The sequence below is a fragment of the Halichoerus grypus genome, chromosome 5, assembly GCF_964656455.1.
Source record: "Halichoerus grypus chromosome 5, mHalGry1.hap1.1, whole genome shotgun sequence".
Taxonomy (NCBI): domain Eukaryota; kingdom Metazoa; phylum Chordata; class Mammalia; order Carnivora; family Phocidae; genus Halichoerus; species Halichoerus grypus.
Window position 1 is genome coordinate 71,162,138 of NC_135716.1, and position 144,179 is coordinate 71,306,316.

The window sequence follows — 144,179 nt, forward strand, 5'->3', positions numbered from 1 at the left end:
GAAGAAAGAGAAAACAGAAAGATTTAAAAAAAAAATTTAGTATATTCAGGGAGAACTGAGATATTACAACTACAAAAAAACAGAACAGTATGCCATCAAAGAAAATAATCACAAAGCAAAGAAAGAACCCTCGGGAAAGAGAATCTTGAATGTTAACGGTAAAAGCAGAGTTTGTAAAACACAACAAATGGGTAAATAAATCTTCTCAAAAGCATAGAATGAGAGAAAAGAGGCACAAAGGATCAATCCAACAGAGAAGGTTGGAAGATAAAGTTGGGTAAATATCCCAGGAAGTAGAGCAAAGAAGATGAGAAAACTGGAGAGGAAATACAAGAAAAATAAAGTATCATTTCTTTTAGCTCAACATTTGAATAATAAGTCCAGAAGTAGGACAAGGTCTGAACAAGACCAACTGAACAGGACCATGGAATGAGTGGGGAAAACATCTCACAGTGTTGTGAAATTTAGATCATCAGGGATAAGGAGAAATCCCTAAATGCTGCCAAAGACAATAAACAGTTCCCTACAAAAACTCAAGAATCAGACTGATGCCAGACTTCTTACCTGGAACACCAGATGTGAGAGAGCCATGGAGCAAGGCCTTCAATGTTTGACATAAAATAAGACTTAACCTGAAATTCTGTACCCTACCAAATTACCAATCACATATGGGGGCATGATAAAGACATATTGAGATATGCAAGAACTTAAATTATCTCCTTTATGCTCTTTCATAGGAAGTTACTTGAGATTGAAGAAAATACGAGAAAGACAAAAGCCCTAGGGTTTGGTTAACCATTGAGAGGTTGAGCAGTGAAGACATATCCCGAGGTGACACAGTTCAGTAGCTCCAGAGAACACATGGGCCAGATGGGAACAGAAGACAAAGGGCATGGGGAGGAATCCCCATGGAGAAAGGGGTCTCCCTGCAAAAGGACCCCAGACAACAGGTAGCATAACTGCAAAAACATGAAAATATAAGGATATTCACTACCACTATTTTGTGAACAAAAAATAAAAGTGTATTAGAAACTCCAGGCAAAACCAAAAGCTGTAAGAGAAAATCATGGCCCATTTTAGCAAATTCAAATATATGATTTTAAGTGCTTTGAAGAATGAATTCCAGCGGACTGTGATGTTAAGGATATTTTCCTTCAAGTGGTTCATGGATGTGACCCACCAGGAAGGAAATATAATACTAGCATACCACTTGGTCTAAAAGTGAATAATAATTTAATAACTATAATAAACTTAACTGTTTATTGATTTTTAATTAAGTCAGCATATGAAAAAAAGAGCAATATTACAGAACATAATACAATGGTAGCAACCTTCAGCAATATTTACAATGTGAACATGAAAGTGTAATTTATGAAAGAAAGTAGATAGAAGGGGAGGAGATTTAGAGATGTGTTTCCATCTTATATAGAGGGGAACTATATAATGATAGAATATGAAATAGTATATACTTTTAGAAGAGCTGAAAATAGTTATTAGTAACCTTAAAAATAAAACTGCCAGTTATTTGACCAGTAAAAATAGGTTTATTCTGAAATAGCAGAGATTTAGAATCCAGTGCAAGCAAGCTACAGCAAAAACCATAGGCAAGTCGGCTGGACAAAGGGGAGGAACTTTCTTTTATAGAGAAAAGGGAGATTTGGTAGGGGCTGTTATAAACAAAAGGTCCATTGGAGTAAACAGGGAGTTGGAAGTATAGCCCCTTCTCATGGCTGAGTTGTGACTGTCTCTCATTGGCTGAGCTGTTAGTGGGGAGGGAAGATAGGAGGGAAGGAGGGAAGCTTTTCTTTCTCCTGCCAGGATGATGAAGTGGTATCCACCCACTGGTTCCCTCACTTCCAGTTGCAGTTGCAATTGACCATGAGTGGTAGGGCATGAGAGCTCCCCTTGTTGAACCTCCTGATTCCATTTTAGTAGAGGTTTCCTTTTATTCGTTTTCGTGTTATCAATCAACAAAGAGTAGGGTAGTTTAGTTAAATCTAAAATTAAAATTTAGACACTATCTAAAATTTATAAATCAAGAAAGATCTTTTTACTTAGTGTTATGAAAATAACCACTAGAAGAATTTGATATAGTGTAATAATTGCTTCTGAGGAGTGAGTCTAGAAGGTATGGAGGCCTAGGAGAAGATTTTTTTTTTTTTTTAGGAGAAGATTGCTGCATATGTCAAAGCTGTTATCTAGTATTTGATACTTTACCATAGGCATGTGTTATTCTGATAGATCTTTTTAAAATGTTTATCAGAAGTTATTAAAGGAAGCTATCTTTGTGGAAGATTGTCAAAGGACAGGCAATCTAACCCCTCCTCCATTCGTATTCTTAGGCTAAAGCCAGAGCATCCTAGTGATGGCTACATGGGCCATATTGTTTAGGCTCCCCATCCAGAAGGTTGCTTTTATTGAACTGGTTAAGCATTGTAGTGTGGATCTCTAATAAGATATTCTTCTCCATAAGAAACAGCCCTGAGTAAGTAACCTGTGTTTACTATATGGGTAATTTTAAAGACCTTGTTCAGTCCATTGCCCCTGCCCTCCTGATGAGAACCCCCAGAAAAACCTTTTCTCTAGACTTGTTGCCAAAAATACATGTGCCTCTCCTAAGCATTCCTTGGCTCTTATCTTATGATCACTGACTCAGTTAATACACACATTTCCTTCTGTGTGCTATCTCAGAGTCCAATAGATGGTCCACTTCTAAATCCTCAAAGCAGGGTCGAACATTATTTCAGTTCATTTTTCCTCCTTTGACTCCCTCTTTGTCCAAATTTACTCACTTAATTATCTTTACATTAGCCTTGTTTTACTTAGTGCGTGTCCATAAACTGCCTTAAGTCCTTTCCAGAAAGACATGAAGGGAAGGGAGGGGGCAAGGGGGGAAATCTAGTGTATAGATTGAATAAAGGTTCTTAAAAAGATCCTAACACATTCAAGAAATTACTTACAAAGAGATGATAAAAAATAATCTTCTCTTTATGCTACTACAAATATATTTTCTCTATTCATATAAAAGTCTTAACTCCACCAATTAAGATGCTGTTATAATTCAATACATGAAAAAATAAACTTCTATAGTTGAAAAAAAGCTCAGAGAAAAAAATAGGTAATGTATGGCCTATGGATAGTGTTTAGGCAGCCAACAAATTCTCTGAAACTACAGGCAAAATTTTGAGATTGTATCCATTTTCCTGGTGAAAGAGTTCATAGTTCTCACTAGAATTTCAAAAGGTTTTTTAAAAAACTGATCAAAAATCACCAGTAAAAGCCATCCCCACCATATATGTTCTTATTTAGTAAAGAGTTTAGAATAATTTCTTCCTGTATATATTTTCAAGAACTTATCCATAACTAAAAAAAAAACAAAAAACAAAAAAACAAAAAACCTCCTTTATAGCTCTTCAAAATCAAAGTCTTGATTCTAAATATTCTTTTTTTTTAAGATTTTATTTATTTGTTTGTCAGAGAGAGAGAGAGAGAGCACATAAGCAGGGGGAGCTGCAGGCAGAGGGAGAAGCAGGCTTCCCACCAAGCAAAGAGCCTGATGCAGGACTCGATCCCAGGACCCTGGAATCATGACCTGAGCCGAAGGCAGAGGGTTAATCGACTGAGCCACCCAGGCGCCCCTCGATTCTAATATTCTAAAGATGTCTTTAAAGAAACCACAAATTCAGGGAAACGCAAATTAAAACAATGATGAGATACTACTAGACACCTATTAAAATGACTAAAACTCAAAACAATGACAAACCAAACAGTGGGGAGGGTGTGGAGCAACAGGAACTCTCACTCATTGCTGGTGGGAATGCAAAATGGCACGGCCACTTTGGAAGACAGTTTGGCTCTTTTGTATAAAACTAAACATACTCTTACCATATGATTCAGCTATCATGTTTCTTGGTATTTATTCAAAAGAGTTGAAACATAAAAACCTACACACTTCTGTTTATAGCAGCTGTATTCATATTTGCCAAAACTTGGAAGCAACCCAAGATGTCCTTCAGTAGATGAATGGATGAATAAACTGTGGTGTATTCAGACAATGGAATACCATTCAGCACTAAAAATAAATGAGCTTTTCAAGCCATGAAAAGACATGGAGGAACCTTAAATACATATTACTAAGTGAAAGATGCCAATCTGAAAATGCCACATACTGTAGGATTCCAATGATATGACATTCTGGAACAGGAAAAACTATGGAGACAGTAAAAAGATCAGTGGTTTCCAGGGGAGTTGGGAGATGAAGAGTTAGAGCACAGAGGATTTGGGGGGGCAGTAAAAATACTCTGTATGATATCATAATGGTGGATACATATTATATATTTGTCCAAACCCATAAACATACAACACCAAGAGTGAACTGTAATGTAAACTGTGGACCTCGGGTGATTATGATGTGTCAGTGTAGGATCATCAACTGTAATAAACACGCTGATGTAGTGGGGGATGTTGATAATGGGGAGGCTACACATGCGGGGCAGGGGGTATGTGGGAAATCTCTATACCTTCCCCTTAATTTCACTGTGAACCTTAAACTTCTCCAAAAATATATATATATATATAAATAAAATCTTAACAAAAAGGAAAGAAACTACAGTTCTGAACTCAGCAATTAGTTCTTTTAAAATTGATTTTACAGGGGTGCTTGGGTGGCTCAGTCAGTTAAGTGTCTGCCTTCAGCTCAGGTCATGATCCTGGGGTCTTGGGATCGATCCCCACGTCGGGCTCCCTGCTCAGCAGGGAGTCTGTTTCTCCCTCTGCCCCTCCCCCTGCTTGTGTTCTCTCTCTCTCTTTCTCTCAAATAAATAAATAAAATCTTTAAAAAATAAAATAAAATTGATTTTACAAATGACACATTTTTCTGATTATCAACCCATATCTGTTTGTTGTTTCAAGAAGAAAATAAAATCATGTTACCATTTAATTATTAACAATTAAAGAGAAATATTCTTTCAGTCTCTCTTCCCATCCAAGTTTTTGAATGTTATCAGATTTATCAGTTTATGATAGGGGTATCTGGTTTTTTTAATAAAACAAAAATACCACAAGCTGTATCCCAAAGACTGTGCCCTGAGCGGCCAGTCACGGAAGGGCTGTGGGAGAGCTGGAGGATCTTAGGATTTGGTGTCCTGGGTTCAGATTTACCACTCCCACAGTGAACAGATGCAGCAACTTGAGCAAAACACTTTACTTCCTCAGGGCTCCATTTTCTCATCTGTGTGTTGGTAATTAATTATGACAATTAATTATAATAATAACTAATATCTCTTTCACCTACTTTTCTGGTTTGTTATGGTCAGATGAGAAAATATAAGTTAAAATGTGTTTAACATCTAAATAGCTTGCACACATTTTTCTCTTTATTCCAAAAATGCTGCTATTTCCCAGGATATTTTTAAATTTCCTCTTTTGGAATTGCTTGGAAAATCCATTTACAAGTTATGTGGGTAAAAGACATCTCATTAATTAATAGTTGGGTTTTATTTTTGACCTAAGCATACGTTACTCAGCGTGATAATCTATTTTATTAACAATTTCTCCTCTGTCAGTCTCCAAAAATCAAACCTACTTCTGAAGACACATTATTTTTCAGCAATGAGAATATAACTAACATTTTAACATGTTCTCCAAAGTAAAAACCACAATTCTATTTTACCTTGTTTTATTTTTAAGAGGGAGGGGCCGGTAGGGGTAGAGGGAGAGGGAGAGAGAGAATCTTGAGCAGGTTCCATGCTCAGCGCAGAGCCGGACGCCGGGCTCAATCTCACAACCCTGAGATCATGACCTGAGCCGAAATCAAGAGTCCAATGCTTAACTGACCGAGCCACCCAGGCGCCCCAAAAACCACAATTTTAGGTGAAATTTTTCTAATTAGTGTTTAACTTCCCAATATTGTGACTTTGGAAAGGAAAACACTTAATGTTGATATACATCTAGGCTTGGTTTTGGGGGGTTTTCTTGGGGTTTTTTGTGTTTTTAGTTTTTCAGATGGTTTTCTGGTTATATCATAATACAGGCCAATTTATCATTATAATCCTTATATGTTTTATTTCATTTAAATATCACTACGTAAGTTTTACTTTATAACTTGTATGAAATGACAAAAAGAAGGGCATGATAGAACAGATGAGAAAAGTCGGAAAGACACAGAAACTGCACACTTTAAAATGGTTAAGATGCTAAATTTTATATTATCTGTTTTTGCCACAATAAAAAACAAATAAAAAGAAAGGCACAGACATTTAGATCAGAAGGCAAATGAGTAATTGTGAACGCAAGTCACTGAGCTCTTTCTAATAGCATTTCATGAAGTAATAAAAAATCTTCAAAGAAGCTAATAATTAATCATATTGCCCTATTCTAATATACCTGTTCTCAAAATGCCATTAATATGAGCAAACACATAACACGAAACTAAAGCCCTTTCTCCGCCTACACACCATACCAAAAATGTAGCCAAATTCAGAGAACAATAGGGATACAAAATGTGTCCTTTAGAACGCGTTACAGGAGGAAGAATGGCCATTTGCTAGAATGCTTGTGACCTGCCTCCCAGAAACTCTCCTGTCCTTTTTCTGATGGTCACAAGTTGAATAATTATTCTTAATTTGTAAAGCTGAACATCATTCTGTTGCATTCTATTGCAAATATAACCTCTATGATTCTGTTTTGATGATTAGGTCTTAGCAATCACCGTGAGATTGAATGGATGCAGATGCGACAGACGGATGTGTCATAATAGCTTTCAACCACCAGAAGGAGCTCTAAAACAGACCTCTGGGAAGTATTAGACCTGCTGGCAAAGAGGGGGAAATAATATATTGTCTACAGATGGAGAGTTTAAAGCACATTAAAACTTAATAAAGGATTACAAAGTGGCTGAGGGAATTAGAACACTAAAAAGCCTTCAGAAGACAGAATACAAGTGCCTGAAGGCATTAGGTTGGTACTGTATTTTTGTGGGTTTCTATTTTTTTAGAGAGAGGAAAAAAAATACACAAGAAATATTGATTCAATTAGGGAAGCCAAATAAGCCATGAGATTGTAAATGAGAGTAAATTGACACAGGGTTTCTCAATCCCTCCATCTGCCAGAATATTCCTTTCAGTGGAGCCGGTCTGATGCATGAGTTTTGGAGGATGTTTCAAAAGATGCCAAAAGTTTCCCTTCGTCAGACATCTCTCTTCTGATTAATCCCTAGTACCTAAAATTCTTAAGATTCACATCTTGCCTTAAGATCTTTAAGCTTTATGTTTTATCATTCTTACATGTTTAACTGCGCTAAGGCTTCACCTCAACTTGGTTGGCTAATATCGATGATTGGTAGGATTTAGCTTAAACACCATCATCTTTTACTATACATCATCATAAGGTGGGAAGGTAAGGCTTTCAGGGTTAACCTGATGGTGATTTTTAATTATGGGGAGAAGACCAGGTGTGCAAAGCACTGTCTATAGCCAGAGGAATATTGTATCAGGAAATCTGCCAGGCCCAATGGCGGGCACCTGGGGAAAAAAAGAATAAAGGCAAAGAAGCATAAAGATAGTAACAAACTCCCTATATTGGCTTGCTAGGGCTGTCATAACAAAGCACCAGAGACTGGGAGGCCTAACCAACAGAAATTGCTCCTCTCACAATTCTGGAGACCATAAGTTCAAGGTCAAGGTGTCAGCAGAGTCCTCTGTCCTATGCTTTTATAGATGGCCTTCTTCTTCCTGAGTCTGCACACGTAGACGTCTGTGCCCAAATGTCCTCTTCTTGTAAAGACACCAATCCTATTGGATAAGGGCCCACCCTGATGACCTCATTTTAACTAAATTACCTCTGGACAGACCCTATCTCCAAATATGGTCACATTCTGAAGTACCGAGGGTTAGAATGAGGGCGGAAACAATTCAGTACATAACACTCTCCTTCTTCCCCATGTTGCTCATCCTTCTTAAAACCCCACAGCGCGGGAACACCTGGGGGGCTCAGTTGGTCAAGTATCCAACTCTTAATTTCAGTTCAGGTCGTGATCTCAGGGTCATGGGTTTGAGCCCTACTTAAAAAAAAAAAAAAAAGACAAAACAACATCAACAACAAAAACTCCACAGTGCAGTGAACTGGCTATGAAGCAGTGGAGAGTTCTGGAGTTAGGCCTGTATTAAAATGCCAGCTTCCCCATTTCCTAGCAGTGTGACCTGGGGAAATTATTTAGCTTCTTAGCCTTAGTTTCCCCATTTGTAAAATAAAACTAGAAATACCTTCCTCAGCAGGCAGTGACAAAAGTGGAAAGAGATGATTAATGTGAAAACATGGACACAGCCTCTCTTGCATATGGGCGGAAGCCCTTGTCAGGTTTTCACTGCCCTGGCGAGATGACCCCCCAAATCCTTTGCAAAGCCGAAGAGATCCTGTGTGACCTGACTCCCTTCTTTTGTCAGCAGAGCCTTTCTGAGGTAAGAAGGGCCTGAGCCTCGTAGACTTTTCGATGCCTCTGACAGAAAAGAACCACCTTACAAATGATGAAACAGGGATTCAAAAACCATGGTGTGTTTTTAAATGTTTATTTAATAAACAAATTCAAACATTCACAAATAGTATGATTGTATATACAACCTCCACTGGGGATGAGATCAGGAGTCTAAATTGGAGGCTGCTAGGAACTTTCGCCACACGTCTAAGCACCTCACAGAGTCTGTGCTCCGGCCACTCTGGCCTCTTTCACTTTGTTTGGCCAGGCTCCTGTCTGGGCTCCAGGCACTTTCCTCCCCACACTGGACGGTGGATCTCCCAGAGAGAGACTCCAACGGCAGTTCCTGAAGAAAGGCTTCCGCCATGCTTGCAGCCATCTCCCCCGTGTGTCAGTGTGTCCCCCAGACAATCTCAGTCAGGCCACACGATCTCACGGGGGCTCGGTACTTAATCTTTTCAGCAGTGACCACAATGGTAATGAAATAATTCACTCCATAATTGGTTGTTTCATCTCCATCTCTCCTGCTAGAATGTAGGCTCCCCGCTAATTGGAACTTCATCTGTCTCGTTCACCTGTCTATCCCCTGAGTCCAGGGAAGGGCCTTGCCTACGCAGGTGCTCACTAACTCTATCTGACTCGATCAATAAGTGAATTGAAGGTGCGCGTAACTGTTTAGGACTCGGTCCTCTGTGTACAGACTTCCGATGTTCTCCACTACAAATGTCAACTAAATCCACCTCCATTTAATCAAAAATAATCCCTGCAAAACTCCAGTGTTTGAAATGCCCTCATTTTAGGTATTTATCCACATATATCATTTACTGTAAGAACAGGCAGCCATGATGACTAGAGAGAGAGGGATAAAATATTACCAACGATACACATGGTAGTCACTAATGATAAAGCCTTCTGGAAATTATATCATTCAAAGCATGGCTTCTTTTAGCATCTGTTGGATGATGAAATCTGTCGATGAAAACATGTTCCTGGTACTGTTTTCTGTTGGTGGTTTCATTTTCACAGTGGTAAACTTGAATATCAGGAAGATATATATCTATCTGTCCATGTCTTATGAGAAAAATGTATTTATGAATAAAGAAACAAACACCAAACTGCTGGAAACACAATTGCCATGGTACAGTGTTTTACTCTGGTTCTCAGAGCCCACCATCCAGTCTGTAAGCAGAGCATGTCCTCCACATTCTTTTTTAAACCCAGATAGCTCACACAGATGAACTGGGAGCCTCGCAGGGTCCAAACAAGTGGCTCCCCCCATTCTGCACCAGTCGCTGTGTTAATGAGTATCAGTTAAAAACCACAATGGAAGCAAAATGCAGGTAATTCCATAATTTTCAAGTGCTCAAAGTTAACTCTAGAAACTGGGATATCCCAACATAAGAAAAAGAGACAGTCTGGCCTCTGTGGTAACATGACTTAGAATTATCTGCAGCCCGCCTAGAGAAAGAGGGGACGAAGGAAGGACGCAAGACATGGCCAACTCATTCATTCAACAAACGTTGACTCTGAGCCCACGACATGCTGGGCACTGTCCTAGGCACAGCTGTGAAAATGTGGCCCCACAGGCCGCAGACCACACACCACAGTGGGGAGGGGCCAGAGAGTCCCTGGAGCCACCACAGAGCTGGTTCCCAGCTGCCCCCCAAGAGAATCAGGTCACCCTAACTCACTCCTTTCCTCTCCCTGCATTGTGGGTAGCTCAGAAGTTTGCTGCGGTAGCAGTATTTTCCTGTCCTCAACAGAATCTTTATCTCCTTCCCCCAACCTTTGCACATCATCCTGTTTTTTATCTTATTTAGTGGTATCACCACCCACTCCAGAACATTCTGTAGAGATTTTGTCTCCTTTCTAGCTGGTCTCCATTTCCCCTGAGTTATCTTTATAAAATATAGGATTGGTCATTCTCTTGACTCTCTTTTCCAATCCAAAGCTGTGTCCAGGCTCTCCACAGCCCATTGCTCAAAATCTAAACTCATCATCACTCCTGCATCGATGCCCACAAGCTCCTCTGGCCTCCTGCTCTGGACCTTTTCACCTCCCATATTCCTGCTAGCCACTCTGAACTTCACACTATTGTCCAAACAGGCCACGATATTTCATGGTCTGAATTTTTAATCTCCCTCTGTGTTTCCCTTGACTGAGATAGCTCCCTCTCCTTCTTGAGCTCCAAAAAATCTAATTTATTTTAAGGTCTAACCCCTTCTGGAACTAGTTGGCAGCAGGAAATTGCTGCTCCTTCTGGGCCCCCACAATCCTTTGTCCATACCTGTATTGTAGCACTTCTAATGCTGGTTCTATTTAATTGTGTGCGTGTCTATTTGCTCTGCTAGGTTATAACTTCTTTGAAGATGAACCATCATTTTATTCTTATCTCTGTATTTCCAATATCTGGCTTTAGGGTTTAGAATAATGTGTGATGCAGAGTAAGTCAACTACAGTGATTATTGAATTAGGTCCTTTGTGCTTATGGATACTCGAGGTGTTGGAATTGACAGAGGTCTGGGGTATCTATGCCAACACTCTCTTGCACACGGCTAAGCCTAGTGCTCTTCGGGCAGCATGAAATTACAAATGCAGGTTTAAATTACAGGTTTAACGTAGTAACACATGTATGGGCACTTGTTTACATTGGGGTTCTTTGGTTGCAAGCCAAAAACTGGATGTTTAGGCTCTAGTTACCTTAAGCAAAAAAGGAAGTTTTCTGGAAAGTTAGTAGGAGTACTGAGAATCAATGGGCAGGCTGGAAGAGCAGGGTTTTTATGGGCAAGAACCCAGGTAGCTCCAGGGACTAGTGAACAAGAGCAGCAGGAATGAAGAGGCAGCAAGACCAGCTTTTCCTAGTTAGGGCTGTTAGAATAAGTCAATACAGTCATCCTCAGTTTGTATTCCACTCGGAATTTAATTTTCACGGCAGGTACATCAAGCTTAGGTTATGTGCCCAGCCATTAGCTTGGTGAGGAAAGAACATTTGACTAACAAAAAATGCCCCCAGATTAAACTCAACAAGAGATAAAATAATCCTTGGGGTGCCTGGGTGGCTCAGTCGTTAAGCGTCTGCCTTTGGCTCAGGTCGTGATCTCAGGGTCCTGGGATCGAGCCCCGCATTGGGCTCCCTGCTCAGTGGGGAGCCTGCTTCTCCCCCTCCCTCTGCCCCTGCTCTTGTTCCCTCTCTCCCTGTGTCTCTCTCTGTCAAATAAATAAACTCTTTTAAAAAAGAGAGAGAGATAAAATAATCCTCAAAAGGAATTCTTTTTAAAGATTTTGTTTATTTATTTGATGGAGAGACAAAGCACAAGTAGGGGGAGCGGCAAGCAGAGGGAGAGGGAGAATCAGGCTCCTCACTGAGCGGGGAGCCCGATGCGGGACTCGATCCCAGGATTCTGGGATCATGACCTGAGTCAAAGGTGTCTACCTAACCGACTGAGCCACCCAGAGGCCCCACTCTAAAGGAAATGAATAGTGGTCTACGAGAAAGAGGCAGGGGGTGCCGGTTGCCAAAAAGCCACCACCGGTCTTACACGCTTGTGTCCTAAAATTAATTTTAGCTCAACACTGTAACAATTGTGACAATAGGATCACTATTAAACCATGTTGTTTTTCATCTATAGCCTTTCACTGAGAAAATAGACCCTTAATCCAATTTTAAAACAGCTTTTGTGTTTCTTCTAAACTACTAACTTATGAGACACCGGATGTGCAGTGATAGGATGTAAGTGAATGAGTAGTAAAATAAATGGCAACATCAGTAAGTTCTAGCCACCATCAGCCATCTGGATCGCTGTCCAGCCGTTATCACTGTGGCAGAACCGTGCATCACCACGGACTACTTGGACAGCCCTTCCAAGGCCAGTCCTACGTTACAGCCCACTTAGCCCCTGCATGGAGGTAGTGAAGCCTGTGTGTTGAGGGAGTCATTGGCTCGATTAACTGGCATTAAAGTACTGTACCTCTAGAATCATAATCAGGGGAACATGATCATCTACTCCCGAAAATATCTGACACATTTTCCCTGCTAGGTAGAGAGGGAAAATTAAATTACATGAAATAAACTCCCAGTTCTCCATATGTGAACTCTCCACATTACAGACTGCCGGTTCAAGAGCTGCAATTTGTGGCTGTGGCCATGACCATGACCCAGCTGGTCTCTCACATGCAGCTGAGAAATTATATGGATCAGAAATATGTTTTCTCTGGTTATTTGCACTGACAGTATACTTGATAGAAACTACAGGAATAAAGAATGTTTCTTAAACTTGAGGTTTTATTTAAATGGACAGATTACTCTTCTTGTTTCAAATATCCCTCCAACCCCGTTAGAGATTCCAGTCTTTCTATGATCTATAATCCTGATTATCGCCAAGTTTCTTAGTGGTTATTTTCCCTTGAGTGATTCCCAAAGTCTTACCTTCTTATGTCAATTTCCATTCATCCCACCCCCCCTTTCTTTTTAATAAAGTATCATTTTCTCTGATAGCAAAGGACCAAAATGTCTTTCATACTTTGCATGTTTATTACTTATAGGATAAGAAAATCTCTTTTATATTAATGTAACTCGTTTATAATTCAGTTTATCACACCAACCAGAAATCTTAGCAGTCATGTGGGTAACTTGAACCATCCTTAGAACTGAGATGTTTTTAACCCTTCCTGAAATGACACGGGTGACAAACAAATAAGACATCTCTAGCTAACAATTTTTGCAATCTCTCTGTCAGGAGCTGCTAGATTCTAGAACTTCTTGATGGTTTGGTTATTTAGTAGTTTTCTTTTCTTTCTTTCTTTATTTTTATTTAGTAGTTTTCAAACTTTTTGATCTACCAAACCCATTATGCTTTTAAAAATTGTTGAGAACTTTTGTTTCTGTGGGTTACAGCTGTTGCTGTCTACCATATTAGAAATTAATAGTGAGAAGTTTTAAAAATATCTTAAAATGACAATGGCAAACCCATTACCTGTGAATATAAATAATATATTCACAAAAAACATGTTTTTAAAATAAAATTAATTAGAAGAATTGGTTTTGTTTTGTATTTTGGTTATTCCTTTAATGTCTGGCTTCATAGAGCAAAGTTGGATTCGCACAATCTGCTTGTGCATTTAATGCAGGTGATATGTTGTTTGGTTGAAGTATATGAAGAAAATCTGATCTCACAGGGATGTGTAGTTAGAAAAGGGAAGACTATTTAAGAGCTTTCTTGTGTAATTGAATATTCTTCTTTGGTACTACGGTGGAACTCAACAAGTGGCAACTTTTAAAAGAATGGTTGAATGGGAAAACCAAAACCAAAAGTGAAACAAAGTGAGCTTTTCTTCCCCCTGTTACATGAAATCCATCATTCTCTCTCCCACTCTGAATGGATCTTTTACACGTGATTGTGTAACTTCCAAATGCCGACAAATTTCATTATTACAATGTCAAAAAAAGTCACACTTGCTAATATCCTCGCTGATTTCATCAAGAACATTCTTTTGAATGTTAGGAAACTATCAAGCTCTTGGTTTTATATGAAGATTTTTTTAAATTCTAATTTTTGCTTCAAAGATGTGTGTGTGTGTGTATTGCAAAGTACTTAAAAAGAAAATTTCTTGCTGACTGGAAAACTTACTCATGGGTCATGATTTCTGGGCTCCACGTTGGGCACCATACTAGGCATGAAGCCTACTTAAAAAAAAAAAAAATTAGCAGAGGTGCCTGGGTGGCTCAGTCAGTTAAGCATCCAACTCTTACTTTTGGCTCAGGTCATGATCTCTGGGTCATGGGATCGAGTCCCATGTTGGGCTCCCTACTCAGTGGGGAGTCTGCTTGTCTCCTTCTCCCTTTGCCCCTCCCCCGGCATTCTCTCTGTCTCTCTCTCTCTCTCTCTCTCTCTCTCATAAATAAATAAATATTTTAAAAATTAAGCAAATAAAAAAATAGATAGGAAAATAGATAAATAAATATCCATAATCTCACTAACAAAGATAATACTGTAAACATTTTAATGTGTATGATATATCTGTTTCTATTTTGCCTTAACTAGTCATTAGACCTATCTAGAAAAAGAATAATCAAAGATAACTCATGCTCTAAGGCACCTGGGTGGCTCAGTCAGTTAAGCAGCTGCCTTCGGCCCAGGTCATGATCCCAGGGTCCTGGGATCGAGCCCAATGCAGGCTCCTGCTCAGTGGGAAACCTGCTTCTCCCTCTCCCACTCCCTCTGCTTGTGTTCTCTCTCTCACTGTCTCTCTCTCTCTCTTTCTGTCAAATAAATAAATAAAATCTTAAAAAAAAAATTCATGTTCTAAAGTTATTTTCCCCATTTCCGTATAAATTAGATACAATGCTTAGCCAGATTTTCTTTTTTTTTTCTTTCTGGAAAGCAGTTCCTTACTTTTTCAAAAAAGTCATGTTATTTTCTTATGGCTGCTATATCAAATTGTCATAAAGCTAGTGGCTTAAATCAGCACAATTTATTATCTTACTATTGTGTAGAGTGTCACTGAGCTAAAATCGAGGTGTCAGGGAGTCGATGTTCCTTTCCGGAGATTCCGGGGGGAAATCTGTCTCTTTGCCTTTTCTGATTTATAAGGGCCTCCTACATTCCTTGGCTTGTGGCCTCCCTCCTCTGTCTCCAAAGCCAACAAGGGTGGCTTGAGTCCTTCTCACACTGCTATCTAATTCCCACAGGCACATCTCTCCCTGAACATAACTAGGAAAGGCACAGCCAGAATATCCAGGATAACGTTGCCGTTCTCAGGCTCCTTAATTTAATCACATCTTCAAAATCTCTTTTCCCGTGGAAGGTAAATATTCACAGATTTGAAGAATTAAGATGTGGACATCTTTGGGGAGCTATTATTTTGCCTTCCCCAATATTGGCAGCATCTGAGGAGGTTTCATTATTTTCAAAAGCAATTTATAACATTTAAAAAGTAATATGTTATACGTGCATAGTCTTCACTGGATATCTTATTCATAAATCTGTGCTGAAGTAGACTTGTATATTTTGTTTTGTTCTATGATTATTTTAGGGCTTAAGTTCTAATTTCCACACTCTTTATGTATCTAGAGATAGATAAGACATCTTTCATCTTCCACCTGTTATTTGTCAATACCCTTTAAATAAATGATTGCATTAAATGTGGTAAGCAACACAATCCTCAGTGATTAAAAAAAAAAATCTGGTCTATTTTGTAATAAAAATCTCTTGAATGTCAAGGCCATGTGTAGAGTGAGAGTTTGCATCTCTTTCAAAAGGACTACTGGGCCTGTTTTCAGTCAGCTTTTCAAGTCGGTCTTAAGCCCCAGTGAAGAAATTAAGAAATAAAGGTAGAGTGAAGCAGTTACTACATTTTGAATAACAGCACAAAGGGGGTCTGTACTTCATTGTATAGAGGAAGGGAACTGAAAAGATTGGAATAATGGAAAAGAGAAACTCCATTGAAAGAACAAGCCACAAAGCGTGGACTCTTGAATTTGCCAGGATACAGACTACATAGACACACAGCACACAGATCTAAACCATGTGAGCAAGATGAGACAGATTTGATAGCTAGGTTCAGAATACTACTGTAAGGGGCACTCTGAAACTTGAACAAGGTAAGTACAGTAAATAAGAGAAAATAGGACATGACAAAGCAGGTAATAGACTAAAGGAGCTGAACCTCTCCTTCTTTCATCAACTTTCATTGATGAGATATGCATCAGCTTTGCAAATGCTTGGGTGTGTGAGTAAGCATGCTCATGCTCCCAGGACAGGCATCCCTCCTGGGCTTCTGAAGCTTGGGGAGACGCAGAAGTGAGCACTAGCCAGAAGTCAATAAGCCATGTATTCTGGACAAAAGACTTTTTCCACCCGTACCTCCCATTTCTCATCTCTTCACTTCTGTTATAACGAGAAGCCCAAACTTCTCAGACCATTTACTGACACAGGACAGACACTCTGAACCTGATCTCATCTCTCATCCCCTTTTTCTCCCCAAACTCTTTTTTTTTTTAAGATTTTATTTATTTATTTGACAGAGAGAGACACAGGGAGAGAGGAAACACAAGCAGGGGGAGTGGGAGAGGGAGAAGCAGGCTTCCTGCTGAGCAGGGAGCCCGATGCAGGGCTCAATGTGGGGCTCGATCCCAGGACCCTGGGATCACAACCTGAGCCGAAGACAGACGCTTAACGACTGAGCCACTCAGGTGCCCCTCTCCCCAAACTCTTAATCCTTTGTGCTGTGTCGATCCTGAGTTCTTACATCCCAAGTACCTTTGGATCAAGAGATAAGTGTCTTTGTGCAGCTGAATATTTCCTTAGGAAAAAATTCCTAGGCGTGAATTCAGTGGGTCTTGCCACCTATTTCAATTGCCCACACCCCCGCCCCCCCCGAGGGGAGCTAGCTCACTTGTGCTCATCTCTTCCCAGCTCCGTATTCAGTGACGTCATGTTGGTAGCTTGAAATTGGCCGTGACAGGAGTATTTATACCACGGCTATCGGCAAGCACTACAAATCAGTCTGTCTTCTCCCAGCTTGCTAGTTGCTAAACCTGTACCAGCACACACTCGAGACAGGTACCGAGTTTTACTATCAGTAGTGTTTAAGAATGTACCCAATGCTCTTCTCACGTGTACCCAATGCTACCATTAACAGCACTGATTATTTGCTAATTTGATATATGAAAATGGCATCTTCACTGGTTTGGTTTACTTTTTTTTTTTTTTTAATTTTTTTAAAGATTTTATTTATTTATTTGACACAGAGAGTGAGCAAGAAAGAGCACAAGCCAGAGGAGGGGCAGAGGGAGAGGGAAAAGGAGGCTCCCTGCTCAACGGGGAGCCCGATGTGGGACTCGATCCCAGGACCCTGGGATCTTGATCTGAGCCGAAGGCACACCCTTAACCAACTGAGCCACCCAGGTGCCCTTTTTCTAAATTTTTAAAAAGATTTTATTTATTTATTTATTTAGAGAGTGTAAGCGAGAAGGGGGAGGGACAATGGGAGAGGGAGGGAGAGAATCTCAAGCAGACTCTGCACTGAGCTCAGAGCTGGACACAGAGCTCCACCTCAGGACCCTGAGATCATGACCTGAGCCCAAATCCCAAGTCTACGCTTAACCAAATGAGCCACCCAGGTGCCCCTACTCTCCATTTATTTATTAATGAACTTGACATTTATATATATATATATTATTTATATATCTGAAGGATATAATGTATACCTTAAAGCCACTGTTTCATTTGTCATTTGCTGATTACCTTCTAATCTAATCCACACTAATCTCTAATGGGCAATGTGCGTGGTAAAAGAAAGTTGTGGGGTTTATAAAGTACTCATTCATGCGGGGAAGACACTCTGTGCAGATGACAGATTACAGGTGCCCTCTGACAAATGTATGTTACCCAAGGAGAAGAAAATTGATGCGATGGTGGGCATATGCATGTCCTGAGGCACACTGGGATTTTGCAACAGGCCATAGAAATCTGAATTTCAGAAACAATATTAACTGTGTGGGGAAAAATCATTTAAAAGATTTTTAAATCTTGCTTATAAGAACTGTCTGGCAAAAATGTAAGGTCTTTATTGCTCCACTGACCTCAACGCTAACTGAAAAGCCTGAACAGGCACGAAAGGGAATGGAAGAGGAACACACCCATGAGGCCGAAGTGGACAAATGCAAGTGCTTACGTGCAGTATCTACTGTGAGTGACAGAGCTAACATCTCATTCCTGCCCCAAGATCTGGGCTTTCTCACATACTATTCACTTGTTTTTCCTTCCGTTCTTCACTTAGCCATGTGCTTTGGGGAAAAAACAATCCTACCTTTAGTTTTAGAGATGGCCATGGTCTACATCCCATAGAACATTCCATTTTTCCAAAGTCTTTGATCCAGAGTAGTCATGCAGGTCTGATCAAGGTGAATCTCTGGATTGTTGCTAGGATGTTGGGCTAGACAGGGTCTCTCACCCTGACAGAGAAAACCTATACCACCTGTCAGCCCCGTGGGAAGGGGGACCAAACTTATAATCAGCTAATGATGCTGAAGGCCGAACACAGATGTAGAGTAACTGTATCTTTGGTGAAAATGTTGAGCCACTGGCTCAATAAACCCTGACGCCCGCTATACCTCTGATTTCCAGGTACCTAAGCTGAAAATTCTCCTTGTTACTTAAGCAAGAAATGAAAGAGGAAATAGCCAGTAACTGTTCCTATCTAATTTTCAAAGCTGTCTATGTAGGTTCTGAGCTTGTACCAGGCTAGTTACACCATAGGAAAATTTAAACATTTAAATCAGATCAGGTCACTCCCCTGCTCTTAATCCCCCAGTGGCTTCTGTCATACGTTGTAAACAGTGACAAGAACGATACTAGTGAATAGTCCAGTGCCCTCTCTGGCTCCATGGTTCTGGCCCCAGCTGCCTTAGCGCCCCTCCCTTAGTGTGCTTGGCTATTTCAGCTCATGTCTCAGTGCTGCTGTGCTTATTGTCCCTTCTGTCTGAAATGCCTTTCCCGGGATCGTCACATTTATGTCTAAATTCATTCATTAACCAGCTTAAGCATCAGTCATCAGAAGGGGCTTCAGTGACTCCCCTTACTGAAAGCAGCACCTACACCCTGCACACTCTAGCCCTTGTTCTGCTCTGTATGTCTTCATGGCACTTATCCCTGCCCGGATTTATATTATTTGCTTTTTAAACCTGTCCATCTCCGCAGAAGGTAAGCTGCCTAAGGGCAAGGACTTTATTTTATTTACAACTCTGTCTCCAGCATCTGGAGCATTTCCTGGCACAGAGCAAACAGTCAGTAAATATTTATTATAGAAAAAAATAAAGAAGACAATAATAGTCTCAAAGAGTGATGATCCTTAAGAAGAACTATCAAGGGGCACCTGGGTGGCTCAGTTGACTAAGCGTCTGCCTTCGGCTCAGGTCATGATCCCAGGGTTCTGGGATCAAGCCCCGCATTGGGCTCCCTGCTCAGCGGGAAGCCTGCTTTATCCTCTCCCTCTGCCTGCCCCTCCACCTGTTTGTGTGCTCAGTATCTCTCTCTCTGTTGAATAAATAAATAAAATCCTTTTTAAAAAAAAGAACTATCAAAGTATAGTCCTTGACTATTTTTTATTTTAGCAATGGGGTGCATACTGCTGGTTGGGTGACTCAAGGACCATTCCCCACCCCCTTCTGTCTGGCTGCTTTCCACTATCCTGCCTTCAAGATTTAAATACTTGTTTTCTTAGTCTCCATTGCTGCCCCAGCCTTGCCTATATAACAGTTCTGGCCAATGAGATGTAAGTGCAAGTCTGGAGTGTGTTTCTGGGAGTGTGCTTGGTCGCCTAGTAAAAGGGACAAACAAGACTGACCCTATCTTTCCTCCTTATTTCTGTTCAGAAGCCAGGTATGATCATAGTGATCAAGCACTGATTGGTGGACCATACGGCTATAAACCCAAGAGAAAAGTCATATCATACCACCGAGCTGTTCAAACAAAGCCAACAGAGAGAAAAAGAACTTCAACTGTGGACTGAGTTTTCTATTACTTGTAGTGCAACAAATCATAACAGACACAGTGGTGACAAAAACATTTATTGAGCAACCACTAAGTGCAAGACACTGTGATGAGTGGTAATGTGGAGCTCGCTGTTCCTGTTTCCGAGAAGTTTCCAACCTAAATGGAGAGAGACTCTAATAATATAAAGTAGACTGGGATCACTCTTAAAATCCCCATCTGACCATGAACTTTGTAAAGTCACTCTCCAGTGCCCACTACGGTATGTGACATATACTGGTGTGAAATAAACATGTACTGGGTGAATGAATGTGAGACGAATTCCACCTGGGTGCATCAGAGAAGGCCTCAAAGTTTTGAGTGGCAACTTAAGTAGGTAGGATTTCAACAGGGAGAAATGTTGGGTGAAAGGCAAAATGGCATTTCAGGCGGAGAACAGGAAGCTTCAAGGCATAATGCTAGCAAGACATAACATATATAAGAGAATGATGATTGGCCATTTTGTCCAGGTAAAAAAAAAATGTATGCTATCATTTCTAACTTAAGAAGGGGGTGATAATTAATTGCCTTCATAATTGTTTTTAAAATTGTCTTCATACATTTTTTTAAAATCACTCAAGCAGACATTCTTCAGAAATACGCATTAGTGAAAGATATTTATTTTACAGATAAGGACAAGATTTTTGTTTATGTTGATGATGGATTCTTTGCAAATAGGAGGTACATAAATGTCCATATCCTTATCTGCAACCAAACATAATTTAAAAAAAATAACCTGGTGAGTACAAAGCTCTTTGAAGTTTTTAGAGTCTGTAAAATAAAAATAAAAATATTACCAAGAGTTCAAAAATGTGTCTTGTGATTGCAAAATAGCTCTGAATGGAAACTGTTTCAAAGGAATAAAGCTCTGAGTTTTATGAGGATGATAATGGGGGAAGGGATAAAGAGATAAGGTCTCTCCCAGAGCTTCACCATATTTCCTGGGATGCACAATCGCCTTCATTTGAGGTAGGCAATATCATCTCAAATGATAGTTGTAAGCAACTGAAGATCAAGGTAAGATGGACTTAGGGCTTTATGTGGCCTTACTGGACATCCAATGTTCCATCCCAAACTTCCATTTCCTGAGGGACATACATTTCAAAGTAATCTTTCACTCATCCTCCACTGAAGTCTTTTACTTTGTTGCATGTCCATGTGTTCCGTGGTACGTATTCACATGGAAATTTGCTACTCATTTAATTCATACACACCTAGACCCAAGACTTTGTCCCAGTTCCTCCTGCCCTTACCCCACCCCATCATGGTACTGGTTAGAATGATCTGTACAGTGAGTGCAGAGAATCAATGTTATGAAGTTAGGCAGAAGAGAAACCAACCAAGGATATTGAGAAAAAGTAAGAACCAAGGTAAGAGATAAGCAAGGAAACCATGGGATCTTGGAAGTCATGGAGGGAAGTGCTCCCACAAGGAGCTAATGTTGAATATATTAGCTCAAGTATGCCGAGTTCTGCTGAGAGTTCAGGGAAGTCGAAAGTAGAAAAGTGACCAGTGAATGCCGTGACCTGACATCACTTCAGTCGAGGGATGGAAACAGAAGCCCAGTTGGGCTAGATTGAAGAGAATCAATCCAAGGAGAGAAAATGCAGACAGCACGTATGGACAGATGTCTCAAAAAGTTTTGCTAAGAATGGGGGAGCTGGAGGGAATTAAAGGAACATTTTTTGAAAACTATATATTTGGATGGGATGATTCAAAAGTGAGGGAGAAATAGACAAAGCAAGAGAGAGAAAGGGAGAAGAGACAAAGCATAATTACAAAGGCTAAATTGCTGAGAAGGAAAAAGGTGGCCTTTTGTAGGAGCAAATATACCTCGAAATAGCAGTAATGAAGGCAAGGGGGCAGATCCTAGTAGGCTGGATGATTTGGAGAGAGGGGGTGCTGAGGAAATTCCCACCTTGGTTCCATCTTAATTCTCCACAAACACAAACTCTGTGACAGCAGAAGCATCTCTCTTCTGAGCTATTGTTCAAGAAAATCCTTTTGAGCCAGTTTGTTCCCTTCCTCTTGTCAAAGATAAAACCAGGGAAGTGAAAAATTACAAAGGGTTAATCAGTGTAAATGCTGTATCTGTATCTGGTAGCTGGCAATTATCTTCAGGGACTGGGAGACAGAAGCCGATCCTTCCTGATGACTACATTTCAAAGGAATGGCTTTCAAGTCCTCGAGAAAGGCACTCCTGAGTTGTAGGAGGTACACATATGTCTACCTCAAAGGTACAGAGAAAGAATTCACAAATTGTAAGCCCTTTTTAGTAAATGCTCTAAGAAACTGCAGTCAGGGGCTTATGTCGTGTGTTGGCTAGAACAAACAGTAAATCCTTTTGGCAGCCTTGAGCTTTCTCAGACAGGGACTTTAAAGGAGGTGAGGGTCATCCCAGGTATGAGGCCTTGAGCTGTTAGAAACTATGTTAGTGTTGGTTTAAGTCTTTTAATGTTGGGGAGAGTGTGGACAAAATCATTTGTGCCGGGAGTCTGTAGTTTTTATAGGACACAGTTGAGGACTAGCTGAGAAGGTTCAAAGAGGCCTGGCTCAAGTTTGGTCAAGGAGAAATTGTCACTCTCCACCTACCAGAATCACATTACCCTTTAATGTTTAAAAGGAGAAAACTTGGGGCACCTGGGTGGCTCAGTCATTTAAGCATCTCCCTCCGGCTCAGGCCATGATCCCAGGGTGTTGGGATGAGCCTGGCATCTGGCTCCCTGCTCAGCGGGGAGTCTGCTTCTCCCTCAGCCCCTCCCCCTGCTTATGCTCTCTCTGTCTCTCTCAGATAAATAAATAAAATCTTTAAAAAAATAAAAATAAAAAAAAAGAAAAGGAGAGGGCGCCTGGGTGGCTCAGTTGGTTAAGCAACTGCCTTCGGCTCAGGTCATGATCCTGGAGTCCCGGGATCGAGTCCCGCATCGGGCTCCCTGCTCAGCAGGGAGTCTGCTTCTCCCTCTGACCCTCCTCCCTCTCATGCTCTCTGTCTCTCATTCTCTCTCTCTCAAATAAATAAATAAAATCTAAAAAAATAAAAATAAAAAAAAAATAAAAGGAGAAAACTTGCAGGCTGTTTTCTTGCCTAGTGGTATCTCTCTTCAGAATTCATATCTATTGTAGTACTTCTCAGAGAGAAAGCTATCATGTGCCTCTTTGCAACTTTTATTAACCTATTTCATCGTGTATCTGTTCATGAATTTGTCTTGATTCCTCGATTAACCACAATTTCCTATGGGTGCACTGGGCTAATGTCTCCAACATGTTTTTACAGTTATGGGTTCTGCGCAGCACCTGGTCACATGGGAGGGACTTAATGCAACTTACAAGGTATCCATGCACCTTCACTCATTCCAAAATGGTTGTAATGGGTGCCCACTTAATGCATATCATTTTTACAATGCTGCTGGGATCAAGCTCAATAAGATCCAGCTCTGGCTTTTAGTCTTGGCTCTCCATCTTCCCTTCAGAGTTCTGCCACATCCTAGCGAGCTGATACACACATTTACTTGAAGCTTTTAAAAATCGAATTCTGTAGAACCTGATCTGTAAGACAATATTAGATGCCTGTCAGCATATATACAATTTAGAAGGTTGTTATTCAAGAATCCCTTTACAACTACAGGCTCAGACTCAGGATGTATTAAGGAGTCATAACCACAGTGAGATACCACTCACGCCCACAAGGATAGCTATAATAGAGAAATCAGATAATAACAAGTGTTGGCAAGGATGTGAAGAAATTGGAACCCTTATACACTGCTGGTAGAAATGTAAAATGGTGCAGCCATTTTGGGAAACAGTTTGGCAGTTTTGCAAACATTTAAACACAGAGTACCCCATGACCCAGCAATTCCACTCCTAGGTATGTAGTCAGTAGACATGAAAACATCTGTCGATGCAAAAACGTGAACAACAATTTTCTTTGCAGCATCATTCATAATAGCCAAATGATGAATGAATTAACAAAATGTGGTATATCCACACACTAGAATACTCTCCAGCAATAAAGAATGAAGTACAGGGCGCCTGGGTGGCTCAGTTGGTTAAGCGACTGCCTTCGGCTCAGGTCATGATCCTGGAGTCCCTGGATAGAGTCCCGCATCCGGCTCCCTGCTCGGCAGGGAGTCTGCTTCTCCCTCTGACCCTCCCGACCCTTCCCCCTCTCATGTGCTCTCTCTCTCATTCTCTCTTTCTCAAATAAATAAATAAAATCTTTAAAAAAAAAAAAAAAAGAATGAAGTACAGATGCATGAATGAACCTGAAAAACATTTATGCTAAATGGAAGAAGCCAGACATAAAAGGCTACATAATGTATGATTGCATTTGTATGAAATGTCAGGAAGAGGCAAATTCATGGACACAGAAAAGTTGATCAGTTGCTTGCTAGAGTTGGGCTTAGGGAGCGTGGGGGTGATAACTGAAGAGTACTGGGGGAGCTAATAACTAAAGGGTATAGTGGTGCGTATCTGTGACTATACTAAAAACCACTGAATGGTACATTCTAATGGGTGACTTGCTTGGCATGTTAGTTCTATCTCAATAAAGCTGTTAGAAAAAGAGAAAAAACTCATGCGACCGAGTATTTCAGCTACCAAGAGATCGAGAGTCCCAAACATTGTCATTTCGAGTCCCCGTGGCCAGCAGAGCGGGGTAGTTCATGGGCAAGCATCCATCTCCATGCGTGCAACATTAAAAACGCAGCGGTGCAGCGGGCGGCGAAGCAGGGAACGTTCGGCGTGTTGGGACAGACCGCAGGTCGGCCCCGGTCCTTCGCGGGTCCCCCGGGGCCTGAGTGTCGAGAGCCTCGGGTCAGCGCGCGCCCCTCCTCCGGCCTGAGTCACGGCGCCGCCGGAGTCCCCACGCGATCATGCTCCGCTGAGCGCGGCCCGGACGCCGCGGGCCCTGGGGCGTAGCGTCGGGCGGTCGGGCTGTGGGGCGCCCAGCGCCGCCACTGCTCGCGAAGCCAGGCCCCAGGCGCGCTCCCCTCCCGGCCGGCTCCTCGCAGGCCGGCTCGCCGGGCCCGCCTCCCAGCCGCGTCCCTGACCCCTCGCGGACGACAGCGGCGCCCGAACTGTGCGTCCCCGCGCGCCCGCGCCCTGCCCTCCCTCCATGGCGTTTATCCGGAAGAAGCGGCGGGAGCAGCAGCTGCAGCTCTACTCCAAGGAGAGGTGAGCGCCTGCCCGGGCCTCGCGGGCGGCGGCGGGAGGGCGGGAGCAGGGTTGCCGGAGGCCGGGGACCTGCTCGGGGGGCGGGAGCGGGGTTGCCGGCGGGGGTCCGAGAGCCAAGTCCGGGTGTGGGGGCCCCGGCACAAAGGCCGAGGCCCGGGGCGTGCTGGGCGCTCGGCCGGGGGTCGCGGCCAGAGCCCGGGAGCCAGGTCGGGGTCGGGGTCGGGGCCGGGTCCCGGGCCCGGGCCCACATTGAGCCGAGCGCAGGCGGAGCTACGCTGGTCCCGGCGGCCGCGGCCCGGCTCACCCGGAAGAGGCCGCGCGGGTCCCGGCGTGGACTCCCTCGCGGGCGTCCGGCCCCGAGCGCGAGCCCCGGCGTTCTCTGGAGGGGTGCGGCTGGGGGGTGCGCGGGCCGGCGGCCTCCCTTGGCCCCCCCGGGCGCCGGCGCTGGGTCCGGGCACTGCGTGGGGAGCCGCAGGGTTGTTCCGCCCAGGCGGCACCGTGCGGGCGCCGACCACCCCGCCTGCACCGGGGCAGACGCGGATGCCTCGCTTCACTGCGCCCTTAGCTACCGACTTCTTCAGGCGGAAGGCTCAGGCCTGCCCAGCTCCCTGCCCGGCTGCGCCGCGAGGTGGGCCGCAAAAAGGCCTTAGTCTGAGAAAAGCCAAGCGCCACCCCCACAGACGTGTTCTACCGAGCAATGGGCTTCATGATTTATAAGTGTATTTGAAGGCTTTTCATTCGACCGCTCGGTGAGGCACAACAGTCATTATCCCCAGATCCCAGCAAGGATTTGGGGTCCCACGACAAGCAGAAGCTCAAATGATCTCAGAGCAGCACCGTTTTAGTTTCTGATTCTCAGCCTCCAAAGGAAGTCGTTTGTTAAAAAAAACAAAACCAACTCACTTCTGCTCTAAGTATATTTCTGGTGAACGAAATAACTTGCTGATTTTCGGGTCTGTGGTCGCAGGTGCCAAAAGGAACTGGGAATGAATCATTTTACAGTTATTTTGATTGTAGAACAAGTTAGCCAGGAGTGCTGCTAGTCTGTCACTGTGTTGTGTGATCGATGGTGTAGGGAAGGAATAAAATTTTCTTTACCCTTGAAGGTCTTCCAACTGGACTAAATGAAATTTACATAAAATAGATTAACAGGAGGAGAAAACCAAAGTTTTATTACCTGTAAGCAGAGGTCTGATATTAAAATAGAGACCTAAAGAAATGACCAAGGCAGGTAGTTTTTATACATTTTAGACAAAGAGACCATACCTTTGTGAGGAATTGACAGAATAAAGGAAACAGGTATTTGGGAGCTTTAATTAGAAGGGGATTCTAGGCAGAATTTAGGTTGAGGTAGTAGAACAGAAAAAAACAAGGTTTGTTTCTACAGCTTTCTTGGCTTCTAAGTCCCCTGTCTCTGGTGATAAAGATGTCTTTTTACTTCTTAGTACAGGGAGGATATTTCTCTTATGGGAGATTTGTTTCCTGCTTTCAGGGGGGACAGAGGAGGGTCTGAGTGACCTTGCACTGGCTATTTCTTAAGTAACTTTTATTTAAAATAGTATGCCAAAGGGGCACATTTTGGGACAGCCTGCCCTTGGCCCCTACAGTGGACACCAACAAAGCAGATTATACATGGAAAAAAAGGTGTAGACTTTAAGGTTTGTGTGATCTTGCAGCATCCACACTTATTTTATAGGTATTAACTTGACTCATTTCTTCCATACATTCATATCCTTTTCTAATCTCTAATGTTGGCCTGGCCAGGATATCCATAGTTTAAAATTTCATTCTCTGCTGTCGAGAAGAAGATAAGATGTATCAAAAAAGCATATCTTAGATATGGCTTCTGGGAACGTTTTGCTTTTGTGATTAGGTTTTATCCACAGAAAGACTTACCTTTTAATAATAAATAATAACTGAACCCTAATAAAGTAACTCACACTTGTAGAGGCTCTTCTGACTTCATTTATAATGCTTGTTTCATGTGGAAGGAACTTGAATAGAGTTTCTTTGTTCTGTACCAACAACATTAAGAATTGGGGGTATTCTGTATTAAGTAGATGGATGTGCAAATTTGCATTGTAAGAACTTAGAAACACTTGAATTGCCATCATGTTCTGTGATCAAAGAGTCATTTGTAACAATTCTGTGGCCTCTCAGATATAGAGGAAAACCTGTTTTCTTTAGATCTGCTGTTAATTCCATAGCTGTAATTTTTGTTTAATTTGGTTGGTTTATACAGATCTGCAGTGTCATGCAAATCTTAAAGTCTGCACTTGGGTTTCAGTGTATAATCTGCTTTGTTAGTATCTATTGATCAGACAATGTGACAGGCTAGCAGCACCGAGATAACTGTAGCTCTCACAACCAAAACATTTATTCATCCATCAGGAGGCAGCCGCTATTCCTGAGCATCAGTAATCTGAAGACGTTGATGCCGCCTATCTTCGATATATTTGAATCCTCCTTGCTGACTGCTCCAATTTTTTAATGCTCGGCTCCCTGGCTTTGCAACCTTGGGCTGATAAGCAGACTTCGACCCAGAAGGTGTCGATAGAGTACTGGTTGGATGAAAGGAATCTGTCTCACAATTAGGTGTGGGCTAGAACCAAGCAGTCCCTATAAATCTTAGAATGCACTCTGAAAGACAGGAATATTTTTTTTTTATTTTTATTTTTTTTAAAGATTTATTTATTTATTTGAGAGAGCGAGAATGAGAGAAAGAGAGAGAGTACATGAGAGGGGGGAGGGTCAGAGGGAGAAGCAGACTCCCCGCTGAGCAGGGAGCCCAATGTGGGACTCGATCCCGGGACTCCAGGATCATGACCTGAGCCAAAGGCATTCACTTTACCAACTGAGCCACCCAGGCACCCCAAGACAAGAATATATATTTTTTTAAGATTTTATTTATTTATTTGACAGAGAGAGACATAGCGAGAGAGGGGAACACAAGCAGAGGGAGTGGGAGAGGGAGAAGCAGGCTTCCCACGGAGCAGGGAGCCCGATGCAGGGCTCGATCCCAGGACCCTGGGATCATGACCTGAGCCGAAGGCAGATGCTTAACGACTGAGCCACCCAGGCGCCCCAAGACGAGAATATTTTAAACCAACTTTATTTCTGCACAGATTTTTCCTGGCTCATCCCTTTGTGGCAATAAACACCAATTAGCACAATGACTGATATAGGCATTGGCTCAGGCGTACCCAAGAGAACTGTTACTTTCCTTGGGACTGCTTCAGAGGTGACCCAACGAAAGGCCTCACTTCTTCAGAGTTGTGAGTTCATGGGCCCCCTCTCGTGCTGCTTTCGAGATTTTAGATTTCTACCACTACCAAATAATGATCTCAGGAAAGGAGAAGCCTGAAGTTAGCTTTTATTTCTTTTAGTATTAAACTAATGCTACTGCATTTAGAGTAAGTGATATTTCTACACAGGTAGAAGCAGAGAGACGGATTGGGAGTTTCTTCAATTGGTAGCTTAGACCAAGATGGGGGCAGAAGAAATGAAGAAAGGTGGATGGGTGTTAGATGTTTTTAGTAGAATGGACAGGTCTTGGTATGATGGATTTCATATAGAAGGTAACAGAGGAAGAATCCCAGCTAGACTTGTCAGGTAAAATACAGGATGCTGAGTTAAATTTGAATTTCAGATGACTAGTGAAAAATCTTTTAGTCTAAGTAAGTCCCATGCAACATTTGGTACATACTTATATTAAAATTTTTTGTGACTTATCTGAAATTCATAATTAACTAGGCATCCTGTATTTTTTTTTTTTTTTTAAGATTTTATTTATTTGACAGAGAGAGACACAGCGAGAGAGGGAACACAAGCAGGGGGAGTGGGAGAGGGAGAAGCAGGCTTCCCGCCGAGCAGGAAGCCCGATGCGGGGCTCGATCCCAGGACCCTGGGATCATGACCTGAGCCGAAGGCAGACGCTTAACAACTGAGCCACCCAGGCGCCCCGGCATCCTGTATTTTTATTTGCTCAGCAGGGCAGTCCTCTCAGGTTTCTGGCTTGAACAACTGTACAGTGGTGCCACTTACTAATAGTGTTTATAAAGAAATGCTTTGGTAATTTTCAGTATTAGAATACAAAGAGATACTTGGTCATTAAAGTTAAGTACACTAGTATCCTGGTTAAGATATAGATGCCAGAAACTATATTGATTTTACTGGTTTTTAAAAATGCACTGTGTAGGTGTTAATGAAGATAAATGGAAAAAAATTTTAAAAGACGATTCACATATCTTTCTTTGGAGTTGTTGGAAATAACAAATGTGCACAGTGGGTTAGCAGATAAGGATATTTTACAGAAGGCTGCTATTTAAGATATTTATATTTTAAGATTTAGGAGTAGGCTAATTGTTAAATATTTTTTATCTTCACATCTAGGAGTGGTGTGATGGAAGAATAGCTATTTTTTTCTTGGGTGTTTAGAAATTTAGATAGTTGAGGCATGCTCCTACTGGGGAAGAGTCAAATTTATCTCTCTGTAATGTTGTACAACAAATTACTTAGGTGTAGCTTGTAAGCTGTCATCCCAGGGTAAAACATTAGTAATCATGAATTCTGTATTGAGCACACATATTTCCTTAATAGTTTTATAGGCACTTCTTAGAATTCAACTTTGCTTTCAAACATTCCATGTGTATGCGATTCTCTTGGTTATGCGGGTATTAAATTTCTTGGCTGATACTAAATATCTTTTGCTTAGTAAGTTATTTTATCAATTGATTCTGTATTTATTATACTAAAAGTACTGGTTGAAAGGGCAAAGTGCTTTGCTGTACTCCTGTTTATTCTTTTATTTCTAAGACTGACCATCCTATTCTTGTAGTATCTCATTGGGATATGCCAGGTGTTGAAAATGGAAATAAACTGCAGAACCACAGTTAGTCAGGAATGCTGAAGGGTTGAAGGAAATCTACCTAACTGTGACTCAGAAATAGGGTTTATTTTTCTCACATAAAAACAAAAACAAAACAAAAAATAGTAGGAAGAGAAATAAATGTTGCAGATATTTTTTTTTTTTTAAAGATTTTATTTATTTATTTGAGAGAGAGAGAATGAGAGAGAGCATATGAGAGGGGGGAGGGTCAGAGGGAGAAGCAGACCCCCTGCCGAGCAGGGAGCCCGATGCGGGACTCGATCCAGGGACTCCAGGATCATGACCTGAGCCGAAGGCAGTCGCTCAACCAACTGAGCCACCCAGGCACCCCGCAGATATTTTGATTAACTTAGAATTTACATTGGTTTACCCGAACTGCATTACTGGTCCTTCACCTTATGCCCTTATTGCTGTCTGAAATTACCTTCTTCCAAAATGGTTACCATTTAAGAAGACACAAGAAAATAACCATAAATTCTGAGTGGGTTTGTTCTATGATTTTTATTAAAAAATTGTTTTTAATGTGATATAAAGTGGGTATGGCCATTTAATGAATTCATTGCTTGTTTTTTTTTTTTTTCTAAATACCATTGCAATTTTATCTTTTACCCATCAGACATGTATGCTTGTGACTTAACATTTAAAATTCAAAGATTTTGAAAATTATCTCTTTGGTTTTTATTTTATTAAGTAGGCTCCACACCCAGCATGGGGTTTGAACTCGGGACCCTGAGATCAAGATCAAGCTGAGATCAAGAGTCAGATGCTTAACCAACTGAGCCACCCAGGCGCCCCTGTTTTTTATTTTTTAATTTGTGTTTAGTGAATAAGTTCTATATACTACTAATTCTTTGAAATTGTTATGACTTAGATTGTAGTCATTTTTCACAAATTGATGTGAGGTTGAAAATAGATGTATATTAATATTGGTATAATATCTATATATCTGTAACATTAAGCTTGTTAGTTGGGTTTAGATCTTTCATTTTTCTTAATGAATTTTTTTCTGATTTACTTATCAATTACTGGGAGATACTTCATGATGCAAACTTTGACTTATATTTCTATCAAGTTTTGCTATACGTATTTTCTGGGGATGTTAGTAAGTCCATGTAAGTTTAAAATTGCTGTCTTCTTAGAAAATTGAATCTTTTATCAATATATAATGACCTCTTCTAGTAATGATTTTTTTCTGTTTTGTCTGATATTAATATAACTATATCAGTTTTCTTTGGGGTATTTGCATTATGTGGAATTTTTCATTTTTTTTACTTATCAACTTTTTGTGTCCTTGGGTTTTAGGCATATTTCTTATTAATAGATTAATAGTTGGATATTTTAATAATTCCTTTTCCAATAAGTTTTGTCTTGACAGATTAATTTAGTCCATTTACATTTATTATATTATAGGTATATTTGGGTTTATTTTGATTTTTTTATTTTGTTCTTTAATTTTGTCTTATTTTTTCCTTCTTTTGGATTAATTAAGACCCCCTTGCACTCTTTCATTTTTCCTGAAGAGTATGGTACTTGTTATATTTTCTGTTTCTGTTTTTCTAGAGCTTGCCTTGAAATTTTAACATTTATATTTAGCTTAAGATCTGAAACTAATCATCCTCTTAACCCTTCTCCCTAACAATATAAGGACTTTGGAGTACTTCGGCTGTCCCATCTTAAATTATAGTCTCTATTGTCTAGTATTTTCAATCTAGATTTTAAACCTACAAATTAGACATTACAATTGTCTGGTTAATGTTTATGTTTATATAGTTTTACATGCATATTTACCATTGTCTTGGTTCAGCATTCCTTCTTGCCTATCATATGTTCTCTATGGAATTGTTTTCTCTTTCCTGAAGAATATCATTTAGAAGTTCCCCTCATGGTAATAAACTGTTTTTGTCTGAACATGTGCTTATGTTCTTGTTTCAGAAATCAGCTTTGCTAGATGTATACTTTGGCCCTTGAACAACCCGGGGGTTAGTGGCACCAACCCCCTGCACAGTCAGAAATCTGTGTATAACTTTTAACTCCCCCAGAACTTAACTACTAGTAACCTGCTGTTTACTGGAAGCCTTTCAATAACAAACAGTCGATTAACGTATGTTTTGTTGCTATATGTATTATATACTGTATTCTTAAAGTAAGCTAGAGAAAGGAAAATGTTATTAAGAAAATCATAAGGAAGACAAAATACATTTGCAGTACTGTAGTGTATTTATTGAAAAAAAAATCCACATATAAGTGGATCAGCACAGTTCAAACCCATGTTGTTCAAGGGTCAACTGTAATTTTCCCAGCATTTTGAAGATTGTGCAAATGAAGGCAGATAGCCAGGGAATATGCACCCAACTTGCTGGAGCAGTTTTTGGTGGGAGGAAATCCAACTCCAAACTCAGAGAAAAAGTCAATAACAGGTGTACTATGCCCCCATGGTGCAGCTCTTAGCTACCTGACAGGGTCAGGCTTCAGACTCCAGGAGAAACCTGGATCCCATGGAGTGACTGGGAGCCAGGATGCAGCAGAGCTATGCTGTGATGGAACCTTGGCTAACCATGTGCAGCTCAGCATTTGTGGCTGTGTGTTGGCCTTGCCCCTTCTCTGGCCTGACTGGGACTGTTAAGCCTTGCACTGGAGTCTGTATGATGTGGCTGGATAGGGGCAGAACTTGTTTTATCTGTGTTCGTGGTTGGGGAACCACCAGCACTTTCTCTGGCATAATTAAGACACTGGGGTCCAAGCCTTGCATTTGACTGGGACTGTTTGCCTTTGACCCAGGAGCATAGCAAGTTTCTGTGGAGCTTTGCAGGAGGCCACTTTCTATCCTGGGGGAGACCAGCCTGCAACAAACCCCTATCATTTAAGTCTAACTGTTCTTCGTAAGGACTGTCTTTTCTCTGGCTGCTTTTAAGATCTCCTCTTTGTACAAAGTGCTTTGCTTTTTGTCTATGTAGAAATTTCTTTTTATTCACCTGTCCTGATTGGTATTCCTAAAGCTGAAACAGTTTTAGAAAATTTGGAGCCAAGCCTTCAGCTCTTAGAATATTACTTTTATGTCTCATGAAGACTCTAACATTTATCTGTATTTTTCTGTGCTGCATTCTGGGTTATTTAAATCCATCTTAAAATTTACACATTTTTTTCTCTAGTTGCCGAATTTGCTGTCTATATCATTTGTTTGCTTTAATTTCAATTATAATTAAATTTCTAGTTCTATTTGGGTCATTTATAACTTCCTGACCAGTTTTGATAAGAGTCTGTTTCTTTGTTATACTTTTGATGTCCTTCTATTTCTTTAAACTTATTTATTGGAGTGATCAGATACAGAAAATAAATTATCTGTAGCTTTTACAGGTCTGATTGAACAGTTTGTTGCTTATACTGACCCTCATATGGTAATTTTGTTCCTCATTTGTTTTAGGATTTTTGATTGTGGCTTCTTGTTCTTTGGAAGCTTATCCTTGGGAATTCTTGCAGGCCTGGGCTTTAGGTGGATTTTTCCAGAAAGTGTTTGCATTCATTTCTGCCTGGGGTGCTAGGAGAGACCACCCTGGTTAGTCTTGAGTTTTATTGGGCTAAATAAGTAGTGTGAGTTCTAGCCCCAAATGTGTGTCAAGGCAGGCTGGTGGTTTCATATTCTCAAGGGAGACTGACTGCCCCCAGCCCAGAGCCCGGGTCCTACCATCTCCCTCTAGGGAAGGAGGGTAGGTGGTTTTATTTCCATACTCCAAGGGTGTTAACTTTAGGGATTCTAGCTTTTTCTGCCCCTACCTCCCCTACCCACCCCCATTCTCTCAGGGCTCATGGCCCTATGAATGCAGGCTCTCTAGTACTCAGAGTTGGACAAAGCCCCCAGGGGAAAAGACTGCTCCAGTACCTGCTAAATTCTTTCTTCTGTGGCTTTCCCTCACATTCCAATCACCTCAGCCAAGCATTTGAAAAAAAGACTGTAGTAATTTATCTAGCCATTTTAGAGGCTCTGTATATGTAGTGAGATTGTTGTTCTGGACATGTAATCTGCCAATAATGTCTGAAATGGGATTTCTGCTGATTTGTGTAAGCCTGGGTTTATTTAGTAAATCTATAAACCCACTGGTTAAGAAGAGACTTTCGAGGTAATCTAATTTGTCTCCCTCCCCTCGATTTTATAGTTGAGGCCTAAATAGATAAACTGATTGGACTAAAAATCTAACAGCCAAGTCACAGCTGAGCTAAGGCTAGAACAGATGTTATCTGATCCAAGGCCATCCCCTGTGCCACCATAACATGCTGCTTCTGTTTTAAATATGAGGCCAATGCTTATTTTTATGGTATCTCAGAAATTTAGAATGATTGAGGAATGATGGAAGCCTGGTTTACGTGAATATGAGTTAGCACCTTGTTGTTCTCAGTGTAACCCATGGGCTGGCAGCCTCAGCGTTGCCTTGGACCTTGTTAGAAAATGCACAATCTCGGGATACCTGGGTGGCTCAGTCTGTTAAGTGGCTGCCTTCGGCTCAGGTCATGATCCTGGGGTCCTGGGATTGAGTCCCGCATCGGGCTCCTTGCTCAGAAGGGAGCCTGCTTCTGCTTCTCCCTCTGCCTGCCGCGCTCCCAGCTTGTGCTCTCTCTCTCTCTGACAAATAAAATCTTAAAAAAAAAAAAAAAAAGCACAATCTCAGGCTGCACCCCAGATGTGCTGCATCAGAATCTGCATTTTATTTATTTATTTATTTATTTATTTTAAAGATTTTATTTATTTGAGACAGAGAGAATGAGAGAGAGAGAGCACGTGAGAGGGGGGAGGGTCAGAGGGAGAAGCAGGCTCCCCGCCGAGCAGGGAGCCCGATGCGGGACTCGATCCAGGGACTCCAGGATCATGACCTGAGCTGAAGGCAGTCGCCCAACGAACTGAGCCACCCAGGCGCCCTCAGAATCTGCATTTTAATGCAATCCCCACATGATCGTACACACATTCATGTTTGAGAAGCACTTTCTAGATAACAGTAATTAAGCATTCCTTTTTTTTTTTTTTTTTTTTTTGGTTCCTTTGAACTATGCGTCCTTGTTTATCTTCATAGTTTAGAGAAGGCTCATGGAGCATCCTCCCTAGGGCTATGACCGTTGATGAGGAAACTGAAAGATTTTGAAAGCATAGATGATATTTTTGCCATTTGTTCTCATATATAGTTGAGACTTGAACTCATATATAGTTGGCCTTATGGATGGTGTCAATGAAAGAGATTCCGATATCTGAACCATTTTGTTCAGGAAGTAACTGCATCTCAGATAATCAGAGGAGAATGTAATTTCCTAGAGTCTGGCCAGGTGGTAGAGTTTTAAACTTAGCCCCAAAGGAGAGGATCACAAGGCCAGATGAAATGGTGACATTGGTTACACTGGAGGACAGCAGGTAGGTGATGAAATGCTACTCCAGGGGAAGAGGGGGACAGTAATTTACGTGAGAAAACCATCAGTTCCGGACCTAGAAATAATATTTAGTCACTCAGATGTCTCTGTGCAAATGTGTAGAACATGAATAATATGAGTTAAATTTTATTACAGAAGATGAGTGTCTTAGATGTTCCTGAAGCTTGTTAGGATGGGGACTCAAGATTGGAATCTAGGGGCACGCGGGTGGCTCATTTGGTTAAGCGTCTTCCTTTGGCTCAGGTCATGATCCCAGGATCCTGGGATTGAGCCCCGCATCAGGCTCCCTGCTCAGTGGGGAGTCTGTTTCTCGCTCTGCCTTTCCCCCGTGCTCATGCACACGCTCGCTCGCTCTCTTTCTCCCTCAAAGATAAATAAATAAAATCTTTAAAAAAAAGATTGGAATCTAGTGCTGGAAAGCTACAGACGTGCTTACAAGGAATGGCTTGAAAGGAGGTGAGGCAGTGGGCCCTGAATGTCAAGGAGTACAGCTGCAGGGAAATCCACGAATAGAGGGGAAAAACCCAGGGAACTTATTAGAAGGAAGAACAGAGATAATTGCATTCCTTTGTTACAGGCCACCTAACTGAGTATAAAAAATGGCGAATATGTACCTGATGTAGACTGAAAACAGGAAATAGCCACACAAAATGACAGGAGACCTTACTTAGTCAATGCTTAGTGAGATACAATTACAGTTTCTTGAGTTCCCTTGTTGAAATTTTTATCTATTTTAAGGCAGAGAACTTGAGAACTTTGCAAAATTCTGAATATTAAAGAAAAACTAAGTAGCAGTGCTGGAAACCTTCAGAAAAAGTAGTCCATATCAAGTTGTTTATCACTGAAGCCCAGGGGGGATCAAGAAGGATTCTGTCATAACATAGAAGTAGATCTTTTAGAAGGCAGATATTGAAAGTTTCAAGGAAAAAAAAAGATAGCTGTGATTACTGGACAGTTCTGGAATGGACATTGATCCAGAAAGTTTTGAAACTTGAAATTCAAAACATCCAAGCCAAATGGTCTTCGGTGAAGAGTTACAGAAAATCAGACAAGCAATTAAACATAGGATGGTTGTACAGGTAGTGTTCCTCTGAGCTTATAATTTTTTTAAAAGTGTAAAGCAGGAAGGACAAGAACCAGGGACAGATTAAGAGGATGTCACAGACCTGCACAATTAGCATCAAGAAAGTTAAAGCCCCAACTGAGTGGTGGCTTTAAAAAATGCTACAGATTAAAAAAAAATCTTTTTTTAAGTTTCCTAAAGTTGAATTTAAAAACAGGCTGCTGCCTAGGGCCCAGGCTGGTAGTGGAAAGTTGATGTATAACAGAGGAAGTGTATTTTGTACTTATGTTAATGGTACTGACCTTCAGACTGGAAATGACAGGATCAGTGTTCCTAAGATGGACGAAGATGTGTGCTCCCTCCAAGCTGCCAGGAGAATTTGAGTTTGGGACCACAGAATTGTTCAGTGATCTAAGAACTTGGAAAGGTGCAGAAAGAACATATGTGCATAAGTCGGTTTAGTGCTAATTCTAGATCAGACAGATTATTTATAAACCACTAGAAGAGGAAGTTGTTGCCACCAAGCTCCAGCATGAATCCACTATAAAGTCACATCGTGCTCATCTCTTAACGGAGTTCTGGCTGGTAGGTCAGGAAAATGCATCGGAACTTTGTCAGAGAATAAGGGTGGTTGTTTTTTTTTCTGGTTTTTTTTTTTTTTTTTTATGTCTTAATAACAGAATTGAGAAAGGAGAAATTAATGTCAGTAGATAGGCAGGATACTATGTGTCTGAACGACTGTATTCAGAGGTTCCTGTCAAATGTATTACGGGGGAGACATTTTCATGGTGAGTCACAGGACTGTGTTCTTGCCCTTGTCTTCAGCATTTTTCTTAATGTCCCCATTTCAGAGCCATTTTAAGAAGCTCACAAAAAATGCCCAATTTAGTTATACCAACTCTCTAAGTGGTAGGGACCGTAGAGTCCGGTCTGACCTGAGGATAGTGGTAGGGGATCCAGAGTAGAGATGGCAAATGCAGGGCTCTCGGGCCTTTCCTGTGCCCGTCCACGTACACATTGCTACAGCATCGGGGACTTTCTCCCACTGAGCACATAACAGTTCTCCTCAACACAGTGAAACCTCTCCAATCTAGAAAAATGATGGACCAGCCAAATCTTCTGGATCCATTATAAAAACTGTTCATCAGTAGAGCGTTGAGTGGTGGTTGAGTGGGCGTGGATGCAAGGTTACTCTGAGGGCTGCCTTGTGTGAACTTATTTTATGTTTTGGTGGAGTGTTGAGTAGTATGTTTTAAAATTTAGGTGACATGAGGATGGGGCAGCATCTTTTTAGGAAAGTTAAGTTGCTGAATGAGTAAATTTATCAAAGAGAATCCAAAGAGCCCACCACAGCTCTGTAAAGATGGATTAAGCTAAGGAATCCCCAGGGGCAAGGCCAAGAGTCTCCTAAAGAAAACATTTAAAATTATAAAAGTGATTTCACAGAACCTTTTCCTCCTGAGGATGTGGTTTGAAAATCATTGTTCAAAATACCATGAAGCTTTATTGTAATGATTTGTACATGCAAAAATTTTAAAGCAGGTGTAACTGAACACTTCAGTAGAAAGAAAATGTACACTCAGAAAAATTCCTTTCCTTAATCCTTTAACTTTAAATAATATGATTTGGTTCTATCTTTTTACATTTCTTTTTTTTAAAGATTTTATTTATTTATTTGACAGAGAGAGAGAGTGAGAGCAGGAACACAAGCAGGGGAAGTGGGAGAGGGAGAAGCAGGCTTCCCGCGGAGCAGGGAGCCCGATGCGGGGCTCGATCCCAGGACCCCGGGATCATGACCTGAGCCGAAGGCAGACGCCTAACCATCTGAGCCACCCAGGCGCCCCTATCTTTTTACACTTCTTACAAAATATGCATCTTGGTAAATTAAGGAGGATGTAAGTTACTTGCCAAGATAATGACTTCAGTTCTATAATAGTTGCTATTAGTTTTTTTAATTGTGATCAAAAACACATAACATAGGCTTACCATCTTAGCCACTTTTAAGTGTGTATAGTACAGTAGTGTTAAAGACTGTGGATTGTGTGGTAGTTGTATTTTTAATTTTTGAAAGAACCTCTGTACGGTTTTCCATGGCAGTTACACCATTTTACAGTCCTACCAACAGGGGGCAAGGGTCCCAGTTTTTCCACATCCTCACCAACATTTGTTATTTTCAGGTTTGTTTTGTTTTGTTTAATAGGGTGTGAGGTGATCTTTCATTTGTAGTTTTGGTTTGTGTTTTCCTGATGATTAGTGATATTGAGTATCTTTTCATATACTTTTTAGCCATTTGTATATCTTCTTTCGAGAAGTATCTATTTAAGTCTTTTTCCCATTTTTTAATTGGGTTACATTTTGTTTTTCTTGAAACTGTTGAGTTCTTTATATATTCTGGGTAGTAACTCCTTATCAGATATGTGGTTTACAAATATTCTTTCCAGTTGTCTAGGTTGCCTTCTCATTCTGTTGATTGTTTTCTTTGCCACACAGAAGTCTTTATGTTTGATGTGGTCACATTTGTTTATTTTTGCTCTTGTTGCCTATGCTTTTGGTGTCCTATCCAAGAAATCATTGCCAAATGCACTGTCGTGAGGCTTTCCACCAAGTCTTCTTCTAGGAGTTTCATACTTTCAAGTCTTGCATTTAAGTCTTGAATCCATTTTGAGTTAATTTTTGTATGTGATGTTAATAAGGTACCAATTTCATTCTTTTGTGTGTGGAAATCCAGTTTTCCCAGCACTATTTGTTGAAGAGATTGTCCTTTTCTTATTGTGTGGCCTCGGAACCCATATTTGAGCACATATGTGAGGGTTTATTTCTGAGCTCTATTCTGTTCCATTGGTTTATATGTCTGTCTGCTGATTTTGAATTTGTTTCAATTACTGTAGCTTTGTAATATGTTTTGAAATCAGGAACTGTGAGGCTGCCAGCTTTGTTTTTCTTTCTTGATCGTTTTGGCTATTCAATTCCATATGAATTTTAGGATTTTTTTTCTATTTCTTTAATAAATGCCATTGAGATTTTAATAGGGATTCCATTGAATCTGCAGATCACTTTGGGTAGTATGGACATTTAATAATAATATATTGTAATATTATATATATGATATATAATAGGAATATATTTTTATTTTTCTTTTAAAATGTATATAATTAATATATAAATAAAATTATTAATATAATTATATTATTATATATAATAGGGTTATATATTTTTTATTTTTCTTTTTTTAAAAAAAGTACTTATTTTTAATTCAAGTATCATTAACATACAGCATTATATTAGTTTCAGTGTATAACATAATGATTCAACAATCCTGTACATTACTCAGTGCTCATCACAAGTGTACTCTTAAACCCCTTCACCTATTTCAGCCATCACCCCACCCACTTCCCCTCTGGCAACCCACCAGTTTTCTATATACGAATCTGGTTTTTTGGGTTTTTTTGGTCTCTTTTTTCTTTACTCATTTGTTTCTTAAATTCCACATATGAGTGAAGTCATACGGTATTTGTCTCTCTCTGATTTATTTCACTTAGCTTAATACCCTCTAGATACATTCATGCTATTGCAAGGAATAGTACTACATTTTAATAATTATATGGAAGAGCTGGTTGTCTATGAGGGCTACTTGTGTTTCATAGCAATAAAATTATGCCATTGTCTTATTAAAGATACTTATTTTATTTTACCTTCTCTCTAAGAGGAGGAGTGGGGAGATGAAGAATGGGAAGAGAGGGTTATATAGCTCCAGGCCAAGCAAAGGGTTTCAGGTCATTAAGGCACAAGCTAGAAATAAGGGGCAAGGTAGCTAATAAGGATCTCTCTGATTTAACCTTCATGGAAATTATCTGATGCATCAAAGGACTGCTGTAGCAATCCTAACTCTTGTGATTGTACTGAAATCCAGAATAGGTATTAATAGTGAGCATTTTACTTTGAGCTCTGGCATTTTAGCCTATGATTAATTCTTATTCATGGATTTAAAGACACAAATAGGCTAATAAAAAGTTACCTATTAGGATGGTAAAGCTGGTTCCTGCTGTCATTATTCTTAATTTACGAGTTATTTTTCTTTTGGTTCAGATCTTCTTTGGAATGAGCAATGTCTTGTTCCGTGAATATAATTTCTTCTTTGTAAGTGAATTTATTATAGGCTTTTGACCTCCTGTTCTCTGTATTGTGTCTAGAACTACAAGTTGTGTTCTGCTTGTTTTGGTCTAGTTCTTTCATATTAGAGGCTGGTGATCTTGGGTTAGCCATTCGTGTTTTAGTGTGAAGCACGTAATTCTGTGTCACTGTGGGCGGGCCTTTTCTGTTGGGCTTCAGTATAGAAGGATATTGTAAAGACCTGGCTCTTTCAGATATTCCTATCCATGGGTCTTTTCTCTACAGCTGTTTCATTTTTTCTAAAAATAATCTACCAAACTGTTACTTGGAATGGTTATGTCTTCCTACTTTTTTACGCCGTAGCCCTGCTCTCCACTGTGCTTGATGTCTAGTTTGGAGACTTTTGCTCAGTTTTTGTCTAGAAAAACCAGGGTAAGGTAGGATAGGTATCGGGGGAGGAATCTGGGCTACTGACTCATTTAGACTTCTCACTATCCCCCGTATGTCCTCCCGGTCTTCTTTGTACCTGTTACCTGCGATTTCAGGACTTTCTGGAAGTCCTATGACTTGAGTTGGTTTTCTCCTGACTGGTACCTTCTACTGGAGGGTATGTCCTGTTCTCGTTTCTGACCACTGCTGATTCCTCACATCTGCTTTCCATTTCTCTCAGATTTGTTGCTCTCATCTTCACTTGTGACTCAGTTTTCTTTGCTGTGGTTTTACCATTTAAAAATATTTTCGTTCACTCAGATTTTAGTGGGGCTTCCGGAGGGAGCAGAAAGAGACATACACGCTCGATCAGCTATGTTTATTGGTGATACCTTCCTCCAACACACCCAAACTGCAGTCCCACGCTCCCCCTGAGAGTTTTTCCTGTAACTCTAGATGCCACTGATGTTTCCTGAACGAAAAACACTTGTTTCCAGTTATTTGCCATGTATTTGTTTCTGTGGCCATACAACTGAATTAATACCTTTTCTTATTACCTTATTGTGTTTTTAAAAGTTTAAAACACTTGGGCGCCTGGGTGGCTGAGTTGGTTAAGTGTCTGCCTTCGGCTCAGGTCACTATCCTGTGGTCCTGGGATCAAGAACCACATCAGGCTCCCTGCTCAGCGGGGAGCCTGCTTCTCCCTCTCCCTCTGCCTGCCACTCCCCCTGCTTGTGCTCTCTCTCTGTCAAATAAGTAAATAAAATCTTTAAAAAGAAAAAAAAGTTTAAAACACTTAAAACTTTAAAAAGAACTATATTTTAATCCTATTCTGTTTAATTTACTTATTTATTCAACACCAAAGCATTAGACTGGTTATTACAGGGAAATATCTAGAGTCTGCCTCTCAGAGGCATATGATCCCGTGGAAGTAGTAGGATATATGCAACCAACCATGAGGCAGAACACTTGAGCCGGAGGGGTGTGCAGTCTGGAAGGGGAGGTAGAGAAGCCTGGTGGTCAGCCAGCCGAAACAAAGGATGAAAACTCCATAGGTGGGAAAGTCCCAGGTTTGGTTCAGGCAAGAATAAGTTTTATTTCATGAAATTTGCGGTTTCTCCTAAAGGAATTAAAAAAAAAAAAATCCACCTATAAGTAAGTTTTATTAATCTTTGACTCGGCTGGGCAAGTCTGTCTGTTGCTTTCTCCCACTGAATAGAGAAGAGCATTTTTGTCTATAATATACACCTAATAGGTATTTGTTGATTTAATGAATGGACAATCACTTTGGGAACAGATGCTTTGAATATTCTGCTTTCTTTTGCCTAAAAAACAATAAACATGAGGTTTCGTTTTGTTTGTTCTGGTTTTTCCAAATTTAGATTTTCCTTGCTCCTACTTAACTTGGAGGAATACTACTTTGAACAACACACAGCTAATCATATTCAGAACAAGGGCGATCAGAATGAAAGGTAAGGAAGATTTTTGGATCTCTACAGAACCAACAGACCTTTCCCTTGTCTGATATTTTTAAAATTAAATGTATGGTCACATAGATTTGTCGCCCTTTTGTACTGGGAAAGTAACGGGAAAGGAGGATTTTGAAGTTGCTGTCATAACTTCAGATATTTTCCAAAGCTGAGAAGCAGTATGTACGAATTCCTCTAACGTGGGTGTCTTAGCTCAGCTGGTCAGGACTGGTTCATTCCAGCTCTTTTTTCCTGTATCACTTTTGTACTTGCACTCTCAATTATTTGGGTTATGGTGTTATAAAGTAGTAATCGTAAAACACCAGAGTGGCATAAAAATCAGTACTTTCAAAATGAATAATTTGATTTGAACTGGAAGCAGAATCCGTTTTCTCTATATTGTAATCATTACTGTTTATTGCTATTGAAAACAGATTCGGTTTCTTTGGCCGTAACTTTTGAAAGCTGTGTACAAAAATGTGTAATGAAGTGTTTTGTTTAAAATGCCAACTTGGAATTAAGATCAGAGTTGTTCCGGCAAAATTGTATCTACTAATGATTTCCTTTGGGGATGTCCCTTCACTATAGGCCACAACTTGAACATGCTTTGATATTAAATAAACTCTTTAATTTTTAGTGTTGTTCAGGTTTTATCTTGAAAGGACTATCAAAGCCATGTGGTATTTGTTTAAATACAACCTAAAGTGAAAATTACTTAGTTTTTGTTTGGGAGCTTATGACATGTCGTTTCCTTAGCATTCAGATTAGACAGTTATTGTTCCTTGAAAGCAGCACCTTGCTTTCTTACTTCTGGAATTTTGCTCATATTCTTCTCCCTAATTCTATACTTTTGTTTTTCCTCCCTATACTCCTCTGCCCCATACCATAAAATGTCTTGCTTAAAATTAAGTGCATTTGTTTATTATTAAAACACAAATATAAGCTAGCAAACTGAAACCTGTTTTTGTAATTTTTAAGTTATTATTAGAGTTCAGTGGTACGACCCATGGAAGTGAATTCGGTGATATCTAGCAACATTGCATGTGCGTTAGTTAACCTATTGATCTAGCTAGGCTGCTTCTAGGGAACTATCTCAGAGGTACCCTGGGAAATAAAGAAATGGACATATATACAAGGTTATTTATCATAACACTACTTGTAATTGCAAAATACTGGAAACAATCCAATGGGGAACTGATTGAATAGCAATGGTGTGTCCTCATAATGGAGTACTATGCAGGTGTAACAAAGGAATGAAGCAGCTCTGTATAGAGCTGTGGAGTGATCTCCAGCATATATTTAGTGCAAAAAGTAAGGGGCCGAATACTGTGTATTGTATGTTGTCTTTCACGTATTTATGAAAGGAAAGGAATAATTTTTGTTTCTATTTTTAAAAACTAAAAACATTTTAAATTGTATGTTTAGAAAAACATAAACTAAAAGCTAATGAAAGCGATTATCTACACAGAAGAAGGATCAATGGGGAAATAATATAAAATGACAACTAGACTTCTCTGAATGTCCCTTATTTTATAACTTTGCTTTTGGAACTGCAGAAATATTTTACATATATTTTAATATAGAATTAAATTTCAGAAGAAATAGTAAATCTTAAAAATCGAAAAGAAAATGAAACAAGTGAACTTAACTATATGTAAGTTGGAAGGTTAACCGCAGAGAAGAACTATTTTAATCAGCTTCACAACATAGTAATTTGTGTCTCTGGGTGAGATATGACCTGAGTAGAAAAAGAATTGCAAAAAAGGTTGTAAATGTTTCAGTAGTAATATCATTGTTAGTGATTTTGGTATTATTAATTTGAAACTGGTTTATTCACATGTGCACATAGATTTATATAGTTAAATGAAGCAAATGAGTAATATGTTGATGCCAAGACAAGACTTTCAGGATGAGATACAAATCTAATAGTAAAGGAGTTAAGTTAAAAGCCTAATCTTACATTTGAATTGGAAACGTTTATATGGATTCATATACTTTTCTTTTAAAAGAAAGTATTTCCTAGCTTTCCCCTCGGGAAAAGCCTAGAAACAACCCCATAGCAATGAGATTGTGCTCTCTGAATACTGCTTCCCAAGAAAAGGAGTGAGGGCTCTTTGAGAAGTGGCTGAGTCTAAGTCTGAGGCAGGCAGGGTGCAAGATGAGCCTGGCACATCTTGTCCTACTGGCAAGTAAGGGAGGTATCAGAAACTACTATACATTGAATTAAAAGGACACAAGGGCCAACTTGAAGAATTGGGCAACAAACAGGACAAACTGAACATCAAAAAAGAACAATGCCTGCAGTGGTGGAAATGTATCAGAATCATTAAAATCCACAAGTTCATGAGCTCTTTAGATTGCCTGGCAGGGATCCTAGGACACCAACTCATTATTCCAAAACTTGATAAATAGAGGTAAAGAATCAAGCATTTTTTTTCTGCTTTCTTTGTACCAATTGTACTTCAAATCATAGAGAAAAACTGTACTCCAAATCATAAATAAATACTGTAAAGTCGTTCTTTGTGGATGAATTCTAGATAATAAGAACAGAATGAGTGATAAAAATTTCAGTCCCTAATGAATAATGGGATCAGGTTGGCAAACCATCAGCCTGGGGTCAATGTAATTAAAATTAATTATATTGTTGTTCTTTCAGTTAATGCTTTAGTTATCTACTTTCTAGTTAAAGTGTATTAAGATTCTTTTGTGACTTTTGGTATGTTCACTAATAATAATCCTTTATACTTTGATCCCTAGGAAAATCAGAGGCTCCTTAAAAATATGTTCAAAATCAGTTATTTTTGAACCGGATGCAATATCCCAGCCCATCATTAAGGTAAATGCATTTTAAATGTGAACAGAGACATTCCTACTTTTTGTGTATATTTTGTCCTTGCTTATTTTTGTAATATTTCTCTCTCAATTTTATCCAGATTCCTTTGAGAGATTGTATAAAAATAGGAAAACATGGAGAAAATGGATCCAATAGACACTTTGCAAAGTATGTCATTGTCACTAACTGTTTAATTTTACTTCTACCTAAAAAAATTATATATATTTAATGACTTTTATCTGCATTGTAGGGCAAAATCTGGGGAGATTTCACTCATTTTCAGTCAGGTAAGAAGCACATAGTAAATATTTTTTCCTAACCTTAGTGAACACACACACACACACACACTTTTTTTTTTTTTTTTTAGCACGGTGACATTATTTATTGAAATATCAGATAAAGACTGTTAGAAAAGATGTTTGCATGCTTTAAGATTGAACCATTGACGGGTGCCTGGGTGGCGCAGTCGGTTAGGCGTCTACCTTTGGCTCAGGTCATGATCCCAGGGTCCTGGGATTGAGCCCCACATCAGGCTCCCTGCTCAGCAGGGAGCCTGCTTCTCCCTTTGTGTGTGCCCTCTCATCTTTCACTCTGTCTCTCAAATAAACTTAAAAAAAAAAATATTGAACCATTGAGAACTGTATTTTTTAAAAGCTGTGATTCTCTCATGAGATCCTTAATGTTTTTTTTTAAAGATTTTATTTATTAGAGAGAGAGAGCGCGCACATGAGCGGGGGGAGGGGCAGAGGGAGAAGCAGACTCCCCACTGAGCAGGGAGCTGGATGCGGGGCTTGATCCCAGGACCCTGGGACCATGACCTGAGCCGAAGGCAGATGCTTAACTGACTGAGCCACCCAGGTGCCCCGAGATCCTTAATGTTTATAAAGTTGTGTGAGGCCTGCAGGCTTGTGGTTTCGTCCTCAGGAGTCCTGACAGCGTGTGGGGGTTGAGCTGGAAGCACTGCGGTCCCTCCTGTGGTCTCCGAGCCATTTAGGTGGGAGGCCAGCAGCACAGCACCGAGGGGGATCTCAGGGTGACTCGTGGTGACAACCAAGGCACCAACTCAGGGTGTGCTTTCTTGTACAAATTATGAGGCTTGGGGTCCTGACCTTTTTTTCATCCCAAATTTATTCGGCATACATATATGTTCCCAGTATCGTGCTCAGTACCGGCAACACAGAAAAATTAAAACACGGTTTTTCTCCTATCATACACTTATATCATCTATAGATTTTTTTTTTTTTTAACTTATAAATAAGATGGGAGTAGAGGGCCTCTCCCACTTGCTTTTTGCTCTGGATTTTACCTTCTTCATCTCTAAAATGAGAGGGTTAGAGATCATGTTGCCCAAACTATGTGCAGGGCCCTAGTTCTGTGAAGTGTTCCAAGGAAATTCCCTCCCCGGTCAAGTAAGTGTAGGAGAAGCTGTGGGAAGCAAAGACGCAGCTTTCTTTACTTCAAGACTTGACTCAAAGCCTTAGCAAACAGAGAGAGGGTCCAGAGGAAGTGCCATGAGGGTCTCAAGGAGGCAGATGGTTGGGAGCAGAGGGTGCTCCCAGCGGTTTTTGGACCGCTTACCACTTCTGTTCATGGAATGCTTTTTAATGTATATTGAAAAGTATTTTATGAAAGCCGGGAGTTATCAGATTAGGTGATTTTCTAGGTCTGCCTTGCATGAGTCAATGAATCTTAAGGAAGAAAGCATTTCGCAGCCTATCTTTGACTTTATGTTGTTTGAACCGGCATATTGGCAAGCAGCTGTAACCATCTATTACTCCGGGGGGTGGTTGGGGGGGGCAGGGGCAGAATGCATTATTAATAATTGTGACCTGCACCTGTGCTCTCATTATTTCTGAAGTATTCTGCATCATGGCCTAATGCTAATAAATCCATATCCTGAAAGGAAGAGGTACTTTTTCAGTCAGAAGTGTGGTTTCCATTATAAAAATTACCCATTTTAGTGTATTTACAAACTTATTAGAAGAGGTCTCGTGTCAGGCAAACTCAAAACCAGCTTCACATCGAGGGGTAATCAGTCAGAAGTTACTCTTTCTAGAATTATTTCAAGCTTCCTAGATTGAATATACAATTAAAAAAAAGAAAAAAAAAACCAACTTCTGTGGGTTTTGATTACCGTAAGTGGTCACACTGTTTCAGAAATATGTTATGGTCCTTTAGGCTTTAGAGAGTTTTGCTTCCAAATTTTCTTTTGTAGAATAAAGAGGGGTGTATGTGTGTAAATAATGTAAAAAATAAATGCCTTTTATTCAGGCATTTATATATTCAGTAAATATATTCAAGGTTATGAAGCTATAGGAAAGAACAAAATATCCAAAGCCCCTCTCCCCATGGCCTTTACCTTGAGAGGGGGGCAAGCGACAACAAGCACACATCTTCTGTAATGACGACGATGCCAACAGGACGAAAGGATAGAGAAGGATGAGGAGCATGGGTCCTGCTGCAGATAGAACGGCCAGGGCCGCCTGGCCAAGGAGGTGCGTGTGAAGGCACACCACTCGGAAGGCCTGAGGGAATGAGCCAGCCAGTATCCTGAGCAGTGGACGCCCTGAGAGGCGAGTGTCCTGGCGGGTGGCAGGCGCCGTGAGGATGAGTGTGCCTGGTGGGACAAGGCTCAGAGGGCAGCTGGGAAGAAGGGTTGGAGCAGTGGCAGGGGCTATGTCATGGAGAGCCTACGGGCCACAGCAAGGAGTCCAAATAAAGCACAAAAGCGAAAAACCCCTGGAGAGCTGAGAAGAGGAGGGGCACCGTCTGCTTTGTATGTATTTACACATCTCTTGGAGCCCCGGTAGAGAATATGCTGTGGGGGACACATGCCTTTAAGGGTGCTGAGAACCCAGAGGTTTTGCACCAGGATGGTAGTGATGGCAGGGTGGGAGATGGTCAGTGTCTGGATATATTCTGAAGGAAAACCCCACAGTTGTGCTGATGGGTTAGTTGCAAGGTACAAAGGAAAACAGTCAGGAATGACTCCAACAGGGTGAATAGCCGTGCCCTTTACTGCTGTAAAGAAGCCTGAAGAGCACGCTTGTTTAGAACGTGGCCTCCGAGAGGAACAGGCTGGTGGGCATTTGGGAGCAGTGGTGTGGGTCTCAGGGAGGAGGCGGAGAAGAGAAAGAGAATGTGGGTAATGCCCTGGGGCTGGATGAGGCTTCCCAGGGGGTGAGTATGCACAGAGCGGTCTGAGGATGAAGGCTCAGGAGCTCCGCCAGGGGGAGGTTGGGAAGACAGAGGGTCCGAAGGAAGACAGAAGGAGCAGCAGATGAGGTCGGGGAGGGCCAGGAGCAGCGGCTTCCTGAACTGCTTCAGGAAGAACCATCAGCTCTGTCGTGTGCTCTGTGAGACAGACTCGAGGAAGTCCTTAGAACAGACTCTTGGGTTTGGTGACATGGAAATCCTCTGCACCTTTTAGGACATTCTCAGGACTGGATTCCGTAATGTGGTGCGGCTGAAAACCTGTCCTGAGCCCAAGAGAAAGTACAGTCAGCTCTTGCAAAGAGTTTTGCCAGAAAAAGGAACAGAAATGGCAAAAGGAGGATATAAGACAAGGGAGGGTTTTTATCTATGGTTTGTTTCTAATGGGAGAGAGTGCAGCAACCGTATTACCACAGAAGCAAACGTTTTGAACAGCCGACCGGTGGAGGGAGGTCTACATTCTGTGGCCTCGTCGAGGGAGTGGTTTTGAGGGCCCAGGTACACCCTTCACCAAAACAGGAGGGAAGGCAGGGCTCAAGGTAGAGGCTCCGTGTTGATGGCTCTGGGGGTGATGTTGCTTGTTGGACATGGTTACTGACATACAGTGTAGTACCAAACACTGTGTGCCCACATCACCTCTAGAGAAGAGAAATTTCTTTATGTTTAGAAATGTATCTCATACCACAGTGACTCTGTTTTACCCTTTTCATAGAAAATTGGCGCTTCGATTAGCTTTCTTCACCTGTCTACTTGGTTACTTGGTACAAGTACGGACATTCATAAAACATCTTAAATATTTTATTTATCCAGTAATGGTTGCTACCTTGTTGCCTTGATGAATCTCTTTTTAATTTGATATTTATTATTCCAACATCAGAACGTTAAAGCCATACTAAGATTAATGCAAGTGCTTTTGGAAATTGATATTATGTAACAATGATTTAAATTTGATTCATAATATCCTAATTTGTGGTAACTCATTACTCTAAAAATTTTTAGTTATTTTACAAGTATTGATTTGTCTTTCTCAGGTATATTTCATTAAAGAACACAACATTGTTGCCCCATATAAAATTGAAAGGGTAAGTAAAGCTTTTCATTTATTCCTAGCAATTTGTATAGTGATTTTAAGCAATAAGATTTTGTGGCTTTATTAACATCTTTAATCTAATATAATAATAATAATGAGTATTTAAAAAGCTTGTTACCAGCAGTTATAACAAAATTACCCAAGGGAGCCACAGACTTTAGTCCAAGAGACTAAAAGTTAGTCAACTAACTTTTTGACTTAAAAACAAATGTGTCTAATAGGGGAGGAAAAAAGCTTAAATTATTAGATTAGAAACTGAAATCAGAATATGTATCATTTATAAGGTTATTTTGCTGGATATTACTGAGAATGTGTTTTTTTAAATGCTTGAGAAATATTGATAGGTTATAAAATACTCTTATTTGGGAGCTCAGTCATAATTTATAAATTTTCTTAATTGGGAGAAGCTATGACTAGACGTGAATACAATGTCTGGTTTTCCAGGACTTGTCAAGTAAGCAAAGATTTTACATTTAACCATTCTGTGCTTTACTTAATTCTTTGCTACAACTTAATATATAGTAAAGGGATAGCTTTTACCCAAAGAGAGTCTTTATAGGACCTACATCAGGCTAGTGCTCTGTATAGGGCCACCTCTGTGAATGAGGAAAAGCCACCCTCTCTGAGCAGTCAGCCCCGCAGGGTGAGTCTCTGTCTGCAGTTTCTCAGCCAGCACTTGTGGGACCCGTGGACCACACGCCGTGGCCTTGGGGCTTTATGCACAAGAAACACTTGCATGTGCCAATTAAGTCAGAAACTGTAAATACGAGATTTAATTACTCTCAGATGGGGCTGCTGGCATTTGGGGAAGGATAGTTCTTAATTGTGTGGGGCATCCCTTGCACTGCAACCTGCTCCTAGGCTAAACTAAACACCCCTACTACAACGTCACCCCTGCTGTTGGGTAGTTCCTCCATACATTGACCAAAGCCTCATGGGGGTGGTAGGATATCTGCCCCCCCAAGCTGAGAACCACCGCCTGGGGGGCTCTCCCTCCTAAGGCTCTCCTGATACCCACTTGAAGTGCAAAGCAGTCCTTGGCCCATTGAAAAGTTATGTAAAGGGAGATGAGGGAGGTTGTCTGAAACAAAGAAAAGCTCTTTTGTTCCAGTGCGAATTAGAACACCCGAGGATTTCCACATTTAGGAGGGGCATAGTGATACTGATGGTGACCATGAGAGATGACAGAATAGGAAGCCCTTGTTCCTCCCATGGCGACCCTGATTCAATCAATAATACATGGACCAATGCCTTTTGTGACAAACCTGGAAACCAATTAAGAGGCCCTTCACCCAGGTTAGCATGAAACCAGCCTCACTGAGGCTGATGGGGATGTTTGTAACATCCTTTCAATGTAGGCCCTCCCTGGGCCCAATACCATGTGATGGGAGGGAACTCTCAGCTCCCAACTTCTCCCGGGGAGGGAAAGAAAAGACTGGACCATGTGTCCAGGTTTCTGACTGTTGGAGTGGCTGCCTGAGGGACTGGCTTCTGTCTTGCCTGTCTTGGAGTGGTGACAGGACCTGGGGGACCCTAGATGCCTGGGGGCCGCTGAAAACAAGGAGGACCTGGACGTCAGGCTGTTGCTCCAGGGGACTCGTGGTCCAGCACACAGAGGACAGCACAGCCCGGCGGACTCAGAGAAGAGGAGAGCATGTGACACATCACATTAATCTTCACAATATCTAGTCCCTCATCCTCCGAGCACCTAAGTATTTGAAGCAGACATTGACAGAACTGAAGGAAGAAATTGACACCAGCCCAATAATAATAGGAGACCTCAGCGCCCCACTTTCAGTAATGGGTAGAACATCCAGACAGAAGGTCATTTAGGAAACAGCAGATCTGAGCAACACTGTAGACCAGATGGACCTAAGGGACACATAGGGAACACTCTACCCAACAGCATCAGAATCCACATTCTTCTCTAATGCACACGGAACATTCTCTAGCATGCATCACATGTTAGGTCACAAAACGAATCAAAATAAATTCAAGATTGAAATCCTATCGAGTACCCCTTCTGCGCACCATGGAATAGAACTAGAAATACATAGCAGGAGGAACATTCACAAGTGTGTGGAAGTTGAACAACACTCATGAACCAGCAATGGGTCAAAGAAGAAGTAAAAAGGGAAGTTAAAAAATATCTTGAGACAAAATCAAAACCAGAACATGCCTAAACTTACAGGATGCAGCTAAAGCAGTACTAAGGGGGAAGTTCGTAGTGATATGTGCCTAGATTAAGGAAAAGAAACGTCAGCAGAGGTGTTGCAGATGTTCTTAAGGGAATAGGGTTTGACATGCTTATTCTCTTCCTTTGATTTGATTTGTTAGGGCAAAATGGAGTGTGTCTTTGAATTGGATGTTTCAGGGAAAGTGGAAGATGTTGTGGAGACCTTGCTTCAGGTAAGCCAGCGCCTCCCTCGGGCATTCACCAGGCAAAGAATTCAAAGCAAACTTAGGCAGAAACATAAAAAAAAAATCATATTCATACATCTCACTAAAACCACAATTTCTTTTATAAATATGAAGCAGATTTACTTGAATATGTTGAATTTGAAAACTATATATTAGAAAGAAGTCATAGATATATCAGAAGTGATTTTAACCATTACTAAGTAACAGAATGATTGCTATTTTTCGTTGCTTCTAAGGAAATACCTTCATATTGTTTTAGAGAAAAAAATAAATTCCTGTATATTTGTAATATTGTAGCTTCACAGAGCGTCCTGCCTTGACAAACTAGGGGACCAAACTGCTATGGTAAGAATTTCTACAGTAAATTGTCTTTATTATGAATTAAATTATATTGAGGTTTTACTCATAAATACTTATTTTTAAATGGTTCTGTTTTCATAGATAACAGCTATTTTGCAGTCACGTTTGGCTAGGACATCATTTGACAAAAACAGGTAAGTTAATGATTTCATTCCCTGATTTTTTTTTTTTTTTAATTTATTTGAGAGAGAGAGAGTGAGCGCTTGTGTGCGTGTGAGTAGGGGGAGGGGCAGAGGGAATCTTAAGCAGACTCCCTGCTGATCATGGATACAGATGCAGGGCTCAATCCCAGGACCTCAAGATCACGACCTGAGCCAAAATCAAGAGTTGGATGCTTAACCACCTGAGCCTCCCAGGCGCCTCTCATTCTCTGATTCTAAGAGGAATGCACGTCTTCAACCTGTATGCCTACTTCAGCTTGTCCCAAACCGCCCATGTTACCATCTGCGGCACCCAGACCTGCGCGTGGTCGGGAATGGCCCTGGCCTCGGCTTCTCCATCCTGACTTTGGTCGGTCAGCCAGGCCTGTTGACTGATGCTCCTTAAGATCTTTCTCGTCTGTCACCATCTTTTCCCACTGTTGTTGCCTGAGTTCAGGCCACCATCACCTTCACTCAGAATACTCTAACAGCTCTTAGCTTGTCCACCTGCCCCCAGTCTGCCCTTCTCCTGTCCTCACTTCCCTACTGTCCCGAGTGTACTTTGAAAATGTGGTTTTTCTAAAGAACTTACTTAATTATGTCACTTGTCTGTTTAAAACTCTTCAAGATTTCCCATTGCCCTCAGGGTAAAGTCTCAACCTTCCATGGCTTCCAATCTAGCCCTTGCGCACTACTGTGGTCGCTGGTGGCTTGTCTCGAATTCTGTGTGCTGGCTCTTTGCCTTTATGCAGATCCCGAGCATGCCCCATGCTCTCTTCCCTCTGAGCCTTTGGACGTGTTGCCTGTGCTTGGAGTGCTTGGCCTCCTTCCCCTTTTGCACCTGGCTGACTCTTACTTACTCATCTGATTTCAGCTTAGCTGTTGGTTGTTCTGGAAAGTCTTTCCTGACCTTTCAGTCTGTGATCAGTATCTTACTAAGGAGTCCTGCAGGGACCGGGAGACTGACTACATTCCTACTGGCCCAGTGTTTTTTCATTGATTTTCTTGGCTTTTCTAAGTATGAAGATATTTCCTGCAAATAATTATGCTTTTATATGAACCTGCTCTGTTATTTCTTTCTTGCCTCATACTAAGTAGATTTGCATCTCATCAGCAATACCACTGTATCAGTCACATAGCTTTATAATAACTCCCGACATCTGCGGGTTCAGGGCCTCACACCTTGTTTTCCTTTTTAATTTATGTCTTCACTATTCTTGGCCTTATGCTGCACTTCCATATAAATTTAGAAACAGCTTGTCAAGTTCCATAAAAGAAAGCTCCCTGAGATTTTGATTGTGAACAAAATCACTGAATCACTGCAATGAATCACTCATTTATTTAGCCTTCTTTAATGTCTTCCTTATGGTTTTTTCCATAAAGGTCTTTCCTCTCTTGTGCTAGATTTATTCCAAGTACTTCATATTTTTGATGGTGTTGTAAATAGTGTCCTAAAAAACTCATTTTCCGTTTATTGTTGATAGATAGAATGCAGTGGATTTTTGTGTATTCATTTTGTTTTCAGCAACCCTGCTAAACTTTGTGATTAGCTCCATTAACTTTATATGTAAACTCTTTAATGTGTACAAAATCTTATGTATAAATTATTGCAGGCCCTATTCACTAAATATTTTTATTTTAGATTCTTATTTTAGAGTTCTGCTAAATCTGTGGATCACTGCAGCTTAGGACAACAGAATGTACTGGTTGAATAGATTCATTTATGGATTATGATGTGTTAGGCTTTGCTAGATGCTTATGTTTATAAATGAGAATAGTTTGTAATATTCTGTTTTATTGCTATCTTTGTGAGATTTGTGACCCTCACACTACACGTTAAAGTGTTGAAGAACTTGCCAGTGAAGCCATCTGGCCAATAATGTTTCTGTGTTTGTATTTGTTTGCTTCTTTTTCTGTTTTACCTACATAGCATTAATTTCCTTTCTATTTTAATACTTGTAGGATATATTAGGTAAGTGGATTGCTGGGGGAATAATAGCTTCCATTTTAGGAAGGAAAAGGAATAAGAGGAATTAGCTTCTTTTCACCTACTTAGAATGCATAATTCTTCTGAGTAGTGATTTTTTCAATCCTGGGCTTCAATGTGACATTAATTTAAAAAATGGCTCACTCTGGAAGTTTTAATTTAATCCAGTCTCTAAAATGTTAGGCTGAAGAATTTGGGGAAAAAACTTTTGAGGAATAAAATAAGATACTCCAGTGTTATATACTTACTCTCAAAGAAAAAAGTAAACTTTTGCCAAAATAAGCTTTCATCATGGTTCTGAGGAAATACTTTCTTATTGAAGAAATGAAGGGTACTGTATTTATTTTTCTCTACTGTTCATCCTGAAAATTTCAAATCCTCACAAGTTGAAAGACTAACATAATGAACACAGATACCCTACAGGTCACCAGGGTCAGTTTGTTAACATTTTGTCAGATTTGCTTTAGTTCGCGCATGCTCTGTGAGTGCGTGTGCACGCAGGTGTATATGGTATGTGTGTATATACGTATAGGTAATGTGCACCTGCATGTATATGTATTGTGTATAAAATACATACCTTTTTCAGAATCACTTAAAATTACATTACAAGATGTCCTGACACTTTACCCATAATTCAACACGTGTCTCTTCAAAGGGTATTCTCTGGCCCTTCTCCATACTATTACAATACTCAAGTACCGATGCTTCTCTAACGCCATGTAATTTATAGTTTCATATTCACGTTTCCCCCTTTTGCACCCCAAAACATACCCTTTAAAGTACTTTATGTGAGGCTACTTTTAGATCTAAAGAAAAGGTGTAAAGATAATAAAGACAATCCACAGAGGTCTTTTACACCTCACCCGCTTTCCCCCACTGTTATATGTTCAGTCTGTCGATGTGGTCATATGTGGTTGGACGGATTCCTAGATTGGGGATTTTTTTGATGCTATTTAAATTTGATTTTTCCATTTATTTGTTACTGGTATATAGAAATACAGTGGGTTTTTTTTTTTTTCATTCACCTTGTATTCTGTGACATTTCCAGATTTACTCATTAGTCCTAATGGGTTTTTTATAGATTGCATAGAGTTTTCTATATACATAATTGTTTAATCTGTGAATAATGACCATTTCACAGAAATCCTTGTGGCTTTTATTTCTATGTCTTGCCTCTGTTTAATTAATAGATGTGGTGGGAGCACATCCTTGCCCTGTTCTTGATCTTACAGGAAAAGGGTTTATTTCACAACTAAAGAATGAGGCTAGCTGTAGGATTTTCATGGATGCCCTTTATCAGAATGAAGAAGCTCCCTTTTAGTCCTGGTTTGCCGAGAGTATTTTCAATAATAGGTTTAGAGTTTTGTTAAATATTTTTTTCTGCACTTACTGAAATGATCACATTTTTTTCTACTTTATTCTGTTAATGTTGTGAATTACATTGATTTTTTTTTCAGTGTTAAGCCAACCTTCTTCATGGGATAAATCCAACTTGATCATGATGTATTCTTTTTATCATAAATGAATTAGGGGCACCTGGGGGACTCAACTGGTTAAGTATCTGACTTCTGGTTTCAGCTCAGGTCATGATCTCAGGGTTGTGAGATCGAGCCCTGCATTGGGTTCTGCATTGAGCATGGAGTGTGCTTGAGATTCTCTCTTTCCCTCTCCCTCTGCCCTCCCCCCTCGCCGTGCTTGCTCTCACTCTCTCTAAAAAATCGAATGAATGAATGAATGAATGAATGAATGAATTAAACATCCCCATTAAAAAGTAGAGGTTGTCAGACTATAAAAAGCAAGACTCAACTATATAAACTGTGTGTGTTTTCAGAAACAGAATGAGGACACAGGTTCAAAACGGGATAGAAAAAGATATACCATGCAATCATACCACATGAAAATCCTGGTATGACTAGATTAAAAGAGGACAAAGCAGACTTCAAGACAAATGGATAAGGAGGGATACTTCATAGTGATGAAGGGTTCAACACATCAAGAAGACATTACACATCTAAATGTATATGAACCTAACAATATAGCTTCATAATACACAAGGCATAAATTTGACAGAAATGGGAGGAATAATTCCACAATTATTGGCAATTTCAACACCCTTCTCTCAGTAATTGATAGAACAAAATTGACAAAAACATCAACAAAGTATAGATGATCTGAACAACCCTCAACCAGATGGACCTAAATGACATATGTAATTATTGATGTAGTTGATTTTAAACCCACTGTCTTAGTGTTTGTTAGCATTCCATTTGTTCTTTGTTTTTCTGACCCTCCTTTCTTAGCCTGACTGGACTTCTCTGCTGTGTCTGGTCTGTTGTTCAGCTTGCTTAAGTAATTCTTCATTTCTCTTATCTGGAAGTAGAGACCCAACTAAATGCTGTTTACCTCCAGAAGTGGTTGCGTGCCCACCCCTTCTTGTGTCCCCCTTCTTGTGCCGGGGGCTCTGACAGCGCGATCCGTGACTGAGTGGGGTGAAGGCTTCGTGGCAGCCATAGCTACGTTCCCCACCTCTGCTGCCTACAATTCTTTTTGGGGAGCGATCAAAACCTTCAGGACCTGAGCGCCTGAAGGACCCTGGAGATATCGTACGCCTTTTGGCCGAGCCACCAGCCTTCTAAACGCTGGGAGATTTCCCCCTGCTCCCCACCCAGTGGCAGCATGTTTGCGCCTCTGCTCTTCAGTCCCCACTCTGCTTTCGGCTTCTTTCTAGACCTCTCTCCATTCCGCAGCCCTTCCCCTTCTGTCGCCACCCAAGGCCACCCAACCATTGCTCTCTTCACTCAGGTTTCTTTGCATCTTAAGCTTCATGACTGCTTTTAAAAAAGGCTTGTGTAGCTCTTCTGGCCGGTGTGTGTGGTTAGAGTGACAGCTCTGAGGTCCCCTTCACTTCCTAAGGAAGGAGAAGTCTGTCCCGTGGGCTTTCATCCCATTGTTACTTATAACAACGGGGAGATTTATTTTTAACCCAGTTATGTCACTAAGGAATTGCCTTCAGATATTGATGACTTCGTTGTTTCCCCTCTAATTTTTTTTTTACTCATTAGTAAAGCAAAAAGAAAATGGACTTTTTCGACTAGTTAAATAATTTAGGAGGGGTAGTGGAAAAATCACATTTGACTGGTTTTACTGCAGCCGCAAAAGAACATACCTTGGAACTGACGTTCAAGTAATTGTAATTACGGACTCATGGCCTTATAAAGTGCTGTGTGAAGTAAATGGCACCTGTGACTCTAAAAATAGGTCTTAGAGACACAACAATAGAAAAATATGTTAATATAGGAATAGTTTCAAGGCCAGTTTATTTTGGGAGGAAAAACAGTTTGGCTATAAAGGGTTCTTTGGTATTACTTATTTGTCTTCTCTTCTGTGATAAACTCATCTGTTGTTGTTGTTTGAGTTCTCACTAGACCATCTGAAAGAATGTCAGGGTTTTTTTTTTTTTTTAAAGAATGTCAGTTTTATTTAAACTACCAATTTTTATAGTACCATTTTTCTTGTATTAAGTGTAGTGTTTAGACAGATGTCCATACATAGTCACACTGTAGCTCCCTTTGAGAAAGTTAAACCTAGGAAGTAGATTGATTTGTGATTTTTCTTACTTCTGCTGAAAACTGTATTGTCAGATTCCAGAGTGTTTCTGAAAAGCTGCACATGGAATGCAAAGCAGAGATGGTGACGCCGCTGGTGACGAATCCTGGACACGTGTGCATCACCGACACAAACCTGTATTTTCAGCCTCTCAACGGGTACCCGGTAAGGAGAGACACAGGGTCAGATGGGGAGCTGCTTTAGCACTGGAATATTCATCTTTCCTGGGAACTTGACCTCACAGTTCTGGTGTTATAGTTTGGCGAGGATCGAAATTCCGCCCCCTTCCCCTCCAGCAGCTGTGTGTTCAACAGGCCTCCCTATGTCATCCTGATGCCCGCTCATCCAGATTCGAGCTCTTCCGATCTCTTTTCAGTAATTCTGGGGTCCCTTGCCCTCACTGTGACAAAAAAACCCTGCCTCCCCCCCCCCCAATTTTAGTAAAGGGTTGTTAGAGGTTTATACCTTTCTCCTTGGAAGCACTTCTGGAAGAGACCAATGAAATATACTAAAATTAAAGAGAAATGGGTATTTTCTGTATATCTGCTTAAGTGCCCATATATGTGGGTATTACTTGTTTTTCTTTAATGAGGAGCAGAATCAGTAGATCTGAGTCTATCACAAGCAGTATGGCGTGGTCCCCTGCCAGCCAGCACAGAGGGGCCGGTGGAGATTCTGTCATCGAACAGCTGTGGTGCTTCTACCGTGATGGTGGAAACAGTCTTCTCTTTCTCAGTGACTTTAGATTTACTGGGCCAGATAGTAAAGATAAACTCGGATTTCCACACTAAAATTTGTAAAAATATGTTGCTTTATCTAGATGTGAACACTTTTTGGAGTGGTTCATTAGAAGAACAGAAATGCTAATACACTCTGATAGTGCGTTGGACCCTTTGGCAGGGCAGCTTAAAGAACGTGTTTTCTGTCATAGGAGGCTACGTCCTGGAAATTCTCCAGGCTGGTGGGTCAGTCATTCTGTCACTAAAACATCTAATGCTTTTGTGTGAGAAATGGTGCTATGACAGGTCTGTCCACCAGGTGGCGGGGCACCCTCACCAAGCCCTCCCACAGACGCTACACATCGCTGAAGGGCATGCTCTACTGGTGTTAATAGTTGGCTTGACCACTCCTGTTGCTATGGCTTGGGTCAAAAACTTTTGGGATAATATCTGAGTATGTGCTAGAGCTTCAGGATCCATAGTGTGAGCATGTATCCCCTCCCAAATCTCTGGGCTAGGATCCTTGACCAGTCTTCAGGAAGTTTCCACAGTTCCACATGTGGGCTTTTCCTCCCTCTCACTTGGGGAAAGGTGGATGTGTCACCATTTAGCCAATCTCAGTGGCTTTTCTAACCTCATTCTGCTCTTACTAGTGTTTTAAGCCTCTTGAGAAGCAAGAAAATTTTCCTCCTCATAAAGAAAGAAAAATTTAGAGGCCCTGCTTAATACTGTAGTTGTTTATGAGCCTTAATACAATGTAGTTTTTACAGAGATAAAGGACAAGATTCTAAAAGAAGATGTACTGTGTCAGTTCCAAGAAAACCGTTGATCTATAAAAAGATAGCAAAATTCCTGAGAGGTTATCTGTACCAGCACTTTAATATCCCTTATCACTCAGCAACCTTGCAGGACCCTGAATGATAGATCAGTGCATTATCATTTTGGGGGTCCTGAGCGAGGGTAGGGAGACTCATCCAGGGTCATAAAGTTAGTGGAAAAGGGCAGACCAGGACGTAAAACCAGAAATGCCTTGTTCTAAGAGCTGCCTTTCTGATTGTTCACATGTAACACGTCAGGAAGTCAAGATTTGGCCACTTTTTCACCTTTCTGATACCAAAGGGCAGCTTCTAATTGTGTCCGAACGTTGATGTTTGAGATTGTCTTTCTACTTTTAAAGAAACCTGTGGTCCAGATAACACTCCAAGATGTCCGCCGCATTTACAAAAGGAGGCACGGCCTCATGCCTTTGGTGAGTTCCTGTGGAATGTCACTTCTCGGTGGATGATTGTCAGATCTTCAGTTTAGCCAATGGTTTATTGACTTGTAAACACTCATGGCATGTCTGAAAAGTGCAAGTATGTCATATTGTAAGCACGTTGTCTCCAAGTCTTTCTTTTGGATGAACTGTGTGCGTGCACGCATACACATACCATGCACATATTCATACAAACACACGCATGTATGTGCATCGCTGAATCAGATTTATATGTGGAGAATGTAAATAAATAAGATCTGCAGATAAAAAATATAGATCTTTAACTGAAAAGCTTTTGTACTTATGTCGCTTGTTTTGAGATGGCAAGGTAAACAGTGCTATTTATTTTACTGTTTTCTTTCTGAATTTATAGGGCTTGGAAGTGTTTTGCACAGAAGACGATCTCTGTTCTGACATCTACCTAAAGTTCTATGAACCTCAAGATAGAGATGACCTCTATTTTTATATTGCCACGTATCTAGGTATGGTGCTCACCCTTCATTGTATCCATTCACATGAGGGTAGTTCAACTCCTAAGTACCTGGGTTAGGAAATAGGAGAAGAGAAATGCTATATCTAGAATCACCTCTCTGGGTCTCCTTATTCCTTCTCATCAGGAACTAGGGTTGGCAAAATGGCATTCTACAAACTAAATCATAATTTCATATAAATGAAATTTGGCAATAGTTCACTCCAATTGTGTGTTTGAAAAACTCTTGATCAATATATTTAAATGTTGTTTATTTTTAACAACCCCCAAGTTGAATGGATTATAAAGAATCCACCTAATTATTTTTCTCTTCAGTCTTGTCTATATTCGTTTTCGGAAACCAGGACTTGGTTTCTTAATTTGAAGCAGTGAGTTGTCCATCATGTGTTTGTAATCGTTAACTATGGTCTTAATCACAAAGCTGGAAAACGACACAAAAGGAACACGTGAGCCTTCTGTACTCCGTATACTACCATGGGACTTGATTTGCTTTTAATTAATAATTCCTCGGTCTTCCATAAAAATGGGAAGTTTCCCACCTTTATCAGAAAGAACACCTGATTTTTCTTTTTAGTCATAAACATATGAAATTGTACGCTTGAATTATTCTTGTTTACAGAGTTGTTAGATGACTAGAATGGGTTGATTTTCAAAAATAGATGTTGGGATTTTATTACTGCCATCTTAACTTTGTTTGCTAGTCTTACTCCCTTAGAAGTGGAATTTTCCCTCAGAAGAATAGTTTATTTTCAATAAGGAATATATTTTATTTTATAGTAGGCTTAGAGTACAAATTTTTTTCTTCTCATATTAAGCTGTTAGGTTTATTTAATGCATAAGTATAGCTCTGATACAAGTTGACTGTTATTTCCTGCCTCCTGATTAAATTTTTTTTCATTTTATTCCTCTAACTATATAACAAGATTACAACAAAAAACTCAACTTTCATGGTGAGTCCTAAAATCTCAAGTCATAACACTTGCCATGACCTAAAAACCTGTCTTCTTAAAGCTTCCTTATTCCCTCTGATCTTATTACTCAGGTTGGTCAGACTTTCTCTGTGGTGTTGGGAGTGTGGGAAATGAGAATAAGCATTTTGAGTTTTTAAGCTCTTTCCTCATAGCTGGTTAGAGAAGAAACTTGGTAAAAGTAAATAAGGATAAATACTGAATCAACAGATGAGTTAGAGAAGTTGCTTGGTACAGCCAGCAAAACGTTGAAAGCAGAATTTTCCGAATGAAATAAAACAGTTGAGTGACTTTATGCTCTCCAAGGGGAAAGCTCTCCGTGGTGCCACATACTCTGTGATTCCATGTTTCCTGAGGGGTTGGGGGACTTTCTGGTTCTTCTCCTTTGAGAAATCATGTTTTCCTGCTTGAGACCTTTTTCTCCTTCAGCGGGTTCTTTTCTTTGCCTCGCTCTTCACATGCCTACATAATACATAGACATTGGCAAATCTGTGGTAGCAGACCTCTTACTGATCTAAAAGAGAACTCAGATTGTTTTTGTTTTGATTTCATAAAAAATGGAGGAACTAAGCTTTTACAAATGGTCATGGCTTCTTAAAGGCATTAAAACTCAAGCACTTTGTATATATTGCAGGCCATATATAATATAGTAAATATTATGCATTACCATGTAATAACTACCTATTTGCTCCATACCTTCATATTCGTTTTATATCATATATTTAATATAGACAATATTTTTAGATATGTAATAATATTCCCTCCTGGTGAATATCCTTGCAGATATTCATATTTAATGCAACAGGTATTTGGTGAAAACCAACCACAGCCTACTTTTCATTTTCTTAAAACGTATTTTTCAAAAATGCATGAGAGGTTCTACTTTTAAAACATCTAATTTTTGGGGCGCCTGGGAGGCTCAGTGGGTTAAGCATCTGCCTTCGGCTCGGGTCATGATCCCAGGGTCCTGGGATCGAGCCCCGCATCGGGCTCCCTGCTCGGAGGGAAGCCTGCTTCTCCCTCTCCCACTCCCCCTGCTTGTGTTCCCTCTCTCTCTGTCTCTCTCTCTGTCAAATAAATAAATCTTAAAAAAAACAAACAAACCCCAACCATCTAGTTTTTGCACGCTCGGTACAACTTAGCCAGCGTTGGCCGAGTTCAGTGGCGACCCGGCGGGCCCTGTCCCCCTAGAGCACCACGCGGCGGAGCGCACGGCCGAGAGCTACACGCTGCAGTGGCAGCGCGGGCACCTGTCCAACTACCAGTACCTCCTGCACCTCAACAACCTGGCGGACCGCAGCTGCAACGACCTCTCTCAGTACCCCGTGTTCCCGTGGGTAATCGGCGACTACTGCAGCGCCGCACTGGGTAAATGCTGGGTAAATGCCACAAAGCCGAGGGCTTAGAGGAAAGCCAGAGGTCCGACTGTGATCTCTGTAGGCAGATTCGAGCCCATCTGGATTTCTGTACTAACGATTGCTAGTTTCCCTTCCGAGGTACCGGGTCGGTGTTCTCTAAGTTATATGGGTTTTACGTGTGTTTTCTCCACTATCGCTTAAATTCTTTTAATCCTAAAAAAAGGGCTCACAGACTTCTTGAAAGACATGCCCAGAAAGTATGCGTATGTTTTTAAGCCGTATCATTATTACATGTCATGACCACATTTGAAATGCTTGTTTTTCACTTTGAAAAATTGTTGCTCGGGTTGTCCTTTTGTTTTAAAATTCACACTCAAAAATGTGGTTGCCAAAAGCGATAATTATTCATTTTAGAACATTTAGAAAGTACTGAAATATTTAAAGAAGGAAATAAACATCATCAATAATTACATTAATGAGAGAGAACCATTTTAACCTTGTGGTATATGTATTTCTCTCAAATTATTTTAACAAAAATGGGACTGTATTATAATTTGATTTTGTAATATTCTAAATTATATATTGTGAACAATAAATTCCTTTTAGACAGTTCACTAATCGAACCCTCACACTTGAAAGAAATAACAGACTTTCTGGGACTGTGAGAATTTATTTCTGTGATAATATTCAGTCCCCAATTCTCAAATTATGTTATTATCACACAATAATAATATTCACTGTAATTCAAACTTCAGCAAATCTTGGTAGAAGAATACTGACTTTTAAAATGTGCTTATTTTTTGTTGTTGTTTTCCTTGGAATATAGTTTTTTAAAACCAGTAGTTCTTTAAAAAAAAAAAAAATCAGGGCACCTGGGTGGCTCAGATGGTTAAGCATCTGCCTTCGGCTCAAGTCATGATCTCCAGGTCCTGGGATCGAGCCCCACATCGGGCTTCTGGCTCAGCAGGGAGTCTGCTTCTCCCTCTCCCTCTGCCTCTCCCCCTGTTTGTGCTCTCTCTGTCTGTCTCTCTCAAATGAATAAAAAAATCTTTAAAAACAAATCAATAGTTGGGGCATTTTCAAATTAGAGATGCTACTCTTGAGTGACTTGCTGACTTAAAACTCAAGCCCTAACCTTTACAGTTATGTAAGTGACTATCAGAAATACTCTAATTCTAATGGGTTTGTCTCAATTTTTAAAAATTATTTGTGGAAATAAATCTGTGCATGTGTATCCATGGCGGGGGGTAATGTTATTAAGTGTAAGTTTGCTAGCTTTATTTTAATTAATTCATTTTTTAAATCTACAGATTTGTCAAATCCAGGAACGTTCCGGGATCTTAGCAGGCCAGTAGGGGCTCTAAACAAGGAACGGCTGGAGAGACTCCTGGTACGTGGATTTGGGGATGCCCGGCTTCTAAGCAGCTCCCTGAGCCTTGGCCTCTGTTTTTATAGTAAGGGAAACTCGTTTCTCCAAGACTTAGGGAAGGTCTATGCCGAGTGACTAGAAGATCTAGGTCATACTTTTTCTTACTCCCTCTCTGCCCTCTGCCTTCCCCCGTGAGTTTAGCTGCTCACCCACCCCCATTTGCATCTTCTGCCTGCAGTTCAGGAAGTAGGAGGCAGGCTGGCTCACAAGTTTAGGGATTTAGTTGCGCGAAGGTGCTGTCTGGTGAACTGCACAAGGGCCGTGTAACGTCCGTTCTGTTCAAACCAGCCCAGCATTGCTCCCACTGAGCCAAGAAAAGCTAAATACTTGTCACGGGAATACTGTGTGTGTTCACAGTTGTTTTCCCCCTCCTCTTCTCCCTTTCCTACTTAAGAGAGAAACTAAGGGATGTAACGTAGCCAGGCCACGATCTGAGGTTTGACTACTTGCGGCAGTCACTGTTTTCCCGGCCGACGCCTAGCAGGATCTTTCTCGGTCTGTTGCAGACCCGCTACCAGGAAATGCCAGAGCCAAAGTTCATGTACGGCAGTCACTACTCTTCCCCTGGCTACGTGCTCTTTTATCTTGTGAGGATCGGTAAGATTCCGTGTCAGTGCTCCCGATTCAGTGCTGTTTCTCGTGTGTTCTCAGGGGTTCTGTTACCTCACTTAACTCTGATTTCCCCTCTAGCGCCCGAGTACATGCTGTGTCTGCAGAATGGAAGATTTGATAACGCAGATAGAATGTTCAACAGGTTTGACCCAATGCTTCACCTACCTGTTCGTAAACTCTCTAATTGTAAACGTACAATGTGTTTGCTTCAAAAAACCGGATACGCAAATGTCAAGAAATGCCAAGAATCGCTGATTGGTACATCTGTCTGTTCCTTTCAGGCTTTTTCTAGTCGTGTGTGTGTGTGTGTGTGTGTGTGTGTGTGTGTGTGTGTAATTGTAAGAACATCTTTTAGTTACAGCTTTTGTCCTGCCTATTGTAGCCTTGTCGTATTCAGTATTGAAGTTTTCCCCCATATCAGATGTTCTTCAAAACAGTGACTTTGAAATTATTGTATTACATCCTAATGTATGCCATAATTTAAGTATTTTAACTGTTCCTCTATTGTTGGACATTTAGACCGTTTCCAACATCTCCTTATTCTAAATAACTCTGCTGTGACTTGAATATAATTTCCTGTGAGTGTTTACATATTTCCTTGCCCAAAAAAAAAAAAAGCCAGAAAATATGGAGAAAATTAAGTTCACCCGGCCTCCCACCACGCTGAGATAACATTCATTGTTAATCTTTTGGTCTGTGTCTCTCCAGTCTTTCTAAGCTGTGTCAAGTTTAATCCCTTTCTGAAATGAGCTATTAAAACAGCCGTGCTAGGTGTTCCGTGTTTAAGCAGCAGCCTGTGTTGGCCCTTCGATGAGGCACTGTGTGGTTGGAGGCTCATGGCGTGGGCTTGGAGATGCCCTGTCTGGGTCCGTGTCCTCAACCCGGGTCACTCCCTGCATGAGCTCAGAGAAGGCGTCTCTTCTGTCAAAGGGGGATCCTCATACACATGTTGAGAATTATGAGTTAATGAGAGAAATGAGTTAATACAGGTGAAGTGTAGGACAACACCTAGGTGCATAGACAGCCCTGTAGTTGCTATTTCCAGACCCAAGACCTAAGATCAGTTGATTTTTTTTTTTTTTTTGTATCTAGTATCGCAGAAACTTGGAAAAACTGTTTGGATGGCGCAACTGATTTTAAAGAGGTAAGCGGTTAACAAAGCTAATAATTCATTGGGCTTGTGGTTTCTAACAGCTTTAAAAAATGTTTGTTGCTGTTCTTTCCACCCCCTTACCCCCCCCCCATTTCAGTTGATTCCAGAATTCTATGGTGATGATGTCAGCTTTTTAGTCAATAGTCTGAAGTTGGATCTGGGAAAGAGACAAGGAGGGCAGATGGTTGATGATGTGGAACTCCCACCCTGGGCACGGAGTGAGTACCACCCTGGAAGTACCCAATTTCAGCAGTTCTTCACCCAGGGGGGCCACTTCAGTGTTGTGATTTAGTTGCCTGGGTTTTTTAAAAAATACCAGCGTACTTCTCTATGTAAATGAGGCGCTATCTTAGTCCTGTTCCAAATCAGAACTAGTCTTGTGAGCCTATGAGGTAAAAACATCGATATGTATTTGAAAGACCTAAATGTTGTGAAAGTGATCTTCGCCACTCCCCTCCCCCCCACCAGAACTGATATTTTACATGATGGGGGCAAAAAAAAACCTCATTAATAAATATGTACCTCAGGACACCTGGGTGGATCAGTGGGTTAAGGGTCTGCTTTCAGCTCAGGTCATGATCCCTACAGTTCTGGGATAGAGGGCCCCCCCCATCCCCTGCTCAGCGGGGAGCCTGCTTCTCCCTCTGCCTGCCCCTCCCCCTGCTTATGCTCCCATGCTCGCTCTCTCTGAGAAATAAATAAATAAAATCTTTAAAAAACAAACAAATATGTACCTCTTGCCTCTCCTAGAAGCTTTATCTGCATATGGATAGACAAGAGAATAAAGGAAGACAGTGATGTTTTGATCGAGTCTAATCTAATAGGTCCCGAGGACTTTCTCCAGAAGAGCAAAGACGCGTTGGAAAGCAATTATGTGTCAGAGCACCTTCACGAGTGGATCGATCTAATATTCGGCTACAAGCAAAAAGGGAGTGATGCCGTTGGGGCCCATAACGGTATGTGAGTCTCGGAAATGTCGTACAGCGTTTGATGAAAACAAAAGCACAAAGAAGGAGGAAAAAACGCGGCCAGAGCAGTCAAGCTCCTGTTCGGCAGCAGCATCTTCTGTCAGCACACAGTGGCTCCGGGCTCCATGGCCCTGGGTCGGATACTGAGTAACAGAGGAGGAAGGACTTTGGCCTAAAGAACCCCAACTTCGCCCCGATCCCCAGAGGTGTTTTTCTAAAGTCTTCCAATGTTAGCATTACTTTCCATCCCACTCACTAATTTCAATTGAAACTCAATCAGAATATGATAGAAGAGCACCTCCCACCCCCCTGTTCCTCTGAAGGGCCCCAGGGCTTCTTATTAATGGAGCAGAAAGAAAGCTTGGGCAGCACCCTCTCCCCCCCCACCCCCTCACCCCCGGGCTCCTTCTTACCTGCCGCCAGGCTGCCCGGTGGTGTCAGCTGGTGAAGAGAAGCTGGCAGGTCAGGCTGGACCTTGCGCATGGCAGTGCAGGGTGATTGGCGCTTCCCCTGGGGGCAGATACCTGGAGATAAGAGGCTGTCTCACCTGCCAGTTGGATTTCTGCTCAGCGAAAGATAACTAGGGTTGATATTTATTTATTTTTATTTTTATTTTTTTAAAGATTTTATTTATTTGACAGAGAGAGACACAGCGAGAGAGGGAACACAAGCGGGGGGGAGTGGGAGAGGGAGAAGCAGGCTTCCCGCTGGGCAGGGAGCCTGATGCGGGACTCGACCCCAGGGCCCTGGGATCATGACCCAAGCCGAAGGCAGACGCTTAACGACTGAGCCACCCAGGCACCCCTCGGGTTGATATTTATTGCTGTTGGTTTCTATTAGTCTTTTTTTGCAAAGTGACAATCATTTTCTTTGAATAGAAGTATAAAGTTGTTGAGTTTTTAAGATTCTGTGCAGAGCATCAATCATAACCACACAGTACCTCTTTCAAGAGGGTTTTTCATCTCCTTTTTTTTTTTTTTTTCAGTATTTCATCCCCTGACCTACGAAGGAGGCGTAGACTTGAACAGGTACCTATACGTCTAGAAGGAGTTTCTACTTGAGTTACGAAATACCTCTTTGTCTAAATGATGAATGCAGCTCTTTGATCATACGAAGGTGTGGAAATTTTACAGTGAATTATATCTTGCTTTCCCCATTAGGTAAGTCACCGAGCCTCAGAAAATTCTCTAAGATCTGTGGTGAGGCTCGCACAGCCCTGGCACGTAGTCGCTGTTACTATTTGAGAGTTAAACCTCTCTCCTGTTGAGCAGCATTGTTTGACATTTGTGCTCTCGGGGAACTCGAACCTCGTGGGTCACTGCATTATTTGTGTTCTGTCCTAAAGCATCGAGGACCCTGACGAGAAAGTAGCCATGCTGACCCAAATCTTGGAGTTTGGCCAGACCCCAAAACAGCTCTTTGTGACACCACATCCTCGACGGATCACCCCAAAGTTTAAGAATTTCTCCCATACCTGCAGTCATAATGCTCCCGTGGCAGATTCTCCAGGTAAGTTTTGTAAAGAGAGTAAATGTGAGCACCCTTGGTTTCTCTTTTCTGATTCAGATGTTCCTGAGGATTCTGAAGAGTAGGTGAGCCATGAATTGTCATGTGGCCTAGAGGTGGTTGTGTTTGGGCATCTGACTGCAGTTCTCCTGAAAAACAACAACTCGACAAGCCTGTTTTTGTTGTTGTTCCCTTTGTGTTTTAACTGCTGATTTTAAAGAAAATCAAGTTACTTTTATTTCCCGGTAGTGTTACTCCTATTACATGAGACTTGGCAATATTTTGTTGTTGTTGTTGTTGTTGTTGTTGTTCTGCTTCTCCTTTTCTGTGGTTTTCCAAGCCAGTGTTTGATGCTTAGCTGGTCACTTTCCCATTGGCCCGTCCTGGCCATGCCGCTCCCACGGTCACCCTTGGCCCCGCTCTCCCCTGTTCTCTCCCAGAAACAACTTCCTCCATCCCTCATTCTCCTCGTCCTGCCCCACATACAGATCCTGAATTCACCGTGCTTTGTTTTCTTTATTTGATTCATTCTCTTCGTCATCTGACAAACATTTACAGAGTCTCTGTTGTGTTCCCGGCCTGTGCTGGGTGCTAAAATGAACTTGACCCTGTTGTCACACCTAGTATTTGGAGAAGGAGGAAGAAATACTCCCCTTCATCCAGTTATGCATGTTTCACATTTCACATAGGACAGCCTCAAGCCCCCAGGCTCCCAGGAGGAGTCTGACACTATGTGGAACTTTGGGAGCAAAGTCCCATGACTCCTTATCATCTATACTTCTATCTGTTCCATGCACCCAGGGACTTCGTAGGTGCCCAGAGCAGAGTATCTCTCACACCTGGACGAATAGCTCTCGGGGGCCCAGGATCCAGGGCTAGCCAGGAGTTCTTCTCTAAGATAATGCCTCACGGGGTTCAGTCATAAAGACCATAAGATTATCTTGTGATGCCTCTTAAACCCATGCCCCGCTTAGTCACCAGGCTCATAGCACTGTCTTGTGATTATACTAAGGAGCAATTGCCCCCCAGCCCTTCAGAAGACAGGAGGGACGGCTTCCCTCGTCCTGGCCAGGGCGCTTATAGCTCAGAACACGTCTGCTTTTTCCCCCTCAAAACCAAAATGAAACCTCAGCATTTGTAGAGAATGGTCAGGCTTTTGCAACCATTACTGACAAGGAAATGTTACTCAGTCTTGTGTTTCCTGAAGCTCCTAAGGCAGGGGCTGAGTGAAAACTTTGGGAACACTGATAAGAGTATAAAAAGACTTCAGTATTCAAAGATACTTTTTAATCTTTCTCCCAATATGTTATTTAGATTATACATTTTATCATTTTCCCTTGACAAACATGGAGCTCCCAAGTACATTTCAGAGTAGTTATATTTCAGTGGGACATTGTGTTTCCTTGGTCGTTTGATTTTAATAGAAAATATTGTGACCCTGATGCTTGTTGTCTGTGGTGCTTGTTAATATTTCCGTTGACTCACTTGGCAACAATTCAATGTAGTCTCTCCAGGTGAAGAGTCTTTTGAAGACCTGACCGAAGAAAGCAAAAGCCTGGCTTGGAATAACATCACCAAACTGCAGTTACATGAGCAATATAAAATCCACAAAGAGTAAGAACGCCTCTGTGCCGTCCTTGTAAAACTTGGGGTCTTGGCCTGGAGCGTGTGTTTTAAGTGGAGTCAAGGGGGTGGAAATTCTCTTTCAGTGTTGTCTTGATTGGTTTTTCTCCCCCCAAAATGTCTGTAGTGATCAGCCATGTGAGGTCAATGTGGCAAGGGAAAGTTTGGCACAAAATTGATTTTTGTCAGCCTTCCATGCTGTCATTTCTACCCCTGGTCTTTCTAGAGCCCACGATGGGGTCTGCGGCCAGCACGTAGTTTTGTTGCCTCTCAAACTGGGGTTCACAGCCCCTCAACTCTTTGATGGGAGAAACATGGTGTATCTTCCCCAAGTGTTGGATTCACAGGTATTATAGGGGAAAATGTGTCCTTTTAAAAAATTATAACAAATATGTGTAGAGAGAGAGAGAGAGAAAGAGGTCAAAGGGCTAAGTTCACAGGAGTTTTAAAAATAATACCTGTACTTTCAAAAAAAGGGCTTGCTGTCAGACCCAGAGGGGTTATGAGTGTTCAGACTTCTGCCATTAAGGATAGTCACACCTTTTGGTAGGAAGGCTTCAGAAGCACTGACTTCCCCTGAGCCATCCTTATTACAGATGAGAAAACCCAGGCTCAGAGATGAGCCCGTTGGCCTGCTCCATGGCCATAGACATCCTGTCTGACATGTTGACGTCACAGACACCAGGGGTCATGGGTGGGTCTGAATGTCCCAGTCTACTTCAGATCTATAGCTCCGGATCAGAGCACAGCCTCTTGCAAAGAAATACATAGTTCACCTTACTCATTATAACAGTGGCTTTTCGGGCCCCTGGGTGGCTCAGTCGGTTAAGCGACTGCCTTTGGCTCAGGTCATGATCCTGGGGTCCCTGGATTGAGTCCCGCATCAGGCTCCCTGCTCGGTGGGGAGTCTGCTTCTCCCTCTGACCCTCCCCCCTCTCATGCTCTCTCTCTCTCATTCTCTCTTTCTCAAATAAATAAGTAAAATCTTTAAAAAAAAAAAAAATAACAGTGGCTTTTCTTTTCTCAACTTCTCTAAGTGATACATAGAAAGAGGCCTTATCATCCTAGGCAGTGTAGACATGAATGAACCTGTGAAAGGAAATGGTAGACCCAGACAATGGTATCATCACTGAACAGATGCCCGGTAAATTTGATTCAGCAGCAAAGCAAGGGAAGTGCTTGTAAAGAAGAGTTTCAGTAATTTGGGGATAGTCAGATAAGGTGAAATTGAAGGAGAAGCAGATTTCCAGTTGTCAGGAAGGTGTTCGACTTTGAATATGGCAGCCAGGGAAGCCGAGAACGGGAATGGTTTCTGGCCACAGGTCATACCAAAACAAAATTCGAAGCTCCCAAATGATGATTTGGTCGTGGCAGGTGTAATATGTGCGGGACAGATCCAGCAGGCAGGCTGTGACGAAAAAAAACACAGAAACTTGGTAAAATGAAATCAAGGACTTGAAAGAGGTGTCTCAGCACATGGCTGTTGGTAACGTATAAAACTCTGTCTTTAAACAGGGCGGTTACTGGAATAGCGGTCTCTTGCAACGGGTCTTCCGTCTTCACAACCTCACAAGGTATGTTTTCCTGCCTGAGCAGTGGTTTACCTGGAACCACAAAGTTCCCACGTTTCTTAACTCTCGGTCAAGGATTACACCTGAGCGCGCCGCCTCCACGTAAAGCGGACTCTGAGCAGTTTGTGGCATTTGACAGAAAACGTCATTGTAGTTTGCCAAAAACAATCACGAGAATGCCTTTCTGTTGCTGCTGAGGCTTCCGGGAACTCAGGGACAGGGCAGAAAGAGCTTATTCCCCGGCCCCTTGCTTGGCGGGAGGCGCGCACGCCCCTGCGGGTCCGCCCGAGCCCAGAGCGTGCCCGGCGGCTGCGGGGTGCAGCCGGGGTGCCCCAGGACGCGGGGCGCTGGGCCACGGGCCAGTGCACGTTTGCTGTTCAGTGTTTCACTTGTGTCATGCGGTATATATTTCAGGGTGTGTGTTGTCGAATTTCGCTGGAAATCCAGTGCATGCGTTGTTAATGTTCTTCTACATTATCAGATTGTACCTTAGTCATCCCGCTTATGCTTTAAGACAACTGGCTCTGACAGAGTGAGTAGCCGGCTGTTTTTGAGGGGACTTGTCCTTTAGCCTTCGTCATAGGAGATCATGTGTTTCAATGACTGAGTCTGGAAATGGTGCTCTCCGACTAAGCCCTTCCAGAGGACTCAGAGGTACTGCTCTCGGGTCTGTGATGGTGGTTTGTTATCTGTAGCATGTCCTTCCTTGCTCTTCCAAGGACGACCTCAGGATGCATAAAACAGACTTTTCCACAAAGCATAGATAATGGTTCTACGGTAGGCCAGAGGAAGTTGACGTGCAGGACGCACACTGGGCCCCGTTGGGGTCAGCAAGACGATGCTGACAGAGGGAAGCAGTCTGTGTTCTCGCAGGATCCTGCCCGCCGAACGTGCCCGCATCGGAACCCCAGACCGAATGCTTCGTCGTGAAAGCAGTTTCTCTCTAAAGCTTTCTCGTTAAGCAGAGCCTGTGTTCTTAGCTGGATTTTTCTGCCAGGGTTTAAGTCCCTCAGTCTCTTGTACTTGGATGACCTTGTAAACCATGAGTTTGGGGAGCCTCGAGGCTTTAAACCCCTGACGCTCATTAAGCATGGCATCCCTTCTTTGTAAATTTACCAAGTGAAGAGGAAAGAGGGTTCTTTTTTTTTTTTTTTAAGTCAAAAGCCTTTGGTTTTTTTCTGTTTGTTTTCTCTGTCAGTAACTTGTAGTAGTGACTTATGCCTGTGCTGATCGTCACCCCAGGGTGGCCTGCCTTCCTCACGTCCGCGGTCTACGTTGGACTGCGTGGGCACGTGGGGGGCTCATCAGCTGCGAGCCTGGCTCGGGCGAGCTTTGGTCAGGCTCACCTCTAGCACGGGCACGGAATCTTCGGTTTTGAGAACAGCGTCCCTATACCCTGGGCTGGCTTACGGCCTTCTGTAAGATGCCCCAAATTAATAAGCTGCAGTAAACTTTGTGGTGACGACTCAGAAATGCCTGATCAGAATCAGAAATGCTGACTTCCTTGGAGTCAGCAGCACGGTGGCGAAGAGGCTCCGAGTTGGGAATGCCCCACAGGGTAAAGTTCCGGTCACGTTGTGTTCACTCTTCGGACTTTGTTTCCAAGCTGATGCTGGAGAGTGTTTCAGCGTGATAAAGTCTCAGGACTTGCCTGTGTTGGTGTTGCAAAAACGAGGTCGAAATGTTAAATTTTACTCTACAGAAGAAATTATTTCAAGCTCATTCTGACCTTTTCTTTATCATGTTGTGTGTTTACAAATTAGGAAATGTGTTACTTGTTTCAAATATGGGATGTTCAGAGCCCATTGTTATTTTCGCAACTCTTGGTTCCCAAGAGATTTTTTTGCTACACTTTTTAAGCTTCTGTTAGGGAAGGAAATTTTAATCCCTACTTTATTATTCTTTAGGAAGTCAGTGGTTGCTTCATAAACGCTAATTCAGGATAGGGGTATCACACCATAATTGGGCTATTTGTTAAAAAAAAAAAAAAAAATTATTGCCATGATTTTTGTTGTCTTTTATTTAAAATTGCTATTTTACTCCTCTTTAACTTTTTTTTTTTTTAAGATTTTCTTTATTTCAGAGAGCATAAGCGGGGGGGGGGCGGGGGGGGGACAGAGGCAGGGGGAGAAGCAGACTCCCCGCGGAGCAGGGAGCCCGATGTGGGGCTTGATCCCAGGACCCTGGGATCATGACCTGAGCCGAAGGCAGACGCTTAACGACTGAGCCCCCCAGGCGCCCCTCCTCTTTAACTTTGAGCAGTGACTAGGCCTGCTCCGGATTCAGTCATGCTGAGATGTGAGCAGTGTGCTGGGCCTGGACTGGGTACGCATCGGTTTCCTTGTTGTGGGGTGACAGGTGACCGGATGGGGCCCCAGATCCTCTGGCCCCACCTACCGCCCGCTCCAGCTTCCTGCTCTCCTCCGTGGTTGTTTGTCCTCTATAAGGGCTAGGAAATCTTTCTCATGTGTTTGCCTTCTCATCATTAAATCAGATTCTACCTTGAAGATGTTCTCCAAGGAATCCAAAATGCTACAAAGAAGTATATCGTTTTCAAATATGGTGAGTTCATTTTAATTTTAAACTAGTGGTATGGTGGAAATTCATGTAGCAGTTTGTTTTATACACACACATGATGGCATTTCGTTTCTCCCCAAGCAACTGGGTTTATTCCTGTGTGGTGTCTACAGAATGCCTCAGTGACGTTACTTCTAATTTCAATTTAAAAATTTTTCAGGGTGCCTCTTTCTCAAAATACGGTGATTTTGTTTGTAGCCTAGAAAACTAGAAGTGCCACCCAGTAGAATTCCCCTTAATAAATCTTTCCTCTTCTGGAACTGTCAAACTAAACGTGTCTGTTTTTTAAATAATGTGTGCATTTCTGAGTGAATAGGACCCCAAATACTAGAAAACCAATTCTTCTGAAAAAACACATTTTATTGTTCATGTAAACCATCTGAAAGGTTTTGGAAGTCCCTAAAGAATTTTGGAAGTTCTCCCTACTCGTGGAAGTCCGTAATCCAGAGAGGCTCAGCCCACCCTCCCCTCACGATTTACCCGTGTGAGGAGTTCCTCCAGCCCAGGGCCGTGAGGACCATCCAGAAATCCTCAGGCTAGATCCATGTGCCCTGGACACGCTTTGACTTTCTTTCTTACATTTAGGAAGAAACTAAGCATCTGGAATTAGCCAGTTGAGAAAAAAAAAAAAAACTTCCCAAATACAAGGAAGGCCAAAATAAATGGAATTTGAGCATTAATTTGGGGGGGAGCTTTACAAGGTAGTTTTACTGTGTGAAGGATTTACTAATTATTGTAAATAATTAATGTCAAACCATTTGTATTTCAGGCTTTGTCATCTTGTTTACTTCTGCCAGGAGATGCCACTGTCGTAAGTTCTTCGTGGGATAATAACGTGTATGTATCTGAGCGTGCTCCTGGTGTAATTCCTCACGCGGCCTAGCTGTCTTTGTGGGCAGAAGGCAGGAAAGGACAGGGCTTCTGTTGGCGGGACACTGCGCTGTTTTCAGAAAGGAACAGATCTTAGATCAGGGTGGCTTTGACTGTGATTATTTGAATCTAATAATTTCTCCCATTGGACTCTGTTTTCCTCACTGTTTTAACCTGGGGTAAAAACACAAATGAGCCAGAGCTGGAGATTTCTAGTTTCAAATTCAGATATTGAGTATTTTGGTTTAATAACATGAGAATAAGTACTTTGTAATTCTAATAAGTCTTAGTACAGAATTAAACAACATAATATTCCTTGAATATGTTTTTAAGAGTCTCAAAATTAGGCTGGGATGCTTTTTAATAGTTCTCATTCTCTTTTCTGTTAGCTATTTTTACTCTATAGCATTTGCAAGACGCCAGGACACGTTAATGGGACACGACGACGCCGTCAGTAAGATCTGTTGGCATGACAACCGACTGTATTCCGCATCGTGGGACTCCACGGTGAAGGTTTGTAGCGAATTTCTAACCTCACGTGTTTGGATACTGCAAGTATTGTAAACCGTTCTACACCTGTTGTTAATGTGCTCAGTCATTTCACTCTTTTTCACAAAGTGTGTCGTGATCTGTAAAGATACTGAGCGCTGTCGCCTGTGGTTTTTCAACATGCGTACTTCTCAATAGGAAGTTTTCCCCATTTTTGTACTGTGTGCTCACCTGGGGGTTGGAATGATGTGGAATTCACGAGACAGAGTTACAGAGAAATACTGGTGACCCTTGAACAACACAGGTCTGCACTGCGCAGGTCCACTTAGACATGGAGTTTTGCCGATAAATACCGTACTGTAAATTTATGATTTTCTTAACATTTTCTTTTCTCTAGCTTACTTTATTGTTAAGACTACGGTATATAGTACATGTAACACAAAATACGTTAGTCAGCTGTTTATGTTACTTGTAAGACTTCCAGTCAACAGTAGGCTATTAGCACGGAAGCTTTGGGGAAGTCCCAAGTTATATGTAGATTTTCAACTGCATGGAGTTGGGGGCCGGGGCCCTTCCTCCCCTCCCCCCGCATCGTTCAAGAGCCAGCTGTATACAGTAGCAGCCCCTCTTTATCTCACACAGTTGGAACTAGCAGAAAATGTCAAGTTAAAGTGGGGAATCATGAAAAGAGAATTTTGTTTCAAGTTCGGATATATAAGTGCACTTTCATTCACCATTCTATTGATGTGGGGCCATCCTTGGCCTCTTCTTTGGGACCCTACACAACCATCTTGCGAAGACCACACCAGTATTCATCATCCTCGGTTTCCAATTTGCATTTATGTGAAAAGAAAACAAGAACCTAAAACTGTTAGAATTCCTTCAAGAGTTTTTCAGGATCTCCCCCATTCTTACAGATAAAATTTTCTTGCCTACACCAAAGTTTAGTAATTTTTTTGGTGACTTGCCTTTTTAGGTCTTCTCAAAACATTACCAGACACTACAACACTTTGCACTCACGTTGCCTTAGTTCGCACAAACACCACAGAACGCAACAGCAGGTGCTAAGGATAGAAACAGACACACAGGTGCAGCTGACACTCGGTGAGCGCCTGTGGCGGGAATAAAAGCACGGGCGCCAGAAGCATCCACAGCTTTCTTTGGTGGCAAGTACGTTAACTGGCGCTCGGTTGGTCCCGAGCATTTTTCTTGAATGTGTTAGAAATGCTTCCGTTCTAAGTGTTTGCAAATACCTCCTGCAATACATCGCCCCGCAGGTGTGGTCGGGTGCTGCCGCGGAAGTGACATGCACCAGAAGACAGCGGTTTGACGTGCTGGCTGAGCTGGAGCACGACGTCAGCGTGAGTACGGCGACAGCACTGCTCCAGAGCTGAGCCTGAGGCCAGGGGAGGGTGGCGGCGGGGGGTTTTACCTGTGTGGTTATTTTGTTGTTTCATGTTATTTTGCTTACCGGAGGAGAGCATGTGCTCTCCGTTCTTTTCTTTGACTCGACTCTTGGGGTTTCCAGGTCTGCTTTGTTGTTGTTTTTTCCCCTCCAACTTGCCATTTCCCCGAGAATTACCTACCGTCCCATCAGATTTCCCAAATACCAGTTTCCGAGTATGACACTGACTATTTGGACACCCTCAAACTCTTCGGGGCATCGTCTTTCGTGTTTTCTGACACAGACGAGAGGAGGGGCCGTCTGTCCAGCGTGCCGCCCTCCGACAGTCTGGGTGGCCCGCGCAGGCACACACGAGCGGCACCTTGTTTTCGCCCGTGCCGGCCCCACTGGGTCCCCCGCCACATGTCCCACTAGAGCCGACAGGACTGCCTTTTCTCCGAGGGGGCCAACTGGTGCCTGATGCGCCCGGTCGACAGACGAGCTGAGGTTGAGAAATACTTACGCGGTCTGTGACTCCCGGGGGGCATGCAAACACAACCTTGAGAGATCCCCGGCTTTTCCCAGCGCCCTCCGGTAATCACGGCTCAGCCGTGCTTCAGACCGTTTGGCACCGTGGTACGATTTAGAACTCCTAAGAGGCATCATTCGGAACCTTGCCAATTTTAGGCTGTTTTAAAACAGCAAATGGGGCGCCTGGATGGCTCAGTCAGTTAAGCCTCCGACTCCTGGCTCAGGTCGTGATCTCATGGGTTGTGGGATCGAGCCCCATGCCCAGCTCCACGCTCAGCGGGGAGTCTGCTTGAAAATTCTCTCCCTCTGCCCCTCCCCCCACTCGCTCTCGCACACGCTCTCTAAACATTAATAAATCTTAAAAAGAATCCAGCATTACATTTACCCTACCAGTATTTCATTTTATTCACTAGCATATGAAGAATTTCATTTTTATATAATTCAGTAGGCGATGTTGAAACACATCTGCATGAGCCACATCAGTACACCGTGCCGCCGAGTTCAACCTTTATCGGGCCCCGACAGTGCAGTCAGCCTAGGGAAACCGCTAATGACCGTAATTCTAAAGGGAATACTTTGTGTTTTCTTCCTTAGGTAGATACGATTAGTTTAAATGCTGCAAGTACACTGTTGGTTTCAGGCACCAAAGAAGGCACAGTGAATATTTGGGACCTCACTACAGCCACCGTATTGCACCAGATCCCATGCCATTCAGGGACCGTATGTGATACTGCTTTTAGCCCAGGTAGTGTGATCCTTTTTAATACAGATGATAATGGGGGGAATCGGAATTATTACTTTAAAATAAACAAGGAGAATGTAAAAAGGAGAACAGTCTGCCAATAGAAGTGTTGCCTGTGTGTGAGGCTGCCTCGTGGCACAGTATGGTATCCTCGTGCCATTTGCACCCACAGAAAAGCTGTAGTGGACACTGTTCCTAATTCGTCTGCTCACCAGAGAAATTAAGTTGTAAGACGCATATGAGCTCACACCAAAGGGTCACCAGCCCAAGTGTCTTAGAAGCATTGCAAGGAGAGGAGAGTCTTCGGTTCAGTACAAGTAGCCTGAGGAGCATGAAAGTGAATGTTATGCCAGAGATAAAATGTCAGAATAACCTACAACCGACTTCTGAAGCCGTTTCACCTCGTTACAGACAGTCGTCACGTCCTCAGCACGGGGGAAGATGGCTCTCTAAACGTCATAGATGTGCAGACAGGAATGCTCATCTCTTCTATGACTTCAGACGAGCCCCAGAGGTATATTTTTTGAGTTACTAGGGGAAAGACAGGCACCAGCAAGTTCAGGATCCTGTCGTTTGGGCTTCCTTTGGCCAGGGTAACACAGCCCCTCCTTCATGAGGACTGATCAGATGATTATTTCTAAATCATGCTTGCAGATGCTTTATCTGGGATGGAAATTCTGTTTTATCTGGAAGTCAGTCTGGTGAGCTGCTCGTTTGGGACCTGCTCGGAGGAAAAATCAGTGAGAGAATACAGGGCCACACAGGTAAGCAGTTAACGCAGTTGACTTCACCTTTCTTCCTAAAATGCTGAACTCAAACCTGCTTTTCCCATCAGGAAACATACTCTTCCCAGGCAGAAAACCCACCATTTCCCTCCACGCTGTCAACGTTCCCCTCCAGCACCTTGGGTCCTTCAGGACTGAGATTGATGTTAACAGACATTTGCCTCCAAAAAGGAAGTTTGCACATTAACTTCCACGTGGAGAATTAAAAACCATAGTGAAAGCTGGAATCGTTGTTTTAAAAATACATGCACATAGTTTTAAAGAAACCCAAAAACAACACAAAAATAAAGAATTACAGTGAAAATGATCTTCCTCCCACCACCGACCCCACCCCACCCCCGCTGTTCTCCTCCCTGAAGGACTCCTTCCTCTGTCCTGGAGGTGTGCCCTCTTATGATTGGGAGGGTAGGTTGTAGGTATATTAACTAGTCTGCCCATTTGGGTTTTTTTTTTTTTTTTTCCACTTAGTGTATCGTGAAGATTCACTGTATTTGCTTACATTTATTTGCATGGTTGCCTCCTGATCATCTGGAAGATTTATGGTTTTTTTTTTTTTTTTAAAGATTTTATTTATTTATTTGAGAGAGAGAATGAGAGAGCGAGAGAGAGCACGAGAGGGGGGAGGGTCAGAGGGAGAAGCAGACTCCCTGCTGAGCAGGGAGCCCGATGCGGGACTCGATCCGGAGACTCCAGGATCATGACCTGAGCCGAAGGCAGTCGCTTAACCAACTGAGCCACCCAGGCGCCCCATGGAAGATTTATGGTTTTTAATTCTTCTAGTATCTGTGGTTATAAGTATCTGTTTTCCACTGTGACCAGTAACTGTCCCCTTCATTCCCTTCCCTCCGTCACTAAGTTATGTGGTTATTTCTTAACATTAGAAAGTGATCTGTTTAGGTCATCCTCAACTTACTGGCTTTAAGTAACATTTGACTCCTTCCAGTAGAAATGGAATTAGCTAACTTCCACCAGTTCCCTACCTTCTCCTCTCATCCGTGTCCTGACCACTAGCTGTAGGAATAGCTGTTTGCATCCCCAGTTATTAGCTTTACATTTAAGTGGTTTTATTCCTCACAAGTGCCTTGTACCAAGCAGTTAAATCTTTCATTTATACACCAATTACAGGATGAGAGAAGACAACATAGTACTTGAGAGTACCTTTTGGGGGGCCCCTGGTCAACTTACCACCTAACCACAAGGTCTCTTTCTCTTAGGTGCTGTAACATGTATATGGATGAATGAACAGTGTAGCAGTATCATCACAGGAGGGGAAGACAGACAAATTATGTTCTGGAAATTGCAGTATTAAGTGCCTTTTCCTCTCTTGAATGTTAAATTGAACTCTATTTAATGTATTTTTAAACCAGACTTTTAAATGAACTGGTGAATGTGCAATGATAGTAATTAGAAGTTTTACCACAAGACATTTGTGGTTTTAAACTTCCTAAATCATGGCGACTTCATTGAAAGCCATTAGTTGCCGTCCTCTAAGGCAGACAAAGATATGGCAGTGTTAGGGAGAAAACATTACATTTGTAAGGCAGATGGTCATCCCAGTATGCTGATGGTCAGAAGGCAGGTTTGGGTGGCAAAGTAGGTAAGAGATACTAAACTGAGATGGGAAAACTTTCAGAAAACACTGAACAATTTTGAATTTTCCAAGAAAACGTGCACTATTCTCTACTACTTCTGAGTCACTCTATTTTGTCTTCCTAACCTACAGAAATGCTGCCCATTGGGTTTGGGGGTATGTGTTTTCTTGGAGTGGTTACTTTGTATAACCTACTGTCCTCAGATTCTAAGAACCTGGGGAAAGATTAGCAATTCTTGTAAGTTTACTGTGTATAGGAACAGTTTATTTCATTATAGCTATTAAATGCTCATCTTTTCTACATTAAAAATATTTTTCTGTAATGAAAGCAGTTTTCATTTTCTTATTTAAATGATTACCAAGACTAGTACCTTTTAAGAACTTCAACAATTGATCCTTCTAGACAACCATACTTAGTGATGTGAATCTCATTCATTCTTACACTTTTGGAACCATCCTCAGACCCAAATCTAGGTAACAAGGTAGGTAAACTGGGAAACGTTCGGTTTGCTTTTCCAAATTTCAACAAGGTAAGCTGTAAAGCCACACTACTGACTTCCTTTTATATTATGACAGTGTTTTTAAAGACTGTAGGGGGGTTTTATCTTGTAGGCTGTATGACATGGGGGAGAAACAACCCAGGCTAACAGTTTTCAAAGTCAGTTTTAAGTGTCATTAAACATGACTTGGTCTCAGGTGTTGCAGGGAGCATCTGTGGCCTCCGTGAGTTCCTGTTGCTCAGCCTGAAGTGTGCAGGGCAGGTGGGCCATCTGCGGTTCACAGGTGGAAACACTCTTCCTGACACGCCTACTCTCTCGGCACAGAGGGCTTTTCTCAGGGCCTCTCGATGCCTGCTGCTCTGGGAGACAACTGCCGCAGGCCCAAGGTGTGAACTTCACCCGCCTGCTCTAAGTCACGCGCAAGTTTGGTGAAAGGCACAGACAGTTTCCAAATGATGCAACAGACTAAAAGTCCAATTTATACATACATATTTAATTAAGATGGAATAGGCATAAACCAAAAAGAAAAAAAATCAGGATAAAGTGTCACTGCCATTTTGTTTGCAGGAAGGGGTCAGGAAATGAACAAATGACCTGGGAAACATCCGAAGACCATCCCAAAGTAGCTAGATTATAGAATGTTAAGAATAAATGACAAAATTAGGTATTATTCCACTTAATCTACAAATGAATAAAGGGAGTCAAAAGTTTATCCTATTTAGTATAAGAACTTTTACATTTAATATATAGTGATTCATTTCTCAGAAAGTAATACCGGTAACTTTTAGAAGAAAGAAATTTCCATTACACAATTGACTAGAAAGTCTCAAATGCAACTAAGCAGCTATGCTATAGCTCAGTATGTACCATTAAATTGTCCTGGGCTAGTGTACATTTCAGTTTAACATAGAACTGCAGTTTGGGTTTTAGAAAGGCAGCAATAGTTATATTTTGGCTTTTATTCTAGATGCTTAACAGTTAAGGCGACAGTTGAAGCATATTAAGTAAAGGTAGTTACAATTAAACGATGATCAACACAATCTCTCGCAACCTACATACACTGTATAATGCTTACGTGGAATGAAACCAGTGTACTTAATTGGTGTTTTACGCGCGCGCGCACACACACAGAACTAAAAAACCATCAAAAGCAGTCATTCTACATGTATTATGGTAACACATTAAAAACGCAATTATACCATAGAACTAAAGTAATATGAACAGCACTACTTGATGTAAGATAAAGGTGACTGGTTCTAACACAGAGCTAAGCCTGTGTCAGTCATTCTAATCATAATGGCTTGTAAAAGCATCAGTAAATCTGTCCAAAGTTTCACATCTGTAAAACCAGGATAAGGCTACAATGATCTTGAAGTGGGAACAAGATATCCAATCAAAACAGTAAGATTCCCAGCCATAATGTAAGATAGAAAGGTCTTCATGCAGCATATGCTCTCTGGCTCCTAGAAAGCTTCATGTGCATAATATAAAGTTAAGTTGCCCAAGAAGTAAACTGGAGAAGTTTGGTGAAGTTTCCATTGTGCCATGACTTTTAAACCTCAGGAATGGTGTGATCCATCAGGCTTTTCATAATGCTTGGTGCCATCCTACGAGAGAGTCACTTTATTAAATTGTGCGGTTTGGGTTTCTTTTTTCAGAAAGGGCTATGCTAATCCAAGAAAACGCCCATTCAAACTTAGCACTTGTTAGCATCAAGTGGGACTGTGGGGAGAGGGAAGGTCTTTTTTTTTTTTTTTAATGAGTTCAGGAGTCTCGGGAATCTAGTTATTTGCAAATATACCCAGTGTGAAACGCCATCTGTACCTTGGCTAGAGATAAAAGTAAGTCCTTGTATATTAAAGCTGATGACTAAAAACATGGAAAATGGGAAGGGGGAACCTATCACTGGTTTAAGAGAACTCGAGAACAAGTAGTCTTGACTATACCAGTTCCCTTTTTTTTCTACCCAGAAACTGAAAAATTTTATTAAGGTATTATGTTTTTAATCTTTTAAATCTTATTTCCACAGGCAAGATAAGATTCTGAAAGAAGGATCTAAGTTGGCTTGGCAAAAACAGCTATGATAGAAGCCAGGAATTTAAAAGTTCTAGGGAAGGTGAAAACACTTGCTCCCCCTACTCAGCTGTCCCATCCTCATTTCCTGAGGCCCATCCTAGCACCACACCCCTCACCCCTACACGCCTCTACCTGCCTCCTCAGATGCTCTTAGAACAAAACCCATTACTCCTAACATCCCATAGGCAAGAATTCTCCATCATGAACCATCAGAATAGATTTCTTATAGCAGAGGAGCTTGTAGGCAGAGTGCAACTGCAGTCAATTTTACTGAAAGCTGAAATGAAAGCCTGCCCACTTCTGCTCATACACCTCTTTTCAACTAGAAAATGTCAACATTTCGGAAGTGTATGGTGAATTTGATTCAGTACTTGGGAAGTTGTGAGGGACTGTCCTTACCTACCAATTCCTCTAAATAAGCAACTTCAGATTTCTAGATAAATACCATGTCATCCCTTAGGTAAAAGAACCAAAGATTTGGGACTTAATAGAAGCACTGTACTTCAACTCAGAGGGCTGTAAGCATCAAGCTGAAGTACTGACTACTTACCGTTTAATAATATGTTCAAAGATAAAAGCAGGCATGATTGTAATAGTAACTACAGTCTCAGAGGTTGACAGTATGTCTGCAATTTGAGAATCCTGTTGAAAACAGGTAATGAAAATTAATATTAAGGCTTCATTTCATAAATATGAAACTATGTTATTCTTGGTAAATATGTATATCCTCTTACGTTTTGCTAAGACCTCTAAAATCTGACCCTTGATATTTGTAATTTTTTCCAGTTTCTCTTACCAAGTTTAATTCTATAGAATCACAATTTTACAGATGGAAACAAAATTGCTGAGTAAATATTTTAGCCAAAAAATCATCTTGTCATTATTTAGGATGACATAATTTTCCTCACATGCAATACTACCCTCAGTTAACAGTGCATTCTTAACCAAGTTTATGAAATGAACAGGTCTTAATGAAACCTTTTATACCTTAAAATAGCCATATTTAGGAATCTGCAGAGGAAAAAAACAAGGTACTAATATAAACAGAAACTATTACTCATTTCCTACCATTCCTAGGTTGAAAAGCTGAGCAAGCATTCATTCAGAATATCATCAAAATCTCCAATGCCCATGTCTCCACAGAATTCTAGTTCAAGGGACTGCTGAGATCATAGAGTCAAGCCCTTTGCTACAGGAATGTTAATTCCAAATAGCCCAAGTAATTCCTTTGGCCTGAGAGCACAGCCAGAGCCCCAGATCCCACATCACCCATCTCCCCACTGAGTTTGTATTTATTTTGGAGGTCAACGTGAAAATACCACCAAAACAGACAAATGGAAAAGACATTTGCTCAAATAAAACTGCAGCACAAGACACAAGTTCTGTTCCTTACCTTCAGCCCAATGATATTCTGCCCGTTGACTTCGCAGATGTTATGTTCTGTGAGAAGACCATTTCTGGCTGCAGAACTATCTTTCACTATGGATGTTATCTTTCCATTTTTAAAGATAAAGCCAACATGTCCAGTACTATCCTTATGCATGGTAACTGTCCTTTCAAAGGGCCTGTAAGCATAATGGATTAAATTAAAATTTTCATTCTTCCTATTGGTCCAAGTTACTCTTTGAAAGTTTCCTTAGATATAAAGTAAATTTGGTGTTCATCTACAAAATGTTGACTAAAAATGCCTACCATGTGTGAGAAAACTGGAAACAAGGTTAGATAAAACTAAGTTTAACTGAGAAGAATAAAAATCCAAAAGCTAACTGTAACAATGTGATATAGGTCCACCCATAACACTTGTTAAGGGGCAAGAAAAAATAGAGGCCCTTATTTCATGTGCCTAAATGTTTAGGTTATAAACTGACAGCTAAATAAAATATTCATCTTCCCACCTGACAACTATAGAGTCATAACCACCCAAAAAGGCCACATTTTAAGAACTCCTACTCCACTTGGGAGTTCTGCAGGGACCCTGGCACTGTGTCCATCCCACGCTGGATGTCTAAGCAGCATATTGGGAAGTGAGGCCAGAGATGCCATACTGCTTACTTTTCCAACATTCATTTTTTTATGATCTAGAGAGACAGGAAAGTAACATCTTAGAGGATGAATTTTATAAGCTTTGAAATAAGATGCATACAAAACCAGAATGCTATTAAAAAGAAAACTATGTAAGAAGAATCTGCAACACACAAAACTGCCAGAGTATAAGGCTGATCAATAACGTGATAATCTTCTGCAACACAGTATTTTATCCACAGACTCTTAAAAGCCCAGGAAAATGTAAAACTAGTCTTAAATTTCCATTTGAACTGTATAGTCAACTTACCTATCACGAACAGTCATAGTAATCTTCTCTCCAAAAGCCTGTTTGAGCACCTTGTGTGCTTTATCAGAGCTCCAGCCTGCACAGTTTTCCCCATTGATCTGGAGTACTTGGTCCCCAAATCTCAGACCAACCAATGAGGCTGGAGAATTTGCCTGGACCAGCTGAACAAATATACCCTAGAGAATAATAAAATAACTTTGGTTATTTACCACTGTTATGATTTAAAAATGCTGGAAAATTAGGAACCAACTGTTCAGGTTAGGAATCTACCCTAGTAAAAAATGAATATATGTGTCGTTACTCCCAAAAAGGAAACTGAAAATTTTATCAGGGCAATGAGATCTCACTAGTAATTTCCACCTCAAATCATGACCCACCACCCACCTGACCAACCTCAATCATCCCCTTCGTCTTGGATAAAAAGTCTAAGGAAAATAAAGTAGGGTTTCCATAATAAATGTAAGCTCCTATGAGTCTGGTAGAATACAAAATAGGTTCTGGCACATGGTTTTTGTTAACAGGGAAAGCGAGTCGACTGTTAGAAATTTCATGATTTTAGTTTAAAAAATGATAGTTTAGTGTAAGGTCATAACTCTCCTTACAGCTGAAGGACTCCTTAACCCATCTGCTAAATTATAGATAAATAAGATAAGGGTTTATTTAACATCCTAAAAGGTGGGTACATTTAATACCACTCCAGTTCTTAGAAGGAGTCTACTATGAAATACAGAAAACTCAAGTTCAGATAAAGAACTAAACCCACATGGATATTTTTATTTCTATAAACTCCCAATCTCAGATGTTGGAGAAAATGTAAACGAACAAGTATAAAAGAAAAGTGAAGTTGATAAAATACGAAAGCATCTACAAAGTTGGACCCTTTCTATCCTCTTAGGCTGGGTCAGACATAACTTCTGTCCTGTGTCTTACAGTTTACTTTAGGGCCATACTGGAAACTAGATGGCACCCTGTAAAATGGTCAGAGCAATGAGTTTTGGCCAAATGGAGAAATCCACTGCAGGAATAACTGCATTGGAGATAGGGGCCTATGAAGAGTGTCTTGTCTTTTAAGAGAGGAAGGCGCAGAGAAGAAATCCTGGCAGATGGGCAGCACGTACTATTCAAAAGGAAGGGAGAGCAGTAAAGTCAGGGCTTCCAGAAGAAGCATGCTGATGTGTCCTGAATAAGTTACGTGTGTACAGTCATTGATGCCCTCAGCCCTCTGGGTAGGCAGGCAGGGTTGGGGCTTCCTGCCAAGATCAGACCTAGCCATTTACCACAGTGTGGGACACTCATTATCATTTTCTTTGTGAAAAAGTTGGACACACTGAACTAACAAGACTTAAGACTAATAAGGAGTCCAAGAAGTAATGCCTAAAACCACATATCGGGATAAAGACTCAGCATGTCCTTAACAATCCTAAATACCTCCTCAGAGAGTAACCCTGTTTAATTTCCTCAGTATGGTGCGGTAAGAGGGAAAGTAATTATAAAGGTAAAGGAATGGCTGCCCTAATTAGAAAATCACTTTTACTCAAAAAATGACCTACTAAATTCAAAATGAAGGATGGAAATAATAAACCTGCAAACCCACTTCACAAGTTAAATGATCATTATTTAATTTAAAAATACACACCATAAAGGCCACCAATTCTCACTGGTCAGTCTCTTAACATCACATATGATGCCCTATTTGAATGCCATAATTTTATTTGTATAAACTATGTTATAATATGTGAAGACCAGTGAACTTTATTCCAGAAAGAAGACTCAAAGAAAAAAAAAATTCATTTAAGGTAATGAAGTACCAACTCTGCCTCTTCAGAATAAGGCATCTCCCAAGTGGAAAAATTTAAGTTAGCAGATTTAAAATGATTTTGATTATAAATGCAATATTATAATTAATTAAAACATCCCCACTGTAAATTATTCTAATAGTGATCACTTAATATCTCAAGCTATTTGGACAAACTGAAATAGAATTAAAAATACTTACATTATCTATTGATTTAAGCCTGAGCCCAATTTTTCCATCTTGATCCTTACACAAAATGACTTCACGAATCCCTTGCTTAATTTCTGCTCTACGAATTCCAACATCATTACCAGTTACAGGAGCCACCATATAGTTCATACTGGAAGGTCTTGTTACCAACTGCTAATAAAAACACACACGATGTGTCAATACTTAGAAACATTCTCCATGAAAAAAAAAAACTATAATGATAATTAACTTGAATATACGCAGTTGTGGTTTCCCAAAAAGTAATTTACATACTGTTTCCTTCAGATAAAGTTTGATTTACGCAAAAGGACCTTAGTTTTCATTTACCAATTCTTAAGGAAATTTATCACCTCCAATAGATTTAATGACTTACCTTCTGAATTCACTGGTATTTGCTTCATGTATACTGTGGCTTGTCTCCACTCAAATGTATTATCCTCAAGCTTAAAGGTCATATCATACTTCTGAAACTCACGAAACATTTTCCAGAGGGTTCTTTTATATGTGATCTGATCTTTATTAGCCATCTACTGACCCTTTCAGTGTTTCTGTAAGAGGGGGCACCTTCTTACCTCACAGTGCCACTGTGAGAATTAAAACTGCATGTTTACATGAGAGCTGGCACACACACAAGGCAGGATAATATTATTTCTCATTCTCTATAATGAACATTTATGCATTAACGAATTGTATGCACAAACCAGACTGACCAAGAACGGCTATACGAGGGAAGCATGGCAGGTACCATGTTTCCAGTTTTTCAATTTTCTCAAGTTTTCTTGACCAAAACTGGTTTCTTACTTTAAGTGAACCCTTTTCTCAACCAAAGATAGTGAGGGAAAAGCTAATCAAAGGCTTCTTCTTTGGAATCTGTCAAAAAAACCCTCTGACCTACCTAAGAACTGTGATGCTGCTAAGAACTCAGAGCAGCAATAATAAGGAAAGAGGAATCTCAACTACATAATCACCACAGATGGCCAATTTTTTGTTCAGAATTCATAGTAATTATGATAGCATATTCTAAAGCTGACAGTCTAACAAGAGTAATGTACACACACAATTACACTAGAAATCAGAACGCAATGCCAGAAAATATTACTTGTGAGATTACAAAGGTTCAAAAGAGAAATGACTACAGCTATAAGAGACACAGGAAAATCAGGTAATGGGATAGAACAGAAAAAACTTAAGCAAAAAAATTAGTTTAGCTGGAATACAGAATAAAGGGTTGAGGGCTCTTTGGAGTGAGTTTTACTTTTGGAAAATATTTTTTCCAGCAATATTTTTAAGTACTTGACTTACTAGGTGTTCTTACTTATTATGATCAACACCACACTGACCACTGTCCCCTTCCCCCATTGTAAGTAAGCAACCATTTCTGACGAGAGCTACTATAATAACCTTCTAGATCATCTTCCTGATTCTCCACAGAGCAAGCACAGAAATCTTAAAAAAAAGGGAAAAGAAATCCTATTAGACCACTCCCACAACTCTGATCCCAAGCCCTTACACCATGGTTTACAAGGCCCCAGAGCACCTGGTCCCCACCACCCCTCCATCCAAAGCCATCTGCTGCCCTGTCCTGCCTTGCTTCCTCTGCTCATCACGCAAGTCTTGTCTCTCAAGTCCACTAAGTTCATTTCTGCCTGAAAGCCTTCAGGTTCTGTCTATACTGTACGGAATGTTCTCCCACTGGATATTCACATGCCTTACCCTCATTTCACTCAGTTCTCTACTCGTATGTCAACCCCTCAGAACATATATGCTCACTCTATCAAAATACAGCCCTAACACTTTATTCACTTACTCTTCTTCCATTTGGCTCATGTCATAAGCACTGGTTTATTTGTCTACAATGTGAGCTTCACTAGTCTGTGTCATGGGGAAGGGGGCATTGCTGTGGTTCACTATTGTATCTACCGCACCTGGCACAGTGCCTGGAATGTGTGGGTTCTTAAGCTACTGATTCTCATCTCTACTCATTTAAGGTGCCAGGGGGAGACAACACACTGAAAGGGGTTCTACCTTAAAGGATACAATACATGCTTTGAATGAGCAACCAAATACATGATGCAGTTTCTTCCAAGGCCCAAATAAAAGGTCTGGAAACCAAGGTGTGGCCATGGGAATGGTTCCTCTCACTGTTATATCTAAACACACACAGAACTTTTGCATCCTGTCCCCACATCTTGAGCTCAACAGTGTGAAGGTCTTATTTAGGAGGGAGGAATGCCTTCACTGGGGAACACAATGTTCCCCTGAATCAGATCACCACCTGACTGCAGTTTCGGACTTCATATGCCGCTGAAACAAAAGCAAGAAGAGATTACAGAAGTGGCTACTGTGATTAATTCTAGTTACCGAGAAGAAATTGGGTTGCTGCTAGATTATGGCGTCTAGAGTATGTTTGGAATCCAAGAGGTCCTCTGAGGTGCCTTTTAGGTCCTCCATGTCCAACAGTAAAATTAATAAAACAAACAAACAAAAAACAGACTTCTGCTTGTAGTCAAATGGAGCCAGGCTTACCCTCCTGCCATAAATAACTAAAAATTAGGAAAAATAGGAGGCAACAATTTTTGAACACTGGAAATTAGGCAATGTAGGGCAGCAATCCCTGACAGAAAAGAAACACGTGAGGTGAGCCCCTTCGTCGCCTGGCTTTCTACCCAGACTACTATCTACTACGCAGAAGTAGAAATCCCAAGCAAAGCACTGTGCTCATGTTAAGGAGACAAAAATCAGGAAGGCTGAAGCAGCTAGTAAAACAGCAAGAATTTTCAGGGCTGGGTCCCAAAGAGGAGGGACCTACACAGAGAAAAAGCTCCAGAAATCTATATACAGGTCTCCTTGAACCGTTTGCTAAATACTAATCTCAGTATCTGTGAGGTAAAGCTCCAGAGGCCAGGCAAAGTACATGCAGGAAGCTGTAAGCTGAGCCTTCCTGCAAATCACACAGGGTTGGGAGACATCCAAGGTCCTACCAGCAAAAGTGGTGTGCTCACCCAGGGCCTTCAGCAGAGAACCCGAGGGGACATACATCTTGAGTAATGGGGCTACGACAACCCTACAATAAAGGCTGCTTCAGACTTACCCTAACAACATGTAAAATCAAGCCTCGGAAGGACCAAGCTGATGCATATGTAACTTAATTGCCTGCCAGAACAAGGGCTGACACTTTTTAAAGAAGACAGACATAATCCAGCACCTAAAAATGTAAAATTCACAATGTCCTGTTCTGATTTAAAAAAAAAATAGGTGGGATGTGAACAAGCAGGAAAATGTAATCCATAATCAGGAGAAAAATCAGTTAATAGAAATTCAGAAATAATAGATCAGAAAATTAGCAAACTGGGATTTTAAAATAGCTACTATAAATTTGCTCAGTATGCTCAAGGACTTAAAGCCAGATGGAACATCTAAAGAAAAACACAGTATGCGAAATGAAAAAGTCACTAGATGGAAATAGTTAATAGAAATCTCCAGCAACAAAATAAAAATGAAAGAAAAAGCAAGATTCTTAAGAAGGAGATTCTGACACTTCAAAATGGTTTAGGTCACCCCAGTAGGTATTAAGAAAAGACCAACTCAAGGGCAAACGGGGTATAGAATGTGTAGTAGACAAAAGGAGTCATAATACTAACTACAGCTTCATGATCAGTCACCAAAATAAGAATCGCAGTAGCCATAACTACCTTCTTTGATTTACCTGTAAATTTTCTGTAAATATAACAATCTTTTTGTTCCTCCATACCTTAAATACATGAATTTTTTTTTTTAAGATTTTATTTATGTATTTGACAGAAAGAGACAAGAGTGAGAGAGGGAACACAAGCAGGGGGAGTGGGAGAGGGAGAAGCAGGCTTACTGCTGAGCAGAGAGCCCGATGCGGAGCTCCATCCCAGCACCCTGGGATCTTGACCTGAGCCAAAGGCAGACGCTTAACCGACTGAGCCACCCAGGCGCCCCAACATGAATTTTTTATAGCAGTGGACTTTATACTTTTGTCTTTACACCAAAAATATTCAGCTGAGAATGTGAATACTAAGGGGTAATTAATATTGCACAGTAACTGATACCAAAGGCCGCTGCCCAGAGATGGCTATGATAACTGGCACTGCCCCATCTTGGGGTAAGGGTAGGAGTACTTCATTCTATCAGAGGTAATTTGCTTGGTTTTGTACACCCCTGGATTAAATATTAGTTTTGTATTTCTAAAAGGTTGTTAGCAAACAAACAAGAATAATATGCGACAGAAACCATGTGTGGCCAGCAAATCTTAAAATGCTTACCGTAGGGTCCCCCTTACCAGAAAGTGGGCTGAACCTCAATTTTACCAAGAACTGCATCTTTTAAAGGGAGACTATGCAGTTATTGCTGTCATTCGAAGTTAAAAACTGTGTGGATATACAAGAGTAGTCAAAGGAGTAGGCAGTAATGGGTATTAAGCTACTGTTTGTCAGCTCCAAACCCACCTAGACTATACGTGGCAATGATGGAGCTTGAACTGTGCAAATTACATATTCCTTTGTCAGCAGATTTCTGGTGCTCCTCCACCACAGGAGGCTTGAAGGCTGCAGGAGGACAAATGCCTTATTCCTTCCTCTTTGTTTCCAGCTCCTATCAGCTCTGCCTCGGCCTCACCCTTAACCCTGGTGGAAGCAGCTGATTCCATTCTCCAGCTTTTACTGCCACCCGCCCAGAACCAGCCTCGCTTGCAAGCTCTCAGAGGTATTAGTACTGATAGCAGTGTCTGCTCCTCCAGGGTGTGTTGAAGCCCAGTTCCAAGGGGTCCTTCCCCCAAGCTTCTAGGTTCTGAAAATTCCAACTCTTCCCTGTGTCACTCCAGTCCTAGAAGGAGCAGCGACTTTCTGCAATTACATCTCTGTTCCATGCCTGTTTTTTTCAATTCTTCAACCTTTCTGTCTAATTCCTTATTTCTGTTGACATTCCAGTCTACCGAATGGGCCCTAATATAAGCAAGTTTTCAATAAATATTTGATAAATAAATGCCAGGTATTGTATTAAGCACTGGGGTTATGGCAACAAGATAGCTATCAACCCTGTCCTTCATAATTTAACCATAATTATAAGTACTATAAATGCTATGGCCTTACAGCAAGGACCTTAATAAGAGGCTACGAGATACATTATATTTGAAAGCCTAGAATTTGGGGTCTTTTATAGGGAGCTTTAGACTTCAGAATGTTAAAAGATTATGACCAAAAAAAAAAAAATATGACAGACCTGTACTTCAGAAAGATTAAGCTAGCAGCAACTTAGTACTGTTTGATATAAGAAGTTACTAGAGAAAATTTAAGATATGACTGTGATAATCTAGGTTAGAAGTACAGAAACCCTGAAAAGGGTCATAGTAGGACTGGAATGGATAAAGTGAATACAAGAAACATGGGGAGGACAGAATCACTAGGTCTTAGTAATGACTAAATACAGAAGACTAAGGAGAATGGACTAGTCAAAGGCATCTGGATCTTTAACTCCTAATAAATTAGAAAAGCGGTAAAAGGCTAGAAGAAAGTAGATCATTTAAGAAGTGATATCCAGAAGGCAGTCTAAAATTAGAGAAGAGAGGTCAACGCTAAAGTTATAAATCTGTGAGTTGGCCACAAAGAGGAGAGCTTTTGTCTACATCTAAAATATGATTTTATACAATTCAAAATTAAGTACAATATACGTACCCCCTGAACTGATGCTCCAGGGACCAAGGCCATATTTGCACGGATTTCTTCTTCATTTAAACTCAGGCCCATGTACTGGGAGAGCTCCGGATACAATTTAGGATAGAGATCTAACATGAATGAATGAATTAAAAAAAATTAGAATATTTAAAATGAAAACTGTTGTTATTATGGGCTTCTACTTGTGTTGAAAAAATTACGTGTATTTTATAAAATCTAGAATAAATCTAAATTAGCAATTTGGAAAAATCGTCTCCTTATCTCTATAATGATAATTAGAAATGGGAAATATAGAAAAAGTTTAAATAGTCTAGAAATAATTTTTCCAAATAAATTATCTTGCCTTTCTTTTTTCTTAAAATAAACCTATTTGATTAGGAATTTCATAAGCATACCATTGATTCTCCACCTCAGAACTGACTAAAATGTTTATTGTCAAGCCAGCTACTTTACAACTCATTTAATAAACACCGCTATGAAATGATTCTTCTGAACTACAATAAAAAAAAAATCAAAGCTTATAAAAGTGTATTTAGTATCTTACCATTTAAAAAAAAAGTTAAACCACATTCCAATGAAATCTTAGAAACAATATATTTAAATATTAACAGTACTTAACTTAGTAGCAGAGTTAGGTCCTATTTCCAAATGTTCTTTTTTACATGATTTGTGATTTAAAATGAATTTTCTAAAAGAATGTTACCAATAGTTATGTCTGGCTACAAAAACCTACTTAATACTCTTTTTATCTTAAGTCATATCCTAAATCCCTATAAACTTAGAAGAAAAAGGAACCAAAGAGAAGTATATGGAGACCTAATAAAGATTTCAAAATTTGGGAAGCTCCCCCAAAAGGAGGTGGTTGGAAATTTCAAACCCCACCCTCACCCCACAAAGATGGAGGACAGTTCAGAAGTTCAAGAGCAGCAGCATGGGGCACAGTTCACATACACATTTTCTTCATAAATCAATCAGTCATAAGTTAGGGATTTATGAGGGTTGAGATTTAACTTAATTCACTTAATTTTGATTAAGTTATAAAACCTATCTTCATATTCATAGTTCACTTTATTAAAGGGTTATTTTTTTTGAAGTAAACATTTTTTTCTTACCATGACTAGTACTTTAACCACATATTTTATGCTGCAGATTAAAAAAATCTTGGATTCCCTATTTCAGTAAAAGAAGACTTAAACATATTTCAGTTCAAGAAGAATGAACCCAAAGTATAAACCTACTTCCATCTTGAGAGATGGGAGCAGAAGCTTCAGACAAAATTGCTGGGTTGGCCGGGTTTGCAGAAAAGGCAGTTTGAGCCTGAAAAAGAAAAGAAGAAAATTCTAACAATGCTATATATACACTTACTTAAAATTCTTATGTAATTTACAAGTTAAATTTAGTACTTCCAAAAAGGAACTAAAACATTGAAGTCTTATTCAATAAAGTTTAATTTGGGGGCGCCTGGGTGGCTCAGTTGGTTGAGCATCTGACTCCTGATTTCAGCTCAGGTCATATCTCAGGGTCTGAGATTAAGCCCTGCCTCTGCTCCAGGCTCAGGGCAGAGTCTGCTTGAGGTTCTCTTTCTCCCTCTCCCTCTGCTTCTTCCCCCCACTGCTTGCACTCGCTCTTTCTCTAAAATAAATAAAATCTTTTTTTAAAAATTTTAAAGTTTAATTTTAAACACTTCAACATGTTTTTCAAAGAAAATCTCCAAATCTAAAATACATTTCATATTGAAGTATTTTAACACTATGGATATAAAATTTGACTACCACATGGCCAATATTTCATAGTGCTGTTGCAAATTTATTAGTATTTTCAAAATGCATTATAAAATGCATGGCTACACATTTTACATTTTCATTCTTTTTTTTTTACTAACTACCCTAATAATATTTTATTTGCATAAAGAAAAAGCTCAACCATATTCATACAAGTCACATATCAAAAAAACCTTAAAAATTTAAATACTAAGTTGCTAATGTTTTGCCATTCTAGCATATCCTACTGAAATAATCTTCATTTTAGCAACTATAAGAAGGGGATAACACTATACTAAATACAAAAAAAACTACAAAATATCACTGCCATAAAAGAATGATTAAAATAATGTAATTTGTAACTTTTAAACAAACTTGTCAAAATCGTTTCGCAATGTACCTATTTATCAAAATGCTACTCATGCTCAAGTACGCCAGGAACTCTTCTCAGGCTGCCTTCATAGCCCATGTCACATTAAGTATTCCAAGACGGAATCCTTTTTCCTATACAGATAGATCTGACTTTCTAAAATAGCCATGTATCATTTAGAGACAAGATTGGTTGTATGGCCAATCTATAATATCACTTTTTACTTAATTTGAAATATGTGGATTACATAATGAAGTTTATACCTATACCTTAACCTAGCCCTGAAATGAATGACAAGAGTAATCCCAAAGATGCTTGGAGTGATGAATGCTTAATTTAAGTAAGTATAGCCTCTAAATGCACTGGAACTTACTTCACTCATTTGGATTGTAAATGTTCTGATATGCTTGTACTTTAGTATTTATTGTTTTACAATTTGTCACATTCTAAATTGAAATAAAATGCAATGAAAATCTCTATAATTTTAAATAACAGTCCACAAACTCAAAGTACATTGAATTTTCAAAGTTCTTTCACCAGCTATCAGCTAAAAGGAGCTAGGAGCCAGTGGATTACTTCTTGGATAATCTCTAAGGGAAAAAAAAAAACAATAACACTGTTCACTCAAAGGAAATGAACTTCCAAGCCATGAAAAGACATGGAGGAAACTTCAATGCATATTATTAAGTGAAAGAAACCAATCTGAAAAGCCTGGATACAGTAGGATTCCAACTGTATGACATTTTGGAAAAGGCAAACTACAGAGACAGTAAAAAGATCAGCAGTTGCCAGAGATGAGTGGGGAAGGAGGGAAGAATAGACAAAAATTTTTAGGGCAGTGTTCTATAATACAGACTTCTATATGATTATAGATTCTATACAATACTACAACGGTGCCTATATGTCATTACACATTTGTCAAAACAACACCAAGTGTGAACCCTAATGTAAACTATGGACTTTGAGTGGTGATAACAAGTCACTGTATGTTAATCAATTGTAACAAATGTACCACTCAGGTGAGAATATTAATAGTGGGGGAAGATGTGCTATGTGTATGTGTTCAGGGAAGGGCAATTAAGATGGAATTTGTACCTTCCATTCAATTTTCCCGTGAACCTAAAACTGCTTTAAAAAATAGAACGTACTGGGGCACCTGGGTGACGCAGTCAGGTAAGGGCCTGACTCGGTTTCATCTCAGGTTGTGTATGACCTCAGGGTCGTTGAGACGGAGCCCCGAGTTGGGCTCTGTGCTCAGTGTATAGTCTGCTTAAGATTCTCTCTCCCTCTCCCCTGATCACTCTCCTCTCTAAAATAAAAAAAAATAATAAAATATATATTTTTTAAATTGTTCCTTTTTACATTGGTTAGTATTTTCTATTCTTTTACTCATTGCTTTTATTCTTTATCCAAGGAATACATTATATAGAGAGAGCTCTCTAATAGTTATATATTTATTATGTAATCTGTAATAAAAATAAAACAGAAGAAAGATGGTATATCAAGGGCTTAAAGACTGTATGTCATTAAATGAGGCAAATTATTTCAGACTTATGTGAAATCTCAAACTATTAAAAAAAAAGGGGGATGGAATGAGGTCCCCCAAGGAGCACCACAGTTACTGCTAGAGCATAAGTGTGGAGCCATGCTCACTGTCTTAGGAGTGGTAAGCACTGGGTCTCTGTTACATCACTATTTCTTAAAAGCTTATTTTATATAGGTATAACAACAGACTCCTGTTAAGGATTCATAATGGACAGGGATTCGGGGATTTTATGATGCTAAAAGCAACAGCCTAATGGCTTTTGTAAAATAGTTTACAAAATACGAACTGCCAGTTCACTGCTGCAAATTAATTTAGCTTTACTGTGGTGTAACAAGGTCAGAAGATTAGAAAATAAATGCTACCTATGCAGGGACATCTCAAGAACAAAAATAAACCTAAGTACCTCTCTATCAGAGAAAAGGAAACAACAACAAGAAAAACCAGCCCAAGACTATAGTGGCTAAGGCAGGAATATTTTCAAATACAGAAAGAATAAAAACTCATGTTTCCCCCTCCTTACTCATGGTTACATGTCTAGGCAGCTAACTTTCTGCTCAGAACATAAAAGGTCTTCTAATGGAAATACCCATATAATTTGCTTCTCCTTAAAGAGGTCAGTGTGATGTGTTTGTAGACCTATTTTCCAATCAAACATCTGTCAATATCAACTTTCCTTTTTCTGTTTCAAAACCAAAAACCTCTGCTCAAAGTCAACCATGGTTAGAGTTCAATGCTTTTTTTTTTAAAGATTTTATTTACTAGAGAGAGAGAGAGAGAGAGAGAGAGAGAGAGAGAGCATGAGTGGGGGGAGGGGCAGAGGGAGAGCGAGAAGCAGACAGACTCCCTGCGCAACAGGGAGCCTGATGTGGGGCTCGATCCCAGGACCCTGAGATCATGACCTGAGCTGAAGGCAGACGCTTAACAGTTCAATTCTATAAAAACTAACAAAAAAAAATGAAAAGAGATTAGTCATTCTTTCACATCTGTCTGCAAATCCTTATCATTTACTGCTCTGATGTCATATTAATGGCCTGTTATTCTTGAAGGCTATGGATTTCAGATAAACGCTTTTTTTTTTTTTTTTTAAGGATTTTTTATTTATTTGACAGAGAGAGACACAGCGAGAGAAGGAACACAAGCAGGGGGAGTGGGAGAGGGAGAAGCAGGCTTCCCACGGAGCAGGGAGCCCGATGTGGGGCTCGATCCCAGGACCCTGGGATCATGACCTGAGCCGAAAGCAGACGCTTAACGGCTGAGCCACCCAGGCGCCCCCAGATAAACGCTTTTTAAAAACAAAGTATGCTTGGTCAGATGAACTTTGCAGAAATAAAAACCCCATGAGAAAAATACTGACAAAATACTGAAGAAAGAAATCGAGCATTTAAGGTAACTAAACAAACCTCTTAACATTGAAGCATCAAAGCCTTTATTTAGCAGCTGAACAGATTTCAGAGATTTTACAAACCACATTTTAATATCCTCAATGGATTTATGATGGAAAATATGTGTTCATGATCTCCCACCATATTTACCCAATCATTGCTACAGGTAACAATTCCAGCCATAAAAATGCTACTATTACTGTTGGGGGTTTTCATCCTAGAAAGGCCAACATTTTGTCTAAAAGACACTTTTATACAGATGTTGCTTAAGACTTACCACAAGTTTGTAATAAATTTTTCTGCCCATTAAATAATTATTAAGAAGTAAATCTTACTTAGGGTAAACTGGGGCCAAGGCCCCAAGTAAAAGAATTCTCAGGGTAAAGAAGCTTTGAAGTACTACAAATTATCCCCAGCTAAACAGAATAAAAACTTACAAAACAGCAAGACTTGACCCCTATTCCCAAACTTTCTTAAGCAGAAGCATCTATCTTCAAAGCTAATACTTACTTGAAGGACTACAAAAAGTTTTTGACTTCATGAAATTAGAAATACTATAATATCTAACATTTAGACATTTAGAGGATCAGTACATGAAATGTCTGCCACTTATATCTAAAAGAAAACAAATGACTTCGCTTTCATTGTGCTCTTACACTTCAAATAGCATTCACCATTTCTGTAATTTTTTAACTTCAAAGTAAAGGCAAAGAATTATTTTTAAATATCGGTCCTATCTGAAGATCCAAAGAACGTACTGATTTTAAACAAAACTATCACCATCAAAAGAGTCGAAGTGCATCTTACCAACTTAAGTATATGGTATTTAATTTAAATTTTAGTCTTAAAAATCAAGCTATCTTGAAAGAGTTTAAGTACAGTTTTAAAGAAATAATATCCTATGTCCATTATCTCACAGTGAAATGAAAAAGAATTGGTAGCTTTTCTGTACTTTTTAGTCTGCAATCAATAAACTGAAAAATGTGTAAGTGTAAAAATGAATACATCTGCTATTTAAGTTCTCTGCTTCACTTCACCTACAAGTAGAATGTATGACACTGTATATATTAAAGAAAAGTACATAAACAACTTGAACATACCTGAATAACTTTGTCTACCTTCAGGTCTTCAAGAGATGGGTACAGAGACATTTTTGGAGGATTTTTCTAAAGAAAAAACAAAAAAAATTCTATAATTCAAATTTCATTGAAATTTTTTTTTTTTTTAAGTTTTTATTTATTTGTCAGAGAGAGAGAGAGCGCGCACACAAGCAGGGAGAGCTGCAGGCAGAGGGAGAAGCAGGCTCCCTGCTGAGCAAGGAGCCGGATGCAGGACTCGATCCCAGAACCCTGGGGTCATGACTTGAGCTGAAGGCAGATGCTTAACCAACTGAGCCACCCAGGCATCCCTGAAATTTAAATAGTATGTATAAACCAGCAATACATATAAACATCTATAAATTTTTAACACAATAAGAAACATTTAAATTGCAAAACACATGGAAAAATATGAACATCTAGCCTATACTAAAAACTGATTACTGGTTACCAAACTGCTTCTCCCTCCCTTACCACTACTATCAAACCATATCCACTGCAGATCTTAAATTTCCCTTCAAGGAAAAGTCCCTTCATTTCAAGTTTAAAATCTCAAATAGAATGGTTATGTGACTTACCTAGCTTACACAAGTGCTTGGCAAATAAGTAAGGATTGTATCCAAACAAAAACCTAAAAGAGCTCCTATACAATATCTATGAAATCTCTTATCACTAAGAAAAAAATATACATATGTATATATATGCCACCCACATATATTCTTATATACGTACTTAGGAAAAAATATATACACCAATTGTTAATGATAATCTTTTCTTTAGGAGACATAAATGATACAGATATTAAAGGACTGAGGAGTAAGATGGAAATTATTACATTTTAAACATTTCTATACTGTTCAATGTTTTTTAATGACCATTGCTTTTTTTTACTTTATTACGTTATGTTAATCACCATACATTACATCATTAGTTTTTGATGTAGTGTTCCATGATTCATTGTTTGCATGTAACACACAGTGCTCCATTCAATACGTGCCCTCTTTAATACCCATCACCAGGCTAACCCATCCCCCCCAACTCCTCCCCTCCAGAACCCTGTTTGTTTCTGAGTCCTTTATCTCTCATGGTTCATCTCCCCCTCTGATTCCCCCCCCTTCATTTTTCCCTTCCTACTTTTTTTTTTTTTAAAAAAAACATATAATGTATTATTTGTTTCAGAGGTACAGGTCTGTGATTCATCAGTCTTACACAATTCACAGTGCTCACCATAGCACATACCCTCCCCAATGTCCATCACCCAGCCAACCCATCCCTCCCATGCCCCACCACTCCAGCAACCCTCAGTTTGTTTCCTGAGATTAAGAATTCCTCATATCAGTGAGATCATATAATACATGAATGACCATAGCTTTTTGTAATAATGTAATAATTTAAAACAAAGTTCTCTAAAACTATCACAAGGATATGTACTTGAAAATTTTATTTTTGAGGTGAGTATCTGGTACTCTCTTTAAACCCAACAAAACAGAATATATCCCAAATTGGCACAGGGTGGGTTTGTCAGAGGTTCTTGAGCTGGCTATCAATTTATTACCTCCCATCTCCAAATCAACGCATTAGGGGGCTCTGCAAATGGAGCTGGGCCTTTTATATACCGGTCTGTGGCCACCTAGCATGAGGTTGAGCTTTGTCAGTGCAGGGAGCTGAAGATACATTGGAGGAGAAAAGGTTTTTCATTCCAGGTTCCAGTATACACTCCAACCAGGCTCCTGCAGTACCTGCTTCTCTAGCATCTTGCTCCTGGCAGGGAGCAGCTTAAGCACCCAACGCCTTCAGTGCACAAAACCAACACCGACCCCAGCACTCTGTTGAGCAGCTTCCCAGCATGGTGCCACCTGAAAGGCATCTCCCCATGAGTAGCTTTCCCTAACACTCCTGTCAGGTGCAGCAAGTTCCAAGGTGCAGCACCTTCCTGTAGCTGGCCTCCACCAGCACTCCACAGGGAGAATTTCCAGGAAGTTTGGTTTTGAGAAACCAACTTCATTATCCACTGAGCAACAACTGCACTCTCCAACAAGGCCTGGGCTGTCAGGCACAGGAAGAGGACAGCCTCTTCTTGGGGCACTCTAACTCAGCCCTGGAGATGGTAGGTACTTATGAAATCTGCTCTTCCTGTATTCATTAAAGTTCTCTTCACTTTTTACTACTTTACTTTTTACAATTCTTGTTCCTTTAATCATGTTATAATTAATAATTCTGTACATTAAATTTTCACTGTTCAATTTGCTATATGGTTTCTGTCTCTGGGCTGGATGCCGAATAACTGTACTTTTAAAAAAACGTATGTACTTTGGGGCACCTGAGTGGCACAGTTAAGTGTCCAACTCTTGGTTTTGGCTCGGGTCATGATCTCAGGGTCCTGAGATGGAGCCCCGCATCAGGCTCCCTGCTCAGTGCAGTCTGCTTGAGATTCTCTCTCCCACTCCCTCTGCCCCTCCCACCCATGTGCTCCCTCTCTCTAAAATAAATAAATCTTCAAGAAAAAATTTATAGGGACGCCTGGGTGGCTCAGTCATTAAGCGTCTGCCTTCGGCTCGGGTCATGGTCCCAGGGTCCTGGGATCAAGCCCCGCATCGGACTCCCAGCTCCAAGGGAAGCCTGCTTCTCCCTCTCCCACTCCCCCTGCTTGTGTTCCCTCTCTCGCTGTCTCTCTCTGTCAAATAAATAAATAAAATCTTAAATAAGTAAATAAATAAATAAAAATTTGAAAAAACTTACATACTTTGCACACCATAAAATTCATTTTTAAAGTATACAATTCTACAGTTTTAATATACCTACAGTTGTGCAGCCATCCCTACCATTTATAATTAGAACATTTCCATCACCCCCAAAAAAACTCCATGCCTATCCATTCTCCCCTCCCTCCAGCTCCAGGCAACTAAAAATCTACTTTCTGCTTCTTGATTTGCCTATTCTGGACATTTAATCAAGAATCACAGAATATGTGAACTTTCATGTCTGTTTCTCTTTCACTTAGTATAATGCCTTCAAAATTCATCCATGCTATATAGCATGTACCAGTACTTCATTCCTTTTAATGACTCAAAAACATTCCACACCACGGACATGCTACATTTTGGGTATCCATTCATCAGTCAGTAACATTTTGGGTTTTTACAGTTTTTGACTATTAAGAACAATGCTATTAATGATGCTAATGAACATTTACATCCAAGTGTTTATGTAAACATATATATATGTTTAATTCTCTTGGTATACAGCTAAGAGTAGAATTGCTGGGTCTCATGGTTAACTCTCTGTTTCACTTTTTGAGGAACTGCCAAACTGGTTTCCAAAGTAACTGTACCATTTTACATTCCCACCAGCAACATGTAAGGGAGAGTTCCAATTTCTCCATATCTTTGCCAATTCTTGCTATTATCTTTTTTATTACAGCCATCCTAGTAGATGTGCAGTAGCATCCCACTGTAGTTTTATATTTCTCTGATAACCAATGATGTTCAGCATCTTTTCATCTGCTTATTGGCCATTTGTAGATCTTTGGAAAAATGTCAATCCAAATCCACTATCTGAGTTACTACATTCTTTTCTTTTCTTTTTTTTTTTGGCCTAATTTTCCTGGGCTAGAAACGCCAATAAAATGCCAAATAAAAATGGCCCGATACAGGGGTGCCTGGGTGGCTCAGTCGATTAATCATCTGCCTTCCACTCAGGTCATGACCTCAGGGTCCTGGGATTGGCTCCACAACAGGCCTGAGTCTGCTTCTCCCTCTCTCCCTCCCCTCCCCGTTCATGCTCTTCCCCCTCTCTCTCAAATAAATAAAATCTTCAAAAAAAAAAAAAAAAGGCCTGATACAGTTTTTAAGGGGAAAATAGAGCTTGTATCTGTAAATAAAATGCAAATTCATGAGAAAGCGCAATAAGAAATGGTTTAATTCTATTAATCCAGGGAAATAAAATAAAGTACCTTTTCTGTGTCTCAAAAAATCATTAAGCTTCCCTCTTAAACACATTTTATTTACATTTCCAACCATTTTACCAACATCATAAAATCATTTTAAATTCACTGGAACAAATGTTGACTTTTAATCTAGTACTATTACTATTTTTGGTTTCTACTTCTAGTTCTGCCACTGGCCACCTACAAGATCCCCTTTTTCTCATGAAAAATGAACTGGATGAGTGGTAAATTTCAAAAATCAGTGAGCAGTGTTCTCAAACATTTTCTCATAGAAGCTTTTCCTTAAACAAATATTAACCTAAGTTGTATGAACTCTTAGGTCACTCATTCCCCAGAAGTTACTTCATACTCACAAATACTCAAACGCAATCCCAGAAAAGAAATGGGCTTTTCAAACACTCTTTAAATAACAAATATCACTCCACCTTATGGTTTTTTAAAAATTTAGTTTCAGGTTTGCTCTAAGTATGTGACCTTAATCAACTCATCATTCTTCTAAAATATAAAGGATTCCTCAATGATTTTACTTCACAAACTATTTTCGTAGTTTCATTTCACATAATTTCTTTCTAAGCATTACAACATTCTAGCCGCAAACTACTTGATATTTCCCACCGTGGTTGAGTTATTCTGTGCCCCGTATCTTTGCAAAAGCTGCTTTCTCTTCCAGGAATGTCCTTCCAGGACTTCTCTATCAAAATCCCAGGCAAGAGCCACTGCTATGAGGATACCTTTGATGACCTCAGTGTAACACTGTTTCTCTCACTTCAGAAGTTTCACTCTGCCTTATGTTATATAGTTAATGTTTCTCTCTGCTCTTGAGGTCAAGACCTTTAATTTCTTATTTATCTAGCATGATTCCTTATCCTAAAAAAGGAAGTCACCTGTTTATTCAATTTTGACCAATATTGTCAAAATAGCAGTAAACAAGATATTTTCAAACATTCATTGAAAAGTTCAAATTTTCTTATCTTTCAAGTCTACATCTTTGAACACAAACTGTTCAAAGCTTTCAGGGAGAATAATAAATTCTTGTATTATTTTTCTGAAGGGCTCCATTAACTTGTATGCATTACTCTTTGATCTAATGTCAAAAATAATTAGCCCTTTCTGAAGACCTACCAAACTACCTTTGAAAAATCCTTTCAAGTATGGTTGGAATTTCAGAATGACCAATAATGAGATTTAAGAGGATTGTGAAAATAATTCTATTACGTCAGTATGTGAATTCTCATTTTACTTTCACTTAAAACTCCTCTCACATGCTATTGTACTGACTACAGAATTTTGTTTCTAGGCCTCTCCTTCAGCTGACTGAGAATCAATCACAAGGTATAGATCCCACTGACCCTGAGATTAGTAGGCAAAACATCTTGCCATCTACTCTACCAGAGTTTGAGAACAACATTCCTAACAGCTTTGTTTCACTGGTCTAATTCCTGGAAAGAACTGGTCTCTCCACTTACCCCTAGACCAGGTTTGGCCCACTCTAAACTCTTTGCAACCTCAAAGACTCTCAACTCTCTCCATGCATAATGAAAGGCCTCTGCACCCAGTGCATCCCTAGGCCTTAGAAAATAACCCCCAAGTCAATTTCTACAAAGAGGTTTCTCAGAGCTTGGAATAGTTACAGGGTTTCTTTTAGAACATCTAAAAATAAAAAATACCTGACTATTCTGCCTCAGTATCAACTTTCCCATTTGACTCTCCATCTCCTCAATGTCAGGGTAGCTTTCTCGGAGTCTTTATGTATATACAGACTAAAGGTCTCCATAACTCAAATACCATATGTAATATTTTGTGACATCTAGTTAATTTGCTTTCTAGATGCAATACTCTGGTTCATGAGGTAGGAAACACACTAGTAAAGTTTTCCAGATAATACCACCTGGAATGGCAATACATATCATTTTCGGAGTTGTTGACCTCACTCCCTCAATCAAACCAACTGCTACAACTGGTCTGCATTTTTAAAAATGATGAGTGATTAAGTTAAAATGGTATTTGTTTATTTAATCCCAGCTGTTAAAAAACAAATCATAGGATGATGAAAATTCTGGACTGTAGAATCAGTGATCTTAAACTGCAGTTACAACACATCTGGTACTCTAGCTCTTGTAGCTGCTACCCAGAAGATACTCCTTGATTGCCTGGCTCTGGTGGCCAGCAAGGCTTAAATTCATCAATCCCGTAAGACTGTAACAATCAGAAACAGTTGTTAACAGGCTATCTTCCCCAGGGCACAAGGCAGAGTCAGCCGACTGAAATAACCACCCCCACCCCCAGTCTTTCTATGAAAGAAGTCAATTAGCTTATCTTCATAGCTGTGGCCTGAGGAACAGGCTTCTAATTAAACAGACATCTAAGGGCGCCTGGGTGGCTCAGTTGGTTAAGCAACTGCCTTCGGCTCAGGTCATGATCCCGGAGTCCTGGGATCGAGTCCCACATCGGGCTCCCGGCTCAGCGGGGAGCCTGCTTCTCCCTCTGACCCTCTCCCCTCTCATGCTGTTTCTCTGTCTTTCTCTCAAATAAATAAATAAATAAAATCTTTAAAAAAAAAAAAAAAACACACATCTAAGAGCTTACTACAATTCTCTCCAGAGACTGGGGAGGCCAGTAGGTGACATCTTTGCACTCTCCCTCTGCCCCATACCAGGTCTCTGGTGTCTCCAAAAAAGAAGCTAGTGTACAGGACTGGCACACAGGCTGCTGCCCATAGGGCACACCCCCGGATAAACAGGCTTCCGTAGCCAGAAAGCCTGTATTCACAGGTTCAACAGGATTATAACAACAACAACAACAAAAAAAAAAGTGAACTGGCTATCACCCTAGGGCACAACACAGAATGAGGAGACATAAAACTTCCCCTGAAAGAGGTATTTTGCATACTTTAAAAGCTGCTGCCTGAAGGTCTAGCTTCCAACCAGCCTGAATCTAGGTGCTGACTGAGATCCTCCCTTTTGGAACGCTGACAGATCTTGGCACACCCTCAACTACTGGGAGCAGCTAAGAATAAAGCAGGCTGCTTGGACAATTAAAAAGTTATGAGAGACAACCGAGAACTGAGTTAAATGATGAGGTCCATCTCTTAAGTAAGGTGTGTCAGTCAAGACTAAAAGAGATGATTTTTTAATCTAATCATTGCAACAAAAAGTCAAGGAAAAGAGAGAAACAAAAGAATATTACAAATAAGAGAACAAGATAAAACCTCAGTAAAAGACCTTAATGAAATGGAGATAAACGATTCACCTAACAGAATTCAAAATAACAGTCATATATGCTCACCTAGCTCAGGAGAACAATGGGTGAAAAAAGTGAAAATTTCAGAAGAATATATATGAAAGTACCAAGTGGAAGTCACAAAAGCTGAAAAATACAATAATGTAACTGAAAATACAACAGAGGGGTTCAACACCAGGTTAAATGAAGTAGAACATAGAATCAGTGAACTCAAAAACTGAGTAGTAGAACTAATCCAATCAAAGCAACAACAACAACAAAAAAGGGATGGTGGGGAGTAAAGATAGCTTAAGAGACTAACAGGACATCAAGCAAACCAGCATTCCCATTATAAGGGTCCCAGAAGACAACAGGGGCAGAAAAAAACTTACTTGAAAAAAATAATGGCTAAAAACTTCCCTAACCTGGGAAAGGAAACAGATATACAGATCTAGGGAGTCCAGAAAGTTCCAAATAACATGAACCCAAAGAGACCCACATCAAAACACATTATAATTAAATGTCAAAAATGTTTAAAAAGAGAGAATCTTAAAAGCAGTGGAGAAAAACAACAGGTTATGTACAAGGGAGCCTCCATAAGACACTAAGCATACTTTTCAGCAGAAACTTTGCAGGCCAGAAGAGGTGCCATAATATAAAGAAAAAAACTACTACCAAGCATACTCTACTCAGTAAAACTGTCCTTCAGAATTAAAGGAAAAATAACAAGTTTTACAGACAAGCAAAAGCTAATGGAATTCATCACCACTAGCTGTGTCTTACAAGAAACCAAAGGGAGCTAATTACAGGAAAATATAAGAAAGTATGAATCTCGCTGGTAAAAATAAATATATTGTAAAATTCAGAATAATCTAGTGCCATAAAGATGCAATCACTTGCAAAGCTAGTATGAATGCTAAAAAACAAAAGTAAAAAATAACTAAGTACAATAATTTGCGAAGGAAGATACAAGAAAAAAAGAAGTAAATCATGACATCAAAAACATAAAAGGGGGAGAAATGTAGAGACGAGGATGCTCACTCTTGCCGATTTTACTCAATACAATATTAGAAGTCCTAGCCAGAGCAATTAGGTAAGAAAAAAAGGCATCAAAACTGGAAAGGAAGAAGTTGAAACTGTCTCTATGTGTGGGTGATATATTATGTATAGAAAGCCTAAAGACTCCACCACAAAGTGAACTAATAAACAAGTTCAGTAGAGTTGTAAGATAAAAAAATAATACACAAAAATCACCTGCTTCTATACACTAATAAGCTAAAAGAGAAATTAAGAAAACAATTCCATTTACAAATGCATAAAAAAATATTTAGAAATAAATTTAATCAAAGAGACTAAAGACCTGTAAACTGAAACCATAAGACAAGGAAGAAAAAAACTGAAGACAATGCAAATAAATGAAAAGATATTCTGTGCTCATGGAATGGAGAAATTAATATTGTTAAAATATACATATTTCCCAAAGCAATCTACAGATTTAATACAATCTCTATAAAAATTCTAATAGCATTTTCAAAGGACTAGAATAAAAATTCCTAAAATTTGTATGGAACCACAAAAGACTCCAAACAGCCAAAGCAATCTTGAAAGAAGAACAGGCTAAAGGCGGCACACTTCCAGATTTCAAATTACCTTATAAAACTATAGTAATCAAAAGGGTATGCTATTGGCATAAAAACACACACACAGATCAACAGAACAGAAAAAAGAGCCCAGAAATAAACCCACACGTGTGGTCAATTAACTTATGACAAAGAAGCCAGGAATATACAATGAAGAAAAGACAGTCTCTTTAATGAATGGTGCTAGGAAAACTGGACAGACACATGCAAAACAATGAAACTGGACCAATATCTTATACCATACACAAAAATCAACTCCAAATGGATTAAGGACTTGAACTTAAGGCCTAAAAACCTCTAGAAAAAAGACACAGATGATAAGCTCCTTGACATTGGTCTTGGTGATTTTTTTTTTTTTGGATTAAGACCAAAAGCAAATGCAACAAAAGAAAACTAAACAAGTGGAGACTATGTCAAACTAAAAAACCTCTGCAGAGCAAAGGTAACAATCAATAAATGAAAAGGCAACCTACAAAACAGGAGAAAATATTTCCAAGTCATATACCTGATAAGGAGTTAATATCCAAAATAAAGAACTCCTACAACTCAAGAGCAAACATAAAAAAATAAATCTGATTCAAAATTGGACAGAGGATCCAAATAGACATTTTCCCAAGGACATACAGATGGCAAACAAGTATATGAAAAGGTGCTCAATTCAACATCATTAGTCATCAGGGAAATGCAAATCAAAACAAGAATGAGATAGCACCTCCACCTGTTAGAATGGCTATTATCAAAATGATAAGAAATAAGTGTTGGTGAAGATACTGAGAAAAAGGAACCCTTGTACACCACCAGTGGGAATGTAAATTGGTGCAACCACTGTGGAAAACAGCATAGAGGTTCCTCCAAAAATTAAAAATAGAACCACCATATGATCCAGTAATTCCACCTTCAGGTATTTATATGAAGGAAAAAAACACTAACTTAAAGATATCTGCATCTCCATGTTCCAGGCAGCACCATTTAAAATAACCAAGACAATGGAAGCAAGCTGTGTCCACAAATGGATGAATAGGTTAAAAAAAAAAGTGGTATATATACACAATGGGATATTTTTCAGCCTTAACAGAAGAGGAAATCTTGCCATTCATCTATGGATGAGACTACACAAACACACACAATGGAGTTTTAAGCCATAAAAAAAATAGGATATTTTGCTATTTGTGACAACATGGACAGACCTTAAGGACATAATGCTATGTGAAATAAGTCAAAGACAATAACCAAATGACCTAATTTATATGTGGAATCTAAACAACAACAAAAAAAACTCATTGATATGGAGAAAAGACTGGTGGTTCCCAGAGATGGGAGGGAGGTAGGAAAGGAATGGGTAAAATGGGTTAAAGGGGTCAAAAGGCACAAACTTCCACTTATAAAATAAGTAAGTCCTGAAGATATAATGTACAGGATGATAACTAGAGTTAATAATGCTGTCCTGTATATCTGAAAGTTGCTGAGAGTAAATCTTAAAAGTTCTCACCACAAGAAAAAAAACTATGTGTGGTGACAGGTGTTAACTAGACTTACTGTGATCATTTCATATTATACACAAATATAGAATCATTATGTTGTACACCTAAAACTAATATAATGTTATAGCTGTATTACACCTGAATTTTTAAAAATTTAAAAAATTAAAAAATATAGTGGGGAAAAAAGAAAAGCCAAGTCTTAGTCTCAGCTCTGCCAACTTAAGTTTCTATCCAGGGTCTCAATGTATGATACAGTAAATCAACAAAGTATCTTTTCTGTTAAGGCAAAAAATTTAGAACACATTTTTCTTTAAGTATCTGCCACTACATGCTATGTTCCTGGAACTGTTCAATAGCAACAGGCTTGAACGTTCTAGTCCCATAAATTATTTTCATAGGAAGGCAGCATATCAAACTATTCCCTTATTTAAACATGTAAGTAGCCTAATCAGCTTCAATAATACAGTGCAAAACTTTAATTAGCACAAGAAACAACAAATGCACATCAGGAAAGTAACCTAAAGTACCCCCTTAATCCAAAAGGGACACATTCCAAGACCCTTAGTGGATATCTGAATTAGGGATAGTACTGAACCTATATATACTATGCTTTTTCCTATACATATACAACTATGATAAAGTTTAAGTTACAACTAGGCACAGTAAGAAATTAGTAACAACATACTGTAAGTTATATGAATGTGCTCTCTCTCTCTAAAGATCTTATTGTACTGTAACTGCCCTTCTTGTGATGTTAGATGATAAAATGATGAGATGAAGTGAGGCAAATGACACAGGCATTGTGACCTAGTGTTAGGCTACTACTGACCTGATGATGATACATCAGAAGGAGAATCATCTGCTTCCAGACCACAGTTGACCATGCAGATAAGGAGGGACTACTAGACTACCATATGATAGCAAATTAAAAACCATCTTAAGGCCCTAAAACAGCATTTATTCAAATTTAAAGTCCATAAAGATAAACCAAAAATGTTAATAAAGATTCTAGAGTCCTAGCCCAGAAACTGAAACAGTTAAGTCTAGACTAGGGTTCAGAAATCTGCCCTCAACCCTTTCTATTCCATCAGGATCCAATGGACTCAATCTTAATTTTTGAGTTCCTTTTCTCAGCAGTTCTATTTAGTGAATTTTATTCTTTGAGATCTTCCAAAGAAAAAAGAGAAAGAAAAATCTTTAAATGTAGTAAAATCACTCTGTCTTTTAAATATCATAAGGGTTCAACTGAACCTTTTTATAAATCTAAGGTCTATTATGGGATTTTAGTGAACTTGTTTTCCTCTATCTTGAAACACCTTTCTATTTCATCAATCCAGAAATTATTACATCAGAATTCATCAGCTGCTGGCAACTAGGCTAAAAAACTAAAAATAACAAAAAATAAGATCACCTAGATTGATAGAGTACTGAAATAATCGCATTTCTTTCATCCTTCAGTTTGTATTGCCCAAAGTACTACATCCTCTTTTCAAGAACATATAAACTCTGAAGACACTAAAAAAAAGTGTTCCTTGAACACTTGGAATTTTTCATTTTTCACCCATGATAGCAGAGAAAAGGAAAGTGGAGGAAAACGTTTATTAGACAAATCAGAAGACATGTAGCTGTACCCTAGACTCTTATGATAATGAGGAAATTCATTATTAAGCAAATCACAGACCATGAATTTTCAGACCATCATGATATCCTAATTGAAATTTTTCAAATTTAAGAATGAATAAGTAAACAATATACTTGTAATTAATAAAAGAAATTAAACTTTTCAGTCATTCAAAAGGCAGAACTTTATCATGCAATATTTTGAAACAAGTCCCTTGATCCTATTTTACTAATATATTACCATCTTTTATTCTTTTATATTTGTAGACCAAAATTTACTTGATATGTATGGCTTTTAAGTGGCCAAATGAAGGTTGGCCTTTAAACAAATATGACTGGAAAGAAACAGTAATATAGTGAAATTTTCTAAAACTCATCACATTGTTTATTCTAATTGGTGTTTATAATATAAAGCATTAATGAAAATTCTCTGCAAATACAAAACAAAAAAGATGGTCATCCTCTCAATAAAATCATGAGCCATTAGGGGGCGCCTGGGTGGCTCAGTCTGTTAAGCGGCTGCCTTTGGCTCAGGTCATGATCCCAGGGTCCTGGGATCAAGCCCCACGTCAGGCTCCCTGCTCAGTGGAGAGCCTGCTTCTCCCTCTCCCTCTGCCTGCCACTCTGCCTACTTGTGCTCTCTATCTCTCTGTCAAATAAATAAATAAAATCTTAAAAAAAAAAATCATGAGGCATTTGCAAAAGTACTGCATTTTGATAATGCAAGTACAAAAATTACCAGATGGTAACAATAGAATTAGAAATATATTTGAGATCTAGAATCAGTATTGTATTTTGACAACCAAGTTCATGAAGAAGAACCATAAGTAATGATAAGCTATAACAGAGACATATTTGAAACCTGGAAACAAGATAAGATGGACATGTGCTAATTTCATACATGACAACTGATGAGCAATTAGTTGTACTCAAAAAGATGCTGCCCATTTCATCTATATATACTTTCAAATCCAGGAAAACTTAGAATAAAAACATTGGTTTCTTGGCACACCAGGGTAGCTCAGTGTGTTAAACATCCAACTCTTGATTTCGGCTCAGTTCATGACCTCAGGGTCGTGATATCCAGCCCCACATCAGGCTCTGTGCTCAGCGCAGAGTCTGGCTTGAGATATTCTCTCTCCCGCTCCCTCCCCTTCTCCCTCTACCCCTCCCCCTGCTCGTGCTCTCTAAAATAAATAAATTTAATAAAAAAAAGAGAGAAAACTACAAAACACTGCTGAAAGAAATGAAAGAGAATATAAATAAAATGAAGCACATCCCACGTTCATGGATTGGTAGACTTAATACTGTTAAAATGTCGATATCATCCAAAGTGATCTCAAGATTCAATGCAATCCTTATCAGAATCACAATGACTTTTTTTCAGGAATAGAAAACTCATCCTAATCCATATAAAATCTCAAAGGATTCAAATATACAAAACAATCTTGAAAAAGAACAAAAGTGGAAGACTCATACTTCCTCATTTCAAAATGTACTATAAAGCTACACTAATCAAAACAGTAAGGTATTAGCATAATGGCATATAGATCAATGGAAAAGAACAGAAAGCCTAGAAATAAAGCCTCACATATATGTTAAATGATTTTTGACAAGAGTGCCAAGACCATTCAATGAGTGAAAGTCTTTTCAACAAATGGCGCTGAGAAAATTGGACATCCATGTGCAAAAGCATGAAGGTGGACCCTTATCTAACACTACTTACAAAAATTAACTCAAAATGGGTAAAAGAGCTAAACTTAAGACGTAAAACAATAAAAACTCTTAGAAGAAAACATAGGACAAAAGATTGATGACTTTGGATTTACCAGTGATTTATTTGGACATGATACCAAAGATACAGGTAACAAAAGAAAATCTACACACTGGACTTCATGAAAATTTTAAATTTTTGTACATGAAAAGACAGCCTCAACAGAGCAAAAAAAAGCAACCCACAGAATGGGAGAAAATATTTGCAAATCATATATCCAATAAGGGATTAATACCTAGAATATTTAGAGAACTACTAAAACTCAACAAGAAAAAAAAACTGGCAAAGGACTTGAATAGACATTTGTCAAAAAAAGATACAAGAATGGCCATAAACACATGAAAAGATGCTCAACATCATTAATCATTACAAAAATGCAAATCAAAACTAGGAGATACCACCTTCACACCCATTAGGATGGCTACTATAAAAAAAAAAAAAAAACAAGTATTGAAGGAAAACTGGTCAGATACATGCAAAAGAATGAAATTGGACCACTTTCTCACACTATACACAAAAAATAAAATCAAAATGGATTAACGACCTAAATGTGAAACCTGAAACCATAAAAATCCTAGGAGAGAGCACAGGCAGTAACGGCTCTAACATGGGCTATAGCAACATTTTTCTAGGTTAAGTCTCCTGAGGCAAGAAAACCAAAAGCAAAAGTAAACTATTGGGACTACCTCAAAATAAAAGGTTTCTGCACAGCAAAAGAAACAATCAACAAAACTAAAAGGCAACCTACTGAATGGAAGAAGATATTTGCAAATGACATACCTGATAATGAGTTAGTATCCAAAATATATAAAGAACTTATACAACTCAAAGCCCAAAGAACAAATAATCCAATTTAAAAATGGGCAGAAGACATGAACAGACATTTCTCTAAAAAACACATCCAGATGGCCAACAGACACATGAAAAGATGTTCAACATCACTCATCATCAGGGAAATGCAAATCAAAACCACAATGAGATATCACTTCACACCTATCAGAATGGCTAAAATCAAAAACACAAGAAAAAACAAGTGTTGGCCTCGATGTGAGAAAAAGGAACCCTCTTGCACTGTTGGTGGGAATGCAAACTGGTGCAGCCACTCTGGCAAACAGTATGGAAGTTCCTCAAAAAATTAAAAATAGAACTACCCTACAATCCAGTAATTGCACTACTGGGTATTTACCCAAAAAATTCAAAAACACAAATTCAAAGGGATACATGCACCCCTGTGTTTATTGCAGCATTATTTACAATAGCCAAACTATGGAAGCAGCCCAAGTGTCCATCAACAGATGAATGAAGATGATGTGGGATGTACACACACACACACACACACACACACACACACACAGAGAATATTATTCAGCCATAAAAAAGAATGACATCTTGCCATTTGGAAATGAATAAGCTAGGGAGTATGCTAAGCAAAATAAGACAGAAAAAGACAAATACCATATGATTTCACTCATATGTGGAATGTGGAATTTAAGAAACAAATGAGCAAAGGGGAGAAAAAGAGGCAAACCAAAAAACAGACTCTTAACTATAGAGAACGAACTGATGGTTACCAGAAGGGAAGTGGCTGGGGGGATCAGTGAAATTGGTGATGGGGGATTAAGGAATGTATTTGTCCTAATGAGTACTGGGTGATATACAGTATTATTGAATCACTATATTGTACACCTGGAACTAATGTAACACTGTATGTTGACTATATTGAAATTTTAAAAGAAGGATCAATTAGAGGGGATGTGGAAAAATTGGAACCCTTGTGCACTGCTGATGGGAATATAAAATGGTAGAGCCACTAGAAAACAGTATGGTGGTTCCACAAAAAAAAAAAAAAAATTACCATATGATCCATCATTCCACTTCCGGTATACACCCAAAAGAATTAAAATCTATGTCTAAAGAGAGATTTGTACCCCCATGTTCACAGCAGCAATATCCACAAAAGCTCAAACATGGAAGTAATGCAAGTGTCCACCTATAAATGAATGGACAAGCAAAATGTGGTATACACATACAATGAAACATTATTCAGCTTTAAAATGGAAAGAATTTCTGCGACATGCTGGATGAATCTTGAAGACATTACATTAAGTGAAATACACCAATCACAAAAAGACAAATACCATATGATCCCACTTATATGAGGTACTTAGTCAAAATCATAAAGGTATAATGGTGGTTACTAAGGTCTGGGGGAAAGGAGAGAATGGGGACTTATTGTTTAATGGGTATAGAGTTTCCATTTTACAAGATGAAGAGTTTTTTAAGGATGGATGGTGGTAATGGCTGTACAACATAGTCAGTGTATTTAAAAACCTGTGAACTGCACACTTAAAAATGGTTGAGATGGTAAATTTTGTTGTGTGTATTTTACCACAATAAAAAAGAAAAGAGGAAGGGGGAGAATATGTTTGTATAGGTATTAAATATCCCTGGATGGATACCTAAGAAACATAAAACAGTTGGCTCCTACAGGAAGGAAATGTGGTTGGCTGGGGGGGCCTTTAGAAGGAAGGAGACTACACTGAGAACCTATTTTATTGCTTACATTTCGAGCCATGTTACTGTTCATCACCTCAAAAATTAAATAAATGTACAAATAATGCTGGCAGCACTTGGAAAGAAATTAATAAATGCTAATATAACTATTACTAGATTTTTTTGAAGTTGTTCAGAGGAATTTTTTTTTTTTTTTTTAGAAAATCTTGGCATTTACTACCTAAAAAAAGTACCTATATCTGGCAAACACAGGAAAAAAAATAGTTGAGTTATGTTTAAGAAATGGTTTTACTGAAGAGTACATTCAACTGTCAACTATTTGTAAATTCATCCTCTTATGGTAAAGATTTTCATATGCTTATAATACTCAAAATAACTAAAAGTTAACGTTGTCGAAGTTAAATCTGGATTATAATGGACTATTTCCTGAACATTTTAAAAGACATTCCACTTCCTTATTTTCATTCTGTGGCACAAACCACTTGATCTATAATATTTCCGTACCATTTAAAGGACAAAAATTTATAGAGCTAAATTGGTAACAGAAAACATGAAAAAAAAATTTTTTTTTAACCGTTTGCCCTCAACCTCAAATAGAAAAGGTAAAGATTGGAAAATGTGAATTTTAATCACTTACATACATTGAAGATAAAGCTAACAGCCTGCAGCTGTTTTCAATGTAATTTTCCTTTTTGTTTTTTTCTTTCAAACACGGAGATGTTAAGAGTTTGGTAAACCAAATGTACTTATGAAGTTATGTACTTACATAAAGGAAAAAAGAAATCACAGTAAATGCGTATGCAGATAATATATACAGACCAGATAACCTAGAAATTCCTTTCAAAAACTGGCACATTGGAAGACTCCATGATTAAATAATTCCACTTTGGTGAAAAGGTAAACTCCACATCCATATGCCTTCACTTTCCCATTACTACAAGGAAATCGTGAAATGAAAACTGTGAGTCATTAAAGCTCAAGGGATATTTCCTTCTGCACACACCCCGCTGGAACGTTTCTCCCTTTCCTCCAACTTCTCCAGGAATAGGCGCGCAGCGAACAACCCCTCCCCACCCCCTTCCAGAAAGTCAAGGCTTGGCCCACTCAACAGACACCTCCTTCCTCCTTCCAAATCCAGGGCGGTCCGATCAAGCCACCCAGGAAGGTGACTGGGTACAGTCCAAGGAACGCAGAGCACCGTGACGAGCCACAGCCAGCCGCTCTTCCTTCCACCGGTCCCCAGGGATCTCAGCCAAGAGGAACAAAAAACGGTCGAGACGGACCAGAACGAGGAGTCCGAGCTGAGGCGGCAGCTGTCGGCGTCGCCGCGGGCCGGGCCTCAGGGCTGTCCCTAACCCCGCCGACCCCCGGCGTCCCCCCACCGCCCCCTCGCCCCTCGCCCCTCGCCCCAATCCCGGGCGAGACCACGAAACCCACAGGGTCGCAGGCAGAGCGAGCCGCTCGTGCAAACTTTCGCCCCGGGCCCCGCAGGGCGCAAGGAGGGGCGCGGAGACCACTGAGGAGAGGGCGTCGCCGCCGCTTCCCGAAAACCTCTGAGACCCAGACGCTCTCCGCTAGGTGACCCGTGGCTCCATCGCCTCCGCCCCTAGTCCCCGCACCCAGGACGCGGCCTGAGCGCCCCTCTCTCCCCACACCGCTGCTCACCTAGGCCACAAGGACGCGCTCACCGCCGTTGCCGTCGCCGCCTCCGGTAACTGGCACGGACTTGCGAGACCCGAAGACAGAAGAGCCGCTCGAGCCCGAGGACCGCCCGCGAGGCGCGTCACGGTGCCGCCCCCGCCTTCCGCCCGCGCACGCGCGCGGCTCCTGGTCAGGTGACCCAGTCCCTATGGTAACAGGGCAGCGGGGAGCGGGGGCGGGATGACTGGGGCGGGGCGTGGGCCGCTCCTGCTCGTGCTAGGGTTGGGGAAGGTAAAGCCGCCCACCCGCTGCCCGGGCTTATGCTCCCCACCTTCTTCACCCTCCCCAGGGGTAGTGCGGGAGGGTCGGTGCTACCTGTCCTGTGCTGTGTTCATCTGTCCTCAAGGTCATTTGGTTCCCATCACCTCCAGTACAAAGAGAGTCTTGAGAACCTATCCTTTGGAGATTTCCTTGCCAGCCTTGGACTTCCACCACTTTACTCCTACTCATCTTGACCCTCTCACTTTACTCTACACTCACAGAAACATTGCTTCCACTAACCCTTCTCAACTCCTGCCCTCTTTGTTACAACTTTTTTCTTTGGCTTTTATTACTCTTTGTCCATCTGAGCGAAAAGTTCATTGGCTGTTCAAGGTTATGCGTAGTACTGCGCAAAAGCAATAGCCCATTTCCTAATGCAAACACTAAAAATCTATATTTCTTGAGGGCTGACTATGTTCCAGGTACTGTCCTAAGAACTTGATGTAGATGGACTTTAGTCCTTACACCAATCTATAACATAGATACAACATCCCTGTTAGCACGCAGAGAAACTGAGGCACTAAATTAGCCAAGTTTATCATAGTTACCATAGAGTAACATAGAGTACTTGACAAAATAGCATTAACTTCGAAGCATTTAATTTCTAGCTAAGTTATTTAGTGCCACACAACTTAATGTGGTCAAACTAATAAAAATCTGAGCATAAAAGAGATGACAAGTAAACAAGATGAAAACTCACCCTCAGAGTTTATGGTCTAGCTGATAAAATAGACATTTAAAAATAATTAGACAATAGGTTGGTAAGGAAGAAATATACCTGTTTTTTAATAATAAACATGTGACATGATCATGTACAAAATCCCAAAAAATTAACCAAAAAAAAAAAAACCCTAAAAATAATAAGCAATTATAGCAAAGTTGTAAGATACAAGGTTAATATATACAAAAGCTACTTGTTTATATTTTCCAGGAATACACAACTGGAATTTGAAATTAAAGACACAATACCACTTACATTAGCACAAAAAAAAAATGAAATACTTAGGTATAAATCTAACACAATGTGTACAAAATCTATATGAGGAGAACTATAAAATTTGGATGAAAGAAATCAAAGAAGATCCAAATAAATGGAAAGATATTCCATGTTTATGAGTGGGAAGATTGAATATTGTCAAGATGTCAGTTTTGGGTGCCTGGGTGACTCAGTCGGTTAAGCAACTGCCTTCAGCTCAGGTCATGATCCTGGAGTCCCGGGATCTAGTCCCCCATCGGGCTCCCTGCTCAGCAGGGAGTCTGCTTCTCCCTCTGACCCTGTCCCCTTCTCATGCTCTCTTTCTCTCTCTCATTCTCTCTCTCTCTCTCTCAAATAAATACAATCTTAAAAGAAAAAAGATGTCAGTTCTTCCCAACTTGATAGGTTTGACACAATCTCAATTAAAATCTCAGCAAATTATTTTTTGGACATCAACAAGCTAATCCTAAAGTCTTTATGGAAAGACAAAAGTCCCAGGAGAGGCAACCAATACTGAAGAAGAGGAGCAAAGTCACAGGCCTGACAGTGCCCAATATTAAAATTTGCTATAAAGCTACAGTATTCAAAACAGTGTGGTATTGGCAAAAGACTAGAAAAATAGATCAGTGGAAAGAATACAGAGTCCAGAAATAGACTCACACAAATACATTCAATGGGTCTTTGACAAATGTGTCAATTGGATAGTTTTTTCAAAAAATGATTCTGGAACAACTGAACATCCACATGCAAAAAAAAAAAAAATGTGTAAACATAGACTTTACACCTTTTGCAAAACTTAATTTGAAATGGATCATTGGGGCACGTGGGTGGCTCAGTCAGTTAAGCATCTGCCTTCAGCTCAGGTCTTGATCCCGGGGTCCTGGGATAGAGCCCCACATCGGGCTCCCTGCTCTGCAGGAAGCCTGCTTCTCTCTCATTCTCTGCCCCTTCTCCCTGCTTGTGTTCTCTCTCTCTTTCTGAAATAAATCAATACAATCTTAAAAAAATAAAATGAAATGGATCACTGACTTAAATTTAAAATGCAAAACTAAACTTCTGAAAGATAACATTGGAGAAAATCTAGGTGACCTTGGGTTTGGTCATAAGTTTTTAGAAACAACAAAAACACAATCCATGAAAGAAAAAATTTACAAGTTAAACTTCACTAAAATTTAAAACTTCTGCTCTGTGAAAGACACTGTTCAGAGAAGGAAAAGAAAAGCCACAAACTAGGAGAAAATATTTGCAAAATACATATCTGATAAAGGACTTGTATTCAAAATACGCAAAAAACACCGAAACCTCAACAATAGGAAAACAACCCAATTTAAAACTGGGCAAAAGATCTGAACAAACACCTCACCAAATAAGATATACAAATGAAAAGTGAGTGTATGAAAGGAGACTCAACAGCATATGACATTAGAGAAATGCAAATTAAAACAACAATGAGATGCCACGGCATGCCTATGAGCAAGGCTAACATCCAAAATACTGACAACACCAAATGCCAGTGAGGGTATGGAGCAACCAGAATGCTTATTCATTGCTGGTAGGAATGTAAATGGTACAGCCACTTTGGATGGTAATTTGGAAGTTCTTAACACAGATCAACATACTCTTGCCATATGAACCAGTTACCATGCTCATGAATATTTGCTCACATGAGTAGAAAACTTATGTTCACACAAAACTTTGCACGTGGGGGTGCCTGGGTGGCACAGTTGGTTCAGCTTCTGACTCTTGGTTTCGGCTCAGGTCATGATCTTGGGGTCTTGATATCGAGCCCCACGGCGGGCTCCACACTCTGTGTGGAGTCTGCTTGGGATTCTTTCTGCCTCTCCCTCTGCCTCTCCTGCTTGTGCTCTCTCCCTCTCAAGTAAATAGATAACTCTTTAAAAACAAACAAACAAAAAAAACTCTGCACGTGAATATTTATAGCTGCTTTATTCGTAATTGCCCCAAACTGGAAGCAAACATGATATCATTCAATAGGTGAATAGATAAACTGTGGTACATCCATACTATGGAATATTATTCAGCAATAAAAAGAAATGAGCTGTCAAGTCAAGCAAGAACACGGAGGAAACTTCAATGCATATTTCTATGTGAAAGCAGTCTAAAAAGGCTACATACTATATGATTTTAACTATATGATATTAGGGAAAAAGTCAAATTATAGAGGCAGTAAAAAATAGTTACCACAAGTGTGGGAAATAAGGAGAAGGATAAGTAGGTGAAACACAGGGTGGTGAATCTATTTTGTATGATATCATAATGGTAGACAATGACATTAGCTTTTGTCAAAAGCCATAGGACCGTATGTGGTGTGCATATATATACTTAGTCTTTGTCTCCAGTTCCTGGATCAGAACTTCAGAAACCCTTTGAGTTTCAAGAGTGAGAGGTGTGTCCTTATTATGTTAATGAGGTGGCTAATGGCTGGAGGGTGTAGGAGTCCTAGATAGCTTCATGCTGGAGGCTGGTTGTCAGGAAGACCAAGCGTTTGATTAGAGACAGGGCCCCTGGGTGGCTCAGTCTGTTAAGTGTCTGGGTTCAGCTGTGGTCATGATGCCAGGGTCCTGGGATCGAGTCCCGCATTGGGCTTCCTGATCGGTGGAGAGCCTGCTTCCCCCTCTGCCTGCCACTCCCCCTGCTTGTGCTCTCTCTCTCTCTGTCAAATAAATTAAAGTCTTAAAAACATTTTTTTTTTATTAGAGTTGGTACTTTCAGCCTCGGTTCCCCACCTTTAAGGAGGAGAGGGCACTGGAGACTGAGTTCATGCACAGGTTCCCAGGTAGAAGAAACAGGTTCTATGCTCATGACTGAGAATCAGAATAGATTGGACTTCTCAATAGAAATGCCTGAAGCCATTAGACAATGGACCAATGCCTTCAAAATTATAAAGGAAAGTGATTTCTAACCTAGAGGTCTACACTGAGGCAGATGAGATCATTCAAGTGTGATACATGAAGACATTTTTATAAACAATACAAAGAATCATAAAGTTTATCTCTTATGCTCTCTTTGTCAGAAAGTAAATGACAACCTAAATGTGCATTTGCTGCACAAAAATAAGAATACAGCAAGGAAAAAGAAAAGGGGGTGAGGAGGTTCTCTCAACACAGAGGCTTCAGCCTCAGGTGAACATTGTTGAAGAACATGAAGGGAGATCCTCGAATGACAGCTATACAAGAGGCCCGGAAGGGAGCAATCCCATTTGAAACTGGATGATAGAGGGCTCTAGGGGTAATGTCTCCAAGAAAAGTAACATATTTGAACAGAACAAGAGATTCCTGTTTCTCGGAGAGGGGAGATGAATTAATAAGAAATTAGAGTACAAAGCAGTGGGGGGAAAAATGAGGCAAATTGACCAAGAAAAGAAATGTAATCATATCACTTTACATGACTCATCTTTGAATAATATCTATGTAGACATAGTAAGATCAACATATTATTTATTAGTTTAGACCCAAAACATGATCACAGGTTAGCTATAGATGCTAGTATTATTTTCCAGAACATCCAACCATATTTTTATTACTTGTGAAAGGTGTGGCTCATGACTATGATAGAATGTTTTGTACTGATGACCACTTCACTATGGCAAAATAATGTATGATCAAGGAATTTTAAAAATAGCTTTGTAAAAGAATACAAGAACACCAATTCAAAGGGATACATGCACCCCTATGTTTATAGCAGCATTATACACAATAGCTAAGATATGGAAGCAGCCCAAGTGTCCATCGACTGAGGAATGGGTAAAGAAGATGTGGTGTATACATACAATGGAATATTATTCAGCCATAAAAAAAGAATGAAATCTTGCCACTTGCAATGACATGGATAGAGCTAAAGTATAATGCTTAGTGAAACAAGTCAGTGAGACTTGGACTTTGAGTGGTCTGATACAAAAGCAGACCCACAAATAGGAATATACTCTAACAGCTAACTACCAAGGTCCGGTATGCCTAACCAAAGATATGATTACATATTAAAATCTCTTTATATTCCATGCTATGCCTGAAGTACAGTATTCTTATTTTCAAAAAAATGCCTCTTAGATCTCTTCCTGTTATAATGTTGCCTATGGGTAGGAGTAAATATAAGAATGATTACGATACATTTTTGTTCAATTTTCAGAACTGAGAACTTTGTCGTTTTAAGGTCCTTGAAATACTAATAATGAATAGTACTACCGTAATTAGCATTGTTGCTATTTTTTTTAAGATTTTATTTATTTATTTGACAGAAAGAGACACAGTGAGAGAGGGAACACAAGCAGGGGGAGTGGGAGAGGGAGAAGCAGGCTTCCAGCGGAGCAGGGAGCCCAATGTGGGACTCGATCCCAGGACCCTGGGACCATGACCTGAGCAGAAGGCAGATGCTTAACAACTGAGCCACCCAGGTGCATTGTTGCTATTTCTTAAGATTTCATTTTACCATAAATAGTCGATCACTTGCAGGTCACTTGCTCTACTGAATTATGCAACTTCCTCTTCCTTTTTGAAATCCCGGCCACATGACAAACCAGACTGCGCTAAACTCTTTAGAATGTGTGCTTCCATTCCGGAACACATTTCCTTCCTCACGGTTTTACATCAACAAGATTATAAACAATGTTTTATTGAACAGTGAAACCACCACTTAAAACACTCCTCAGCTGACTTTCCTGGAACAAATTTGTTTATGTACATTCTAGAGAATCTCACTTAAAAGAGAGTATCTTTCTGAAAAACAAATATGTAAATTATATTTTGTTAATTCGGTCACTTTTTAAATGCATGAGGGGTGCTCCCTATTGAAAAAGAACATGGAGATAAATATAAAGACACTTGTGAAAAGTGAGTAATTATTTCTTAGTAAATATTACTTTTTAAGTTTGGATTTAGTGTAAACTGGTTATTTTATAATAGAACATTCATGTGTAAATATGAATAGTCTCTGTTGTTAAATTACCTTTTCCCAGGTATTTACAATTTTACAAAGTTATTTTTTTTTAAGTTTTTAATTTTAATTCCAGTTAGTTAACTTACAGTGTTAGTTTCGGGTGAACAATATGTAATTCAACACTTCCATATATCACCCTGTGTTCATCTCAACAAGTACACTCCTTCATCCCCATCTCCTATTTCACCCAGGTCCCCAACCATCAGTTGTTCTTTTTTTTTTTTTTTTTAAGATTTTATTTATTTGACAGAGAGAGCACAAGCAGAGGGAGAGAGAGGGAGAAGCAGGCTCCCTGCTGAGCAAGGAGCCCGATGTGGGACTCAATCCCAGAACCCTGGGATCATGACCTGGGCCGAAGGCAGCCGCTTAACCGACTGAGCCACCCAGGCGTCCCAACCATCAGTTGTTCTGTATATTAAGCGTCTGTTCCTTGATTTGTCTCTCTCGCACTTATTTTTTCCCTTTGCTTATTTGCCTTCTTTTGTTTCTTAAAATTCCACATATGTGTGAAAGCATATGGTATTTGTCTTTCTCTGACTGATTTGTTTCACTAAGCATTATACTTTAGCTCTATCCATGTCATTGCAAGTGGCAAGATTTCATTCTTTTTTTATGGCTGAATAATATTCCATTGTATGTATATACCACATCTTCTTTACCCATTCCTCAGTCGATGGACACTTGGGCTGCTTCCATATCTTAGCTATTGTGTATAATGCTGCTATAAACATAGGGGTGCATGTATCCCTTTGAATTGGTGTTCTTGTATTCTTTTACAAAGCTATTTTTAAAATTCCTTGATCATACATTATTTTGCCATAGTGAAGTGGTCATCAGTACAAAACATTCTATCATAGTCATGAGCCACACCTTTCACAGGTAATAAAAATATGGTTGGATGACATACCAGTAAGGTGAACATAACTTGTAAATATAGTTAAATTAATTTACTGTATGGTATTTGACTCTCCTTTCAAAGATGTGTGTTGAATTCTGCTTCCATAAAAAATTTAAATTTTACCACATTTAGAAAGTCCTCCCCTCCACAAAATAGAAATATTTTACGGGGCTGCTGAAAAATCTTCAAGCAAAACTAAAGTGAAATATGACTTAAAAAGGAAGGAGTTTCAATTGTCAATTGGGTCATTTGCTTTATTTCAAGGTTCTATTTTTTTTTTAATTTTTTAAAAAAGATTTTATTTATTTATTTATTGGAGAGAGAGAGAATGAGCAATAGGAAGGAGCAGAGGGAGAGGGAGAAGCAGGCTCCCTGCTGAGCAGGGAGCCCTTTGCAGGGCTTGATGCCAGGATCCTGGGATCATGACCTGATCCGAAGGCAGACACTTAACCGACTGAGCCACCCAGACGTCCCTGTTTTTCTAATTTTTTTTTTTTAAGATTTTATTTATTTATTGGAGAGAGAGAGCACAAGCAGGGGGAGCGGCAGAAGGAGAGGGAGAAGCAAACACCCTGCTGAGCAGGGAACCTGACGCGGGACTCATCCCACGACCCCGGGATCATGACCTGAGCCGAAGGCAGATGCTTAGCAGACACTTAACAGACTGAGCCACCCAGACGCCCCACTGCTCATTGGCTTCTGACACAGGTGTCCATCTGTGCATCCACCACCCCAGCCCTCGGGCATCGCATTCCTGTCATTCTGGAAGGTTCCGTCCCAGGTGTGCCTTCCCCGTCGCCACCCCTGCCGGGTGACCGCCGATGGCTTTCCTCCACTCAGCGTTAGGTGTTCTCCTTCCTTTCAAATCGTGGTAAAATACAGAAAACAAAATCTCGCATCTTAACCATTTCTAAGCGTTCGGTTCAGGGACATTGAGTACATTTTCGGTGTCCAGCAGCTGTCGCCACCCTCCCCCTCCAGAACGTTTCCATCGTCCCACAGCGGAACTCCGTCCCCAGTGGCTCCCCAGCCCAGCTGCTCCGTCTTTGTGCCTCGGATCGCTGCAGGATGTCCTGCGAGTGGATCCTACAGGACTTGTCCTTTTGTGACTGGCCTCCTGGCGGATCATAACATCCTCGGGGGTCACCCATGTCCTGGCGCGCCCGGGCTTCATTCCCGGAAGGTTAAAGAACAGCGCGTCGTGTGTCCCTGCCTCCGTGACGCACAGCTGGGTGGCGTCCACGCTCCCGATGCTGTGGGTCATGCTGCTGCGAGCCTGCGCACATGCATTCCTGATCCAGGCCGCGCTCCTGTGTGTCGCCTTGCGGGGGAGGTTGCTGCTGGCTCGGGGAGCTCATATACATGGAGCCTCGTGCCCTCTGTTTGGCCGCCTCTGCTCCACCTGCCGTCCGAGATGTTTGTCCGGGTTGCCATGCGTGCCCATAGTTTGTTCTGGTTGCTCCCTGATGTTCCTCTGCGGATTCAGCACAGGGGCGGACTGTTCTTTTGCCGACGGACAGATGCTCGGGGCTGTTCTGGGAGTGAGGAGTCAGAGGTGCTGTGTCTGTTTCTCAGAGCTGATGTGTGCACAGCCCGCCCCTCTGCGCAGCTCAAGGTTCTATTTTCTATATTCTTTCACTGACCACGATGAATAATTCTTACAAGGAGCAAAATTTAAATATATTTTAATGCACTTGATACATAATTCTTGTACAGAACATATAAAGAAATGATCAATACTACACAAGAATTTACGAGAGCACTTTTGAAATAGCCATGTTGATAAAAGGACACAGCTCTTTTTCTACATCAGTGTCCGAAAAAATCATTAAAGGAACACTGTAATATTTTGAGTCCACTTCTATTCGAGTTAATTTTTAATAATATCTGGAATATTTAAGAGCATATGGGTTCCACTAAGAAAGCAAAATCATTGAAGTCTCTAAATTCATCCTCACTCCACAGGAGATGGGCCACATTGACATTTGGGTTATCCTGGGCTCCATCATTTACTAGCTGGGTGTTCCTCTACCACACAGGATAGTACTCTTTCAGCATATTAAAAATTGTATTTGCTTTTAACTGTGGAATTCTAGCGGGGATTCCTCCCTAAATTGTGGAAGCACACACCCTTAAAAAGGATGCCAAATGCTTTGTTCCAAGTTCGACGTGGCCAAAAGTGTTCCAGATGTTCAGAATCAATCATTTGGTTGCATTTACATGGCCAGGAAAATGCATAATTTCTGAACTGTATTCATAAGGAAAATTACCGTAGTTTCAAACATTTAGTCTCTTGTGTGTGGATAATGAGACAATTGTATTAATTTGACCTTTGGATGGCACCCTCATCCTTCAGTTCTTGCCATAGTCCTTGTCATGTAATTTTACATGTCATCAAAAGTGGTCTTGTCTTTGCCTGTCTTCCCAGTTGTTTCTTCTGTGTAATCATTACTTCATCTTATAGAAACTTCCTGAGGGCTGGGGCGATGCTTGAAATGGTCTTTGATGCCTGGCATAATGCCTGAGGAACAGAAATTTTTCTATAATTCTAGAGTTATTGGATTTTCTCTTCCTAGAATCTATATTGGTTTTCACATTTTAACAACTCAGAGCTTAAGGTTTCTGTAATAATCAATGTCAACAAAATATTTCAGCTGCCAGGCCAAAGAGTAAGTTGAGACATTTTTTCAGCCTCCTCATGTAGCCATGCCCAGAAGTATCCCTTGAACACTTTGTCACCTGGTTGCATTATTTGCATTCTTACCACTCCAGCTGTTAAATTTTAACATGTCTGGATTCCTTGTTGTCACCAAAAATGCCTTCAAAAAGGTTACACAGTGAAGTAACTAAAAACCACAAGATAAGGAGCAGATTGCCTGTGCAATTAAAGGCATCTTTGGGCACCTGGTGGCTCAGTTGGTTGAGGGTCTGACTCAATTTCCTCTCAGGTCATGATCTCAGGGTTGTGGGATCCAGCCCCGAGGCCAGCTCCTCACTGAGCATGGAGTCTGCTTAAAATTCTCTCTCTCCTTCCCCTTCTGCTCCTCCCCCCACCCTCATGTGTGCTTGCATGCACGTGCTCTCTCTCTTTAAAAAATAAAATTAAAAAATAAATAAAAGCAACAAAACAAGGCCAGAAAGAGGATTTAATTATCTCACCTACATGTATGTTTTTAATTATTTTATTATTTTTTTCATCATGATAAGTGTACCCTTTAATCCCCATCACATATTTCACCCATCTCCCCCACCCACCTCCCCTCTGGTAACCATCAGTTTGTTCTCTATAGTTGAGAGTCTGTTTCTTGGTTTCTCTTTCTTCTTTTTTTTTTCTTTGTTCTTTTGTTTTGTTTCTTAAATTCCACATATGAGTGAAATCATATGGTATTTGTCTTTTTCAGTCTGACTTATTTTACTTAGCGTTATACTCTCTAGCTCTATCTATGTCATTGAAAATGGCAAGATTTTTTAATAATATTTATAAATATTTGTAATATTTTATATTACATATATATAAGATATCACATCTTCTTCATCCATTCATCAATTGTTGGACACTTGGGCTGCTTCCATAGTTTGGCTATTATAAATAATGCTGCAATAAACATAGGGGTGCATGTATCTCTTTGAATTCCTGTTTTTGTATTTTTTGGGTAAATGCCTAGTACTGCGGTTACTGGATCATAGGGTAGTTCTATTTTTAATTTTTTGAGGAATTCCATACTGTTCTCCAGAGTGGTTGTAGCAGTTTGCATTCCCACCAACAGTGCATGAGAGCTCCTATTTCTTCACATCCTAACACTTGTTTCTTGTGTTTTTGATTTTAGCCATTCTGATAGGTGTGGAGTGGTATCTCATTGTGGTTTTGATATGCATTTCCCTGATGATAAGTGATGTTGAACATCTTTCTATGTGTCTGTTGGCCATCTGGAAGTCTTCTTTGGAGAAATGTCTGTTCGTGTCTTCTGCCCATTTTTAAACTGGACTGTTTGTTTTTTGGATTTGAGTTGTATAAGTTCTTTATATATTTTGGATACTAACCCTTTATTGGATAAGTTATTTGCAAATATTTTCTTCCATTCAGTAGGTTGCCTTTTAGTTTTGTTGGTTGTTTCTTTTGCTGTGTGGAAACTTTTTATTTTGATGTGGTCCCAATAGTTTACTTTTGCTTTCATTTCCCTTGCCTCAGGAGGCATATCTAGAAAAATGTTGCTGTGGCCGACGTCAGAGCCATTACTGCCTGTGCTGTCTTCTAGGATTTTTATGGTTTCAGGTCTCACATTTAAGTTTTTAATCCATTTTGAGTTTATTTTTGTGTATGGTGAAAGAAAGTGGGCCAGTTTCATTCTTTTGCATGTAACTGTCCAGTTTTCCCAACACCATTTGTTGAAGAGATTTTTTTTTTCCCTTTGTATACTCATTTTTCCTTTGTGGAAGATTAATTGACAATATAATCATGGGTTTATTTCTGCGTTTTCTATTCTCTTCTATTAGTCTATGTCTATTTTTATGCCAGTGTCATATTGTTTTAATATGTATTTTTGTATTTGTATTATACCACTTTGTATTATAACTTGAAGACTGAAATTATAATGCCTCCAGTTGTTTTTGTTTTTCAAAATTGCTTTGGCTATTTAGGGTCTTTTGTGACTCCATATAAATTTTAGGATTTTTCTAGTTCTGTGAAAAATGCTGGTGGTATTTCGATAGGGATTGCATTAAATGTGTAGATTGCTTTGGGTATTATAGCTGTTTTAACAATATTTGTTCTTCCAATCCATGAACATGGAATGTCTTTCCATTTCATTGCATTGTCTTGTATTTCTTTCAAGAGGCGTTTTATAGTTTTTAGAATACAGGTCTTTAACCTCTTTGGTTAAGTTTATTCCTAGATATGTTATTGTTTTTGGTGTAATTGTAAATGGGATTGTTTTCTTACTTTCACTTTCTGCTGCTTTATTATTAATGTATAGGAATGCAATGGATTTCTGTACAATGACTGAGACTTTGCTGAATTCATTTATCAATTCCAGGAGTTTTTTGGTGAAGTCTTTAGGATTTTATATACATAGTATCATGTCATCTGCAAATAGTGAGAATTTTACTTTTTCCTTATAAATTTGAGTGCCTTTTATTTCTTTATGTTGTATAATAGCTATGGCTAGGACTTCCAGTACTATGTTGAATAAAAGTGGTGAGAGTTCCAAGACTGAAACAATCCTGTTTATAGGAGGCCTTCAATTTTCCACTCTTCTTTCCCGTGTTCGGTACAAATATGGTATCAAGAGTCAGCTTCAACCCTTCAGCCAACTTACTCTCCAAAGAGATTTCTGTTCCAAGAGTATTGTCTGTGTTTCATTTCTGGGTGAAGGTAAGTCCATAGTTACAGACCTTATATTTGGTCTCTATGTTTCCTGACGCTTTCCCTGTATCAGTGTAAGCATGACCAGAAGTAGAAAATTCCACTCCACTACAACATTTGGTTCTCAGATCTATTTTGACCATGCTGAATCCATATCCTTTATTGAAGACATCCTTGGTGGCCTTTCCTAGGTCACAGTAAGTCGGTGTGTTACACATATCTCCGACCAGAGGGCCTGTCTCTGCTCCACCAGGGCGACGCTGAAGGTTGATACAGACTTTTCTGGACCAACCATCTATGGCTGGGCTGTGTTAGCCTTTGAAGGTTGGCTTACTGGCTATCAGGTGAGTTTTGACATAGCCAAATCCAAACTGTCACAGAATAATTTCGCCCTGGGTTACAAGGCTGCAGACTTCCAGCTGCACACTCATGTGACTGACGGCACTGAATTTGGAGGGTCTATCTATCAGAAGGTTAAGGAGAAGACTGAAACGTCAATAAACCTTGCCTGGACAGCCGGCAGTAACAATACCCATTTTGGCATTGCTGCTAAACACAAGCTGGACTGTAGAACTTCTCTATCTGCTCACGTAAATAATGCCAGCCTGATTGGACTGGGTTTGTACTCAGACTCTTCGACCAGGCGTCAGACTGACCCTATCAGCTTTAATTGAAGGAAAGAACTTCAATGCAAGGTTGGGTTGGAATTTGAACTAGAAGCTTAATGTGGTTTTAAGTAAAGCATCTCATTTGTCCCTGGAGGTGAAGAGAACCCACTATGTTCTGGCCTTAAAATTCTTCTGTCAGTCCCGGGGAGGTTTTCTGGGGACCCTCTATCACTATCGCCCTAGACCTTACCCCACTGCTCTCCTGCCCTGACTCCCTGACTCCTGCATCCCGCCACTCAGGCTCTCATTCTGGAAGAGTATATCCCCTCGTAGCCTCCTGAGTAAAGGAGCATGAATGGTAAAATGTTTAAGACTTGGCATTTTTCAAGATTTTTTTTCTAGATGATACAAGAAGATGAAATTATGGAAGGTAGCCTGTCGGAAAGCCAACCGTGACTGAAGAATTGGTGCTGAGATGTGAAGGAGGAATATTGTATCAGTTATAGTTTGCTCTAGAGCTATTCTTATTGTTTTCCTAGTACAGCTAGTTTTTTTAAAAAATAAAATCATGTATGCATTCATTTAAAGCTTTGCATTCTACAAAAGCATGTGCTAAAAAAAGGGCATATGGGATAAATAGGGTTAGGGGCAGACCATACTGTCTAACTTCATAAAAGGAGCACTAACAAAAACTATAAATATGTATTATTTATTTATTTTTTTTAAAGATGTTATTTATTTATTTGACAGAGAGAGATACAGCGAGAGAAGGAACACAAGCAGAGGGAGTGGGAGAGGGAGAAGCAGGCTTCCTGCTGAGCAGAGAGCCTGATGCGGGGCTTGATTCCAGGACCCTGGGATCATGACTTGAGCTGAAGGCAGATGCTTAATGACTGAGCCACACAGGCACCCCTAAATATGTATTTTTTTAAAAATATTTTATTCATCTATTTAGAGAAAGAGAGAGAGCCTGTGCGCGTGAGCATGGGGAGGGGCAGAGGAAGAGGGAGAGAGAGAATCTCAAGCAGACTCCGTACTGAGGACAGAGCCCTGTGTGGGGCTCGATCTCGCAACCCTGAGACCATGACCTGAGCAGAAACCGAGAGTCAGATGCTTAACCAACTGAGCCACCCAGGTGCCCCTATTTTTCTTTTTTTAATGGCTCAGTTGGTCTCCACTAGCAGCTTGCCCTGTGTAGCATTTGAATTTAGGGACTTACACTTTCTTCCTTGAAATACAGGGCTATTTGCTTCCAAGAGGCCAGGTTTATCAAAATTAAAAATCTGATTCAGGAGGATTCATCATTTTTTTTAAATACAGAAGGGGTCACCTGGGTAGCTCAGTTGGTTAAGCATCTGCCTTTGGCTCAGGTCATGATTTTGGTGTCCTGGGATCAAGCCCCACTGTCCCTCTGCCTCTACCCCCCACTCGCGTGCTCTCTCTCTCTTGCTCTCTCTCCCTCTCAAATAAATAGTCTTTAAAAAAAGATTTAAGGGCTCCTGGGTGCTCAGTCGTTAAGCATCTGCCTTCAGTTCAGATCATGATCTCAGGGTCCTGGGATCGAGCCCCGCATCGGTCTCCCTGCTCCGCGGGAAGCCTGCTTCTCCCTCTCCCACTCCCCCTGCTTGTGTTCCCTCTCTTGCTGTGTCTCTCTCTGTCAAATAAATAAATAAAATCTTAAAAAATATATATATATATAACTAAAATAAGATTTAAAACACAGAAGGAAATATTGTTGCAACTTCCTTATCTGTCTTCACAGCTTCAACAAATAGCTTAATGTAGGGAAATGTGTAGCAGTTGTTGAAACCACTAACCCAGCCCTTGCTTTCACTAAAGGAAGGTACCTCTGTAGGATTTCTTAAAGTATTCATATATTGTCGCTAAAGCTTGCTCTTTAATTGTAGAGGAAGTTTGCTCTGGATTTCTTGGAAATCACATGCTGGGAAAAATTGTTTACGAACCAAAGTGACTTCAGCATTATTACACTGATATCATTTCCCTACTTACCAATTGTCTGTGAGCTCATTTGTGTTGCCAAAACACACGATAGCAGAATAGATCGGACGTTTTGTTCTTTGAAAGACTTGAGGGAATACACCACCCCTAGAATCTTAATGCTGTTTTGTTTTGTTTTGTCTCTTTCCTGTTTCCTCAATTTTCTCTCCATGTTTCTTTTCTTCTGTTCTCTACAAACAAGGGAAAATATGCTTGCTTTAGTTGGGATTATGTTCGGCTGCGTACAGAAATCTAAAATAAAGTGGCTTAAACCATATGGACATTAATTTTTCTCACAGAAAAATAATCCAGAGGAAAATGATGCAAAATTCCTGCTCTGCCCTAGCCACCGCATTTACATTCCAAACACAGGAAAGAGGAAGAGCCGATGAGCTAAAGGGCACAGCCCCCTCCTTTTGTGGAGCCTTCTTCGAAGCCTCAGAGTGTACTTACATTCTATCTCACCGGCCACATCTAATTGCAAAAGGGTCTAAGAAATATCATCTTACAGCCAAGCATACTTCCCAGGGTTCTGTTATTAAAGAAGGGAGAAGGGTTATTGTAAGGCAATCAGCATTCTTTGCCCCAGCATTACTTCAAAATAATTCATATGTATTGAGCATTTTCAATATGCCAGACACCGTGTCACTTGATTTCTACCATTAAAGATACATGACAGTATGATGGGCAGAATTAGTCATAAGGATTCATGGTAAGTCAGAGAACAAGGATCCAAGCCCAATCACGGGAGGGTACCTTACCAAAGAGTACACCACCCAAACATACATTTGTTTAACTGTTCTTTTTGCAATTGCCGCTCGCTTCACGGTCAGCCCAGGACAGAAAAATCACTTTGAAGCAGATTTTTCTGATGTGGGGAGGAGCAAGAAGAGGTTAAGGAATTCGGAGATTTTTTGGAGGAAAGGAAGCTGTATTCTTTTTTTTTTTTTAAGATTTATTTATTTATTTTTGGGGGGACGCCTGGGTGGCTCAGTCAATTAAGCGTCTGCCTTCGGTTCAGGTCATGATCCCGAGGTCCTGGGATCGAGTCACGCATTGGGCTCCTTGCTCAGAGAGGAGCTGCTTTTCCCTCTCCCTGACATTCCCCCTGCTTGTGGCCCCCCGACACATAAATAAATAAAATCTTTTTTAAAAAAAGATTTATTTATTTTTGAGAGAGAGAGCGAGCTTGAGCGGAAGAGGGGCAGAGGAAGAGGGAGGGAAATCCTGACTCCCTCCTGATTACAGAGCCCTACACCGGGCTGGATCCCAGGACCTGAGCCGAAATCAAGAGTCGGATGTTTAACCAACGGAGCCACCCAAGCGCCCCAAGGAAGCTCTATTCTAATTCTTATTCTCTAAGGTTTGAAGTGACAGGCATCCTCCAGAATCAACCAAGCTAGGATTGGAGAACGGGGCCCCTGAAATAGAGTTACTGTAAAGGTGAGGGTGAGCCAGCTCTGACCCTGAAACAGAGACAGAAGTGAAGGGATGACACATCTGGGTGTTGGGAGGCTGGGGCCAGGGACTGGACCTGACCCAGCATCCAGAGGTCACCTGGTGCCTCTGAAGCACCTACGCATCTGTCAGAGCAGGTTGCTTCTAGATGTAAGTGTTGGGGTGCAGAACTGTCAGGACATAATCTGGAGATTTCCTTCCCCTGTGGACTCACAGCCAGGAGTTCCTGGTGAAGCAGCCAGAGCAGAGAACCTAGCCAGGAGGACCATGCCTTCCACGCAGCTCTCAGGAGGATTCATCGGGGCAGAGGGCCTTTCTTTTGCTTGCTTCTTCCTCCCCGCATCCCTGGACAAGACTTCACCTTTCAGCAGTCCCAGTGACATTCCTGGGCTGTTCTGCCGTTATAGTAGCCAACACGGCCTGATAGCCTAGTTCCCCTGAAGGGCAAACCTCCGCGAATTCCCATTTGGGAGGTAACTGGCACCTGTCCATTCTCTTGACTCCAGGGCAGGGAAGAAGAAACAGGTTTCTCTGAAGAGCTGTTTGGCTGGGACCACCTTACATTGAAGAAAGCATGGGGAATAGGGAGCCCACCCCCCCAAAATTGCTATTGCTGGGGAAAGATACCACTTACATTAGTTTCCATTTGCAGCTATAACAAAGTGTAACAAACTTAGTGCCTAAAGACAGCACAAATATCTTACCTTACACTTCTGGAGGTCAGAAGTCAGAAATGGGTTTTATGGGCTCAACTCAAGGTGTTGGCAGAATTGTGTCCCTTCTGGAGGCTCTCATGGAGAATTCATTTCTTTGCTTTTCTAGAATCTGCCTGCATTCCTTGGCTTACATCAAGTTCATCTCTCCAAACTTAGCTTCTGTGACACATCTACTTTTCTGACTGTAACCCTTTCCCCTCTCTCATGATAACATTGAGCCCCCCCTTGTTAATACTGTACAGAATATTCTTCCCAACTTCATGTGATCCTTAATCACAACTGCAAAGTCCCTTTTGCCATGTAAGGGAACACTTCCGCGAGTTCTGGGCATGAGTACAAGGACATCCTGAGAAGGTCATCACTCTGTCTACTATACCACCTTACTATACCAGGTGTGGCCACTAAGAAAACAAGAGACTTCTTAGCTTCTCTGCTTTGGACACAGCTCACCAGAGCCGGATGTGGATGTGACTCATGCAGGCCACTCTGCTCCCGTGAGCACAGCGAGGCAGGTCCTAGTTACACAGACTCTCACTCTGGGACACTCAGAAACACCTAAGTAATGGGTCAAGGTGCTGCGGTGGCTTCTTCCCTCACCAGAAAATAGTACTGAAGGAAATTGTAGCCCAAAAGACCTGCAGAAGAGCTTTGGTTTGAAGGCACGACTATCTCACAGCAACTCCAAGCTCAAATAAGTAAATACAAGAAGCAGGAAAGTCGGAACAGTTGGCAGAATTACCCATGGGTAGCTGGATACAGAGCAGGTACACTTACCCTTCTCCTTCTCCTTATTCCCATGGGGATAAAGGGCAGTGGTGGTCGCCTCACAGGTAGAATACTGAGTGTGGAAACTGGAGCAGATAAGCCAGACATTGCTTCAGGTAAGTGATCCCAGGAAAAACTGGAGAGCCCTCATAGATAAGCAAGCTAAGGGCATAGCCACACATTCTTCCTGAAAGGATTGTTTGAAGATATATTCTAGTAAATTAAACAGTGACTCTAAAAATGAGGGATGGGAAGGGAGGGGAATGGAGGGATGGGGTAACTGGGTGATGGACATGAAGGAGGGCATGTGATGTAATGAGCACTTATTATTATATAAGTATTATATAATATTATATACTTATAATATTATATATTATATATTATATAAGGTATTATAATATATTAATATTATATATTATATAAGGTATTATATAAGACTGAGGAATCAAGGACCTGTACCTCTGAAACCAATAATACATTACATGTTAATAAAAAAAAAATGGGGGGAAAAAAGCCTCTCTGAGAGGCACCTGGCTGGTTCAGTCTGTAAAGCACATGACTCTCGATCTTGAGGTCGTGAGTTCAAGGCCCATGGTGGGCCTACAGCTTACTTAAAATAAATAAATAAACAAATAAAAAAAAGAATAAAACTGCTTTTAAGTACAAAAATAAAATAAAATAAAAATGAGGGATATATATATATATATATATATATATGGGATGTGAAAAATAGTGGTAATACCAGCAAAACATATAAAGTCTAATTATTGGTGTATAATGTGAAAAGAGCCAAAGTGTTAAAAGAACAAAATGGAACTTATTGAAAATTATCTCCACATAGGAGATTCTGAGACATTAGAAGGAGGGAAATCAAATCATGTTCAATTTTTCTTATGTTTGAGAACATAAAAAGACACTGAATAGCTCTAGATGTTACTAGAAGAATACAAATTAAATACATGTATTAAAATATGAGTATAAGCACTATTAATATTGAAATTATATATGTATATATATTAGGTGTTAGGAAGATATATGATATGTATCTCTATCTATTAATTGATAGATATAGCTATCTGCCTATATATGTGCCACAAGAGAGAATCAAAATTAAGTATAAAGAGAAAAAAAACCTCAATCCAACAAAGGTAGGAAGGGGATTAGGAATAAGAAAGAGTGATAATTGGCAAATAAAAAGTAGGATAGGAAGATATGAGAAAGAAAAATAAGCATGAAATAATTTAATCCCATGAAAGATAGAAGCTTTCCTGTGTGCCTGGCTGGCTCAGTCAGTAGAGCATGTGACCCTTCATCTCAGGGTTGTGAGTTTGAGCGCCATGTTGGGCATGGTGACTACTTAAAAAAAAAAAAAGGCAGAAGCTCCTATACTGTGGGGGATAAAAACAAATTCTATATTTGATATTAACTCTGATATTAAACTCTGATATTAAAAAAATCATACATTGAAAAGTGACCAGAAAGAATGAGAAAGGTATAAAAGGCAAACACTAATATAAAAAAGATAACTGTAGCAATATAAAAACAAAAATAACTAGACTGTATGAGAAAAATCTTTATTAGTGAGAAAGTCATTCCTTAATCATGAACTTCTAATGTACCTATTAATATACCTTCAAATATATAGCAAGCAAAACTTGACAGAATGACAAGGAGAAAATGAGAAATCCTTAGCCAGAGTAGGAAAGTTAATTATAAGTCATAAATAAAAATATCAAACTGGGAATAGTAAAAAATTTTAATGGAATTAACAATTCTTATTAATAAAAGGATAGAGAGCCCTACACTTAACACGTAAAAATATACACTTCTTTGTGAAATCCACATGGAATACTTACCAAAACTGATGATACATTAGACCACACTGAAAAATTTTAGAGTCCCCAGATTGGAATTCACATAAGACCACATTCTCAGCCATAATGCAGAAAATGTGGAAATGCACAACAAAATAATAAAAAAATCAAAACAAAATATATTCCTTCCATTTGGAAATTTGTAATCACCCTTTTAAATTACTCTTGGACAGGGTTGGCTGGGTGCTCAGTGGGTTAAGTTTCTGACTCTTGATTTCAGCTCAGGTCACGATCTTAGGGTTGCAAGATTGAGCCCCACATTAGGCTCCACACTGAGTGTGAAGTCTGCTTGAGATTCTCTCTCTCCTTCTCTCTGTGCCTCTCCCACTGCTTGTGCTCTCTCTCTCAATAAATAAATGATAAATACAATCTATAAATAATTCTGAGGCAAATAAAAAATAGAAATAAGGGTTCTAAATTAGCTATCTTAAGGTATTATTTTTCCTATTTCAATTAAATATTCAAAATGAAACACATACCAATATTGACAGTTACTAACCATTTTTAACAAAATTGATAGACTTGATTTTAATCATTTACTCTTTGGATTAGAATCAAACTTTACTTGTTTGCTTAGTCTTTATAAATTTTTATTTACATAAATTGGGGAAACAATTTGATAGTAATCTACTGAACAAACCAGAATAAGGATTCACAACTTTATTAATGTAACAGAAGATTTAGGTAAAAAAGGAATATTAACTTTCTCCAAATAAACTATCTGGGAACTAAGCCACAAAGTGGAGAGTCAATGGTCAAGTAATGCTGACAAAAGGACATGTGGTAAATACAATATAACCTAAGGTCCATCAGTCTTTGAAGTTGATCCTTTAATTTTATTCTCCTTTTCCAGTACATTTTCCTTAATCCTGTTGCTCTTGATGACAGCAGCTACTCTTCAGAGCTGGAGTTCCTTGCACATACAGTATCTAAAATAAGTGACTTTTCCCTCTACTGATAAGTGGCATGACTTAAAACTATCTGATAAACCCTTATATTTAGGGAAGACTGAATATGTACCAGCGTCCTCTTGCAGAGCGGCCTCTATTCGGAGAACCAGGCAAGGACTTCAATGATTAAAAATGCCTAGTAATACGTTTGGGAGGTATCTGTGGGAAGAGGCTGAGCTAATGGGAGCAAACCAAACTATAGAGAAGTGATCAAGCTCTTCTTTGAAGTAATTGATGAGAGTAATCAGTGTATGGAAACAAATAATAATTAGCGTCTACACATCAGACTTTAAAACAATGCCTGGATGACTGCTAGGTGGACAGAGTGAGAAAGTGTACCAGAATACAACCAACAATATTCGAGTAGTGCCTTATCTACAAGGCAAAATATTCACTAGATGCTCACTGATACTACTTCAAGTGATAGAATCTGTAAAGACATTCTGACTTTTTAAACTTTCTATTTGTGCGATGTAAGAGGAATACCACGTGGAGAGATTTCATTGCCTCCAACAGTTAAAAGCTCTGTGGACTAGAGAAACATGCAGACTGGCAAAAGAAAGCACAGAAAATCATGAACTCTGATCTGCCTGTAGGACCAGATGCAGGACAGGAGAGGGGCAGGGATCCAGGTAGAGTGGAGGGAGGAGATGCGGGTGGGGCCCGTGGGGAGCAGTAGGGACTGCGGGAATTTGAGGGCAGGGTTGCAGCTCACAATGCATGTGTGGGAGTCCTCAATATTTAGCTATCCTTAGGGGTTATCTGACATAACACTTGGGCTCAACCAAAAGACATTGTGAACCAGGTACAGACAACTAGTGACGTGATGGAACATGTTGAGATAAATTGGGAAGTAACGTTTTATAATGAGTCCTGATATGCTAAATATGTATGTCATCCAGGAAGCAGATTTGATAAGACCAAGATAATTAATAAGATAAAAAGTATGCCTCAGTTCTTGGGTATGTTATCAGAGTCCCATAGTATGCAAAGATGTAAGTTCTGCCCAGAAGTTTCACATCTACAAAAGTACCAGTTTTCTATTTTTCTTCTAGCCAGATGTCAATCTTTAACTTATTCCAATGATTCACAGCCTCCCTCTCTACAGTGCTAATCCCACAGGAGATTTCACTGGCTCGGTTTGGGAATCTTGGTTTCTGTCACTGCAGCTTCTGAAAAATATCTGCCTTTGTTCTTAGCCTAAGGGACAATGGGCGCCATATCATACTGCTATTCCTTGGGACAATACTAGGCAGTTCTTATATTGGTTCAAGGGACAATGAATGTGGATTTGATGAAAGCAATTGATGTCATGATCAATACTGCTTTGAAGGCCAGAGCCTGTGAGGCTATGGAAAGTACCTCCTCATTAACTGAAGGAAAATAGAGTACCGTAAGAGGAGAATTTGATGTTTGGATTAAAATTTATGAGAGCCTGAAATAACATCATTGGGTCCACTAGCTTAAAACTTAGATTATCTTTATCAGTTTAAAGCCAAAATAAAACACTGTTATCTAACACTGTATAAAAAGTAAATGCAATATAAAGAGGCCATAAAGGTATTCACTAAACACACCTAACAACAGGGTAAACACATTGTCAAATTAGGAACCAGTTTAGAACTCATAATTGGTGATATCTAAGCAGCTGGGTTAAGCCTCTGGTGCGTGACAGCCCCACCTCTGTATGCCATTATTTCCTGGTTTGATCTTACAGCTGAGTCAGACAGCAGCTATCTTCACTTTGTCTTGGATAATGGCCAGATACAAGGATTTATCATGCCCTAAATTGGCACCCATTAAGTACGGAAGGGTGGGCGCCTGGGTGGCTCAGATGGTTAAGCATCTGCCTTCGGCTCAGGTCATGATCTCAGGGTCCTGGGATCGAGTCCCACATCAGGCTCCCTGCTCCTTGGGAGTCTGCTTCTCCCTCTGCCTCTCTCTCTCTCTCTCTCTCTGTCTCTCATGAATAAATAAATAAAATCTTTAAAAAAAAAAAAAAAAAGTACGGAAGGGTATACTACAAGGCAGTGCTCTACCTTGTACAAGTCAAAGAAATTCCACTTCCCCTTCACCATTTTGATTTTCCATTCTTACTTTGTTTTCCCCTGAATATTTCCTCTCCTTTCACTTTTTTTTTAAAGATTTTATTTATTTATTTATTTATTTGAGAGAGAGAGAGAGAGAGAGTACAAGAGCAGGGGGAGGGAGAAGCGGGCTCCCTGCTCTGCACACCTAGGAGCATGACCTGAGCCAAAGGCAGACGCCTAACCGACTGAGCCACCCACGCACCCCTCCTTTTACTCTTTGAACAAATGTTGCCTGCCTTTTTTGTGCCAACACTCTTTCAGACATTAGAATACAGTAGTAATTAAAACAGACAAAAATCACTGCCCAAAATATAAAAACTTTTGGAAGAAAATATAAAGGAGATATTATCTATATCTATAGATATGACTTTATGACGCTGGGATAGGACAGATTCATTTAATCAAGATGCAAATAGCACAACATATTTTTTAAGAGACTGAAAAATTTGACCACATTAAAATAAAAGTCATATACATTTATATATTCTATTAGTTCTGTTTCTCTAGAGAACCCTAATACAGATGTTACAGAATTTCTTTTCCTTCAGTGCCCACAATTCTTGATCACGCCGCTTCAGAGAATGAAGAGGTAGACCAGACGAAGGGTGGTGGGCAGCAAAGCAAGGTTTGAGCGATAGCAAAGTGATAGTACAAAGCTCCTGAATAGGGAGGGTTCAAGAGAGGGTTGCCACCAGAGTTTCTAAGTCTAAGGATTTTTATGAGCTTGTTGGAGGGCTGTTTTAATCTGATTAACTTGCATCTGTCATCCAATCAGGTTTTTGTCATCTGTCTGTTACATGGGAAAGAGTGTGTGTATGGGGGGTCTCCTTCCAGGGTGGTGTAAAGTCCTTTTAAGGGTGGTTTCCTCTTAGGGCAGGGGGCCCCTTGTCTCTGCCTGCCTTTCTTCCAACTATCCTTCATCACAGAAGTACCACAGTTTGTTTATTCCTTCACTCATTGAAGGACATCTTGGTTGTTTCCAATTTTTGACGATTACGAATAAAGCTGCTATAAACATTTGTGTGCAGGTTTCTGTGTGGACGTAAATTTTCAGCTTATTTGGGAAAACACCTGGGAGTGTGATTACTGGATTGTATGGTAGCTTATATTTTGTAATCGATTGCCAAATGGTCTTCCAAAATGACTATACCATGTTGCATTGCACCAGCAATGAATGAGAGTTCCTGTTACTTACATCGCTGTCAGCATTTGGTGTTGTTAGTAGAAGCCAGTTTTTAATAGTGCCATAATGGGTGGCAACAATATTTTAAAACTAGAATCTACTGGTGAACAGATGGGATTTCGTACTTGTCTGTCTTTGTGGTGTTTGGGAACAAGACTGATCCTTTTGGATTAAGTGGGTCCTTTGGGTTTTTGTGTCTTCTTGATGAGAAGAGCTTACAAAAAGGTATTAGATGTCCTAATTTAGACAGGTGGGTACTTAAGCGATTAGTTGGAGACATGAAAGTGTTGTTGGCATAATTGTACCTCGAGCTAGGGAAGGGGGTAATGTGTTATAAAGCACTGGTATGTACTTGGAAAGATAGTGTATCTAATTTATGTAAAATCTTCTTTAAGAATCTAACTAAAACCTGAAGGCTTAGTCAGCTGCCTTAGTCAACTGCCAAGTGAAACCCTGATTATCTTTCTTTTGCCTTCTGGCTCTCCACTTCCCACCTTTCTCTACCACTGTGAGACAGAAAGAAGTATAAATGTTTTATGTGACTCCAATTCTTAGCTGCTTATGACTATTTATAAATACAGGTTCACTCAAGACCTTGGTGTTTTAGCTTAACGTTTTACAAGAATTTTAAACTGGGATTTCAAACTCCCTTTCCCATTTATTCAAAAAAACAAGAGGAGAAAATTACCTTAGCAATGTTCAGGACTTTCAGATAAATAACATTTCCAATAAATTGAATAAATTAATGATGACATTTAAATTTCAAGCTAAGAATAGTCAAGTTTGGGTGGTGGGATAATGGGTATGCAGTGTTTCTTCATTGTTCTTGACATTTCTACATATAATCCGTGTTTCTCCAGGTACACTTGCCTAGGGATTCAGTAGGCAAATGATAACAATAATAAAACGGTATGTTCCTGGTTCACATTTCACCCTGTGAATTATGGGTTTTCCCGTTCCATTCTGCAACACCATGCACCTCAGCTCCACACACACACCTCAGATTCCTCCCAGGTCTACCAACTCTGCGTTCTAGGCACTAAACTGAACCATTGGAAGAAACATTGATTATGTATCTGGAAATGAAAGTAGAACATGTCCCAGGTGCAATGATTTACAAGTCCCAAGGGATAGGGGCACTGCTTGTCATTTGCCCTTAGCTCTTGCCCTGCTCCCATCTGGCCTTGTAAATATTTGGTTTCCAGGTTGCCCCATATGGAAGAGTATAAGTTAGTCTGGCTCTCTGTCTGGGACCAAAAAGTCCGAAGATCTGTAGTCCCAGAGTCTAAGGAGGAGAACCGATGATTTAAGTTCCAGTCTGGGTCCTAAGGCAAGAAAAGACTGATGTCCCAGCTTGAGGACGCTCAGGCAAAGTGAGTGGCTCAGCCTTTTGTTGTTATGTTCTGGCATTCAGTGGATTGGATGAGGCCTTCCCACATTGGGGAAGGCCATCGGCTTTCTCAGTCTGTTGATTCAAATGTTAATCTCATCCAGAAACACCCTCACTGACATACCCAGAATAATATTTAACCTAACATCTGCCCGCCACCCGCTTCCTGGCCTCCCTCCATGGCCCAGTCAAATTGGCACATACAATTAACCATCACAACATCCATACAACGGAATATCATTAAGCAATATAAAGACATGAGCTATCAGGCCAGGCAAAGACACAGAGGAATCTTAAATATATATTGTAAGTGAAAGAAGCCAATCTTAAAAGGCTACATACTTTCTGATTCCAACTCTATGACATTCTGGAAAAGGCAAAGCTGTAGAGGCAGTAAAAAGATCTGTCGTGAGGGGTTTGTCAGGGAGGAAGTAGCAAATGAATCAGTAGAGCCATGAAACTATTCTATATGATGCTGTAATGGTGGCTATGTGACATTATGCATTCATCAAAACTCACAGAACTGTACAGCACAAGGAGTGAGTCCCAATGTAAACCAAGGACTTTAGTTAATAATAATGTACCAATATTGGTTCATCAATTATAACAAATACACCACATCAATGCAAGATAATAATAGGGGAAACTGGGAGGGGGTATATGTGAACTTTTTGCTTTCTGCTCAGTTTTTTTGGTAAATCTAAACCTATCTTAAAAATTGAAATCTATTAGTTAAAAAACAAACAAACAAACAAACAAACAAACAAACAAACAAACTTTGTTCCACAGAGCGGGATGGATCCCTGCTATGATGTTGCTACTTATCTGAATCTCTCTGCAGGCTTCAGGGTGTCTTAGACTTCGTATCTTATTTTGCGGCTTTTAGAATTTTTATACTCACACACTTAGTTATTTTTGCCAACCCTGGCTGCCTTACGTGGAGGCCTGGTTTCAGAGGCCCTTTCTGCCTCAGTCATATATTCTACCAGACTCAGCTCTTGACCAGAAACATCCAGTTGGATCAGAGTTCCCAGTACGGAGTTCCCCTTCTCTCATGGTGAGTTTTTATTTCCCATTAGCTAACATAGATGAATTTAAATCTCATCACAGTAGCTTCTACCAAAGTAAGAAAAATCAATCCACCTTCAAGGAATAAAGAATTCAACAGATCCAGACTCAGAGATGATCAAGATGTTGGAATTGACAGGGAATCTAAAAGAATTATG

General features: G+C 40.2%; 2 protein-coding genes and 1 pseudogene across 6 annotated transcripts; 2 read left to right on the top strand and 1 right to left on the bottom strand.

The window, feature by feature from the left end:
* Nucleotides 1-24,847: 24,847 nt before the first annotated feature.
* Nucleotides 24,848-93,428, top strand: NSMAF (neutral sphingomyelinase activation associated factor). 4 transcript variants are annotated; one of them, XM_078072366.1, is made up of 32 exons: nucleotides 24,848-25,173; nucleotides 42,455-42,544; nucleotides 45,299-45,377; nucleotides 45,475-45,542; nucleotides 45,625-45,661; nucleotides 49,619-49,669; nucleotides 52,015-52,086; nucleotides 52,396-52,443; nucleotides 52,540-52,592; nucleotides 58,227-58,356; nucleotides 60,088-60,159; nucleotides 60,539-60,647; nucleotides 61,579-61,605; nucleotides 62,815-62,991; nucleotides 64,292-64,371; nucleotides 64,917-65,007; nucleotides 65,101-65,164; nucleotides 66,115-66,166; nucleotides 66,273-66,393; nucleotides 67,000-67,131; nucleotides 68,129-68,171; nucleotides 68,489-68,652; nucleotides 70,155-70,263; nucleotides 71,788-71,846; nucleotides 74,338-74,405; nucleotides 75,190-75,257; nucleotides 75,680-75,803; nucleotides 77,057-77,140; nucleotides 78,289-78,439; nucleotides 78,848-78,950; nucleotides 79,091-79,200; nucleotides 92,340-93,428. In XM_078072366.1, the coding sequence occupies exons 1-32, from the start codon at nucleotides 25,115-25,117 to the stop codon at nucleotides 92,495-92,497; spliced, it is 2,853 nt and encodes a 950-aa protein (XP_077928492.1). In that variant the 5' UTR covers nucleotides 24,848-25,114; the 3' UTR covers nucleotides 92,498-93,428. The 4 variants fall into 4 exon arrangements, with proteins under 4 accessions (XP_077928492.1, XP_035944185.1, XP_077928493.1 ...); XM_036088292.2 differs by lacking the exon at nucleotides 92,340-93,428 and adding an exon at nucleotides 80,436-81,140; XM_078072367.1 differs by lacking the exon at nucleotides 61,579-61,605.
* SDCBP (syndecan binding protein) lies at nucleotides 81,785-117,590 on the bottom strand. 2 transcript variants are annotated; one of them, XM_036088295.2, is made up of 9 exons: nucleotides 117,436-117,590; nucleotides 99,580-99,645; nucleotides 94,660-94,738; nucleotides 93,422-93,531; nucleotides 87,717-87,875; nucleotides 85,721-85,896; nucleotides 84,782-84,953; nucleotides 83,939-84,030; nucleotides 81,785-82,919 (listed from the first exon to the last, which is right to left on the bottom strand). In XM_036088295.2, exons 2-9 carry the CDS (start codon nucleotides 99,628-99,630, stop codon nucleotides 82,865-82,867), a joined length of 894 nt encoding a protein of 297 aa, XP_035944188.1. In that variant the 5' UTR covers nucleotides 99,631-99,645; nucleotides 117,436-117,590; the 3' UTR covers nucleotides 81,785-82,864. The 2 variants fall into 2 exon arrangements, with proteins under 2 accessions (XP_035944188.1, XP_035944187.1); XM_036088294.2 differs by having other exon boundaries at nucleotides 87,717-87,878.
* A 12,244-nt stretch (nucleotides 117,591-129,834) lies between these two features.
* LOC118533202 (non-selective voltage-gated ion channel VDAC3 pseudogene) lies at nucleotides 129,835-130,646 on the top strand (annotated as a pseudogene).
* The last annotated feature ends 13,533 nt before the right edge of the window (nucleotides 130,647-144,179 follow it).

Bases quoted from the DNA above. Each gene is read 5' to 3' on its own strand.
- SDCBP (XM_036088294.2), bottom strand. From the start codon at position 99,630: ATGTCTCTGTACCCATCTCTTGAAGACCTGAAGGTAGACAAAGTTATT. The intron at 93,532-94,659 runs GTAGGTTTATAC...CATTCATGTTAG, and splicing joins TCCCATCTCTCAAGATGGAA to ATCTCTATCCTAAATTGTAT. The intron at 82,920-83,938 runs GTAAGTAGTCAG...ACTCTCTCGTAG, and splicing joins TTTGAACATATTATTAAACG to GATGGCACCAAGCATTATGA.
- NSMAF (XM_078072366.1), top strand. From the start codon at position 25,115: ATGGCGTTTATCCGGAAGAAGCGGCGGGAGCAGCAGCTGCAGCTCTAC. The intron at 60,160-60,538 runs GTGAGTTCCTGT...CTGAATTTATAG, and splicing joins GGCACGGCCTCATGCCTTTG to GGCTTGGAAGTGTTTTGCAC. The intron at 65,165-66,114 runs GTTTGACCCAAT...TTTTGTATCTAG, and splicing joins GCAGATAGAATGTTCAACAG to TATCGCAGAAACTTGGAAAA.